Here is a 144,179-nt window from a genome sequence, read left to right as displayed (position 1 = left end):
CCCTGGGATCATGACCTGAGCCAAAGGCAAATACCTAACTGAGTCACCCAGGTGTGGGGCTTGATCCCATGACCATAAGATCATGACCTGAACTGAAAGCAGATGCTTAATCAACTGAGCCACCGAGGCACCCAGTCTGAAGATTTTTTAATCATGCTATTGGCATGCAAAGTGTCCACTGGGGACTATTTCTGGAAAAGGCTCAATTATAACTGCAGAAAGCTGTGTTATCACCTGAGGGTTTATATGGAAGGACTGAAGCTCTCCTGACTTAGTTTAAGTCTATTCACATTCGACACAGTTTTAGCATAGAAAACTGGCTCTCTGGCCTCTTAATTTAAAGCCTCTCTCTAAAATTCTGTAAGGAGGGGTTTTTATTAATTATGACTATAGTTAAGGAGACAGATTAAAGTGATGGTGTTCTTTCCCCTCTCTTCTCTCCTTTTAAGATAGTTTTAGAGAATTTAGTAGTGTTGATTGCCAATTAGGGATCACAGGTCAAGGTGTATATGACATCATTTATTTTCTATTTTTTTAAAGTATTTATTTATGATAGTCATACAGAGAGAGAGAGAGAGGCAGAGACAAGGCAGAGACATAGGCAGAGGGAGAAGCAGGCTCCATGCACCGGGAGCCCGACGTGGGATTCGATCCCGGGTCTCTAGGATCGCGCCCTGGGCCAAAGGCAGGCGCCAAACCACTGCGCCACCCAGGGATCCCCTCATTTATTTTCTAGTATGCACTTGTGAATCATGGTCTGCAGTGGAATGTTTAATATTTTCAGATACATTTTCTTTTCCTAGCCGTAAAAATTTTCTTTTGCAAAAAAAAAAAAAAAACTTGTGCAAAACAAAGATTAAAGGCTTAAAAAGAAATGAAAACAAAACTTCTAAGTTTCTGAGTGAATTTTGCAAAATAAAATAATTCTTTTGCATGATATCATTTACTTTCCAAGGTTTCGGTTCTAGGCAGTCTGATTCTTTTGCACCTTCAGTAGTTAATTGAAATAGTTTGCTAATTATTGTTCTGCCTTAGATGGAGTTTCCAGAAAAAGTAAATTTGTATTTCAGAAAAACCATGAATTATTTTTTAGTATAATTATATTACAAATACTGCATAGAACAATATTTACATTGGTTGTTTACCTGAAATTGAGTTTAAGCGGGCATCCAATATTTTAATTTGCTAAATTTGGCAACCCTACCTAGGTACAACTAGATTCTTTTGTTTGCCTTTACTTAGAATATATAGAACAGATATGTATTTCCAAATGGTTTTGTTGTTAAAGGCAAAAACATAATTTTCTCATTGAAACAATTATTACTTGGCGAAGTGTTCGTGTATGTAAAACAGAACCCTTAATTTTCAGAAACGGAGTCCAAAAACTAGTACTGGTCTTGCAAATCAAGTTTTGCTGCTTAGCTTGGGAAACGTTGCCTTCTGGTTACTGGGTAAGCAGGCTCCACCCAGCTGCTGAAAGCAGATACAAATTGTAACAAAACCGGAAGTTGGCTAGGCTGCCTTTGCTCCTCAAGGTAAGTGTCTCCTTCTGTTCTTTAGGTCAGAGCTCTTTGCAAAGCATTTTAAAAAATGAAGCCAGCTGAGCCAGCAGTACTGAGAGCAGGCGCCTGTGATGCGGGGGGCGGTCGGCGGAGCAGAATGAAGCTTTAACAAACTGTGTTCTGGAGCTTGGATTGAGCTAATGAGTTTTCACCAACGAGTTAGGTTAATAATATGTCCTGTGACTTTGACTAACGAGCTGTAATCCCAAGAAAAGGGTGATGATAAGTAGAGTCATGCTTGGGAGCCTGAAAAGCATGGACTTTATGCACTTGTGTTTCTTTCTCCTTTTTTAGAAATTTGAAACTGTGGGAACTCTCTTTTATAATTAAACCTAATGTCATAATTACTTGTATGCAGATTACTTAGAGCCTTACTTGGGTTTTTAAAGTTTGTTTTAATCTAGAAATTTTAGCTCCTCCCACCTCCTACCCCTGGTGTGCCTTTAGAATTTCAGAAAGGCTCTGGGGGTGGCAAGGTGTTACCTTTGCCCGCCCCCCCACCTTTATTTATTTATTTTTTCCCCATTATGTCAGTGCTTACCTAGGGGCAAAGGAGACTTTTCAGTTTTTAAATGTGTTATCAGGCATATTGCTTTACAAAGCTATTTTTTTTTTTTTTTTTAGATTTTATTTATCTATATGAGAGACAGAGAGAGTGGGGTGGGGGGAAGTAAAGGAGACAGAGAAGCATCTCCCCACCAAGCAGGGAATCCAATGGGAGGGGGCTGTATCCAAGGATGTCGGATCTGACCTGAGCCACCCAGGCACCCCAAAGCTTAACTTTTAAGTTCAGATATTTTCTTTTTCTTCTGAATGAAAGAAAACATGGAAAGATTCAAGTACTGTACAGAGGTGGAGGCTTAAATTTGGTTTATTGACTTATTGAAAACAATGAGCTTGACTTCTTAGAGGATGGTTTTGTTTAAGGAGATGAGTTCTGGTAAGTTGTTTAGTAAAACGACCTGTTGTTTCTTTTGGCCAACTGTAGCTTCTGTTTCACACTTACCCATTTGGGTAATGTCAGATTCTCTGGAAATCACACTGTACAAGTGCTGTTTTCAAGGCTAGTCAGTGTGAAAGGGCTCAACAAGCTGTCCACAAGACAAGTCACCAGCTGAGGCAGGTGTGATAATGTTTTTATTAGCAAAACCAAAGCTTCTGGAGGTTCTGAAGAGAGCAGTTACAGAAAGTGGGCAGAATTAGGCAAGACTCCACAGAAAGAAGTGGATTTTAATGGAAGACCTGGTTTATGGTAGACACTGTGCTAGATGTTTCATATGTATCACCTTATTTATTTATTTTTTTAAAAATTATTTGTTTATTCATGAGAGACGCAGAGGGAGAAGCAGGCTCCCTGTGGGGAGCCTGATGCGGGACTCTATCCCAGGAGCCCAGGATCACTATTTGAGCCAAAGGCAGATGCTCAACCACTGAGCCACACAGGTGCCTCTAATTATATTTCTTTACAGTATATAACAGTATTTTGTAGTTATAAATTGTTATTTTTTATTATAATATTTTTGATTATAAAGTACTACATGCTTTAAATCTTTAAAATTATATTTATATTATAAATACTAAATACTTTTCCAAAAATATGCACAATACAATGAGGATTCAAAAGAGGAAGTCCACTCCTCTTCCCCTATTGAAAACACTCTCCTGGGGGTAACCACGCTTGAGAACTGTTAAAAGTGTGGAGTAGAAGTTTTTTTTTCTTTTCCCTCTAACTTTTAAGTTGCGTTTCCTTTCTTCCTTTCGCAATCTGCTTGTTTTCATTCCTTAGTGAGGCATGAGCATGTTTCCACTTAAGCACATGCAGATTCATGTCTTAGGGTTTTTGTGAATTGAGTTGATACTTGCAAAGCACTTAAAAGAATACTTGTCTCTCATAAAGCACTCAGTAATTATTAGCTGCTATTTTTGTCATTGACTATTCTATTTCATTCTTTTAATTGAGTATACAGTATTTTATAGTTTGGATATAGCAGTTTATTTTTGTAACCACCTAAATTGCCTTAAATTTTTGCTATTACAAATATAATATTTGTGTAACTGTTTTTCTGTAGGATAAATTCCTAGAAGTGAAATACCTAGTTCAGAGATTAAGCATATTTTAGTGTAGTAGGATTCTGTCAATTTTCCAAAATTGTCCAAAAATATTGTGATAATTTACACTCTTCACTGTATGAGTGTGCTCATTTTTCTACACCCTTGCTTATACTGGATATTTCGGTCTTTTGTATTTTACATGAAATGACAGGCAATGAAATTTTTTTTTACATACAAAGCATAGTGTACAGAAATTTTTGTATCTTATTTTTTCACATTTAGCATAAGTCCATTTTCACATGGGTAGGAAATTGATGCATGAAGTAATGAAGGTCCCAGTTAGAATGCAGATATAGGTAGAAAGAAAGAGTGGTGCTTTTTCCAGGCATAAGTACAAATAACACGTTGTCTCTAGAGCATGGGAGAAAAAAATCCTTAAAACTGAGTTAGGCTAAATAGTACAAAACATGAAATGTCTAAAGCTTTTGTCCTTAATTTAATAATCCTTGGGAAGCAGATGAAAGTTTCTGAGAAGAGTGATGTGATGAGAATTGTGCTTTAGGAAAATGATCTTGTGGTGTTGTGTGGGGCAGAAGAGGATGGAGATAAACAGAGAGGCCACTTGAGAATATTTCAATAATTTTGGTGACAGGTGATGAAGGCTTTGTGCTTGGAGGTAATGGCGGAATGGAAAGTAGCAGACAGATGTAATAGAGAGAATGGAAAGTAGAAGAGAGATGCAAGAGGGATAGGTAGGAAGGTGGAAGGATGGAAGAAGCATCTGCAGAGCTTGTTTGAAAATTGGGGTCCAAAAGAATGTTTGTGGTCAAATCTTGAGAATATGGGGTTTTGAGTCTTGCTGACCAGAAATGTGTTAACAGGCCGCCATCAGAGTAGTGAAGTCAGATGTAAGAGCTAGTCTGGAGGAAAAGATGATGAATTTTGTTGTGGACAAATTAAACTTATTGTCATCCAAACACAAATCTATATACAGTTGGAAATTTGGAAGCGTGTGGAGAGGTGGGGTGGGGGGGCAATTGGAAGATTTGGGAGATATCTTAGGGATGAAGACTGAGGCCGTAGAAGTGATGATGAGCTTGCAGAGAGATGTGGGGGCCAAGGTAAAAAGTCTTGGGAATGAGGGACGCTTGGGTGGCTCAGTGGTCGATTGCTGGCCTTTGGCCCAGGGCATGATCCTGGAGGTCCAGTATCTAGTTCCACATCCGGCTCTCTGCATGGAGCCTGCTTCTCTCTCTGCCTAGGTCTCTACCTCTCTCTTATGTCTGTCATGAATAAATAAAGTCTTAAAAAAAAAGTCTTGGGAATGGATACATTCATGTATGTGGCATGAAGAGGAACCAAACTTAATTACAATATTTTTACAACGACTGTTTCTAACATTTGACCTTGGATCTAGGTAGACAAACCTTTAATGCCCCCCAAAAGTCTGTGCCCACTTTTTTCTTTCCACCTTTGGTTCTTTTATTGCTCCCATTCAATTTGTGTTCATTCTGAACTTTACCTCCGTAATGCCTCGTTTACTTACCGCATCAGCCTTGAGGGTCTCATCTGAAGCTATGGATGGCTTATTGTTTAAAACCTCAGAAGTGGAATTCCTGGGTGGCTCAGAGGTTTAGTGCCTGCCTTTGGCTCAGGGCCTGATCCTGGAAACCCAGGATTGAGTACCACGTTGGGCTCCCTGCATGGAGCCTGCTTCTTCCTCTGCCTGTGTCTCTGCCTCTCTCTCTTTCTGTGTCTGTCATGAATAAATAAATAAAAGCTTAACCCCCCCCAAAAAAAAAACCTCAGAAGCCAGATCAGAGACCATACTTTTCTCCACTCATTTGCTGTGACTCTGACAAATGTCTTAATCAGTGTCCTATTTTACGTAATTGGGACAATTTTACCTTCCCACCTTCCAAGGTTGTTTTGAGGAATGCATGCTAAATCCTTGACATGACGTCTGACATGTTGTAAGCCCTTGGTAATTGTTAGCTCTTCTTATTTTCTCCTATACCTCTAAATTTCTATAATGAAATGCAATTTTTTCCTCTTCTGCCCTGTGTGATCTTAGACCATAGTTTTTTTAAATAAAATCTGTGAGCTTCAAGGTCCATAGGACCAAAACAAACAAACAAACAAACAAAGAAACCTCCCTTGTATGTTTCTTCCAAGGATTAGAGTTAATTTCTGTGAAGCACCTACTGTGATGCCTAGAATGGATTCAATAAGTAGTATCATTTATATGATAAACGACATTTGCTTTTGTCTCATCTATTAGTTTTGCATCTTTATACAACAGGCCATTCCGCTTTGTACCTAATTTTGTTTTGAGGACAGGGTTATTGGAGGGCCAAGTGGAGGATCCAGGTGAAAGCTTTCCATCACGTAATAAGGTATATACTTCTAATCTTTTTTCCAGAGACGAATAAAGGAGATAGAATCATTTCTTGCTGTGAGGATGCTGGGATTAGGGGAATCAGAATTTTTTTTTTAAGATTTTATTTATGAATAAATAAATCTTTTTTTAAGATTTTATTTATGAATAAATATTCATTTATTCATGAGAGAGAGGGGCAGAGACAGAAGCAGGCTCCATACAGGGAGCCCGACGTGGGACTCGATTCCTGGTCTCCAGGATCACACCTTGACCTGAAGGCAGGCGCTTAACCGCTGAGCCACCCAGGCATCCCAGGGAATCAGGATTCGATTGTAGAGTTCCCCATTACTTTTCCTTTAGTGGCTTTCCTCTACCTTTTCCTTTTCTTTTTCTTACTTTTACTTAAACTCTAAATTCTTTTTCAGAATTCTTTTCAACCACTTTAAGTGGTTGTTTAAGTCACATCTGACAGATCTCAAATTGGTATTCATTGTGCCATTTTTGGTGCCTCTTTGTTTTTTAGAACCATCTCTGAAAATGTCATAACTCCAATTGTTAATTAAAAAAAATCTTTTTTTTCCTCTTTACTTCCCGCTGTGCAAATGGGAGTCTGAAACATTTTTATCTGAGGAAGTGGAAATACTTGACCTATTTTTCAATTTCTGTATAATTTGAGATTCTGCTATCAAAGTCAATTATATTTTGATGTGGAAGTTTTCTATGAAGGTAAAGTTAAATTGCTGGAAAGAAGAGGAGCACATTTTCTGAAATATTTCAGAAGGCTTGAACAAGTTAAATGCAGATGAAAGAAATATATGAAAATCTCACTTGTCTAACCACAACAGTGCCTCAAAACCCTTGTAGTTTTTTAAAAAAGTAATTTCTGTGCCCAATGTGGGGCTTGGATTCATGACCCTGAGGTCCAGAATCCTGTGCTCTACTGACTGAGCCAGCCCGGTGCTCCTCAACATGCTGAATTAGGCTAATTTAGATTTCAACTTTATCACAGTATACCCACACTCACACTGTTCATTGTGAAATTTGGATCCTTGTTGGATTTGTCTACTTTCTACATCCTTCTCTCTCCAAGGAGGGAGCAGCAATGCAGAGTGAAGAGAGTACATGGACATTGCTGTTGGATTAAGGTTCTAATCCTAAAAGTATATATGATTTAGGGTACTTTCCCTGGTTTCCTAAAATGAATTTACTATCTGCTTATTGTAAGCATTACATTAGATGTAATACCTTCCAGGTTCTCACTTACTGGTGAGAGTACCTTACAGGTACTCACTTAAGGTAGAATAAATGTTTCTTTTTCTCCGTGCTATGTCTTCTTTCTTCCCTCCTGTGTAGTAGAAATGTAATCCTTTTCTTTATGTCTTAGAAATTTCATTGCTTTTTGTGTACCTTTGTTTAGTCTTAACTGTTTTGACTTAGTCTCCTTATTCTTCTTATGGTTCGACCTATTTTTCTAAAATTCTTTCCACCTAACTCTTCTACTCTATTTCCATCTCTTTCCACCTCTAGCCCTGGTCCCTCCAGGTTTTTGGTCACAGGCCTGTCAGGTTTGCTGCAGATCCTGCAGGAAATGCCAATCTTACAAATATGTTGGGGTCCCCAAATTAATTTCCATTTGGCTTGGAATTTCAATTCCAAGAAGCAATATTATAAATGGTAGTTCTGTTTCTGGGCCAAAAGCCTAGAAGCAAAAGCATGGTTAACTTATAAATTAATTGAAGTATTTTATGCTTATAACAAAGTAAAAGAAAATAATGCCATTGTAATTCTAGTCATAAAATGAAAAGTATATTGAGTAAGAAGTAGTTATTTACTTTGAACCTTGTGGAGTATAGTTGATGGAGATTCTGAAAGGAATGTTTAAATGCTTTAGGGATTGCAGTATTTTTATGTTATGATTAAATTTTTTTCTGCATGACCTTCTCCATGCAGAAGGTCACCATGAGAATACTCATTTATTAACCATACTTGAAGTTTTTGTTTAGTTCACAAATGGAATAAGAGAGAATAAGATTTTCATTGAATAAATTTATCTCCTATCTCCAAAATAGAGAAATTTTTATTTCCCTGTTACTTGGCTTATTTTTCTTTAGTTCTGAGAACTCTCCTTTAAAAAAAAAAAAGATTTTATTTTATTATTTATTCATGAGAGAGAGAGGCAGAGACACAGGCAGAAGGAAAAGTAGGCTCCATTCAGAAGCCCGACGTGAGACTCAATTTTGGGACTGCAGGATCACGCCCTGGGTCAAAGGCAGGTGCTAAACCCCTGAGCCACCCAGGGATCCCCTCCTTTTTTTTTTTTAATTGAAATCCTTGATACTCTTAATTTAGAGCTTGAATAAAGGCTGAAACTTCATGGTCTATATATGCTCTAAGGTAGTATTTTTCAAACTATAGGTTAAGATCCTTTGATAGGGGGCAGCCCCGGTGGCTCAGTGGTTTAGCGCCGCCTGCAGCCCGGGGTGTGGTCTTGGGGACCTGGGGTCGGGTCCTGCCTCAGGCTCCCTGAGTGGGGCCTGCTTCTCCCCCTGCCTGTGTCTCTGCCTCTCTGTGTCTCTCATGAATAAATAAATGAAAAAATCTTAAAAAAAAAGAAATCCATTGATAGGTTGTATAATAATGATTCAGTAGAATAGATAAAACCAACTTTTTTTAAAAAAAGGAAGAAATGGAAAATGTATGAATTTATACCATGTGGTAAAGGTAAATAATTTTCTTGAAATGTTTGTTGGGTCATAATGTAAATATATTTCTTATGTTTCTTATTTGAGTGTGGTAAAAAAAATTACATAAATTTGGTATGTATAAAACCCCCCCCAATACAAAAAGCAATCAAATCAACGTTTTCCAAATATTAAATATTTTATAGTGAACCCTTGTGATTAAGTTTTTGGTTTTTTAACAACTAATTCTTCATCGCTGTGCATTGATGAAGACTCTTACTTTGTGCTTATACTCATATCTTGGGTGATGTAGAGTGGGTGTCACTGGGTTGAGGTCCCACAGTTTTTGTGTGCATGTTAACTTTTGAACTTTTTGATGCCTTAATTTAAGATGAATAACTAACAATGAGAGCTAGAGCTTGATTGCAGTATAACTAGACTTAATTAGTTATTTGCTAGCTTAATCATCTGACATGGTTTTAAGAGATAGGCTTTCCTCCATTTCTTTTTTCTCACATGTTCTTGGAATGACACAATAAAGACATTTAATGACTAATTTATCGAAAAATTCTTAAGCAGCCTGAGTAGCTTAGCGATTTAGCATTGCTTTCAGCCCAACACGGGATCCTGGAGACCCGGGATCGAGTCCCATGTTGGGCTCCCTGCATGGAGCCTGCTTCTCCCTCTACCTGTGTCTCTGCCACTCTCCCTCTGTCTCTCATGAATAAATAAATAAAATCTTAAAAAAAATTCTTAATATTGAGCTCTTATTCTAATGATTTTCTTTTTTTTTAATTTTTATTTATTTATGATAGTCACACACACACACACACAGAGAGAGGCAGAGACACAGGCAGAGGGAGAAGCAGGCTCCATGCACCGGGAGCCCGACGTGGGATTCGATCCCAGGTCTCTAGGATCGCACCCTGGGCCAAAGGCAGGCGCCAAACCGCTGTGCCACCCAGGGATCCCTCTAATGATTTTCTTACATCTAAATGTTTTCCATTGGATTTTTCTCATTTTATATAAATTTTACTTTGCTTTAATAAAATATCTTGATCAATATCACTTGCCTCTGTGGTCCACAATCACAATAATAATTAAATATTCATGCAAGTATAGGAATTTGGTATTTAAATAATAAAGAATACATTTGTTTTGAAGTTTTATCTTTGTGAGAGGTGTATGTAGAATATGGTATAAGCAGTCATCATACTTTTTTTTTTTTTTTACTAAATGCTTATTTTTTAGGGAAGAAAGAAAACTATGTAAATATCATCAGGTTTCAGAATATTTCAGTTAGAGAATCAGGATAACCTCTCTTTTAATTTTTTAAACTAATCAGTCTGTCTTTGTCCTGGGATGACAAGATGCAAGTTACGATACTTTTTATTTTCTGTGTTGTATCTCCATTAAGTGGGAATATAACTTTAAAAAATTATACAAAATTGGTGTGAGTTTTTCAGTGCTTGAAGGAAGACTTCATAACAGAATATAATATAGTTCATTACCCACATTACATACTTTTAACTTAAATGTCTCCATGAATAACTCTTATTCTCTTTCATAACTATGCAATCTGTTGGCATAGGTTGGCTAATGAATACTTTGAAAAAAGGCTGTTCCTTAAATCAGTAACTGGAAAATCATGAGTAGCCATTGTAATGCAAATAGAGCTTCACCCTAAATCCTCAACATCTGACCAAGGACAAAGAAGTTGCTGGTTTACTTCTCTCCCTGACCAAGTTCGTTATATTTTCCTAGTGAATGATCGGTGATAGTGCCTTAGTCACTTCCCTTAGCTGGCTTATACTTTTTGCCCTGAAAATTCTTGATATCCTTTCCCACTAGGCTTTCTTGTTTTTTTAAATTTTAAAATTTTGCTTGTTTATTTATTTTTTTAATTTTTTTTTATTTATTTATGATAGTCACACACACACACAGAGAGAGAGAGAAGCAGAGACATAGGCAGAGGGAGAAGCAGGCTCCATGCACCGGGAGCCCGATGTGGGATTCGATCCCGGGTTTCCAGGATCGCGCCCTGGGCCAAAGGCAGGTGCCAAACCGCTGCGCCACCCAGGGATCCCTCTTGTTTATTTTTTTAAAAAGACTTTATTTATTTGAGAGAAAGCAAGAGTGAAAGAGATTACAGAGGGCAAGGGAGAGGGAGAAGCAGACTCCCCACTAAGCAGAGAGACCAAGGCAGGAATCCATCCCAAGACCGGGAGATCATGACCTGAGTGGAAGGCAGACACTTAACTGACTGAGCCACCCAGGAGCCCCAGTCCCGTTTGACTTTCTTAAAAATCACAATGTTAGGCATGAATTTATTCTGGTTCATCTACTCTGTTTCACAAACGAAGAAGCTGAGACAGAGATTAAGTAACTGGATTGACGTCATTCTGCTATGCAATGTAGAGTGGAGACTAGAATTCACGTCTTGCTTCCCTTTCACCTGACAGTAAGTCAATGCCAAATAAATATTTGCTAAACTGGACTGACTCTTCCCCTATACCATCCTTTAGTTGAGTGGCACATTACTGCATTTAATCTTCATATTAATTTGGCTAAGATCATGTGGTTAAAACCATGACCTTGATCCTCTCCAGCAGATCTTGCCTTGTCCTAAAAGCATGTATGTCCCTGACAAAAAGCACATGAAAGCCATGTTTGAGTAGAAAAATTCTCCCTCTGCTCCATTCTTTAATATTCCTTTTCTTTTTTTCTCCCAGTTTTATTGAGAAATAATTGCTATGTATTACTGCAAATGTTCAAGACAGTTATTTTCCTAAGTATTGTTTTGTATAGTAATGAACCATTTTCAGTTATGTTTTTATGACTCTATAGAGAACTTTTGTGCTTCTCTTATGTTAGAGATTTTTTTCAGATGCTCTTGATTTATTTGTTCTATTTGCTCATCCTTAAATGGGAAAAACTACCTAGCTTTGATGTTTGATAAAAGATAGGGGTATGTAGTACGTGAACCCTATGCTATCTACTTGATAGCTACTGGTGGAAGGTACAGGGCTGTTTGAAATGTGTAGCCCCCAGCATAATTTCTGGTAGCTAGCAGGAATTCCTGTAGTTTAGTTTTGGTTCAGTGTGGGGGTTTATAATTTATATGACTGTAAAAGGATAATTTATTTTAGTGATTCTAAGGGTGCTTTTATTTTGTCTAACTCCATTTTTATGGAGAATGAGCTGCCTCTTGGGTTCTGCCTTTCTGCAATCTCCCCACGAGCACACCCTTTTTTACTGCTATGTAACATGTCCCTGCTGTCTTCCTCTAGCCTTCTTATATGCTGTGACTTGCAGGTTCTGAATTTAAGCACCAAGTGAAGTGAAGGTGGGGACTTCCCTTAGCTGGCTTGTAAGCTAGTAAGTGTGTATGTATGTAGTATGTAAGTAGCTGGTTTTCTGTTAGGCACATGGTAAGAGGCAGGTAAACTGGACAAGAGAAGAAAATTACTTGGACTGACAATTGTGTTCCTTAATTCAGAAGTACCTGGGCAATGGGAAATAGAAATATTGTTTCTTACAATTGGTTCTCTGTTTTCCTTAGTTTTCAGTATTGCAAATTAAATTATCTGCCCTGTCATCATGATTAATTTGATAGTAATTTGGGAGAAGTCAATCAGAGACTTGTTTTAGATGATGGTATTTAAATGTTTCCAGAAGAACCATTTCTTATTTGTTCTTTGAGCTTCCTAGGATAAAGTGGAATAGAAACTTTTGCCTTTAGTGAACTAAGCACTAGGACTAGTTTATTATTTCCAAATCATGCTAATGAAAGCTAACATTATTATCTTCCTTGTCAGACTTTGGGTTTTATCTTTATTTTTTTGTATCTTCATTTTATTAAAACAACTTGAAAAGAGGGTGTTAGTTTCCTAATTTTTCAGATAAGGAAGTAGAGGCATAGGTGATTTGGTTAAGGTCTCCTAATTGGTAATTGGTAGAGCCAAGATTCAAATCCAGATTCAAATTCACGTATCATATTCTTTTTATTTTGAAAAGAGGGTTAGCTGTCTATTGAAATAAGCAGTCATCTAGAATTACTATTCTGTAGTACAAAAACTTTATATTTTAATTGTGTATGAAAATAATATGTTTTTAATCTTCTTTTTGAGATGGCAGTTCTTGGATTTACCCTTGCTACCTTCCTACTTGTGCTGTACGTTAGTTCTGTGGCTAATTATCCCAGCGGAAAAGTAGGAAGGTCATGCCATGGAATGGTTCCTGAACATGGTCATACTGCACACTCTGATCCTGTTCACAACATTTCAGTGGGTCAGATGACGTTCAGACGAGGAGATCAGATTGAAGGTACTGTGCCAGGATTAACTATTTGTGTTTTGACTTTCACTCTTTTCCTGTACATTGAATGTTTGTTACTGAGGGATTTATATAGTTTCATTTAAATCTGTTCACCTGTTTTATGTAAGATACCACCATCTTAGGCTTCTCATTTTGTGCTTAACGATTACAGATGACTGTATTACTTAAGTGGTATATCGGCTCCCCAGTCAGAGTAGGTTTTAAGTACGTTTTTATCATTAGCTAATAGGTCTTTTTTAAAAATTATTATTTTTTTTTTTTAAATTCTTTTTTTTTTTTTTTTAAGGACTTTTTTTTTTTATTTATTTATGATAGGCACACAGTGAGAGAGAGAGAGAGAGAGAGGCAGAGACATAGGCAGAGGGAGAAGCAGGCTCCATGCACCGGGAGCCCGACGTGGGATTCGATCCCGGGTCTCCAGGATCGCGCCCTGGGCCAAAGGCAGGCGCCAAACCGCTGCGCCACCCAGGGATCCCTAAAAATTATTTTTAAAATAGATTTTACTTCTTTTTTTTTTTAAGATTTTATTTATTTATTCATGAGCAACAGAGAGAGAGAGAGAGAGAGAGACAGGCAGAGACACAGGCAGAGGGAGAAGCAGGCTCCATGCAGGGAGCCCGACGTGGGACTCGATCCTGGGTCCCTAGGATCACACCCTGGGCTGCAGGCGGCACTAAACCGCTGTGCCAAAGGGGCTGCCCAGTTAATAGATCTTTTTAAACAGTACTATTAACTCAATAGAAGAGGAAAATGATGTTTATTTTGTCTGGTTTAGGTGTAATAAACCCTTATGCTTCTTGGTACAGTGTAAACTTTTGTGTTTTTCCAGTTTTTCTGGTGAAATGTGGGCTGACTCTTAAAGGTGTATCTATTACAGTGTTTTATGATCTATTTTCTGCAACTCTAGAAGTGCAGAATATTAACAAACTGATGAAAAGAGTGTATGGAAAAATAAGTTTGGAATACTCTGTGTGTTATATATAATGTACTTCTAGAGTTTGGTCCTGCATAGTAGGATGTTAAAGGCTTTAGGGGTTTTCAGTAAAAAAACAAGTATTTACTTTTATTCAGCATTTTTCAAACTAATTCGGCCCCATGGATAGCTCTCTGACTATCACCTACCTTTTTTCCCTGTGGAATGGCTATTAACATCTCATGGAGTGAATGTCCTGTGGAGCACAGTTTAGACCTTCTTTGTCTGTAAGATAATTTCTACCATTTTCTCTCCTGGAGTAGTTTTGTATATGTATGCCAGATTCTAATTGTGAGCTGCCCTCTTGAACAGTTTCCTTTTGGGGATGTTGCTAAACCTCTTAAGCTATTTTTTTGTTTGTTTCTCAGTAACCTTGTCAGGGCCACCATTTAGAGGCTTTCTCTTAGAAGCACGGAATGCTGAGGATTTGAGTGGCCCTCCTATTGGCTCCTTCACATTGATTGACAGTCAAGTGTCACAGCTTCTGACCTGTGAAGATGTACAGGTTTGTGTTGTGTCTGAAACTGGAATCTGTCAATTTCTGTGGATCTTTTCACTACAGGGTGGTGGTTGTAAGATGAACAATGACATTACCCATTATTGCAGACATCTAAATAGATTCACAATGATCAAGCTTTGGCTCCAGTTTTCCTATATGCGATATATTTTTACACATCAGCATCCTAGAAAAGGCAGTAGCTTGAAGAGTTTATAGCTTTTGATGTATTATATAATACTGACTTTTATGTTGATTTTAAAAAGTGTTAGTATTGAAGATAGGATTCTAGAGTGGGACAGTGGTCTAATTTTTGTCATTCATTCATTCATTCATTTAGTAAACATTTATTAAATTTTTTTAAAAAATTTATTTATTTATGATAGTCACAGAGAGAGAGAGAGAGAGAGAGAGGCAGAGACACAGGCAGAGGGAGAAGCAGGCTCCATGCACCGGGAGCCCGACGCGGGACTCGATCCCGGGTCTCCAGGATCACGCCCTGGGCCAAAGGCAGGCGCTAAACCGCTGCGCCATCCAGGGAATCCCAGTAAACATTTATTATACCAGGAACTCTCCTGGTGCAAAGGGATATGGTGATGAACAAGACTTATTCTTGTTCTGAGCTCTGAGCATTACACATAGGTAGAACATATGGACATATGATGTATGGAACATAAGGATATAGGACAGATACACAAGTAGAACACATAACTAGACTTAGATTAGAAACACACAGGACGGGATCCCTGGGTGGCGCAGCGGTTTGGCGCCTGCCTTTGGCCCAGGGCGCGATCCTGCAGACCCGGGATCGAATCCCACGTCGGGCTCCAGGTGCATGGAGCCTGCTTCTCCCTCTGCCTATGTCTCTGCCTCTCTCTCTCTCTCTGTGTGACTATCATAAATAAATAAAAATTAAAAAAAAAACACACAGGATGGGTGGGAAGCATAGCAGGGGATGTCACACACAGACTGGAGGGAATTGAGAGAGAGCTTCTTGGAGGAGGAAATCTCCCCATCAGGCTTCAAAGAATGAGTAGGAATTTGCCAGGTGAAGGAAGATGGGAAATGAGACCTTTCAAGGGAAAAGAATTCCCAAAATGTAATGCTATGTATGTGGAGGCAGGAATTTTTTCCTTGGATGACTTTTCTGCATTCTTCCTATTAATGGAAGGAATATATATTTATTGTATAAATGAAATAATGAACAAGTTCTATATAGCATTAACATACCCGGCGTTCATAACTCTACAGTCCTTAAATTTATTCTAATTTATTCACAAAGCCAGCTGCTAATCTGGTGTCAGCTAGCCAACATGTATTTGTTGAGTACTTGAGTCCCTATTCTAACTAAAACAGTCCTTACCAGGGTTTTGGCCTCATGCAATGATGGATTACTTTGCAAAATGATAGTAGTTCCAGCCATGCTCAACTATTGAGTGACTGACTGGTAGTTCTTCTCTTTTTTATTTCAGGGATATGCTGTGAGTCACACGAGTCCATCCAAGAAAACAAAAGTTAAAGTCTACTGGAATGCTCTAAGCAATGCTCCGAATCATGTAAAGTTTCTGTGAGTAGGGGAGCTTACAAATCTGCAACTAGTAAAATTGAAACAAAAATGATCTGAATCATTTTTGATACCTATTAGATATTTGCCTGTACAGGAGAGGTTTGGTGTACTAATGACACCACCTTAGTGAGATAAGTGGTCATTTTGGTTTTTCTTCGATTTTTTTCCACCTAGCACAGGACCTGGCACCCAAAAGGCATGTAATAGATATTTGTTGAGTAAATGAAGTGTTGCAGTGCCATCACACAAAGGATATAAATTAACACTTGAGTCTACATATGGTGTCTAGACTAATAAATTTTTTAGATTTGCTCTTGTCTTAATGAGAATATGAAAAAAATCCTGAAATTTGGATGACTTTTTTATAGCGTTACAACTTACAGATTAGTTTTCCAGAAAAGTAAGATGCTGCATGCCTACAGAATTAGGAAATTCAGTAAAATTAGAATTCCTTCACCCTTAATCCTATGTGAAAGAGGAAGGAGGATGTCATAAAGCAGTCTAAGGATTCCTGAGTGATGTTAGAGACATATGTTAGTGAGAATCGCTCTCCTGGCATGTCTGTTTTTTGTCTCACTTTGTACACAGGTCCCAGCACACAGTAACACAGCTCTGCACCTGTGTGTTGTGTGGAATGTGGAAAGGGACTGCGACTCCAGGAAGTGCTGATGGTTTTTTATGCAGCCCCTATATAGCTTCTTCCTATAGCTGCTTACTACACAGACCTTGTGGAATAATTGGAACTGCACACTATGAAATGGGTTGTAGTAGTATGTTCTTTATATATTAGGGAATAGAAATCTGTGCAGTCCTTAGATCTGGCATTCCGGACTCTGAATATGCCCAAAGAACAGACAAAGATGAGGAGAAGAAAGAGAAGAAATTAAGAGCGAGCAAGAGAGCAAGGGCAGTAAAAGTCATTTTAGTGATGAGGTGAAGAGTCATTAGAGGTTTGCCTTAGACAAAATTAGTTGTACTGTTAGGTAGTATTAAGTTGTGTGTCGCCACTTTATTCTTTTTCTTTTTTCCATATTTTTAAAATTTTCATTATTATGGGCCACAATTAGGGTTCTGTTTGATCTCATTAGTATTGCATTTCAGAGTCACAGTTGTTGAGAAGTATAAAACCTACTGGGTGAAGATTCCTGGTCCTATAATTTCACAACCAAACGCACTGCCTTTTACAACGCCTGAAGCTACAATAGCCCCTTTGTCGACATTACCTCCGGTCTCCCATTTAACCAAATCAGTAAGTAACATTTTTATGGTTTCACCAAATGCAGTACATAATAACAGGGTCTTTGGAAATTGTGGTTCTCTGCCTGGTGAAGTATGTAGAGAAGTAGCTGTACTGGGTTGTGGTAGTAAGTTTTTGGGACCCGTGCAGGAAATCTGAAGGAAGTCTTCATTGCAACATTATTATGACTTACAGGTCAGAATAAAGGGAATGCAAGACCTTGCATGCTCCAGGTGTGGTTATGACATTCACACACGGTCTATACAGCTAAATATCAAACGTGGAGAGGAAGTTTATAGCTTAAACTATATTTAAACAAGATTTGGAGGAGAATCTTGAAATAGTGATGTAACTCTTAAATCTGATTCATTAAGGCCAATGAGTACTGGGGATTCTATGTGCTGAACTACAGAAACTCTTTTTTGCAAACTCATCAACTGGAATTCTGTTTAGGCCCTCTGGTTCAGAGAAATGATGACTGAAAAAACATATCCTGTAAAGGGTAATACATACTGGAAACATTAGGAAGGTTTTACCGAAAGAAATTCTGATAAGTTAGACTTATTAATTCAGAAGTGGATAATGGAAAGTGTTTTATGGCAAGTTATTGTAGTTGAAAGAACACACTTGGGTCTGAATCCTGACTTTTGTACTTTCTGTGTGACTTTGGACAAGCTACTTAATTCTCAAAGTCTGTTTCTTCACCTATAAAGTGAGAAATAAAATCAAGCTTTTAGTATCATTATGAAGATTAAACAATTTCATGAATATAAGGTTTCTAACTGCTTTGCACTTAATAGAAATTCTGTAAATATTAGTTACTTTTTTCTTTTCCTTGTTTTTTTTTTTTTTTTTTTTTTTTTTTGTCTTTTTATAACCCTTTGTTCTTGTAGGGAAGACTAGGTAAAGCACTTGCACTCCTGTGTATGTCTCATTTTATTTTCTTTCTACATTTTGCAATATTTGATGGTTATATTTAACTGCATTATTATAAATGTTACATTTTTGAACATACAATTAGATCTTTTATTTAGTTTCTCTTTTTTTTAAGATTTTATTTTTAAGTAATCTCTACAACCAACACGGGCCTTGAACTCACAGCCCTAAGACCAAGAGTTGTATGCTTCTCCACCAACGGAGCCTGCCAGGCACTCTTCAGTTTACTTAGTCTTAATGTTTAATTTCAAAGCTGCTTCAGGGGAGTAAACAGTCACTTTGGAACAGAGCTTCTGGGTAGGACTCTATTGACGAAATTATCTTTCTATATATTCACATGAAAGGCATTTGCTCTCAGAGCTTTTGTGGTATCTCTGCACCAAGTTTGTAGTCTCTGATATAAAAGGTTTATTCAGAGTTATGAGATTATAGCATTTGTAGAGCTAGAAGAGACCTCAGAGTTCAGTCCCTGTTGTGTAGTTGATGGTATAGAAGAGAGACAATAAGTTCTTTAGCAGACATGATAGAGTAAAGGAGAGAGCAGAGACTAAAATCCAAGTGGCTTGTTCTTTACACTCTACTGTGACTTTTCTTTATGTTCCTATGAAATAATAAGAAGTATATATGTTGGTCTCTGCTGCGGTACCTGCTAATATTTGGCCTTTGACCCCAGCACCTGAATCAGAGCTCCCAAATCCCTTGTAATTTCTTGAGTGATAGGAATGCTTTTTGTTCTAACGAGTAACTCTGGGTAGGCTCCTGGATCAGGACAGGTCACCAGAAAGACCAAGCCATGCTTAGAAATGGGAACTTTTTACCCCACTCCCAATTTTCCAGAGATGAGAGAGGAGCTGAAAATTGAGTCAGTAATCCATCATGCCTCCATGATGAATCCTCTATAAAAATCCCAAAAGTTTGGGGTTCAGAGAGCTCCCAGGTTGTTGTTGAATACATGGAGGTGCTAGGAGGATGGTGCCTTAGAGAGGGCATGGAGGCTCCATACCCCTTCCTGCATACCTTGCTCTGTGCTCCTCTTCCATCTGGCTGTTCCTGGGTTGCATTTTTTAATAATACACTGGTAATCTTGGCGTACTTGGATGGTTAACCAACTTGGTTGGTTAAGCATTGGACTTTTGATTTTGGCTTGGTCATTATCTCAGGGTTGTGAGATTGAGCCCTGCCTCTGGCTTTGTGCTCAGCGAGGAGTCTGCTTGAGATTCTTTCTCTCTCTCTTCCTTCATCCCTCTCCTGGGTGCTTATGTACACTCTCCCTCTCACTCTCTCTCAAATAAAAAATAAAATCTTAAAAAAAAAAAAAACACTGGTAGTCTAATAAGAAAGCTGTTTTCCCGAGTTCTGTGAACCATCCTAGTACATTATCAAACTTGAGGAGAGGGTCATGGCAACCTCCATTCTCCTCTAGTGGGAACCTGGAACTTGTGATTGGCCTCTGAAATGAGCAGTCTTGTGGGACTGAGCCCCTAACTTGTAGGATTGGACCCTAACTTCAGGTAGATTGTGTAAGAACAGAATTGTAATGTAGGACACACTATTGGTGTCCACAGAGAGTTGCAAAACTGGTTAATGTGGGAAAACCCGCCACACATTTAGTGGCCAGCAGTGTTGGTAGAGTAGAAGAAATGAGAAATTTTTTGATACAGTTCTCATTAGATCTACTTCATTTCTCTGTTGAAATATACTGTTGCAGCACCTTCTAACAAGATGACTGCATATTTGCTCTGTCAAATTGTAGAGCTGATATTTTTTTTAAAGATTTTATTTATTTATTCATGAGGGACAGAGAGAGAGAGAGAGGCAGAGACACAGGCAGAGGGAGAAGCAGGCTCCATGCAGGGAGCTCAGTGCGGTACTTGATCCTGGGACTCTGGGATCACACCCTGAGCCAAAGGCAGACCCTCAACCACTGAGCCATCCTGGCGTCCCTAGAGCTGACAATTTTTGATACTCTTCTTTTTTGCCATAACAAGCAGCTCTGAGTTAAATCATTGTAGATTGTTCCTGATTCTCCTCCGCTAAATTGTTATTACTATTATTTGCAGTGGTGGTATATATAGGAATAATCACTTTTTCTTATATTATTTTAATATCAAATTTGAACCTGAATTCTAGAAGCAGAGTCCAGGATCTCAATACAAAAACTTGCTAAGAGTTGGCCTGTTTGCCTTTTAAAAGTCTATTCTAAAAACTCAAGGATATCCTTTAGGCAGGAATGTCAGTGGGGACTTAAATATTCTCTAAGATGTTTTTCAAAATTTACTAGAAACTTTGCTCCGGAACATAATTAATGTGAAATATTTTGAGTATTAAAGAGACTTTAATAGTCATGCACATTAGAGTCCAACTAATGTGCCTTCCAAATTTTAATTAAAATTAATTAAGTTTAAAAGTTCACAACCTAACTACTGCTCTCATCATTTCTAATTTTGGGATGTGTCCTTCGTTTCCTTCTTTGAATCTCCATTATGAAAAGATATTCTTGTTAATACTTGTACTTCAAGGTAGTGGCTCTTTTATCATTGTGAAATGAACTCTTGGTTGGTAATTAAGACTTTTTTCCCCCACTGTCATTTTTCTAGTTCAGCGCTTCAGATTGTGGGAACAAGAAGTTCTGCATTCGGAGTCCTTTGAACTGTGACCCAGAGAAGGAGCATGCCTGTTTCTTCTTGTCCTTTGCTCGAGATGACCAGTCAGTGGTGGTTGAAATGAGTGGTCCCAGTCAAGGCTATTTATCCTTTGCATTTTCTCACGACAGATGGATGGTTTGTATCCCCTACTTATATAAGTGGTAATGAAATATAAATGATTAGAGGGAGCCTAATCAATGGCAATGTAGTTGTTTGTTTGAGTCACATGATCATACTTAAGATGGGAAGAGAAAGGAGAGGGCAGGACAAAGGAAGTTAGAGCAGATGCTGAGTTAAACATCTTTGGGTATTTCATGTTTTTAATAGTTGTATTATTATATACCTCTAAGAAGAGGCCGTCCTATGGAGAGTTAGGAAAATCACTCCATATCAGTGGACTTGCCACTGTATCTTCCTGTCTGCCCCTGTGATAAAAACAGGAAGTACAGTGAAGAAAAGTTGCTCGGCTTAAAAGTCTTACGTTATTTGTGATGCTTTTCAAACCCTTGTTGTTTTCTTGGGTGGCCAGCAACCACAGCATGGGGTGCTGCCTCGGTGTCCCCTTTTTGGTAGTCATCAGTACATATCCCAAACAGAGAATGAAACCTGGTGTGTCGAGGCAGAAATATATTCTTCACTGGTAGGCTCCTTTGTCAGCTCTACAGAAGGCAGCATTTTTTAAAGGTGATTCTCGCTTTTCCTGGGTAGTGCTGAATGGATTAAATGGTTCTGTAGATGGCAGCCTTGTGCTGTGGTGTGAAATAGCAGAGTGCTGCATAGGCATCCTGATGTCCCAAAAGGAAGGCAGGAAAGTATAGACCAGGATGTGTGTTAGTCCTGTTCAAAGCAGAGTTGGCGGTGAGGTGGGGGATGAGTACAAATGGAGAAAGCCTCTTCTTACTTCCTCCACATTAGCAAAGGTAACAGGTCTTTTCTAGAGAGTTTTATTCCTGTCAGGTTTAACTTAACATCACTTCTTTAGGGAATCATATTTCAAAAAAAGAAAAGGAATACTGAGATACTGTGCTAGAAGAACTAATGTTTTTCCTAAGAGTGCACTCTGATCACATTGGGCCTTGTATGCTGCTTTCAAGTATTTCAGGAAGCCAAGTGTAAAAAGTTACACCTAGATATTTTACTTAATATACATATGCATATGACCTAGATGTTTTACTATATTGTCCTAGAATGTACTCATTATTCTTTCTCATTAAGCAAAATGTATACCTTAAACTTATGAGAGATATATCATATGCTTTTATTTCTTCTTATTATTCTTTTTTAGAGGTGGGGAGGGGCAACAGAAGAGTGAGACAAAGAATCTTAAGCATGTTCCAAGCCCAAGGCAGAGCCTGATGCGGGGCTCGATCTCCTGTCCCTGAATTCATGACCTGAGCTGAAATCAGGAGTCCGATGCTTAACGGACTGAGGTGCCCCAGATATGTCATAGGCTTTTAAAAATAACATATAAGAAATTATGACTCTTTCTTTTTTAAAGTTGTTTCTCGGGAAATTTTATACTTGATTGAATGATGTTGCAGTAGTTCAAAACATTTTCCCCATTTCCCATCGTAACTCTCATCAGACTTATAGCATATCCTTTTGGGTGTTTGCAGTTCTGGCCAAAATGAACCAGGTTTGGTGCATACGGTGGATAATGAGCCTGAATTAAAAATAAAATGGGGCTATAAAGCAATAAAGAAAGATGGCGGTAGTGCTTGTGTGAATGTGATGGAACTGGTTATGAAGGAAATTCTGAAGATGAGCCCCACAAGGATTAGCAATGGTAATCTTGTTGGAATATGTGTGTAGTTTATCTCCAGCATACAGTGCTCATTTAGATATGTGTTCTAGTCACTTAAATAAAAAACACTGCAGTCACTTTATGGCCAAACTTCATGCAGTAGTAAACTCATATTTTTCTTTTTCTGGTCATATACAATCTGTTAGCAAGAGGAAAAGTCACTACGGCTGTACTGGGTGTGGTGATGAGGAAGCCACAAGTAGACCAGTTATTTCTCTTCAGAGTTGTAGGCATAGACGGCACAAAAGCTTTTGTCTTTAATTCAAGATATATTTATCTTACTTAGAAATCTTAAGTTTCTCGTATCGTACTCATCAAAAAATGTTTATAAAAAAGACTTAATTATGCAGGTGCAGTTGATTTACAGAGCAATCTTACTTAATGATTAAAATCATCTGTACACCTGTTTGTCTAATTTGAGGGAAATAAATCATCCTCAGAAAATATTTTTAAAGTGGTTATTTCTATTTTTGGTTATTTAAAACATTTTAGGATATTTTTGTGACCTGCTGTTTCTTTTTAGTACCTAATGTAAATTTAAATACTGAAAGTATCTGATGTTATGAATACCAGCTAAATGATACCCTTTTCAAGTTTACTTATAAATTAATTATAACAGTTGTCTTGGTATTAGACTTCATCACTAAAATTGATGAAAAGTATAATTTTCCATATTTTTGGTAACAATGACTTGCTAATGTCTGAATTTTAGCTAAATTTCAAATTATACACATATTCTCTATCTCAGATACTTTGTTAAATGATATAAAATATATCAAGAATACATATTATATATTAGCTTCTGTTGGCTTCCTTCTCCTGCCCAATCTCATCTTGCTCTATTCATAATTTCTCAATGCTCTGGTAGAAAGTTCCCAGCTCTGACCTCTCTTGTACTTCATGTTGGGATTTCCAGTAGTTAGCTGATCTTGTCCAGATGAGTGTTCCTAGACAACACAAACCATCATCTATAAAACTGCACTTAATATCTTCCCTCCTCATGTTTCTTGTGTTCTCCACTCTTGGTGATCAAAAACAGTAATAAAAAAACAATTACCATTATTGATTTCTTGCTTCTTTTCAGATACTGTCCTGGGCAGTTTATGCAGCCACTGTATTCTTTGGTGTTCAGGGAATTTTGGTTGTGACTTAGATTCTTCTCTTTTATTCCCCTTTCAGGTCTTTCTTCCTCCAACACTCCCCAACTTTTTGTTTTGAGAAGTTTTAAACCTATATGAAAGTTGAAAGAATAGTGCAACCAACACCAATAAGTTCTTTATACTTGCCACATTTTCTCCCTCTCCTTCCACCATGTATGTGTGTGTGTGTTTATGGAGTATATATAAAAGACACATTTTTCCCCAAAACTATTTGAAAGCTATGTTGTACATGTATCATGACATTTTATCTCTAAAATTTTTTTTTAGCAAGTATCTCCTCAGAGCAAGGATATATGCTCCTATAATTACCATGATATCTTGACCACATAGAGAAAACTTAATAATGATTAATAATTTTATGCAATATAGTCTATATTCCAAATACCTCAGTTGTCCCCATAAAGTCCCTTTTAGCTGTTTTTTGAAAAAAAAATTTTGACCCAAGATCCAATCACTTATCCCTCAATACCTTTGTTATCTCTTTGATCATTCACCCTATTTTTTAGATTTTTTTTTTAGTCCAATTCTGTAGAATGTCCCACAATTTATACAGTAGATTCAAGTTAAGATTTTTGGCACAAATACTACCTAAGGGGTTTGTTTCTATCTCAGGGCATCGTATCAAGAGAAGCATAATATCAGATTATTCCATTATTGATGTGGTTTTATGTTTGATCACTGGTATCTGTCAGATTTTTCCATTGTGAAGGCATGTTTTCTCTTTTTAATTAATAAGCAATCTGTTGGGGTGATACTTTGAGCGTGTATGAATATTCTGTTCCTCAATAGCATTTTACCAAATGATTTTAGCATCTATTTATGTCCCTTTCCTGAAACAGTTGTTACATTTATGGTTGCAAAGTGGTGATTTTTCTAATTTAATCATTTTTCTAGTTTATTTATTAGCTGGTGTTCTTCTAAAAAGAAGAGCTTTCTTTCCTCTGCACCTCCCTTTTCCTTTTGGTGAAACACTATGGACTAATTAATTCCTTTTGTCTATTGTGTTATTGTTTATCATTATCATTCATCTTTTTTAAAAAATTTATTTATTTATTTGAGAGAGAGTGAGAGCAAGAATAGCAGAGAGAAGAGAGAGAACTGAGGGAGAGGGAGAAGCAGACTCTCTACTGAGCAAGTAGCCTGACATAGGGCTCCATCCCAGGACCCTGAGATCACAATCTGAGCCCAAGGCAGACGCTCAACCATCTGAGCCACCCAGGCGCCTCATCATTCTTCTTTTAGATGCTCACATTGACCCAAATATGGCCCCTTCACGCCTTTGTGTGTGTGTGTGTGTGTGTGTGCGCGCCCTTCTGATGTATCTCCATTAGTTTTTTGGCGTGTCCTTGCTTTCTGGTGTAACAAGATGCCCACTCATCTTACACTATTTACATTTCATCATTTTTCAAAGGAATTCTGTTTCCTTTTAATAGGAATAGTGTTTAGAAGTCAAGATTTGAGTGCTAATGTGTTTGCTGCTGCCAATCTTCCAGATACTTTTGATTCTGTCTTTGACATACTTCTACATTCTCTTTATTTGCATTGTCACTATCTCTGGCTTGGCTTACACCTTTATTATCATTTCCAGACTGCCACAGTGACCCCTTACTAGTCCTCCTGGCCCCATGATTTCTCCTGTTCATTTCTTCTTTCAACAGTCATTGACTGTTTTTTTCTTCCCAAGCTACCACTGAGATCATCTCAGTTTTATCCCCAAAACCTTTGGTAAACTTAGTAGTTACAGAAAAAATGTTTTTTCATTAGCCTGGCTTTCAAAACTCTTCAAAGCCCTTGTTGTAATTTCAGCCTTACTTTGTATATGTTATAGCTCACACAATGACCTATTTCCTAAAATTTTCATTTTTTTTAATATTTCTATGTGTTTGGTCATGGAATTTTCTCCTTTTGGGAAATTTTTCCCTGAATCTCAGCCCTACCTTATCCATGTATAAATATTTTTTATTTTCTAAGGCTTAGTTAATTATTATCTTTTTTTTTTAAAGATTTTATTTATTTATTTGAGAGAGAGTGCGTGAGCACAAGTAGGGTGAGACACAGAGGAAGAACCAGACTCCCTGCTGAGCAGGAAGGCTGATGTGGGGCTCCATCCCAGAACCTGGAATCATGACCTGAGCTGAAGGCAGATGTTTAACCAACGGAGCCATTCAGGCACCCCTATCTTTTCTTATAAGTTTTTTCAACCTTTTGGCTCTTCATAAATTGTGCTTCCATGGTGCTTTGTCTAAACCTATTTTATCATAATTCATGTACTATTATAACTGCCTCTTCCTTTAAAACATAGTCTTTGGTTGTTGCTTTTTTTTTTCTTTTTAAGATTTTATTTATTCATTCGTGAGAGACACAGAGAAAGGCAGAGACATAGGCAGAGAGAGAAGCAGACTCCATGCTTTGGAGCCCTCTGTGGGACTTGATCCGGGGACTCCAGGACCATGCCCTGGGCTGAAGGCAGGCGCTCAACCGCTGAGCCACCCAGGCGTCCCTAGTCTGTGATTCTAAGAAGATCTAGCCATCTTTATTTTTTCCACAGTATCCATACAATATTTTCTATACAGAGTACATTCTAAGTGCTTGATTCAAGAACAGATGGGAGAAAGAGGATCTGTCCAATTCAGAAATTTGGTGGAACTTCTTACATGTGTGTTTCCATGCTCCAAACTTGGGGTTTCTAGAATTGCTTGGCACCCAAGGTTGTAATTGCACCTTCTCATACTTTTCACTGTAGAGTTGTGAGAACTGAGAGTTACTTCTTTTCCACCCCCATCATTTTCTCCAATATTTGAGACATCTGTCTGCAATGAGTTAGCATGGCAGTTGACTTGTCATCATTTTGCCTCAGAATCCACTGTTTTGTTATATTAAAATTTGTTTTGAATTAAAAAAATGTATATACCTCATAGACGATAGTCTAGAAAACACATGGTGTTTGTTTAAATTAGAGATCAGTGAACTTTTTCTGTAAACATCCAGATAGTAACCACTTTAGAATTTGTGAGCACATGGTCTTTGTTCTAAATACTCATCTCTGTTGTGGTAGTACTAAAACAGCAGGAGACAATCCATAAATTAATAGGTATGGCTGTGTTGCAATAAAACTTTATTTGTGTACACTGAAATTTGGATTTCACGTATTTTTACTCATGATGACATATTCTTCTTTTAATTAAAAAGATAATTTGTAGCTCAGTCAGTTAAGTTTCTGCCTTCAGCTCAGGTCATGATCTCAGGGTTCTGGATTGAGCCCCGAATTGTGCTCCTTGCTCAGGGGGGAATCTGCTTCTTCCTCTTCCTCTGCCTCTGCTCATGCTCTTCTCTTTCAATAAGTTAAAAAAATTATTTAGATATGTAAACATCTTTCTTAGCCTGTGGGCTGTACAAAAATAGGCATTAGACTGAATTTGATCTGTGTGTCATAGTTTGTTGATTCCTGTTTTAAATCATGATGACTTCAAATTTTTTGAGGTGGGCTAATTCTGATTTGAATAGAAGTAACTGGATAATTGGTTTGCTAAAGTTATGTACTTGGGAGTTCTCAAAAGTGGAACTTCTAAAAATACATTTAAAATATGTTAGAATATCATTGGGATTAGTGGCAAAATTTATTATAACTTGTCAGTCTTGGCTTTGTTTTTTTTTTTTTTGATTTTTTTTTTAGTCTTGGCTTTGTTTAAGGAGTTGAGTGACTACAACATATGAAAGACCTTATTAGATAGTTTATAGAGAATGGTTTAGAATAGGTGAAAGAAAGAAAACTATGTACAGTAATTTAAAATGCAGATTTATTTCTTTGTACCATCATTTAAATGTAGTTTGAAGATTGAGTCTATCTTCTTCTTCTTCTTTTTTTAAAGATTTTATTTATTTATTCATGAGACACACACACACACACGCACACACACGCACACACACACACACACACACAGAGGCATAGACACAAGCCGAGGGAGAAGCAGGCTCCATGCAGGTAGCCTGATGTGGGACTCGATCTCGGGTCTCCAGGGTCACGCCTTGGGTTGAAGGTGGCGCTAAACCGCTGAGCCACCCAGGCTGCTCTAGAGTCTGTCTTCTGATAGTCATTTTAAGTAAGCTAGCTCTAACTTTCAGAGCTAAGGAATATTGGAGATTAAAAGGCAGATAAAAATTAGACTGACAAAAAACTACCTCCTTAAGTTTAGACATGTTGGTCTTAATATGTAATAGTAAATCTATTGAGTGTGTACAATATTAGCAGTATTTGATTGGTGTCCTTATCTTAAAAGTTACCCCCCCAACCCAATATAGTGCAGTGCATTTATAGTTATGAAAAATTTTAAGACACAGATATTTATTTACAAACAATGTTCACAATAAGTTTGGTGAAAAAAGGTAATGGAACTGTGTATTTTCCTATTTGGGATGAAAAAATAGCTATAAATACAAATAGATTTGTATGAATATACATGAAAGCATTAACAGTGGTGTTCGAGTTATGGGCATATAAACGTGTTATTTTAATCTATTTTTACATTGAAATTGTGTTGCTTTTGTATTATAACAAAATTATGTATGTATGTATTTATATTGAATAATGTATAGTTGACACACAATGTTACATTAGTTTCAGGTGTACAACATTGTGATTAGACAATTTTAAACACCATACTGTGCTCCTCACAGGTGTAGCTACTGTTACAACAGTGTTATAATACCATTGACTATATTTCCTGTGCTCTAACATTTGTTCCCATTACTTATTCATTCCATAGCTAGAAGCCTGTATCTCCCACTGCCTCTTGCTTATTTTGCCCATTCCCCTACCTCCTCTTCTCTGGCAGCCATCAAATTTGTTCTCTGTACTTATGGGTCTGTTTCTGCTTTTTGTTTGTTTCTTCATTATAGCAGAATTATTTAAAACTGGTGAATTGGACAGCCAGTTCTCTGAAATACATAGGACCATTTAGGACTGAATCAGTAAATTATGTTTTAAAAGCATCAAATAGGGGATCCCTGGGTGGCTCAGCGGTTCAGCGCCTGCCTTTGGCCCAGGGCACAATCCTGGAGTCCCGGGATCGAGTCCCGCATCAGCTCCCGGCATGGAGCCTGCTTCTCCCTCTGCCTGTGTCTCTGCCTCTCTCTCTCTCTCTCTCTCTCTCTCTCTCTCTCTGTGACTATCATAAATAAAATAAATAAATAAATAAATAAATAAATAAATAAATAAATAAATAAATAAAAGCATCAAATACTACTTGATTTCTTTAGGGAGGCTTTTAAAAACAAAATGTTGAAATTCCTTTGAATTTTTCTCATTTGTAAATGTTTTCAGGGTGATGATGATGCTTATTTGTGTATTCGTGAAGATCAGACCGTGCACATACAACCTTCTCACTTGACGGGGCGAAGTCACCCTGTGATGGACTCCAGGGTAGGTGTGAAAATTCTGGGAAGCTCTGCCTGGCTTGTCTACCTTTTGACTCTGTGGCCGACAGTGGTATAACCGTGCTGCAAGGTAGCTCCCCATCCTCAGTTAGCAGCAGAGCCACAGCAGGGTTCCTTTCTTACAATAATCTGGAAGAAACTTTTCTGTGCTCTATTTTATTTTAAAAATAATATATAAAAATATAAATTTTATTATATTTATATGTTTAACATATTAATATATTCTATTTAACACTATATATTAAATATATTTTATTATCATATAACAAAATTGTGTGTATTTAAGGTATACACCATGATGTTTTGATAGACATATACATAGTGAAATGATTACTTACAGTTGCATCCTCATATACTTACCTTTCTTTTGCGGTGAGAGCACCTGAAATTTACTCTCTTAGCAAATTTCCAGGATACAATTCACTATTATTAAATGCAGTCATCATGCTGTACGTTAGATCTCTAGACTTAGTCATCCTATATAACTGTCTCTTTGTACCCTTTGACTACCATCTCCCCTTTTCTACACTTTGGAAAGCACAAGACAAGTTTCTCTTGTAGGAAAAGATGAATTCTTGCCAGTGTCACCTAAATCCTTTTTTTTTTTTTTGCATCTTAGAAAAAAATGGTTAAGATGGCCAGAGCAATCAGCTCCTTTTCAAAAGTGTACAGACAGATTTTTTAAGAAGAGGCTTAGTTTAATGACACAGAGTTTCTCGCCTAGTGAGAAAGAGGAGATGTATAATAGAGAATGGTTCAGTGCCTTGGACAGGTGTCTTTAGTGCCTCTTCTTGGCATCTGTGCCAGAGATGGCCTATTTCTGGTAGAGAAGTATATTTTTTTCATATGGCAGTTGACAAGCAGGTGAGCTCTGACAGAGCAGTAGCCATCACCTAATGACTTTATGTCCTCTGCAGAGCTTTCCCATGGGCTTGGAACTTCTCCCTTGTTGCATGTTGCCTTTTGGTCACTAGGGTATTACTTCCTAATTGTTTCTTCAGTGTTTTTGATTGTGTGTTAGTGGCCAGTTGGGGTTAGTACAGTTGACAAAGTTTCTAACTTGGGTAGAGGATTTGTGGGGTTCTGACTCACAGTAAAAATAGTATTTTTGCCAAGTGGGATAAAGACAAATAAACTAGGAGAAAATATTTCTTATAGTCTTCAGAGAGGAAGTGGAAAAACAATGATACAGCAGACAAAACATGCACAAAAGATCTTAGGGAAAGGAAATCGAGCAGGTCAGGATTTTGGTCACATTTTATTTTTAGCAAATCTGTGGAAAGTGCTAAGAAGACCCATTGTGTATGTTTGTAGGGTGCTCTTGAGGATATGGCTTGGAGGCTGGCGGATGGTGTTATACAGTGTTCTTTCAGAAGAAACATTACCCTTCCTGGGGTTAAAAATAGATTTGATCTAAACACAAGCTACTACATATTTCTAGCAGATGGTGCAGCTGACAATGGTACGTATATTGATGAAAACTATCTTTTCAAAGTTTTTCTTCTCTCTTCTTCCCTTTTCCACCTTTCCAGGAGAGACTACTATAATTGCTCATTTTTAAAGACACACACTTGTGAATAAAGAGTTATCAAAACCCTTTTCCATTTTTGCCTGACAATTTGACTTTGGTTGACCTTCTCATTTTGTTTCCCGGGGAACTAGATAAAAGTAGTGTCAACTGTGTTATAAGGTGACATGCTTATGATAAAAATGCCTTCTGGCTGGCAAACTGCACTTGTACCAGGAAGAACTATAAATACCAAGTAAGGAGCCATATCTTTGGGCTTCTCTAAGTGTTGTGACATTTGCAGATCTCTGGCAGGGATCCTATAGCAGTGACTATAGGGCTGTTGCAAGAGATATTGGCCTTTGCAGAATAACCTGTCCACTGTGAATCTCATCTCCTTGACATTGAGCTTTGTCCAGGGAGGTGGAGGAAGTGTAGAGAGAGTAGCTCCTGGACAGCTGAATAAGGAGCTACAGGATCTCCCATTGAAGGAAAATGCCTCTAAATGTTCTGCAGGTTTGCTGTGTCTGCTGTCCCACATCTCTCTAAGTGAATCTGATGCCAGGTGCAGCCTACAGTAGTTTTTTGAGATTGAATATTTAATTTATCCTTAAGAAGGCTGTCCTGGTGGGAACTGCAACACATATATTAATAAGGATTATAAGATTTTGTTTAAGGTCTTGGCTGACGATATTTTGAAGAACTACAGGAAATGCCAAAGTATTATTTAGTGACTCTTCTCTTGGGAGATAATACCACCCCCAAACTTTGAGAATATAGCGTCCTTTGAAAATGGTGAGAAGCTGGGCATATGGAATGAAGGTTAGGGGGTGAGGTAAAGGAAGAGGAAGAGTAGAAATGTGCAGGTAAAACTGTGAAAAGATTTTGCATATTCTGTTGTGTGATTTAGATTTTATATTATAGGTAAAAGGAAGACGATGGTTTTGAAGCAGGATAAAGTATCTACTCAGTGTTATGAGAAAATTTGGGAATATTTGTAGATTTAGTTGTAGATGATATGTGTAGCTATCTTAGTCAAAGCATGCATTCTTGTTTGCACCAGCAATAGCAAATATAGCCTAAAAATCATTTCTTGGTTATGTGATAATAATGAAGAAAAACTACTCTGGGCTTAATGAGTGCCAGTCACTGGCTAAGCACTATAGTTATATCATTCATTTTTATCTTCATAAAAATTATTTTAGATATATACTCTTACTATCCCTGTTTCATCTGAGAGGAAACTGAGGTTTACGTTATGTAATTTGCCCAGATAAGTCAGTGGTAGAGCTGGAATTTGAACCCAAACTCTTTGACTTCAGAACCGAAGTAGTTAATATGGAAAATGTAGGAACTGAATTTTTAATGAGAAAAAGGGTCAAATATTTGTGTTTTTAAATGGATGCCACTCAAGTATAGGTCATTGTGTTTGTTGTTATTGTAGCTCTCTCTTACTGTGCATTACATATATCTCATTTTTCACAGAGGCTTTTTAAATAAACATTATATTGCCTATTTAAGAGAAGGAAACTGGAACTTAGAAAGGCTAAATAACTTGTTCCAAATCAAACTAGTAGCAGAGTCAGAAATTAAACCCCAGGCTGTTCCACTTACAGAAGCCGTGCCCTTTCCATCATACCAAACTTTCCTTTGGTGCCGGTACAGGTGCTCCATACATGATTATTGATGCAAATGGATGTCTTAAATTGCTAGGGGATTTAACAGTCTGCATTTATACTTTAAGAAATTTGATATTTAGGGGCGCCTGGGTGGCTCAGTTGGTTAAGCGTCTGCCTTCAGCTCAGTTCATGATCTCAGGGCCTTGAGATCGAGCCCTACGTTGGGCTCCCTGCTCAGTGGCTGTCTGTTTCTCCCTCTCCTTCTGCCCCTCCTCCCTGCTCATGCTCTTTCTCTCTCTTGTATAAGTGAACAAAATCTTAAAAAAACTTGATACTTAAAAAATTTATACTTTAAAAGAAAAGCAATTTCATTTAAGTGGATAAATTCTATTATATAATAAGTTGTGTGTCTGTGTGGCGGGTGTATGACAATGCCAATATTTCTTCTTGGGTCAGCACTGTAGAAAATGGAATGTATTTTCTGATAGAAACAATATTTTAAGTGATAGTTCCAATATTCCCCCAGAAAAATCTAGTTCATGGATAATGTAGGTGCAGAGTAGAGCATTGCTGTATCTCCTTCTCCTGCTGGTGTTGCCATGCTGATGGTATGGTGGAAAGAATCTCCATCTTGTGTTTTGTGGTGTTTCTCAAGGTGTGGCCTCAAACAACCTACTTCAGATCCACTTGGAGTGACTACTAAAAATGTAGATTCCTGAACTCCATCTTAGACCCACTGAATCTCTCATTGATGCTTGGAATCTGCATTTTTAACAAGCATCCAGGTGATTGTTTTGTATACTGTGGTTTAATAACTTGCTACTCTTGGACAAGGTTCTCCCAAATAAGGTGTATACATTATAAGAGAGTCTAATAACACTAGAACCTTCTATTTAGATTTATTTGATCTCATCTCAAAATTTTTCTACTTTAATATATTTTACAGTGGTCATAATGCATTAAAACAATGGTATATTAATATGTTCGTTAACTAAATTATACATATATCTGGAGCACAGACTCTTTTTTTTTTTTAACTGATGGAGTGTGAAGCAGAAAAGCAAAACAAAACCTAAAAAAAAAAAAAAAAAAAGAAACCACCCAAACCTAGACATTACTGCTTCAGGGAATAAACTTTCCAGTACCCTTGTATTGGGGAACAAAGTACAATTGCCACATAAATCATTGTATCTTCTGTTATCTAGTTATATGTATGTGGACCATTTATAAATTGCACTCCGCTTAAAAGCAGTGAAACTTTGTGAGGTTGGAACTATTTTTCAAAGCAATCATAAAATCTCTATAACCTATATAAAAAATGTAAAATGTACCCAATTTCAGTAAAATCCATTTAAAACCTTTTTCTTTTTTTTTTTAATTTTTATTTATTTATGATAGTCACAGAGAGAGAGAGAGAGAGAGGCAGAGACACAGGCAGAGGGAGAAGCAGGCTCCATGCACCGGGAGCCCCATGTGGGATTCGATCCGGGCCTCCAGGATCGCGCCCTGCGCCAAAGGCAGGCGCCAAACCGCTGCGCAACCCAGGGATCCCTAAAACCTTTTTCTAATGCTGTTTTTCCCCCAGAATGCTGGCATTGTCCTATCATGAGATAAGCAGTCATGTGAAATGATAGAACTCACTTGAGTGAATAAGTAATTCACAATTAGGAAATCTACCAATTTAAATAATTAATGAATTGGAAACCCTGTTTATCACGACTGGTTATTTTAACAATTTAGGCATAATACACGTCATGTAATACTGTAGAGCCTTGTACCAAACATGAACTCAACCTGCCTTGGAGCAGAAATCCAGGATTATAATGGAGCCATACAAAGAAATTCCAAAATTATAATGGACTTCTGCTTTAATGAAGGTTAAGTTCTTGCTTAGCTCATGGGTCTGCAGTGAATCAGAATTTAAAAACACTTTCTTCCAATTTACCTCTCAGGCATTGGGAATGTGGTCTGGTTTTTGTCACCACCACTCTGCTAATTCAGTATAATTTCTGATCTTACTGTCTCTTTCTTCTTGACTCTCTTCTCTAGGTATCTATTACATAGAACTTTTCTTGTTTGCTGCTTTCGCTCTGATCTTCTCTGTTATAAACAAGTCATGATATAATAGTATTTCTAAAATAACAGTTGTTCTAACACCATTTTTTGAATAGTTCATTTTATCTCTGCTGCTTTAAAAGCCTCATTATTGTATACCAAACATCTATCAGCAAATCAAACTATTTCTAGTTTATTCTTTCATTAATCTAGTACTGTACCAGTTGAATTACTGTAGCTTTATAATAAATTATGAATTTTGATAGAGCATGATTCCCCTCTTGGTTTCCTTTTTTAGAAATTCTTGCCTCTTAGTTGTGTATCTGTTCTTCCAGACAAACTTTAGAAATGACTGTCAGATTCCATTAAAAATCCTACTGGAGCTGTGATTGGAATTGTAATTAAATGTTAGATTAATTTGAGGAATAATTGACATCTTTGCAATAGTGAGTCTTTTTATCCAGGAATATGTTGGATATTAAGCTGGTTAAAATCTGGTGGTTTTCTTCATGTCTTCATATAGGTTCATATATTTTTTGTTACTTTGTTTCTATATATTTTGTAGATTTCTAATACAAACTCTTGTGAATGGGATTATTTTTCTTACATTTTCTAAGTTTGTTGGTGTATAGGAAATGATGAAGTTTTGGGATATAGGTGAGGTTTGGTGGGGTGAGGTCAGGAGTCCACGAGCAAGAAAGAATTCTTGAAACATCTTTAAAATGGTGTAAAATGGTGGTTTTAATTAAAACATGGGGACACGACTGGTGGGCAGAAAGAGCTGCTGCCCCAGGCCTGTGAGGGGTGGCTGATTATATCTGGGAGTTGGGGGGCAGGGGGTTGAGGATAGTGTACTCTCTAAGGAATTTTGGAAGCAAGGTATCCAGGCTCTTGAGGGGGCTAGCTATTGTTAGGAAAAGGTCACTTATTACTGTCTAATAAAACCTGAGTCATGAGACCCTTCAGATGTATACTGGTGGGCCATGTTCTTGGGGGATGATTGCCAACATGTATCTTGGGGGTTTAGAGTTAGAGGACATTTCTAAAGGAATCTTTACATGTTTAAGTAGACTTACAGGATCCTGGGCGTCAGGCTAAGATTGCCTTTTGCTCTTAGCAAAGTATTAACATTGAGGCAATTGAGTCTGTAGAGGAAGGTCCCTTTGCCTGTTTCAAGGACTTGTCCGTGTGCTACCTCAGGCTCATGCTTTGCCCTCAGCTAGTTTTCTGTTCCTCCATCAGGAAAGTTATTGGCTTCCTTAAAATTGTATGTAGCATTTTCATAAAATTTTAAACAGTATCTTCTATATCAGCAACTGTGTCACCCTTTTTTGTTTCTAATACTCTTTGTGGGGATCCCTGGGTGGCGCAGCGGTTTGGCGCCTGCCTTTGGCCCAGGGCGCGATCCTGGAGACCCGGGATCGAATCCCACATCGGGCTCCCCGTGCATGGAGCCTGCTTCTCCCTCTGCCTGTGACTCTGCCTCTCCCTCTCTCTGTGAGTATCATTAAAAAAAAAAAAAATTCATCTAATACTCTTTGTATTCTTTCTTTTTATCTTGTGGTCTGACTTGCCAAAAACTTAGTTGATTTCATTGGTCTTTTATATAATAGCCTTGATTTTTTGACTTACTAGTTTGTAAATCCACCTTTATTTTTAAAAATTTTTTTAAAGATTTTATTTATTCATGACAGACACAGAGAGACAGAGAGGCAGAGACACAGGCAGAGGGAGAAGCAGGCTCCATGCAGGGAGCCCGACATGGGACCTGATCCCTGGTCTCCAGGATCATGCCCTGGGCTGAAGGTGGCGCTAAACCACCAAGCCACTAGAGCTGCCCCAAATCCACCTTTATTTTTATCAATCTTCCTCTCTGACTTCCTAGGTTATATTTTGTTGTTGTAAATACCTTTTGAATTAAATGATTACTTCAATACTTTTTTTTAAAGGAAATGCTTTTTAAATGATAAAAACTTCTTTTGAATAGCACCTTGATTGCATCACGTGTTTTGATATGAAGTGTCTTCATTGTTACTCATTTTAAAGAAGACTTATAATTTATTTTTATTTATTTATTTTAGATTTTATTTATTTATTCATGAGAGACACAGATAGAGGCAGAGACACAGGCAGAGGGAGAAGCAGGCTCCATGCAGGAAGCCTGATGTGGGACTCAATCCTGGGACTCCAGGATTACACCCTGGGCCGAAGGCAGGCACCAACCCACTGAGCCACCCAGGGATCCCTGAGACTTGCAATTTAAATTTTTTTTTCAATTTAAATTTTGATTCCGTATTTAACATCAGGAATGTTTAGAAGAGTAGTTTTATAAATATCTAGGTGGATCATTTTTTCCTGGTTTTTTTATTGTTAATTTTTAGTTTTGTTGCATTTTGGATAGATAATGTAACCATTATCTGTATCCTGTATGTATTTCTTTTTTGGAAATTATTGAGATGTAGTCTGTGGTGTAGTACTTATTTCATTGGAGTAAAGATTCCTTTATATCTGTTATGTCAAATTTCTTAATTCTTTTTATTCTTCTTGACACTTGTGTTGTATTCTAAAAATAATGTGTGTTCCATGATTTTTTTCTCCTAATGATGGACATTTAGCTTGCTTACTATATATATATATATTTTTTTTTTCGTCCAGCATAAAAAGTCCACAACTTTTTGTAGATATTTTTGTGCATTTATCTTTGGTTAAAAGGGGAGTGTTTCTGTAGGATAGATTCCCAGAATGTACAACCACGCATACATACTCACGTACTAAAATAATTCTACACATTCACAGACTTAATCTATTGATAATAAATAATAACACATCCTCAATTTGTTTATGTCACTGTTACTTGGGATTTTGATTTGTTAGTCAAAGCCAGTCCAAATTGACCATATGCCAAATAATGTAGCATCAAAATGTTTTTGTTGTTTTCTACCCACCCATTTTGTCCAGGTACAATAGGATTCCAGATTTTTAAAAGTATGTAGTATCTTTGAAGAATTATATTTGACATTTTCAGTGATTTTTGATATTATCAGTGATCAGTTTGACTTGAGTGTTTGGTCTCTTGTATACTTCAGCTCTTTCACTGTAACTTGTCCATTCTTTGTCCTCATTTTGATTCATCTCTTGATTGGCTAAATTATTTCTTTCTTTCTTTTTTTTTTTGGCTAAATTATTTCTTTAACTTTTTTCAAGAAGACTGTTTATACTTGAATATACATTTATGTGGCTTTTGCATATGAATGATATCTCTGATATTTATTTTTTATTACCTTAAAAATTATTGAGGAAGTAATTCTTCATTTTCATTTTTTAAAATTTCAGGTAGAATTTATAAGCATTTGCGGCAACCTTTGATTACATATGAAAAACATAATGTGACAGGCTATCCAAAGAACGTGGGAGGATCCCGTTCTTTATTCCTTCTGAAGACTCATGGTAAGTTACATGTGTAATCTCATTATTACTTTGTGGAATAAATTTACCTGATGACTCAGTGCTGGTTGGGTTAGGAATGGTGGTGGGCATAATTTAGCAAATGTTCATAAATCTTCTATGTTTAAATATTAACATTTGCAGGTAGCAGTATCTATCTTAATGTTTGGTAGTTTGTGTTAAAGATGGAAAGTAGGGATAATTCAGTGGTTTTAACCCTGGCTATACATTAAAATCACTAATGGAGTTTTTAAGGCATCTGTAGTTTTTATTTATTTTATTTTTTAAAAGATTTCATTTTTTATTTATTCATGAGAGACACAGAGCGAGAGAGAGAGAGAGAGAGAGAGGGAGAGAGAGAGACAGAGACACAGGCAGAGGGAGAAGCAGGCCCCCTGCAGGGAGCCCGATGTGGGACTCGATCCCCGGTCTCCAGGATCATACCCCCGGCTGCAGGTGGCACTAAACCACTGCGCCACTGGGGCTGCCCTATTTTTTTAAAATTATTTTTTTAAAGAGTGCCCCAGTTATTTCTAACTATAGCCAGAGGTGATTAACCCAGATTTAATCAATTTAATTTTTGTGAGATCTTAATTAGGACATTTATTAAAATAAAAGCTTGTAATAGAAGAGTGCTTTGTGATTTTGATTGTTTAACGGTAGTTTGGTTTCAAAGATAGAGTTTCATTGAAGAATGGATATAAGTATTTGAGGGTATACAAATTACTGAGTGCTAAATATATGATGACGTTAAATCATGAAATGATTAAATGATTAAAATGATGAAATTAACCACATTGAGCCATAGCCTAAAAACAAGGCTCTAACATGCTCTGGTTCTACAGATGAAAGTTGATTCCATTTGAAAAGTAGCCCAGTTTATTGTTGAAAAGATGGGATTTAAAAGTAGGAGAATATGGATCCCTGGGTGGCTCAGCAGTTTAGCACCTGCCTTTGGCCCAGGGCATGGTCCTAGAGTCCCAGGGGTTGAGTCCTGCATCGGGCTCCCTGCATGGAGCCTGCTTCTCCCTCTGCCTGTGTCTCTGTCTTTCTCTCTCTGTGTGTCTCTCATGAATAAATAAATAAAATCTTTTAAAAAAATAAAAGTAGGGGAATAGCGCAGTGTATACTAGTATGGGGGAGATCTTTCCTTACTTGGTATATTTCCTTTATATTCTCTAGAGTTATTCCTTCCAGTAGTGTTTCAATAAATGTCATCATAGTTAAGCTTGAAAATCACTTTATTATTGGTAATTTGCTTCTACTAGTAGCTCCAGCATGACAGTAATTGGATTTCGCATGTAAATGTGCCTATTTGTTTTTATTGTTTTTGGAATGGGAAGAGAAAAGATGCTCACATAACTGCAGAAGGGCTGTATTAGTGTCATGGTTAAGAGCACCATTGCTGAAGCCAGACTGGGTTTGAAACCCAACTTTGTAAATATAGGCAAGTTATTTAACTTCTCTCTTCCATAGTTTCTCCATCACGCAAAACTAGAAAAATAATTGTAACTACTGAATGGGATTGTCATAAAGACCAATTAGAGTAATACATGTCAAGCACTTGGAGACAGCGCCTGGCACATGATAGGAGGGACAGAAGTGTTAACTTTTAGAAGTAGTACTGGTGGTGGGTATAAGCTATGGTATATGGGGTGCTTTTAGGTTATGCTTACATGCATTCAGTGTATTTCATTATTTGTTTTCTATGTTCTGAGTATTTGGCTTGGCCATATACGAAACAGCTTGGTTTGTGATGTCAGTCATTCTATTTTCTCACCTGCAGGTGCCTTAATGTTTGTGGCCTGGATGACTACCGTGAGCATAGGTGTGCTCGTTGCTCGGTTCTTCAAATCTGTTTGGTCAAAGGCCTTCCTTGGTCAAGCAGCTTGGTTTCAGGTAGGTGGTAGAAAAAGTTTAATGCAACTTCCATATTATTTGAATGCTGCAAGATGAAAACAGGTAATATGTGGCTTTCTTTTCCTTCTTTTTTTTTTTTTTTTGGTGGTTATAGTTGTAGTTGTGGAATCCTTATAATTTCTTCATTTTGCCCTTTGGTTTCCTAACTGTTTGAGAAGAGACATAGGATACTTGATGGTGGTCAAAATAGAGACAGCTTTATGAGGCTCAGGCTGGATTGGAGAATGTCTCAGAGCCATGTGCACCCCTTTGTAACATAGACTTTGGGACCCAAAAGATCCTGACTTACATGTCCACTGGCTGAGGGTAGAGCCTGGAAGAGGATTCATTCACTGCACTCACTGAGTGCAGATAGGTCAAGGAGGATGGAGAGCAGAAGAAAGAAATAATGAGGGTTAATGCATGCATTTCCAAACAAGGGTCTGTCCTCTGGTTGATGCCAATGAATGTTGGACTGTCTCTGGGTCACTGATCACGATCATCTATCTCCTCTGTGGGTGGGAAGAGGAGCTAGAAGTGTTTCTTTTCATGCTGTCCCTTTGCATGGGATGAGGAGACAGTCTCTTGATAGGAGTCAATAAGCACCCCTCAAAACAAAGCAAAACAAACCTTGTCTTTTACATGTCATGGGGTGTAGACAGTTGCACATATAGTGGAAGACCAATGAGTATGTGTTGAAATAGAATGTACATGTCTGCTTTTGAAAAAATACCGTTTATTGAAACACTTTTAACTTTATAAGGGTATTCTTGAGACTTTATATAAATTTGTAGCCTTTAAGACTTACTTTATCTGACCTGGTTTTCAATATCGGCTCTTGCAGGGTCAATGTATTTTATTTGTTCTCACTACTGCTATGTGCCTTGCTCATCTCTGTCTTTGCCTTTGGTTTCTCTCTTTTTCTCTTGTCTCACTTTTTCTTTCTCTTGTTCTCTGTCTCTGTCTCTCTCTCATCTGCTTGTGTGGATATTCCCAATTGGAAAATTCTTTGCATCTACATTTTACCAATTCAAATTCTCTATTGCATTTCTTTCTTTATTAAATATTTATTTATTAATTATTTGACAGAGAGAGAGAGAGAGAGAGTCCAAGCAGGCAGAGCAGCTGGCAGAGGGAGAGGGAGAGGGAGAGGGAGAGGGAGAGGGAGAGGGAGAGGGAGAGGGAGAAGCAGGCTCCTTGCTGAGCAGGGAGCCCAGCCTGATGCAGGGCTGGATTCCAGGACCATGAGCTGAAGGCAGATGCTTAACCGACTGCACCACCGAGGCGCCCCAAATTCTCTACCGCCTTTAAAACTCTGATGTTGCTATATGTAGTGTAATATATAGAATGATTATATGTCCTCCTTCCCTGAGATAGTTTTTCTTTGTACTTTTTATCCTGGCATAGCCAAATCACAGTGCCATTCCACTCTCATGATTTAGACAATGAGTTGACATTTCTTATGTTTCTCTCATCTACTCACTTGTATCCTAAGCTCCTCAGGAAACAGTATTTTCTGTTTCCTTGCTGTCTCATTGTATCTGGTACAGCACTGTGCTTGGTCGTGGAACATCATAAAGGAAGGAAATGAAAGACTTTTGGCAGGTAGGTGTGCTCTGTGTGTGAAATAGCCATACCTGCTGCTCTGTGCAGGTGAAGTCTTGGCAAATGCTTTTGAATGATGGGGATGGCAACTTAGAGTTTTCTTTAAAGTTCAATCATTGGGATTTCTGGGTGGCTCAGTGGTTTAGCGTCTGCCTTGGGCCCAGGGCGTGATCCTGGAGTCCTGGGATCGAGTCTCACATCGAGTCCCACATCAGGCTCCCTGCAAGGAGCCTGCTTCTCCCTCTGCCTGTGTCTCTGCCTTTGTCTTTCTCTGTATCTCTCATGAATAAGTAAATAAAATCTTTAAAAAAATAATTAAAGTTCAATCATTTATTAAGTTTTTTTTTTTTTTTTAACTCACCGCAGATGGTGATTAGATGCCCATCAAATGTGTGCCTCCAGTGAATCCCACCCCAGGATCTTCTCGCCACAGTCTCACCAACTCCTTTCTCTTACCTGGTTAACTGTCTTTTCACCATGTCATTTCACCCTCACAGGTGCATCGGATGCTTATGCTCACTACAACTGCCCTCACCTGCATTGCTTTTGTTCTGCCTTTTATTTACAGAGGAGGCTGGAGTTCGGTAAGTATCTCTTAAACAGAATGTTTTTATATAAATTGATTTTGATGTCAGAGGAAATTGCTGTTTCCTTCTCAAATGAGAAGAGGTTAAAAGATATTTCTGCATGTGTCTCTCTTTCTTCCCTTTTTTAATCATCTGGCAACTATTCCATATGGCTGGGGGGCCAGAGGTAGAGCGAGGATGTGATTGCAGATTACTTGGTAATGAAATATATTTTTAGGCTGCATTAAATGTTATGGATACTCCACATAGCTTGGGTGAGTTTTCTCACTATGGGGTGGTGAAAATTCAAAGTGTGATGTCTAAGGAACGTGAACACTGTAAGTGATTTTCTCTGACTAATATTACAATTGCCTCTAAGCTAACGTCAGAGTGAAGATATTTGCTGTTATGTTTACTGGTGTATCTTAAGCACCCAGAGCAGATTCTGGTACATAGTAGGTCCTCAGTAAATGTTGAATGAATGAATAAGACTTACTGAGAATAATGTATCTAGGGTCAGAGCCTGTGCTTCCATGGCATTTTTCCAATTTTATAGCCAGTCAGAATTTGATATCAAAATTTATTATTTCAGTTCAGGCTGTTGATATAAAGGCAAGATTGATGAATCTTGAGTCACCAGGAAACCTCTTGCCTGCTTAGGTAGTGTCTAGATTGGTTAACCTTTTTTTTTTTAAATAAAGCAAATGAAGATTTTCTTTTTTTTTTTTTGATGAAGATTTTCTGATAGGAACTATCCATCAGAACTATATTTTATGCAGATATTTGGGACAAGGGTAATTTCTTTTTTTAAAGCTTTTATTTAGGGGATCTCTGGGTGGCTCAGTGGTTTAGCACCTACCTTTGGTCCAGGGCGTGATCCTGGAGTCCTAGGATCGAGTCCTGCATAAGGCTCCCTGCATGGAGCCTGCTTCTCCCTCTGCCTGTGTCTTTGCCTCTGTGTGTGTGTGTGTGTTTCTCATGAATAAATAAATAAAATCTTAAAAAAAAATAAAGATTTTATATATTTATTTGAGAGAGAGAGATAGAGACAGTGTGAACAGGGGCAGGGGCAGAAGCAGACTCCCCACTCATTGAGTGGGGAGCCCAGTGTAGGACTCAGGGCTCAATCCAGGGACCCCAGGATCGTGACCTGAGCCAATGGCAGATGGTCAACCTACTGAGCCACCCAGGTGCCCTAAGGGTAATGCTTGTTTTGTAAGCTTTGTAGTTTGCAGTCTTTGCAGTTTATGAATAGGATTGTATAAAGGGGAGAGTATAGTAGCTACATCATAGGCTCTCTGTGACTTGAGAGTTAATTAGCTGAAAGCACTTAGGCTAGTTTCCTGTGCATTCTAAGCACATATAAGAATTTCATTGCTGTTGTTATTGTGGTTTTTTGAGATAGAAGCACTTTCCCTCTCCATGGTCCTGCTTATAATTTATCTGTGTATAACTGAGTCCATGGCTCGAAAGTGTTTTTGTAATATTCTTTTGTCAGATTATTGTTCCTCTTTACCAAAGCTTCCTATCATGTCTTAGAAACCACTATACCCTTGTTCTAGATCACAGATTTTAGAGCCTAACGAAGCATGACAGTCAGTGACAACAGACTGAAATAGTCCTCCATCTAAGCATGTCAAGGGTTAGAACATCTCCTTAGTCCCTTTCTTAAGTTTTTAAGTGGAATAATTGTGCTAAGTGGCCTAACCCAACTATCTGCTGTTTTGAGTAGTCATGCAGCATCTCTAAGAGAGGAGTGGAGCTAAAAGTGTTGAGATACCTTGTTGATGTTTTTTATCTCAGGTTTGACCTCCATTCTGAACAGAGGAGATAAGATTTTAACGAATGGCTGTATGGGTTATTCATTTAATCAACATTTAGTGAGTGACTAAGGCTCTGTTAAGCATTTGAGTTACAAGGAATTACATAGAACCTTCAGCTCAAGGAAACACAGAGGTCTAAACAAAATTACTGTACATTAGGGTGATTGCTCTTGACATGAGGATACTAACGAGCCCTAGGTGGGCTGTACTGGTGTTGGTGATCATGTAACATCCTGATGGGGGAGAGGCAGCACTCTGTATGAATTTCACCACAATCATTTACACACTGTGTGTGGCACTGGATACACTACTTGATATCTCTAAGCCTCAGTTCTCTGTTTTAAAAGTGGGATATTGTTACCTGTCAAGCATTATAGACAGCATTAGTAATACTGTATCTAGAGTATGTATCTGGTATACAGAGGGTGATCAGTGAATGGGGCCTATTGTTATTAGTAAATGTTTAAAGCCACAGAAAAACACAAAGAATACATCATCTGTGTGTATTATTTTTAATTTGAGGATTTAAATTGGTGGGTGAGATTGAGGCCATTAAAATGATGTATCTTTGTTCAGTATGCAGGTTATCACCCATACCTTGGTTGTATAGTGATGATTTTAGCAGTTCTTCAGCCTCTTTTGGCAGCCTTCAGGCCACCTTTACATGACCCAAGGTACTTACAGCTTTTATATATAAGTGGTCTTAATGTGAATATCATTATTTGGCAAACTAATTCCTTTCTAAGTGAAAACACTTTGTATCTTATAAAATTCAGTGGTAAATTATATTTACTTTAAAGGGTTTTAAAATGTATTTCAGATATCTAATTCCTAGGCAATAAGGGAAATTGCACGCTTTTTATCCTCTTGGGAATTAATTGTAGTTCTATCACTTTTGACTGGTTCTTCATTTGGTAGGAGGCACATTTTTAACTGGACTCATTGGAGTATGGGCACAGCTGCTAGAATAATAGCAGGTAAGTAATTGTGATGCCACTTATTCATATATAATTGCTGGTTGTTTATATTGCAGGTGGTAATTTGGCTTAAATGATTTTTAGATGTATTAGTAATCGGAGTAATTGGTTGTTGAGGAGAGATCAGCCTTAAACATTGAGATCCAGAAAGTAATTTCTAGAGGTGATTATTTAAGTCATTATTTCAGTTTGAAGTCTAAGATTTTTGAAATGGCTTTAAAACTTTCCTTCTAAGACTCCTTTTTTTTTTTTAGCATTTGCCTTTGCCAACTGAATAAGCTGTGCTAATGGCCAAATGCTCAAGTTGAGGGTCATTTGTGAGTTGGGGTGAGATGGGCTGGGAGCATCCCAGCCCAGTGTCTGCAAGTCATTTCCATGGGGATGGTATCTTCAAGGAAAAGTGATTTTCAAAAGTCAAGTATGGTTATCAATATATTTTGAATGTCTCTTATTAAACAATTAATAGATCATAATTATAATTTCCATTTACTGTTTCTAGTCTTATAATTAAAAAAAGACTAAGTTAACTATTTAGTCTTAAATATTAATCTAATTCATCTCATAAACTCTTTTACTATGTTTTATTTGATATAATACACACACATGTACATACATAATTACCTCCCTTGGGGGTGACTACATTTAAATATATATTTTTCTTATAAATGTAGTGGCAGCAATGTTCCTGGGAATGGATTTACCAGGACTGGATCTTCCTGGCCCATGGAAAACCTATGTAATGATTGGATTTGTAGCCTGGCATGTTGGGACAGAGATTATTCTGGAAATACATGCTTACCGACTTTCTCGAAAAGGTAACCTACTCAAAAAGCCATGTTACGTAGAATCACTTTTGGAGTATGGGCACAGATATACAAACCCCAGGAATGTAATTAGTTTCTACAAACTGATAGTTGACTCTTTTTTTCTTTTTTAAGATTTTATTTATTTATTCATGAGAAACACACACTCACACAGAGGCAAAGACACAGGCAGAGGGAGAAGCAGGCTCCATGCAGGGAGCCCAATGTGGGACTCCATCCCAGTTCCCCAGGGTCACACCTTGGGCTGAAGGTGGCACTAAACCTCTGAGCCACCCGGGCTGCCCCTGGTGGTTGACTCTTACCTGGTAGCTCAGTAAAAATGTCTGTGATGATTGGTTAGTGTTAGCATTAATGGAAATATTTTGCCCCTGTTTTTTATACTCATTAGTATTAGAATTTGTGAATTAAAAAAAGGGACTATTTTAGGTTTTAGGGAAGAAGTCATTTTTTTTAAGATTTATTTATTTATTCATGAGAGACGCAGACTGAGAGAGAGAGGCAGAGACCTAGGCAGAGGGAGAAGTAGGCTCCTCGCAGGGAGTCTGATGCAGGACTCGATCCCAGATCCTGGGATCATGACTTGAGCCGAAGGCAGGCACCCAACTGCTGAGCCACCCAGGTGTCCAATAAGTCTTTTTTTAATAAATACTTTATATTTTGCATGCTGGTCTGACTTCGAACCAGTACACACTGAGAAACCTGAATGCATGGAACCGAGAGAACCCAGAAGTGGAGGAAGAAGAGATGCCCAAAGTCAACACAGGGCAAAACTGCAGACAGATTTTGCCAATTTGATGAACTTCTTACTGTGTACTCACACTTAGGTTGCTATCTACATAATACATAGCTAGCTAACTAGGCAAGCTAGATAGGAAGAACTTATTTTACCCAAACTTTCTAGTGGTGTTTATTGACCAGGAGAAGAGGCATATTTTTAGTCCCTTGACAAATTTTAAATCTATAGCCAGCTTGTCCCAGTTTGTGAGAGCCTTATGTGTTTAGGAAGTTTGCAACATTTGGTAGCTTGTAAGAGAATATACAGCTGGAGATGAACAAAGGCTACACATCAGGGCTTTTTTTTTTTTTTTTGAGAGTTAGTTCACTGGCATATTCGTGGGCCTTATAAACGTATGTTGTTGTTCTTGACAGTTGAAATATTGGATGATGCTAGAATTCAGATCCTTCAGTCATTCACTGTAGCTGAAGCAGAAGTAAGTCCTCCTTTTCTTATTTAGTGACATAAACTTCAATGATAGTAGTTTCTTTCTTTCACATCTCAATTTTCCTTCCAGGGTCATGCTTTTAAAAAGGTGGTGTTTGCAGTTTATATCTGCGGGAATGTGACTTTTCTCATCATATTCTTATCTGCAATCAACCAGCTCTGAGCAAGCAAAGACCTTGGCTTTGCAGACCACATGATAATTATCATTAAGCCAAAGATACTTGAAGCCTATACTGACTGCCTGGAGCATATTCATGAATTCTGAATTGGAAGACCAGGTCTTATCTGTAGAGGAATTCTGAGGTGTGGTCTTAGAGATCAACGTTCAGCAGGGTCCTATGGACTATAGAAAGGATGTCAAGACTTCATGTGTGATTCTGAGTGTTACCAGGAAATGCTGTACAAGAGAAATGACTCTCAAATATTTTCTATGATGAGATATATAGAATGCTAACATTTGAGAAAAGAATGATTTGGAAAGACAGAAATGATGTCATTTGGATGAAATGGAGATTGTATTAATGTATCAAATATATTTTAGACTATAAAGGTGCTGTTTTAAAGAAACCATTTATGCTGGTTTACCTGAATGGTCTCTTTTAGGACTTTTTGAGAAACTATGTTTTTCAGTTCAGTTTTTGGGACTTTTTTTTTTTTAATTTTTTATGTCTTGTTACCTCTCTGGTAAAGGTGGAAGTGGGACTTACTCCATTGTATTAACATTGAAATGTATTATGAATATTATCATTTCTTTCTTACTCATGAAATGCAAGTGTGCATCTTCTGCTTAACACTGTGTTTATATATTCAGTGACAGGGCTGAAATGACATTTTATATGTTAATTGTTTTGACTCTAAGATTTAAATCCTTGCTTTTGGAGATTGTAGCCTTGCATTTCGAAAGTAATAAAATTTACTCTTGCGAATATATTTGACAGTTTCTTTATTTCTTTGTGGTAATAAGTAATATGGATGGTTCTTTTTTGGTAGAAGTTCCTGATGCTGTAATGAATTAGAATATTAGTACTGTTTTCAACTTCCTCCTCCAAGAATCTCTTTTTTTGTAATGTCTGGGTTTCATATCTGCGGTGAGGCCTTATAGCCAGTGGGTGGCGCCATAATACCAAGTACAGATTTGTTCCTGTCCCTCATTTTTAGCGCTTAGATAATACCATGGAGGGGCCTTTCCCTTAATTTCACCAGCTCTTAATCTTGATTTGAAAAATTTCTGCATTTTTTAGGAGGGGGAAGCGGTTGGGGTTGTGAGTTATAAATTGAAATTAGGGACTATTATTATTTTTCAGGTTATATTTCCGTTTGTTTTCTGACCATGATTGTTCCTAACAATTGCTTGATGGCTCCCTTTATAGTCAGCTTACCTGGGAACAAATGAGTAGGACCATCTTAAGTAGAGGAAGCAAGCAAAACTGGACATTCCTAAAAAGAAAAATATTTAGGAAGGCATATTTTATTTTTGGGTGGTTCTGTCTGAATATAATTCCTGCTTGGTCCAAGGACCTGATTTGTATTTGGCATAAATAATAGCCTTAGCTGTGTATCCTGCATCTTTATCCTACATCAATAAAATGACATGGAAGTATTATTTTTGTTCCTTAAATAGGTGTTTATCATAAATAGCTTAGGGTTGAAATGTGAATCTTCGTGTTTAGATTCTGAGTGCCAGTCTATTTACAGTCTAAACTTTCCTTTTAAAATAGTTTTATTAAAAAGATTTTTTTTTGGTGTAGAAAATTAAGTGTGTACTAAAATGCTTTCCTCCAGTTTTCAATTACAAGGGGATTAAAGGTTAAGAAATTTCTTTTTAATGAATTATATTCTGTTTATGACAAAGATAACTTCTTTTAGGGGGAAAATGAACCTTGGTGTGTTTGGTGTTCAGATATGAGAAGTTACTGGATTTCCAGCACTGAGGCTAACTAAGATAGTTTAACTTTTTCTTTTTCACTGATTCATCTGTTGGCACTATTTTGCTGTATCATCAGTTGATATAAAGAGGTGTCCAAAAGTCTTTCTTATTTCATCCTGATAGAGATACTGTTTTACTAATACCAAATTATGATTTTTCTGCTTATGAATGGTTGATATCCACCATTATCCACCAAATCTTTTCTTCATGCCTGTCATTATTTCTTCTTATTTTTGTAATAAACAATTTTTTTAAACTTCCTTTGATAACAGTGATTGTTAAACTAAATGTCTTTAGATCTTCAGCTGTGTTGCCCCCAAACAGTGATCAAAATCATAAGTTTTCTTCCTAAGGATGGTTTCCTCTATAAAATAAAAATAAGTATGTTTTTTGGGAAAAGATGAAACAAATTCTTGAAAATTATGGTTGAGGTAACAGTTACAACTGAAGCTATTTTTTGCTTTCATTATTTTCTGCTCTGTGGAAATTAATCTTAAGGGCATAGGTACCCTATGGCATAAGTTATCGAATAAATGAATCAAATTCATTTAGTGCTTACTTGGTCTCAGTCAGGATTTTAGCTGTAATGTGTGTGAAGTGATATTCATCCCTTCCACATCCTGCCTCAGTCTGGGATGCAGTGGAAAAAGACGGTGCTGACTAGTAGTTGATGCCAACTAGGAAGTTCTAGGGGCACATGTAGCTTTTAGCTGAAATTTTATTTAACTCTATACTCTGGTAAAGCAAAAAAAAAAAATGAATAAAGATCCTTGTTTAAGATAATCCATTATAGATGGGAATGAAAGGTAAGATTCTTCTAAGCTCTTCTCAAATTTGATTAGGATACACACTGTTCCTATCCATACCCTCTTCTTTCCTCCTTGCCCAGTACCCAGGCTCATCTGCACCCAGGCTCCTGGTAGCCATGATGATGCCTGGAATGCCTGTTGTGTTTCTTTCTAGCAAAAGCTAGTTTTATCAGGTTCTTTTTTTTTTTTTTTTAAGATTTTATTTATTATTCATGAGAGACACACACACACAGAGAGAGAGAGAGAGAGAGAGAGAGGTAGAGACATAGGCAGAGGGAGAAGCAGGCTCCCCAGAGGGAGCCCGATGTGGGGCTTGATCCCAAGATCCCAGGATCACAACCTGAGCCAAAGGTGGATGCTCACACACTGAGCCACCCAGGTGCCCCTAGCGTATCAAGTTCTGTCTCGAGATCTTCTTTGGCTTTGGAGCCTTCTCTGGCTCTCCCTACCACACGGGTCTCTCCTGACCATCCTTACAAGTGGAGTGGTAGTGGGCTAGGAGGCCGCTGATCTTGTCAATTAAAAAGGATTGGGAGTGGGGCACCTGGGTGACTCAGTTGCTTAAGCATCTGTCTTTAGCTTTGGTCATGAGGTCCTGGGACCCATCTCATATCAGGCTCTCTCTCAGTGGGGAGTCTTGCTTCTTCCTCTCCCTCTGTCTACCCACTCCCACCTGCTCCTGTGCACATGCTCTCTCTCTCTCAAATAAATGAAATCTTAAAAAATAAAAATAAAAAGGACCAGGAGTTTGGGGATGGAGTTGAAAGACCTGTGTATGCATGTTTATATTACAAGCTGCCTGTCCTTGAGCAAGTGACTTATGTCTTCTCTGAACCTGGTTCTTTCATCTGTAAAGCCTACCTCACAGGGCAGTTGTGAGGAATGAATGAAGTGATTCCAGCAAAAGGTGCTTTGTATGTGTTATTGATGATGTTGGTGCTGTTTGATTACAGTGTTAAACTTGAGTTGTTTTTATTTATAAAATGTGCATTTTTGTTTCATAAATAGTTTTGATTTTCATCTTGGAAACATTATGCTCAGGGAAATGGCCACGCATAAATGGACAACTATGGTGTGATTTTATTTATTTGAAGTACATAGACATGTCAAATTCATGGAGAAGAAAGTAGAATGATGATTACTGGTGGATGAAGGAGAGGAGGGAGTGTTTAGCAGGATTTCTATTTGGGATGATGAAATAGTTCTGGAGATTGGTAGTGGCTATGCTTGCATAATACTGAGTGTATTTGATGCAATGAATTGTACACTTAAAAATTGGCTAAAATGGTAAATGTTGTGTTATGTATATTTTACTACAATAAAACAACAACAACAAAACTTGGTGTTCATAGCAATACTAGTGTTTCTTTTTAAAGATTTATTTATTTGAGAGACAGAGATAAAACACCTGTGTGAGCAGGAGGAGGAGCAGAGGAAAAGGAGAAGGAGAGAAGCACACTCCTTGTTGAGTGTGGATCCCACGTGGGGTTCGATCATATGACCCATGAGATCACAAGCTGAGCTGAAACCAAGAGACACTTAACTGAGCCACCCAGGTGCCCTGAGAATCTAGTATGTCTACAACCTAATATTTTAGGATGTACAGATGATAATTCAAAATTGCCTGACAGAAGAACCAGGAAATTCTGACCCATTCTCCAAAGTAGGGGTTGGCTAACTTTTTCTCTAAAGGGCTTGATAGGGGAAGGGGGCTGGTAGCTCAATCTTAAGTTAAGCATCTGCATCTGCCTTCGGCTCAGGTCATGATCCCAGGGTCCTGAGATGGAGCCCTACATAGGGCTGGCTGCTCAGCTGGGAGCCTGCTTCTCCCTCTCACTCTGTCTGCTGCTCTACTTGCTCTCTTTCTCTTATTTTTTTTAAAATTTATTTATTTATGATAGTCACAGAGAGAGAGAGAGAGGCAGAGACACAGGCAGAGGGAGAAGCAGGCTCCATGCACCGGGAGCCCAATATGGGATTCGACCCCGGGTCTCCAGGATCGCGCCCTGAGCCAAAGGCAGGCGCCAAACCGCTGCGCCACCCAGGGATCCCCTCTCTTTCTCTTATTGTCAAATAAATAAATAAAATCTTTAAAAGAAATAAAAGGCTTGATACAAAATATTTTAGTTTTTTTTTATTTTTTAAAGATTTTATTTATTCATGAGAGAGAGAGAGAGAGAGAGAGAGAGAGAGAGGCAGAGACAAGGCAGAGGGAGAAGCAGGCTCCATGTGGGGAGCCCGATGTGGGACTTGATCCCAGATCTCCAGGATCACGCCCTGGGCTGAAGGTGGCACTATACCACTGAGCCACTGGGGCTGCCCATATTTTAAGTTTTATGGACAACATAGAGTCTCTGTAGAATATACATATATGGGATTATAATTTTTTTTTTTTTACTGATCCTTCAAAAAATATGAGAAACCATTTTTAGCTCATGGGCCATACAAAAAAACAAAACAAAACAAAACAAAACAAAAAAGCCATACAAAAACAGGATGTGGGATGGATTTGGCCTGTGGGCTATCATTTTTCAACCCAAGCTTTAAGGAAAGAATCATCAGTGTAGACCATACTTTAAGATTTCCTAGATGATTAGATTCAAGAGATAAGGATTTTATACATCTATTATAACTATTCTCAAAGATATAAAAGGAAATGTTTGCTAGAAATAGAAAAGATGCACAGAAATAGAAACAATACAAAAGGATCATACAGATATTGGAGAGCTGGAAAAATAAAACTATTTGAAAATATTCACTGGAGGGAATTAATATTAGAATGGAGATGACAGAGAAAAGAAACCATGAACTTGAAGATAGATCAGTGGAGATTGTCTAATGTTTTAAGAGAAGAAAAAAAACTGGAAAAGAATTGAGCAGAGTCTCAGGGACCTGTTAAATGATAGCATCTTTAGGTATTATCTAAGGAGAGGAGACTCTGAGGAGATAATGACTGGAAAATCCCCAAATTTGCTAAAAGGCTTAACTTTGCTGACTCATGATGTAGGAAAACAAAGAAAAAAAAAGGCATTTTTAATCTTAAATCTTTTTTTTCAATCTTAAATCTTTTAAAAATCATAGTCAAGCTTTTCAAAGCAAAACAAACAAACAAAAAAAAAAAAACAAACAAAAACCAAGCAAACAAACTAGAGTACATCTTGAAATGAGAAAGAGAAAAAGGAAGGGTTATATACTGAAAACAATGATTTGGTTAACATCTGACTTCTCATAAGAATATATAGAGGCCAGAGAGAGTGGAATAATATCTTTGAAGTGCTGAAAGAAAAAGCCATCAAGAATTTTACCTGAAAAAAATCCTTTAAGAATGAGGGCAAAATGACATTTTTTGGGTGAAAGACATCTAGGAGAATTAGTTGCTAGCATACTTGAACTATAAGAAATGCAAAAGGAAGTTCTGCAGGCTAAAGAGAAGTAATATTGAATAGAAGCATGGATCCTCAGAATGGAATGAAGAGCACTCAAGATGGTAAATAATTGGTAAATATAAAGACCTTTTTGTATTTTCCCATTTACATTCTTTATAATAAATATGTATTTTTAAAAGCAGGCAAACAAAAAAAACCTGTGTTGTTTCATGGGGATTATAACATATGTGAATGTACTACATATAACAAGTTAGTATAAAGGATGGGAAGGGATGATGAACCTACATAGTTGCAAGATGTCTGCATTTTATTTAAAGTTATACAATTTTAGTTCTCAGTAAGTTCTAAGTTCTAATGTAAAAAGTTAAGAATGTATATTGTAATTCCTAGGGAAGAAAATAAGACACATATAAAAAGCCCATAGAAGAATTAATATGGAATTCTAAAATTATTTAAAAACTTTAGAAGGGCAGCCCCGGTGGCCCAGCGGTTTAGTGCCGCCTTCCGTCCGGGGTGTGATCCTGGAGACCCGGGATCGAGTCCCAAGTCGGGCTCCTTGCATGGAGCCTGCTTCTCCCTCTGTCTGTGTCTCTGCCTCTCTCTCTCTCTCTCTCTCTCTGTGTGTGTGTGTCTGTCATGAATAAATAAATAAAATCTTAAAAAAAAAACTTTAGAAGACAAGGAAGGAAACATAAAGGAGGAAAAACAGGGGTAGAGAACAAATAATAAAATGGTAGGCCAAAACACAAATCATATTAATAACTCCATTAAACATTAGCAAACTGGGAGGGAGGAGGCAAGATGGTGCAGGAGTAGGGGGCCTCAATTCATCTGGTCCCACCAACTTACCTGGATAACATTCAAAACATTCAAAACGTCCTGAACGCCTACAGATTCCACTTGAGAGGTAGAGAACAGCTGGAACGCTGCAGAGAGAAAAGTGACCGCTTCTGACAAGGTAGGAAGGTGGAGAAGGGAACGGGTGGGGGAAGGGGCCCGGCAAGCCTGGGCACCACAGCCCGGCCCTGGACAAGCGGGGACTTTAAAAATCTGCGCCTGGAAGAGTCTCCCCTGACTGAAAAGTGCTTAGCGGGGAAGTAGGGGCAGAAGTGCACGAGGGGCAGCGAAGCCTCAATATTCCCAGAGACACAGTAAGAATAGGGGCGCCCAGGGGGAAGCTCACCGCAGACCCGGTTGGATCTCGGTAAAGGGTCTGAACGCTGCAACCCTCCGGGCTTTTGGGAGAAGCTGCTGGTTAGCGGCCGGCACCGGAGCTCCCTCACCCTAGAGCCTGGCAGTGCCGGAGGCGGCTGTCCTCAGTTCCCTCCGGGAGAGGTGGACCCCGGGAGGGCACAGGCAGTGGAGAAGTCTCCTGCCGCTGGGTGCTCTTCAATTTGTGCAGATCAGTGCCCCTGCGCCTGCCCCCAGGAGCATCTAGGCCGGTGTGCACGGGGAGACTATGGTTCGGTGCTCCTGGGGAGCTCTGGGCTCCAGGGCTGGAAATCTGGGCCCCGCCATTTTTTATTTTCTTCTTTTCGCCTTTCCCCGGGAGAGGCACAGCCTCTAGGGAACAAAGGCCTCACAGGATAAACAGCTTCACACTGAGCGGGGCCACCCGGCAAGGGGCGGGGCAGGGCATCCTCGCCCAGGCACAGACATCTGAGACTCCGCGCAGCAGGCCCCTCCCCCAGAACTGCTGGAAGAACAGGGGAAGAGCAAGTTTACTCACCAAGCAGCCCTGGAAAGTTCCAGGACCGAGGGAAAATAGTATATAGAACTAGAGGTTTTTTTCCCTTATGTTTCATTTATCTTTCAGGTTAAAAATTTCCAGTATTTTTTCCTCTTTTCTTACCTTAACTACAATATTTTACCAACTCTTTGTTTTTAAGCTTTTTCCTTTTTGACTTTCATATTTCTACAATTACATGTCTTAGCTATATTCTTCATTGTTGGATTCCCTTCAACATATTCAATTTTTTGGTAGCAATGGGTTTTTGTTTTTTCTGTCATATTTTGTTTTATAATGGTGGAAGTTAGTACCTTCTAACACATGGACCAAAACACACCGAGAACCAAGTGCAACACTGTGCTGGTTCAGAGACTATATTCTTTCTTCCCATTCTGCCCCCCCCCTTTTATCTTGTTTGTTTTTGTGGTCAATGTTAGGTCTCTGTATAAATTTTTCTGGCTTATATAAATTTGGAATTGAGGATCTTCTAACATACAGAAAAAATACACTCAGAACCAAGAGGATCACCCTCTAGGTCCCCTTGGTGAGACTATATTAGATTCACTCTCCACTGCCATTTCCTCACCACCACCCCCTTTTTCTTTTTTTTCTTTTTTTTATTCTATTTTTTAAAATTTGTTTTTCACTTTAGTTGTGCTTTTGTTTTATTTTGTTCTGTTCTTGTTTTTCTTTTATTTTCTGGTCTCTGACCTCTTTGGAATCATCTAGGGTGTATTTTTCTTAGGTTGTGGTTGATATTTTTGACTCTGCTCACTCATACGGCCACTCTGCCCTGGACAAAATGACTAGAAGGAAGAACTCACCACAAAAGAAAGAACTGGAAGTAATACTCTCTGCCACAGACTTGCTGGATGTGGATTTAAATACCATGGCAGAGATACATTTCAAAAGTACAATTATGAAATTACTGGTGACTCTAGAAAAAAAGCATAAAAGACTCTAGAGATTCTCTTACTGCAGAACTGAGATCTGGTCAGGCTGAAATTAAAAATACTTTAACTGAGAGCAGTCTAAACTGGATGCTTTAACTGCTAGGGTTAATGAGGTGGAAGAGAGTGAGTGACATAGAAAAGAAGTTGATGGAAAGGAAGAGAGCAGAGTAAAAAAGAGAAAAACAACTAAGAACCCACGAGGAAAGGCTTTGGGAAATAAATGATAGCTCGAGAAGGAAGAATATTCATCTTATTGGGGTTCCGGAAGAGGCTGGGAGAGAGAGAGAGAGAGAGAGGACCACTAAGCATATTTGAACAAATCATAGCTGAGAACTTCCCTAATCTGGGGAAGGAAGCAGGCATTCAGATCCAGGAGATAGAGAGGAACCCCTCATCTCCATCAACAAACACCATTCAACACCTCAGCATTTAATAGTGAAACTTGCAAATTTCAAAGATAAAGAGAAAATTCTAAAAGCAGCTCGAGACAAGAGATTCTTAACTTATAGGGGGAGAAATATCAGATTAATAGCAGACCTCACCACAGAGACGTGGCAGGTAATGAAGGGCTGGCTTGATATATACAGGGTATTAAACAAGAAAAATATGCAGCCAAGAATACTTTATCCAGTGAGGCTGTCATTGATGATAGAAGGAGAGGTGAAGAGCTTCCAGGATAGGCAGAAACTGAAAGAATATGTGGCCACCAAACCGGCTCTGCAAGAAATATTAAGGGGGAACCTGTAAAAGAAAGAGGAAGCCCAAAGAAACAATCCAGAAAAACTGGGACTGAATAGGTATTACAATGACACTAAATTCATATCTTTCAATAGTTACTCTGAACGTGAATGGGGCAAATGATCCCATCAAAAGATGCAGGGTTTCAGACTGGATAAAAAAGCAAGACCCATCTATTTGCTGTGTACAAGAGACTCATTTGAGACCTAAGGACACCTCCAGCCTGAAAGTGAAGGGGTGGAGAACTATTTACCATTCAAATGGTCCTCAAAAGAAAGCTGGGGTAGCAATCCTCATATCAGATAATTAAAGTTTATCCCAAAGACTGCAGTAAGAGATGAAGAGGGACACTATATCATACTTAAAGGGTCTATCCAACAGGAAGACCTAACAATCATGAATATTTATGCCCCTAATGTGGGAGCAGCCAAGTATATCAGTTAATTAATAACTAAAGTTAAGACATAATTAGATAATAATATACTGATAGTAGGAGACTTCAACACAGCACCTTCTACAGATGACAGATCTTATAAGCACAACATCCCCAAAGAAACAAAGGTCTTGAATAATACACAGGACCAAATGGATTTTACATATAAATGTAGAACATTCCATCCTAATGTAACTGAATACACATTCTTCTCGCGTGCATATGGAACTTTCTCCAGAATAGACCACATACTGGGTCAAAAATCAGGTTTCATCCAATAGCAAAAGATAGGGATTATCCCTTGCATATTTTCAGACCACAGTGCTTTGAAACTAGAACTCAATCACAAGAAGAAATTTGGAAGAAACTCAAACACATGGAGGTTAAAGAGCATCCTGCTAAAAGATGAATGGGTCAACCAGGAAATTAGAGAAGAATTGAAAGGATTCATGGAATCTTTTTGAAAGAAACTAATGCAAATGAATAGACAACTGTTCAAAATCTTTGGGATACAGCAAAAGTGGTCCTAAGAGAGAAATACATCATAATACAAGCCTCCCTCAAAAAATTGGAAAAATCTCAAATATACAAGCTAACCTCACACCTAAAGGAACTGGAGAAAGAACAACAAATAAAGCCTAAACCAAGCACAAGAAGAGAGGTATTAACGATTAGAACAGAACTCAATGAAATAGAGACCAGAAGAGCTGTAGAACAGATCAACAAAACCAGAGCTGGTTCTTTGAAAGAATAATTCAAGTAGTTATCAAAAACCTCCCAGGACACAAAAGTCCGGGGCCACATGGCTTCCCAGGGGAATACTACCAAACAAGAAGAAATAATACCTATTCTACTAAAGCTGTTTCAAAGGATTGAAAGGGACAGAATACTTCCAAGCTTGTTCTATGAGGCCAGCATTACCCTGATCCCAAAATCAGACAAAGACCCCACCAAAATTATAGACCAATATCCCTGATGAACATGGATGCAAAAATTCTCACCAAGATACTAGCCAATAGGATCGCAACAGTAAATTAAGAGGATTACTCACCATGACCAAGTGGGATTTATCCCCGGGATGTAAGGGTGGTTCAACACTTGTAAAACAACATGATAGGGATGCCTGGGTGGCTCAGCAGTTAAGTACTTCCTTTCTGCTCAGGGCGTGACACTGGAGTCCTGAGATCGAGTCCCACATCAGACTCCTTGTATAGATCCTGCTTCTCCCTCTGCCTATGTCTCCCATCCAAGTACTAACCAGGCCCGACCCTGCTTAGCTTCCGAGATCAGACGAGATCGGGCGCGTTCAGGGTGGTATGGCTGTAGACTGCCTCTGCCTATGTCTCTGCCTCTCTCTGTGTGTCTCTCATGAATAAATAAATAACATTTAAAAAGATCAACGTGATAGATCACATCAATAAGAGAAAAAACAAGAACATATGATCCTCTCAATAGATGCAGAGAGAGCATTTGACAAAATACAACATCCATTCCTAATTAAAACTCTTCAGAGTATAGGGATAGAGGGAACATTCCTCAATATCATAAAAGCCATTTATGAAAAGCTCACAGTGAATATAACTTTTTTAAAAAATTTATTTATTCATAAGAGACACAGAGAAGGTAGAGACATAGGCAGAGGGAGAAGCAGGCTCCTTGCAGGGAGCCTAATATGGGACTCCATCCCAAGACCCTGGGGTCATGCCCTGAGCCAAAGGCAGATGCTCAACCACTGAGCCACCCAGGCATCCCTGAATATCATTCTCAGTGGGGAAACACTCAGAGCCTTTCCCCTAAGATCAGGAACATGACAGGGATGTCCACTCTCACTACTGCTATTCAACATAGTACTAGAAGTCCTAGCCTCAGCAATCAGACAACAAAAAGAAATAAAGGCATTCAAATTGGCAAAGAAGAAGTCAAACTCTCCCTCTTTACAGATGACATGATACTGTACATAGAAAACCCAAAAGACTCCCCCACCCAAGATTGCTAGAACTCATACAGCAATTCGGCAATGTGGCAGGATACAAAACCAATGCCCAGAAAGAAGTAGCATTTCTATACACTAACAATGAGACTGAAGAAAGAGAAATTAAGGAGTCAATCCCACTTACAATTTCACCCAAAAGCATAAGATACCCAGGAATAAACCTAACCAAAGAGGTAAAGGATCTATACCCTAAAAACTACAGAACACTTCTGAAAGAAATTGAGGAAGACACAAAGAGATGGAAAAATATTCCATGCTCATGGATTGGAAGAATTAATATTGTGAAAATGTCAGTGCTGCCCAGGGCAATTTACACATTTAATGCAATCCTTATCAAAATACCATGCACTTTCTTCAGAGAGTTAGAAAAAATAATCTTAAGATTTGTGTGGAATCAGAAAACACCCTGAATAGCCAGGGGAATATTGAAAAAGAAAACCAGAGCCGGGGGCATCACAATGCCGGATTTCAAGTTGTACCACAACACTGTGATCAGCAAGACAGTGTGCACTGGCACAAAAACAGACACATAGATCAGTGGAACAGAATAGAGAACTCGGAAATGGGCCCTCAACTCTATGGTCAAATAAGGAAAGACTCTCCACTGGAAAAAAGACAGTCTCTTCACTAAATGGTGCTGGGAAAATTGGACAGCCACGTGCAGAAGAATGAAACCGGACCATTCTCTTACACCATACACAAAGATAAACTCAAAATGGATGAAAGATCTAAATGTGAAACAAGAATCCATCAAAATCCTAGAGGAGAACATAGGCAACAATCTTTTGAACTTGGCCACAGCGGCTTCTTGCTAGACACATCTATGAAGGGAAGGGAAACAAAAGCAAAAATGCACTGAGACTTCATCAAGATAAAAAGCTTCTGCACAGTGACAGAAACAATCAAAAAAACTAAATGGCAACCTACCGAATGGGAGAAGATATTTGCAAATGACATATCAGAGAAAGGGCTAGTATCCAAGATCTATAAAGAACTTATCAAACTCAACACCCAAGAAACAAACAATCCAGTCATGAAATAGGCAGAAGACATGAAGAGACATTTTTCCAAAGCAGACACATGGCCAAAAAGCACAGGATAATATGCTCCGCATCACTTGCCATCAGAGAAATACAAATCAAAACCACAATGAGATACCACCTCACACCAGTGAGAATAGTGAAAATTAACAAGACAGGAAACAACAAACGTTGGAGAGGATGTGGAGAAAGGGGAACCCTCCTGCACTGTTGGTGGGAATGTGAACTGGTGCAGCCACTCTGGAAAACTGTGTGGAGGTTCCTCAAAGAGTTACAAATAGACCTGCCCTACGACCCAGCAATTGCACTGTTGGGGATTTACCCCAAAGATACTGATGTAGTGAAATGCCGGGACACCTGCACCCCAGTGTTTATAGCAGCAATGTCCACAATAGCCAAACTAAGGAAGGAGCCATGATGTCGTTCGACTGATGAATGGATAAAGAAGATGTGGTGTATATATACAGTGGAGTATTACTCAGCCATCAGAAAGGATGAATACCCACCATTTGCTTTGACATGGATGGACCTGGAGGGTATCATGCTGAGTAAAAAGTCAATCAGAGAAGGACAATCATCGTATGGTTTCACTCATACATGGAATATAAGAAAGAGTGAAAGGCATTTTAAGGGAAAGGAGAGAAACTGAGTGAGGAAAAATTAGAGAGAGTGACAAACCATGAGATACTCCTAACTCTGGGAAACAAAGGGTTGTGGAAGGGGAGTTGGGTAGGGGGATGGAGTAACTGGGTGACAGGTGCTAAGAAGGGCACTTGATGGGATGAGCACTGGATGTTATACTATATGTTGGCAAATTGAATTTAGATTAAAAAATTTAAAAAAACACTAGTGGACTAAATACTCCAATTAGAGGGCAGAGAATGTCAGACTAGTAAAAAAGGGAAAACCCATGATGTGATTTGAATATAAAGAGGTAGATAGGTTGAAAGCAAATGAGTGGGAAAAGATACACCATTGAAATAGTAAGCACAAGGGGGCTGAAATATCTGTACTTATGCTAGATAAATTCATTTACAGCCAAGAATATTATCAGAGATAAAAGGAGACCCTTCTTTTAAAAAAATTATTTTATTTATTCATGAGAGACACAGAGAGACGCAGAGACAAAGGCAGAGGGAGAGGCAGGTTCCTCACGGGGAGCCTGATGTGGGACTTGATCCTGATGCAGCCCAGAGCCAAAGGCAGACGCTCAACCGCTGAGCCACCCAGGTGTCCTAAAAGGAGACCTTTCTTAATGACTAAAGCATTCATTTATCATGAGTACACTGCAGTTATAAGTATGTATATACTCCTACCACAAGACTTCAAAAACACATGAAGAAAAAGTGGACAGAATTAAAGAGAATATTATATCATTCATGATATAAAACACTCAAAAAATGTGAAATAAAAGGGAATTTCTGAATCTGATAAAGTCATCTAAGAGAAACCTATAGCTAACATCATACTTGATGGTGAATGACTGAACATTTTCCCTCTAAGATCAGGAACAAGAAAGAGTGCTTGTTCTCACCGTTTTGCATCACCATGGTATTGGGGATTTTAGCAAGGGCGGTTAGGCAAGAAAAAGAAATAAAAGGCATCCAGATTGTAAAGGAAGAGGTCAAACTATCACTTTTCATAGATGACATAATCTTATATATAGAAAATCCTAAGGAATCCAGTAACTACTAGATCTAATGAATTCAGGATGGTTGCAGTTGCAGGATGCCAAATCAATGTATAAAAATTGACTGCATTTCCAAACACAAGTGATGAACAATCTGAAAGTGAAGTTCAGGAGACAATTACATTCATAATAACATCAAAAAGAATAAAATAAGAATAAATCTTAGGAAATGCAAGACTGGTACACTGAAATGTACGGAACATCATTGAAAGAAACTAAAGATCTGATGAAATGGAAAGACATCTCATGTTCAAAGCATTTATGGGCATACATCAAAGGTATAGAGGAACCAACTGAAATGACCCAAAATGAAACAAATTAGAGCAACAAATTGTGTTGAGTTAGATTATAACTCAGGTGTAAAGTAAACATTCATGAGTCCATACTGGTTTAAATTAATGATTGAGTATACAAATAAATTGAAAGAATAGACAAATCTCCTGTGCAGAAGAATTTGAAATAATTTATATAGGTACTCCCTACCTTCAAGGAGAAAGAGTAACTCCCTGCTGTCTTAAGTATGGGTTGTGTATGGTGACTTCTTTCCAAAGCATACAGGAAGGGGGATAAAATAATTTTACAATGGAGTAACCTGACAATCACATTAGCAAGAGATCATGGTCAATATCACCAATGTAATGGTTATTATATATGTGTATATATATATGTATAATATTATATATAATATATATATGTCATATAACATATGACATATATGTACCTTATATATGTAAGGTATATATGTACCCTTGATATGATGCAGTGAAAATGTCAATTTACCTCTGTGGTCTTCTCCCTACAACCCCACTCTAATCATGAGGAAAACATTAGATAATTTGCAAACAGAGGGACATCCTGCAAAAATACCTGACTGGTAATTTTCAAAATTGTCAAGGTTATCAAAAACAAGAAATTTTTAAGAGTAGCATAACAGACATGACAAAAGTAATGTTTTCTGTGTGGGATCCTAGAACAACAACAACAAAAAAAGACATTAGGTAAAAGCTAAGGAAATCTGAATAAACTATGAGATAATAATGTATCATTATTGGTTCATTTAATTTCAACAAGTGCACCATACCAATTAATGTAAGAAATTAGTTATAAGGGAAACTGGGTGTGGGCATATGGAGACTTTGTATTATCTTCTCAATCTTTCTGTTAATCTAAAATTGTTCTTGAAAGTAATGTTCAGGGATGCCTATGGGGCTCAGTGGTTGAGCGTCTGCCTTCGGCTCAGGGCATGGTCCCAGGGTCCTGGGACTGAGTCCCGCACCACACTCCCCACGGGGAGCCTGGTTCTCCCTCTGCCTGTGTCTCTGCCTCTCTCTCTGTCTCTCATGAATAAATAAAGTCTTAAAAAAGTAATGTCTAACATAGTTAGCTGTGGCTACAAGCAAGGACTCTTGAGAGTATCTGTCTCCTTTTGGGGAGAGGGTAAAATCTTCGTATAAAAGATAGCTACATCTTATTGGATGTAGTTGTTTTCTGGTTTCTCGAATGTTCAAATGTATGTGGAAGGATAAATATTCGAGTAGAAAAATGGATGGACTGTGCCAGTTTAATGCTTCATCTTCATCATCATCATTTAATGCTTCATTTCCAAATACATTCTTTGCCCGATTCGTGATCTTGACCCTGTAAACATCTTTTGCCAGCTGATACAATGTTACGCTTTGCCAACAGAAAGCGCTGGAGGAATGCTGTGAGGCAAGAGTCACAAGAAGGCACCTCACTTCCGTTTTCGCTGAGCACAGGAGTCGGTGGGTTAGAGTGTGGGGTAGTACACTTTCTTAGCAACTGCCCTGACTGACCAGTTCCTGCTTTGCAGCCCCCCTCTGCTCACCTGGCAGCCAATTCCACAGCAGCTCTAGCTTCACCCCTAGATAAAAGGCCAAGTCCAGCCTTCTGTATCTTTTGGCCATGCTGGGCTATTTTTATGCACCAGGACCCGTGGCAAGGGGCCAGAGATCTGCCAGCCAGATTCTGGTTTATGTTGCCTGAGGCCAGCTGGTATTACCAGTGCCCCCTCGTAGACTCTATCTTTTCTTTTCTGAACCATTCATTAATTTATTCATTCATTTATTGATCACTTACTAGGTGCCAGGCAGTGTTCTAATAAATATTTGTGTACAAACAATCAAAACCAAAAATCAATGCTTTAATCACAAGGATGGCAGACCTACAAAAGAATGTGCAGGTTTGACAAGTCACTTATACTAAAGTCAGAGCCATGAAAGGGAAGGAATGGGACCATTGGACCTGGGATAGGGTTGTTTGTGTCACAGTGTCTCTGAAATTTGAACCTCCAGATTTCCCAGATTCCAGGCCAGCAGAGAGAGGCATTCTCTTATGCTAGAGAACAACTGCCCCTTGCAAACAATTCATCTGAGGTTGATGCTTGGCAGGTTTAAGCTTGTCCTCATCGATCTGCTTCTTTTGTCTCTCATTGCCTCCACACCAATAACCAAGATAAGGTCTCATAATTTCACCAGAGAAATTCAGTTTCTGCTCTGAGAAGAAACAGACTACTGAAGGACTTGCAGGACCTGGATAATATGCACTCGCCTGATCCAGGGGAAGACGTGTGAAGATGGGTTTTAAGAGTGTTGGGTGGAGGACAGTACAATAAGGTGGAGTAGGAGAGAACTGGCATAGGAGTATTTTTCAAATCAGGATTTAACATCTTGGCAGAAATCTTAGAGGTGACGGGCTGTACACATTCTTGTTAAGTCTTAATATTAGGCTTCTAACATATTTACAAGGATTGGTCAAACATTAGACTAGATTTGTATTCCTCGAGAATACAGGAAGTCCTCCATCTAATAGCCTTAGGTCATAATCAGTCATCACACCATGGAGTTCACACTGAACTGAATGAAAGAAAAAAATACTTCAAGAATAATAAATGTGTCAATTGTCATGTACAAAGTCATGAACACTATCAAGATACTACAAATCTAGTCCCAAAATATGAGGATAATTATGACATGCACCTTTGGGATGGGTGCAAAGAATCTGAAGTCTCTACCAAATCCATTGGTCCTTAGCAGGAGGATGTGGTTGTCTTAATGCCTTGTAGATTTGGGATGTCATGTTTACTTGTTGGGGTTGAAGATGAATATTTCTGTGATGAGGTTGCAATGGCTTCCTATGATCTTTCAGTCTTTGTATTAGCAAAATTACCATGTTGGTTAATAGAATATAGTCAGGCTATTTTAAATAGCTTTATTTTTAAATTTAACACACTCTTATTAGAAATGCTTTGGTATCAATACAATAAAAATATGCTGGTTTCTCCCCCACCACTGAATTGTGTCAAGTAACTGGAAAAGTTAAGCATTTGTTCTCCCTAGCTTTTTTGGGATTTTTTTCCCCACAAATAATGAGCACTGCTTATTCACATGGCTTAATATGGCTATAATTATAATTTCTGGAGTCTCAGGAAAAAAGAAACAAAATACCCAGAAGAGAAGGTGGCAAATGTTTCTTAGTTTCTTCTCCAAAGGATGTTTAGGTAGATGATACACCTCTCAGATAACTTTTTTCCCCAGTTTTGCCATTCTCATCCTTAAAGCTGAAAATTAAAAAAAAATAGTTATTAAAAAAAAGCTTTAGTTTTCACTCTAAATGACCATTTCATAGAATGCAGGAAAGTTTGAAACATACCTCAGATGATTTTATCCAACAATGTGAGCATTGTTTTAGTAGCACAAAAAGATAGTAGAAATGATAAGCTATGGTTAACTAGGGCTGAAGCAGGTTCAGAACTAGAAGGAACCTAATTTCTATAAAGATTAGAAAAATTAGTAGGACAAACACAGCATAAGTTGAGTAAATATAGATTAATGTGCGATTTTCATTATTAGCTTTAGATAAATTCCTACACATCAATGACTATGTTTTGTGCATATTTCTGAGTTATGCACTACTAAAAATAAGAAAAGCACTGACATAAACTTTAATTCATGGTTGAGTTATCATTTAAGTCATCCAACTTGCTTACCCAAGGAGCTCCATCCTTGGATATAGAAGGACAAAAACATATTTCTTTGTGAGTGGAAAAAATGTTGACCAGTTATTAAGAGTTGGAGTAATTATAAAATTATGTCTTTGTCAGGATATAAGTATACTTTCAAAAGACAATACATCTTTTGAGCATATTCCACTGCTAATGATAAATGTGATGTAGAAAACATTTTTATAGATTTAGAATTCATAGCACTCCTCCAGTGTTCTGGTATCATGCCTTTAATACTTAGGACTTCAGAGTATGGCTGCCTTGGTCATGTTTCAAAAGTTGAAAGATGCTTTCAAGGCACTACATATTCTCTCATTTTCCAGCCATATAATTAGTTGTGTATTAACAAATGAAATGACCCCCATCTCTAAGGAGCTTTTTTTCACAAATACGAGAAGGGATGGAGGGATCCAATACTGTAACAAGACTATGATAATTTTTATTCTTATTCTACTTATTTGAAATGTTTTCATTTAAAAGAAGTCAAGGAGCATTCTTTCCTGTGGAACCTTATGGGAAATGGTCATTTCTAATGTCAGAGTCATGGATATTTTCTCGAATTTAGGACCAACTGAGAGAATTTCCTTTGCTCTGTAGCCAGGAAGATGGTGTCTACTGCCAGGAGATGTTGGATGGTGAAGCCTGAGGAGAGGGCTGTATTTCTACAGCAGGAGGTGAACTTAAGGCAGAAGGCAAAGCTTTACATTTTCTACTCTTGGATTTTATGGATATCTACCTTGGCCATAATAAAAAAGAGGGCAGGGGAAAAGTCCATTTTAAGGGACTTTTAAAAGGTCTCTTTTAAGGCAGGGACAAAGTCTTCCTCCTTACAGTTATTCCTCAACTTGAGATTTAGGAGATCAGACACAGCCTTTGTGCTGTGGACATTTAATGGAGTTTTTTTTTTTAATGGAGTTCTTGAAGGACATCCTAGATGTGCACATCCTCAGGAGTGAGGTAATGCAGTAGCTCATTGTCCCATTTCTTAAGGGAAAAAAAAAAGAATTCTAGATTGCTAGAATCTGCTATTTTTTTTTTCTTTAGACCTATGGCAAGTAGATGGTGTGGGTTTTAAGGAGATGTGTGGAGCTAGAGTATATTGGCAACAGGAAGGGATACCAGGTTAAAAAGAATCTGGGCCATCAGCTCTTGCTTTTATTTCTCCTTTCTGCTCTTTTCTGCTCTTTACTTCTTCCTCCCACAGCAATTCAGACACATAGTTTTGGCTGGTTGAACTTGGTGGAAGAGAGCTTGCCTCCTTATTCTCAGTATTCCTTGGCTCCTAATGATTGCTACACGTTGGCAATTTTGACACCAGAAGTGTGTGAATCCCTCGGAGCTGAAGTTCCCTACCTCCATCACCCTGAAATGCTGCTGACATATCTAAGAGGGGTGAATAGAGCTAGAAGTACAAGAGTAGGTTGGTGAGGACTACCAAAGAAAGCCAGCTGCCTAGTTGGTGGGAATAGTAGTGGAATCCCAGTAAAAAGTTATTGGGGCCACTCATTGGTGGATGTATCTGGCATTGAGCTGTACTTTAGAACATGATCCTGTTATATTTACATTAGCAGATGGACATAACTTTGCTGAATTTTCTTGTCATGTCTTAACCTGTTCAAGGGTTTTAACTAAGACATCTGGATCTCCAAGCTCCACTTTCCCCCCCTTTTCTTCCTCCTTTGTGCTCTTTTCCAAGTTCAAAATTGCTCTTAGATAAGGCTCTCATAACAATATTTACACCAAGACTAGTAATTCTTAATTATTATGCCTACTAATATATTTATATTTAGTAGGGGACCATGAATAAAGGAACTTACTGAAATGATGGAGTTTCAGGTGTCAAGAAGCATTTATGGGGTGTTGGGGGAGACACTCAACCTATGTGGTGCTTGTGAAATTGAACTGCATAGGTGGCTATATATTTCTATGGGTGCCTTGTGAGGGTGAGGACATATGTCAATATGGTATGCTTATTTTAAAAGCCCATTACAAGAATATCATTTCTGTGATCCATGCACTGAATTGGAAAACAGGAATGTAAAACAATATCATGATGGAAGGTAAGGAATTTGGAGCATTCTGTTTATAATATGCTTTGATTGATAGTACGGAACTTTGTATTGTTACTTTGTCTGGAAAAGGTCTTCCTGTTTTCATTATGTTAGTTCAGTGGCATGATTAGTGTTGTCTGGAAATGTTAGTCACTTCCTGTCTTTTTCTATGGGGTAAATGTGTTGACATGGGTAGGGGAGAAGGAGTAAGGGCATTTGGGAGGAGGTGGCTAACATCCAAGGTAAAAGATGGAAGGTTTTATGCTTGGTAATGTTCCTGCTCTTGACCATAGTCAGTGTGTTTATCTTTTCTAGGTCTACTGTGTTGTTGTTTGAAAAATGAATTTAAGATGCACAATTTGATCAGCAAACTAAATTCATTCTCAAAACGGAAAGGAGGTTTTCATTTTAGTAGGTTTTCATTGTTGGGGACACATCATTCAATTCTGATTTAGGAAGATAACTGTACACTTACCAAGAGGTTAGAAATTCTCCAGATAATTAAAATTTTGGTGTAAGTGTAATTTACTTAAAAGAATGGAAGAGGCTAATTTTATTGTATTATTGGCAATCCAGTATTGGGCATATGGGTTGCAGAAGAACCCTTCCTGAATTGTGCAAGTACTGCCACACTTCTATAGAATTATCAGGTTCTGCTTGCTGAATTAGCTGGGGTGTAATATTTATTGCTTTTTAACAAGAATCCTTCCATTAGAAACATTAAAATTACTATCCCATTCACACATCCAGAGCCTATATGTCTGGGTAATTTGACATAGGTCTTTAGCTAAGGTTAAGTACAGCTATTATACTTGATTTTATCGGGCTCCTATTTATTTATTTTTTTGTAAATGAGAAATAGGATATAATATTCAAGTGATAACAAGGAATTTAAATTGATGAGCGGTTACTTTTCTAGAAAAAAGTGTTACTTTTTCCATTTAATACTAAAAAAGCTAGATAGCTATAAAACTTTATAGAGAATGAGAAATGTGAATATATATAAAATAGAAAAAAATCACTAAGTTCAGGAAGATTATGGAAAGTTAAATATTATAGATAATGTAAGATAAATTGACATTCTGTTTCAAAATGTAGAAAATTAAGGAAATAAAGTTAAACTATAAAAGTATAGAGAAACAAGATATAGCAAAGTAATAAAATATCACACTGAAAAAAAAATTTGTCTCTTGTTTTTTTTCTTGCAAAATTAAGGCAACTTGTTAACTTAGGTAAGAAGTTTAAATAAAAGGCACAAACAAGTAGCTGGCCTCAGATTCTGGTGGGAAAAGACATGATATAGATGACCCAACATATTAGTGATCCAAACACATTCACAAACAGTACCACACTGTGACAGAAGACAAATTTCAAGTTTCTAAGGTCAATCAATGCAGTATCCAAATAAGGCAACAATAGTTTTTTCATTTTATCTTTTGAAGTGACTTACTTTAGTTATGGCAACAATAATTCAGGTCAGATGAATAATAACAATAAAAAAAGCCCTTAGCGTGTATTAGTTTGTGGGTGATCAAAAAAAAAAAAAAGCTGAAAGCAGAAGGATTTGTTAACAATGCAAAAGGAAGATTGTCACACGATTAAACAGCAGTGGCAAGCCTTGTTATTCTCAATACCTGTTAAGGATGGATCTTCGGTCCCGTCTCCGGCTATCTGAACGTCAAGTGGACATTGTTGAGCAGGGCTGCCTAAGCTTTCTTCTTGCTCTTTCCGGGATATGGAATTTTTGTGGGGAGATCTGTGGCTTGTGTTTTCATAGGGCTTCATCTCTGATCTCTTTCTAGGAAGTGGTGTTGGTGTGGCAGGCTGGTAAACCTTACTGCAGGGAGCCACGGCATGGTAGGATGGTTTCTCAGCTTCTCCTTCAGCCTCCTCCTCCTCATCATCAATCACAACCAGCTCGGCATGGATGATCCCGTCATACCCTGTCAGAAGCTTCTTTTCTTCTTCGTTGTCTTCTGCCTGCTGATACCCCATGAAAATCATCGTCACAGGTTCTGAATCAGCCATATCAGAAGGCAGGGAATGAACGATATTATATCTAATATCTTCCTCATCCTCCTGGCAAGCAGAAGAATCCTGGTGGTTTGACTTCCCAGCTAGTGGTTCACTGGGACTCAGTCTTGCCTTTGGAGAAGCCAAATATTTGTCCTGCATCACATTTGATTCTTCCCAAGGAGTCATCAGCCTCTTTTGTTGGGTGTGCGGCATCTCCTCTGCTTGTTGAGTCATTGATCGGGGTTGAGGTACTGGCCGAACGGGGCTGATATGATTGAGGCTGTTGTCCCTCTCCTCTGAAAGCCCATTGTCCATTTTGAGCATGGATTCACTCATATCATTACCTAGTCCATTAGCTTTCATCTTTATCCTTTCTTGAAAGTTTGGACCAGGAGTTACCTTTTCCCTCTGTGGAGTTGTAGGCCTGCCAAATGGATTGGCATAGACAGGCTCATGATACTCTGTTGGGGATTTAGAGTTTCTCTCGGAGGCTTGTCTCAAAAGTTCCTCCACCTCAACTGGTGCCAGGCCATCGGTGCCATTGTATGCTGCCCCATGATTAGAGCTTACTGCATATACTGACTTTTGCCCGTCATCGTAAACTTTTATTCCTGTACCTTTAAAGTCATCTGATGGGAGAGGTATTGAAGACAGGACTGTACTTTCTCCAGTTTTCAAGTCTTTTTCAACTTTAATTTCCATGGCATACAAAGCTGTTGAGAGAGAAATTTGATCTTTTATTTATTTAAAAGATTTTATTTCTTTATTTATGAGAGACACACAGAGTCAGAGCCATAGGCAGAGGGAAGTGCTTCTCCCTGTGAGAAGCCTGATGCGGAATTTGATCCCAGGAACCTGGGATCACGACCTGAGCCAAAGGCAGATGCTCAACCACTGAGCCACCCAGGTGCCCCTGATCTCTGATTTTTTATTTTTATTTTTATTTTTTTAATTCATTTTTAATTTTTTTCCTGATCTCTGATTTAATTAAACTTTTTTTCTTATGAAGGCTACTTATGAAGTAGCCTGATTTCACAGTGTATTTTTATGCTAATTATGCTCTTGATATTCTTTTTTTTAAAGATTTATTTATTAATCATGAGAGACACACAGAGAGAGACACAGAGACACAGGCAGAGGGAGAAGCAGGCTCCCTACAAGGAGCCTGATGTGGGACTCAATCCCCGACCCTGGGATCACGCCCTGAGCTAAAGGCAGATGCTCAATCACTGAGCCATCGAGGTGTCCCTCTTTGATATTCTCTTATGTGAGATTTTGTTGTTGGTTCTTAAAAGTTTTGATTTTATTCATTAGTTGTATAATGGTCAACCCTGTAATGACATAGGTTTCTATGTAAGGATGCACGGAAATACTGCAAAATGGGATTGAAAACCTGGTTGGGGAAGAGAAGCTGATTATTCCAAATAGCAAAGACCTTCATTGGGAAACCAAAAAATATTCTATTTGTAACTAATAAATCTGACAAGACGGGTTATATTCTTACATTATTCAATGGGAGGCAACAAACCTCTTTGTTGGGAGGAATACATGGCCCTGGGCATTATAACAGGTAAAAGGTCCAGCACGGTATATTTTATTTAGTTACATCCTTGCTGTGTGGACCAGTAGCCTGCCGAAATTACAGAGGAGCGTTCTAAAGTTCTCCCAGCAGGGAGCTTGTTTCAATGCAGAGCGGGGAGGAAGGCTAGAATCACATGCTTCTCCTCCTGCCTCCTGTTGCTGTCTCTTTTACTCCAATATTCAGGTAGGAGGAAAAAAATAGAGCAATATCAGCTCAACCGAAAACAACCAATCTAGAGAGCGCTGGGTAGTTGAGCTCTGCCTCATGGCTCAGGCAAATTCCTTATGACTGGAGTTTTAAGAGCCAATAGGGTGGCTGAACCATTTCACATTCCCACCAACTGTGTGGAGGTTCCTCAAAGAGTTAAAACTAGACCTGCCCCACGATCCAGCAATTGCACTGCTGGGGATTTACCCCAAAGATACAGATGCAATGAAACTCCGGGACACCTGCACCCCGATGTTTATAGCAGCAATGTCCACAATAGCCAAACTGTGGAAGGAGACTTGGTGTCCATCGAAAGATGAACAGATAAAGATGTGGTCTATGTATACAGTGGAATATTCCTCAGCCATTAGAAATGACAAATACTCACCATTTGCTTCGACATGGATGGAACTGGAGGGTATTATGCTGAGTGAAATAAGTCAATTGGAGAAGGACAAACATTATATGGTCTCATTCATTTGGGGAATATAAATAATAGTGAAAGGGAATAGAGGGGAAGAGAGAAGAAATGGGTAGGAAATATCAGAAAGGGAGACAGAACATGGAGGACTCCTAACTCTGGGAAACGAACTAGGGGTGGTGGAAGGGGAGGAGGGCGGGGGGTGGGGGTGATTGGGTGGCAGGCACTAAGGGGGGCACTTGACAGGATGAGCAGTGGGTGTTATTCTGTATGTTGGCAAATTGAACACCAATAAAAAATAAATTTATTATTAAAAAATAAAATGGATTAATTCTCTGAAAAAAAAAAAAGAGCCAATAGGAATCTGGGCCAAATGACAACATGGCAGCGCTTACTTCTATTGTGACCTCCTGCCTCCCTTTTTGGACCATCTTGGATTTCATACCTCCTCCTTGGTCCCCTGGTGGTTCTTGGCCTTCCCTGGCTACCCAACTAAAACAGCGCCCCTCTCTCCCTGTCCCCTTCCTCTGCTTTAGTCTTTATTTTCACACCCTAATATGATGTATTTTACGTAATTTAGGGAATGTTTTCTCCTTGAGAATGTCAGCCCCAAGAGGGCAGAGATTATTGCTGTTTTATTCACCACTCTAAGATTACTGCAAGAATTGAGCTTGCCTTGTGGTATGTGATCACTAAATATCTGTTGAATATTTAAATGGATGACTGCTTGATACATATAGAGTGTGGCTTTCTTTTCTAGTCTAAACTTCAAAGCTTCCCTTTCTGCTCCCAGGTAAGCCTTCATTTTGTCCAGAGGCTTTGAAGTATAAGTTTTATGAAAATCATTCCCACATGGGGGTTAAATCATGTCTAACCTTCTCAAGGGGATACTTTCATTTTCATAAAGGATCTTAGTGACCCAAGAGAGTTTCTACTAGATGGAATACTTGGGGATAGAGATTTTTGAGCAGTGGAGCTTTGCTTTTAAGAGTTTGGCTCTTTGAAGCCTTTCTCTTATTTGTGCCTACCTCGTTTGCATGAGTACTATAACCCCATTATCCATACCTATGCAAGCGATGCAAATACCTCATGGAACTTTGTAAAATGGACCACTGCTTCACCTGAAGCATCAGATGTCACAGCAAGTTGCTGTATCTAACATTGTAAAATCTGAATGAGAACCTGCCTTTGGGTACAGATTTTCCACATACCTTTTCTGTTTTGTTCATCATCTTCTGTTCCTTCATTTCTTTCCTTCCTTAATCTGGAAGGCACATAGGATTTCGGAAGGTCAGGGATGTTAGCATAGATGTCTTCGATTGACTCTGTAAAATTATTATTAATTCAAAATACATTTAGGATATATTTACAGTAATGGGAAAAATTTCCATGGATTTATTAAAAAATATCATAGACTGCTCGAAAACATACCTTCTGAAGTTTCTTCCTTTTCCACCTTCACAGACTATAAGAAAAAAGAGTTCTCCATGACTAATACAGTTTAAAACATGAATTCTAGATGTGGATATAGTTTAGAGAATGATATACTAATTGTGGACTCATTCTGGGAGGGGTTTATAATTTTAAATGTTAATGCTCACCCTTATTATGTCTTCTGTTGTCCTCTCAACTGATTTTAGTTTCTTTAAAATTGCCTCTTCATTGTTTGAGATTTGCAGCTCAGCCTTTTCAAGATCTTGGATCTCTTTCTCAATTCTGACAACAGAAAGACAATGTTTTTCATCACTTCAGGAAGTACAGATGCAAAGTTCCCAAGTCTATCTTCTCCATATAAACACTTTCCTTGGAATATTGCATGTGAATATCCAGATACCTTTTAAGAACACAGCATCACACTAGCGATCATACTTAGTACATGGAAGGTACCTAACACCTGGCTTTGATTTAACAATCTTCAATTCAAGTTTAAAACAAAAATTTCGACAGAAGGAATTCTTAAGTAAAGTGTTTGAAACTTGCCTCATTTGCTTCATTGTAATTACTGATGTTATTTCCAAGTAATTAGAGAAATTTCTTTTATAAAGAGACTTAAGTTTAAAGTTGAACCAGAAGGAATGGTTCATCCTTTCCTGAATGGTCCATCCATAGTTATTTTATAGCTCATCAATTTTTCTTACCCATGTCTTCATATAAATTATTTGGAGAAAGCATTATAATTATTTTTTCTAGCCAATCAACACTTTGTAAGATTATAATATTTAGGCTTAATTTAATAATCAAAACTATCTCTTCAAAATCCTGTGTATACTAAGACTGAAAATGATACTTCATTTTAATTTCACAGTTTCCGAAGAATTGTGCCATATTATATTGAGTAGGGTAGAGATGAGAAATGGACAAAATATAGGATAAGTGGCCTCAGCTGTTGCTGTTGCAGAGACTTCATTTTCTGGGGGAAAAAAAAGGCACACATGGCCTGATGAAGTATAAGGGAATTTATAAGACAAAGAGACAGACATTCAAAATTGGATTATTGCAAACATTCTGAGCTGGAATCTTGACCAGAGTACAGCTGCATGTCAGGTTCAAGTTAACACTGGGGTGTGGTGTCATGAGCTCTGTCTTGTATAAAAACACAGCCACTGGCACTCATGCAGTTAGTAAGGCGGCCCTTGGCTGCCACGAAATATGAAATACGTGGTTTCTGAGCCAAATATCCTAAACTCTAAAGTCAGCTGCCTCAAGGGATGGCTGATTAAATAGAGCAGCTCGTCTAGGAGGTGACAGCCATGGGTATTTGCATCTGCTATGGCAATTGTCCATTTTCTTGGCTTCCTTCTTAAAGCTGACACTGGATATGGCAGCTCAAAAATCTTGTGCTATTGTCACACCAATAATAGCCCAGGGTATGGTCTGTTTGACCATTCTCTTACTCATTGCTACAGTTTCAAAGTTCTGACTTTCTTGCTGCCTCTGGCCATCGGTGATTGGCTATTTGAAGCTAAGGAAGTTTTCTCAGGTATCATAGAACTCCAAATAAGTGTAGTATTTTGGTTTTTTAGAAGTTACCGAGGTCTATCTGTTATCCTAGTAAAATCTATCTCCATCCATGGTAGCACATTTGCCCATCAGTAGAGCTATGGGGATATATGTTGGTTGGTAGAGTGGAAAGTGATAGATATGAATTATTCTGTTTCTGCTATTCACTATTTGTGAGAACTGATTCCTTTAACTTCCCTGAAACTTGGTTTTGTAACATGAACCATGAGAACAGAGTACTTGCCTTACTTTATATAGAAATTTGGTGAAGCCAAGAAGAGGTGATGTGTATGAAAGCACAGTGAATACGGTTGATATCAGATCTAAGCATTAACATGGTATAATTATTAAAGGTTTTCTGCAATATTCTGTGTCTCTTTCTCCTTCCACACTCTGTCTCACAGAGTTCTTTATCCAATAGTAAAGTCTAATGAGGTGCCTTTGAGAAAACAAGGGCGTTCCAATCATTGCTGCAAGTGGCTCTTGGACTGCATGGTTCACCTGTGGAACCAGATGGATCTGGGTTTAAATACTGGTTCATCTTCCAACTTCCTGTGTGACCCTGGACAAGTCAGCAGACCTTACTAAGCTTATCTTCATTCATTCATTCATTCATTTATTCACTCATTCGTTTGTTCATTCATATAAAAATATTTGTCGAGTCTCTATTTTGTACCAGGCACAATCCTATCTGCTGGGGATATGATAGTAAACAAAACAAATTTCCTGCCTTCAAGGAGTTTACATTCTAGTGGGAGGACACAGTAGGGCTGGCAACCTTTTCTATGAAGGGCCAGATAGTAAATATCTTAGGTTCTGCAGGCCACATACAATTTCTGTTGCATATTCATCTTTTTTGCTTTGTTTTTCTTTTTCTATCCCTCGAGTGATTCAAAAAAAAAAGATTCCTACTTGCAGCTATACAAAAAGAGGCCAGGGCTAAACTTTGTCCTCGGGAGGGGGGGCATTATTTACACAGTGTGGTCAGGGAGAGGCTAACGGATAAAGTGTCATTTGAGCAAAGACATGAAAGAAGCGAGAGAAGGATGAATGAGGGTTTCAGGGGAAGTGTGCTTCCAAGAGAAGGAAGAGTAATGACCAAACCCAAAGTAAGAGCACAGGGAAGGAGAACAGTGGTGAGAAATGAAGTCAGAGAGGCGACAGGTGACTAGATCATATGGGACCTCATGCACAGTGAGGCCTTTGGGGAACCATGAGGGAGGCCTGAGCAGAGGAAAAATGTGTTATGACCTGAAATTCAACCAATTACACTGGCTGGTGTGTGGAGAATAGACTGGGGGTGGGGAGTGCAAGGGGGAAACATGGAGGTCAGTTGTCATACTTCCATGAAAGTGGCTTATTCCAGGCAGTTGCTGGTAGAAGGATGAGAAGTGATTAGATATTCTGGAAATATTTTGAAGGAAGAGTTGTCAGGATTTGTTGATACATAGCATGTGGGCTGGGAGAGAAAGAGAGATATCAAGGGTGATTCTAGTGTTTGTGAATAACTGGGAAGATGTGAATACAATTGGTCAGACAGAAATCTGGGAGTGAGAAGAAAGGGGATTGGTGGGGGATGTGGTAACTTCGAGACAGTCTATGGTGATGAGGTTAAAACAACTAGATATAAAAGTCGAGAGCTCAGAGAAGTCTGGGTTTGAATATAAATTTGGGAGTTGGTTACTTATAGCCATAGGAGTGAATAAGATTTCCTAGAAAGTCAGGGCTTCCAAGGACTGAATTCTGGAGCCATTAAACATTTATAGATCTGGGCAGTGTTACTACTTCACAGGGTTTAACAAAGAATAAAAGAAATAGCAAGCATTCAGCAAATGCTAGTTTCCTCCTGTTTTTGCCCCTTTCTATAGCTGGGGCACAGAGACAGATTCTTGTTCGTTTTGGCCAAATGTACTGGTATTTGCAGTTGCTTCCCTCTGTGGAGAGGCCTGATGGATAATGTAATGCCACGTGATTCTCATGGATGTCTTCAGACTAGTATGGGAAGAGCATCAGGTTGAAAGCCTGCTAACCTCATCAAAGTATCTGCTAATGAATGTTTTTGAAGGTTTTCAAGTCACTGGGTGAAAGACCCTTTAACATAAGGTTGCAGTCAAATGACACGTTTATGAAAACCGCAGAAACAAACAAACATCCTTTTTCTGTTCTTTATCATCTAGTTACAGCCAGTTGTCATTTATATAGGATAATAAGGAAGCCTCTTGGCTTAGAATCACAAAGCTCTACCAGAGATGCTTACTGATAGATGGCATTTCCTGATTCTCACTTCAATGCAAAACTCTATACCCTATTGTTACATGTTGATTTGATATATCTGTATATTATTTGTGGACAATATAAATAACATCAAAAGATAAATGTTAGAGATTTGTCGTTCTAGAAAAGCTCTCTGACATCAGAATGCCAGTGGAAGGAACGGGAACAAGAGTAACAGAGTATGGAACTGGCTCCTGCTGCCTCCCCCTCACAAGGTCAAAACTCAGAGGGGAAGGCATGATGGTAGTCTGGCAATGGAAGAAGAGGTCTAATGAGCTACACACCAGATAATGCACCAAGGTCTTAAGGATTGCTTGTTCTTAAGGAACATAAAACAAAAATTGCAACTGGCATGCAGACACCATTTTTGTATATATAGCCCAGGGGGGAGGGTCTCAACCGACAGTGATTTCCCCCCGCACTGAGGACATTTGGCAAGGCTGGAGACATTTTAGTTGTCACAACTTGAAGACTTGCTGCTGGCATCTAGTCACTGGATGCCAGGGACTCTGCTAAACATCTTATGATGCTCAGAACAGTTCCCACAAAACTTATCTGGTCCAAAATATCAATGGTGCTGAAGTTGAGAAAGCTTGAGACAATGCTTGGTATGGTGGGTGCTTGATACATGCTTCCTAAGGGATTTTTAAAATATCCATCTGCCTGATATTTTTTCTTTTTCCTCATTATTTCTCTTTTCCATTCAGCTATGATATGGAATCCAAACTATTATTTGTTGAATAGAATTTGATCACCTCTATTTTTATTTAAAATTACCATTTGGGTTAACTTCCTTTAAAATTTCTCTGTATTTATATCTATCTATGCATTTATTGATTTTTTTTCTGGCTCAGTGACCATTCATAGTGAAGAGGATACTCAACCCAGATTTATTTATTTATTTATAAAAATATTTTTATTTATTTATTCATAGAGACACACACACACACACACACACACAGAGGCAGAGACACAGGCAGAGGGAGAAGCAGGCTCCATGCAGGGAACCCGATGTGGGACTCGATCCCGGGTCTCCAGGATCATACCCCGGGCTGCAGGCAGTGCTAAACCGCTGTGCCACCAGGGCTGCCCTCAACCCAGATTTAAAGCTCAAAAAAATTCGGCCCCTAAATTAGGGACTCGTATCTAATCCTTTTCCAAAAGGCTTGGATAGAGAGATTTAGCAAGTGTAAATGAAGTACTGGGGAAATTGTGTGTGTGTGTGTGTGTGTGTGTGTATGTGTGTGTATATCTGTGCATGGTGTATATATATTTGTATATATGCTCATCCATTTTACATACATACATAAACATACATATATGTGTATCGTTGAAATTTTAGTTTTATATCTATAAAATATAAGCTTATATATATGTGAAATGATTTCTTTTTTATATGGAAAGCTTTTGGGGGAGGTCACTAGGGGATAACTTTCTAACCTTCACCTGCTTATCTCTCAGCGGATGGGCTAGAATTTCCATAAGTGCTCCCATGCCGACCTTTAGAAGGTATTACCTTTCTGAATGGGAACTAAGCTCCCAGAAATGCTGATTCAGTCTGCCGAGCAACAGGCAGCAGAGAAAGAGAAATATCCTTCTTGGGTGCCTCCTGGGCTGTTAGGCGGGGCCTGGTGGATGAGTTAGCACCTCTCACGATTTCTGAGAGATGGTGGGCAGGCATCATGTGCCAATTTAGATAAGCAGAGTACATGAAAAAGGATTTGTAATGCTATCCATTCTTGGAATCTTTCTTTTCCTTGCCTATTTGCTGGGGAAAAATAGGGTTATTTTCAAGAGCTCCCTAGGTGAAAGCAGGTAGCTTTCATTTCATGCACTGTTCTAGTAATGACCTCCCTTAATCATCACGAGATAATGTCCCCAGTCCAATTTCAACACGCAATATTTTTGTCTTAGGAAAAGGACAGCACATAAATGCTGGATATACCAAGAAGGGGTTATTTCGGAAGGCAGTTTTTCTGCTGCTAAGTGTCCATTTATCTCTTTCAGTTTTTGGTGGAGTTAACAAGGACTAACAACCTAATGAAGTTTGCCACTGGGATGAAAAAAGCCAGAACTCAGGACAGTTACATCCTATCTTCCATCATTTTACTTGCTGGCAATTATAACCACCTTAAAATGTATTGAGGATCTACCCCACATCAGGCATTGACCTAATTAGTCCTCCCAGCAACCCCCATGAGTACCATGATTAGTTCCATTTGACCGATGAGCAAGCAGGGCGCCTAGACAGGAAACTGGCCTGGAGGCTTACAGGTAGCTTGTGGCAGGACAGAATTTGAAATCAAATCTCTGTCGGCAGAGCCTGAGCTTTTAACAACTTTCTAATTAACCACCATGGGAACAAAACTTTAAAAAATGGATTCTTATGAACTTAGATACAACATTCATTTTGCTTAGTGGTGTAAAAGGATTTCTTACTTCCTATCATAACAAAGAAAGGAAAGACTGAAATGGTGGCTGGGGTCCACCCACATGTAAAAGTTGCTGACTCATACGTATAAAGGTAGTATTTCTGCCCTGGTCTTCATTAGGGTCATTTTGTTATAGTAGGAATTTTTCTGCTTAGTGGACCATCTGACCAGAATTAAAGTCAAGGCTTTGTCTCTCTCTTTCTCTTTCTTTCTTTCTTTGGCTGCTTGAGTCTGGATTTTGGTGGAAGTCTTAGAACAGTCTCTTTCAGACTTGGGGTTTCCCTCAGCTATAGCCACTTTATAGAGAGCCTTTCTTTGGCCACAGAACTGTTGTTCAAAGTAATAGAAGTTTTAGGCCTTAAAGAAAAGCTGACTGATGTAATTTGATTATAAAACCATAGTTTGAAGGTAATCACTGAGGCTATGTTTGAAATAAAGTTTATGACTGGCTTTAGCTGCATACTTTGAAAGGACTGATGACCTGTTTGCCTCTGGGGAGTCCATGCTCTCTCATTAAAAGCTGGGCCTACACCCAAAGAAGACCCAATTTTCATTTCTCTGGGATGGCCTGAATCAGCAGCACTGGACCTAGGGCTGTATCAACGCTGATATACCTCTAAAACCAGTTGATGGAAGTGTTAGGGCCACCTCACCAACCCTACCCCAAGTTAGACAAAGAAGGATCCAGTTTCTTTGGGAAATCATGGGCTCTCAGAATGGGTTTGCCTCCAGAAGGTGTTGAATTAGGCCTGGAGTGGTGAGCAGTTGTCATCTTTGACTCTTCCCTTGGGCTGCAGATTCTCTTTCCTTTCCTTTCTCACTGAATCTTGGGAGAACAGGAGATGGCTGGTGATTTACCTACATTTTGTTAGTTTTTGGGTGAGGGTCTACTTTTTTGTTTTCAGTTCTACCCATGGTAATAAGAAAGGGAGCTCAAAGTTAACTAAAGCTAACATACTTGGTATACTTCCTTAGCCCAATCAATCTTTGGTTTTCTTATCTAGTGAATAATAACAGTATTCACAAAAGGTTGTCTTAAGGAGATAAATGAAATCATGTTTGTAAGCTTCTAGCATAGGGTGTGACACAGAGGAATTACTCAATAATGTAGGAGTAGTTACCCCTTTCTCTTCCTACTCTGCTACGGAGAGAGGACCATCTATGACAACTCTAATAAAAAAAAAGAAAACCTACCAGGTCCATTTGGAGATTTGATCTTCAACTTTAATATCAATGATTTTGGAGCAAGTGTGGGTGTTAATATATAGCCTCAGGGACACACTGTCTTTAAAAATACAGTTCTAGCCAGAAAACCAAAACACGCTCCAGTTATTACTAGAATTTTCATAATATTTATGGGAATGGTGTCTATTTAACAAATGTTATCTATTTTATAATTGAGATAATATGCTAGTCTGTTTTGACAACCTGCTAATCCCCCCTTCACCCCAGTTCATTTCCCCTGTTCTTTTTAGTAATAGAACTCCTTGAGTTTAATGTGTCTCCCAGTTACCCTGCTACAGACTACATTTCCTGGTCTTTGTATTTAAATGGTACCATGTGACTAAATTCTGGCAATAGGATATTAGCAGAAGTGACCTCTCCAATTTTCAGGTCATATCTTTAAAATAGAACAGTTTGCCCTCCATTTATCCTCTCTTTCCTACCCTGGAATGCAGATGTGGTGATGATGAGCTGTCTTTGGCCATCCAACCATGAGATTGCTTAGGAAACAGCAAAGGAACAGGACAGAAAGAAACAGGGTCTCTTGGTCATCGATCATCTCATGGGACATTGCTTCTCCTCTTCCTTTGAATGTCTCCCAGCTAGGATTGTTATGGGTGTGAGAGAAATGAACTTTCTAATCTTGTTTAAGCCATTGCTATTATAGAATTGTTTAAAGCAACAAAACCGGCAATGCTAACTATTGCATTGTCTTATGGAGATGAATCTCTGAGTGACCAATTCTATGAGATTTTCCAAATATTTTTCTTTGATTTGCAAAATTACTCATTAGTATCTTGCATTTCAGGCAGTTAGCCAGTAAAAATAGAAAAATAAGTCAGTTTTGCGCCTAGTGATTAAGGAATTTACAGGTTTCTAAATCATCTATCAAATCTGACATGGTTATTGATGATAGCTAGTTAATATTGAATGGCTAAGGTTTACAATGAAAAAAAGAAAGATTTATTTATTTAAGATTTTATTTAGGGATCCCTGGGTGGCGCAGTGGTTTGGTGCCTGCCTTTAGCCCAGGGCGCGATCCTGGAGACCCGGGATCGAGTCCCACGTTGGGCTCCCGGTGCATGGAGCCTGCTTCTCCCTCTGCCAGTGTCTCTGCCTCTCTCTCTCTCTCTCTCTCTGTGTGACTATCATAAATAAATAAAAATTAAAAAAAATTAAGATTTTATTTATATATTCATGAAAGACAGAGACAGAGACAGGGGACAGAGACATAGGCAGAGAGAGAAGCAGGCTCCATGCAGGGAGCCCGATGTGCAACTCAATCCTGGGACTTCAGGATCACACCCTGGGCCAAAGGCAGGTGCTCAACCACTGAGTCATCCAGGCATCCCTTTTTATTTATTTTTTAACCATACCTCATTTAAATGAATAGCTTTAGAATCATGACAGATACTATTGAGTATATGTAGTTGATGACTTTAATCAGGTAATCTTGACTGTGGTGTGTTGGTCATAGGTAATGGGCAAATAAGCTATTACTGATGGATCAAAGGTTAAAGATATTTTATCTTTTTAAAAAAGATTTTATTTATTTATTCATGAGAGACAGAGTGAGAGAGGCAGAGACACAGGCAGAGGGAGAAGCAGGCTCCCTGTGGGTATCTTTTTTCTTTTTTTAAGATTTTTAAATTTATATATTCATGATAGACACACAGAGAAAGAGAGAGAGAGAGAGAGGCAGAGACACAGGCATTGGGAGAAGCAGGCTCCATGCCAGGAGCCTGACATGGGACTCGATCCCAGGACTCGACCACGCCCTGGCCCAAAGGCAGGAGCTAAACCACTGAGCCACCCATGGATCCCCAACCCTGTGGGGATCCTAATGCGGGACTTGATCCTAGGACCCCGGGATCATGACCTGAGCCAAAGGCAGATGCCCAGTCACTGAGCCAATCAGGTGCCCCAAGATATTTTATCTTTATAGATAGTTTGCTTCATGATATTATCAAACTATATTTTCTTGTAAAATTGACAACATACAGTCTAGTAGAAGGGGGTTGTTTTATTTTTTAAAACTAGGGGCTGATAAATTTCATCGAACGTTTAACAAACTTTTGAAAAGTACTTACTATGTGTCAGGCACATTTTATTCACCAAACTGAAATAAAAGTATACCAAAAAAGATGAAGAATACTTTTCTGCATAGGCATAGGACCAGAATTGCCTTACTATCAGCCCTTGCCAAAAGGGTATGTGTGTAATAAGGAAGAGCTAACCCACCAGTGCAAACAATCACATGCTATGGGTAAGCATGCCAGAGAATTAAAGGGCATTTGGCATACAACAAACACTCAGTTTGCCCTGAGCCAGATCTATTGCCTCTAATCCTGAGCATTTAAGAACAGGAGGAGTATAACACAGCAGCTTCAAGATAACAAGGAGCAAAGAGCCGGCCCAGCAGTGACATTGAACACGTGTCAGTCTGCTCTGATTATTGCGAACAGAGCAGATGTTTAGAAAAGCTTAATAATTTATGGTTACATGTGAGCAGCTTTTGCATGGGTGAATCATATCTCCTAATATAACTCAGTAAATATTAATAATTATCTTATGGACAGATGATATATCATGATTTGAAACTGCCATGTAGGCAGGTAATGTTAGAAGATAGTAATTTAGTAGGAAAGCAAACCCTCTTAATCAGAATTGTATTTTGTAAATCAAGGGTTTCACTTGCCATGAAAAATAAGAAACCAAACTGATTTTCAGAGAATCACCCACTTTCATGCGCAGATTACAAATGTAATTTTAAAATAATAGCAAATAAATGCATGCTCTGGAGGTTGGTGCCGTATGGCATACTGGCTTCTCGAATGGGTGTGTGTTTTTTAATTAGAGCCTGTAGAGAGCCTTGTTGTACATGCCAAACACTTAAGAGCTAAATAATTTCAATAATAATTCACATTGACCTCTGCATAGGTGTAATGAGTGTCCCAAGTGATCTTTAAATACTGCTATAGCCAAGACATGATAAGTTAGCTGCAAATGTGCTTCCCCCTGATTTGGGGAGGTTTTTTTTTCTTATTAAAAAAAAAGTTGTAAAGGAAAATATTTTTAGTGAATAAACTACTTGTAACCGTATTATCAAATGGCAAAACATATTCAATGATGTACACAGCCGCTGACTCTCTCTACTCAGAAATAATTACCGGCTTTGTGCCTTGTAACCCTTAACATTTGAATCCAGCAATATTATAGAGCAGGCACTGTGTTTTCAACTTTCTATCCAATTCATTTTTGCTTTGTTTCTAGTATTAATTGTTCATACTTGATACCAAGAACAGGACCCTATTATTTGAAGACCAATAAATATAAATTCCAACCTTAATATAACATAGAATAACCAACAAGGATCAGTTAGCCTGGGGTGGTCTAAATGGACTGGGGTGGTCTAAATGGACTGCCTTATGGCAGAAAAAGATGCATTCCAAGGGTTGTGGTGGGGAAGCTTTCTGAGCCAAGAGGCTGGGGTGGGGGACAATCTTGGGGAATGGGGAAGCCTAAGCCCTTTGGTAGCACATTATACAAAAGAGTCCCTGCCTTTGAACATTCTTTATGGTAATGACTTGGAGGATGGATCACTGAAACTAATTCTTCTCCTACTTTCTCCTTTGTTCATTTATTTCTTTGTTCCTTCTTTACTCATGTCAACACAGCCAAAGATTTATGACATCCATACTAATGGTTTTAAGTTTCTGTTCTGAGTTACCGTGTTTTGAATGAAATAATTAATGTAAAATCACTTTGAAAAGTTAAAAGATCTAAAGGGAAGTAAACATAAATAAATATTTGCTTGGAGGCACCTATGATTCTCAATCTCTAGATGAAGATGGGTTTGATGTGGGGGATTCTCTATACGTGTTTATTGAACTGTATCAAGAATAAGCTGAATGGGTCATGGTGGAATGAGTCTGGAGTCAGAAAGATCTACATGTGACTCATGGCTTCACTTATTGGATTTACAGTTTTCTGTGTTCTAGTGGCCTTCTATATGAAATAATGGTGATCAGACTTCCTCCAGCGAACCATCATTCTCAGAATAATGCTTAGTACATAGTATATGTTCCATAAAGGATAGCTGTTATTATTGAATTACAGTGGAGTGGTGTCATTCTACTCTACCTTTAAGCCTACCTTGGTGGGGGAGTGTTTATTCTGGGTAAATTTAACCCTTATTTCTACTAACCTAATGGATGAGATTGGTAGGTGTGAACAACAGAGAAGGTTGGGAGGTAGGGGACAAGGAAATAAAACAGCCTATGAAAGAGGGAAAGGTGAGAAAGTGAAGTGATGGTGAGCCATCAACAGTGGCCTCAAAAACCACGGGTACCACTGTCATGTAACTTTGCCCTTTACTCAAGATGGTTGGGTACTTACTCTTTTTTTATTTTTTAAAGATTCTTGAGGCTTTCCTTTTTTAGTTCCTTAATGTTCATGTCATTGTGTAGTCTTTAGCTGGTCCCTTTTTTTTTTTTTAAGCTGGTCCCTTTAATAGGTGATATGTTCAAGTCTGGCCATCCTTTCATCCATCCATCATCCATATTTTTCCATTCATTTATTTATCAAGCTACATAGTCACAGGTATTCCCCCTATGTGCTAGGCATTGTACTAGGCTTTTTCTGATGGGGGTTGGGGGACAGATACTTCTTCTTCTTTTTTTTTTTTGCTGGAAATCTGATTTATTTTGGTCTTTTTGTGAAAATAAAAAAATCTCCTGAATTAAAAATAATCAGAATATCTGGGAAATTAAAAACAACAACAGATGAACTCCTGCAAATCTGATAAACCAATTACTCAAATATGGAGAGTGAAAAACAAGCTTGGAATGATTTTGACTCATGTAATTGCTTCAGAATAATTTCCTAAGTGTTTCTAGGCAACAGCAAATTTAAGAAGAAGAAACAAATGGTTTCTCTCTCTCTCTCTCTTTTTTTTTTTTTTTTGCCTTTTCTCCCTTTCTCTTCTCTCTCATGTTGTCACAAAAGAGCACCTCGTGTTATCTCCCACAATGTAATGCTAGATATGGCTGGCTAGGTCAGGGCAGGAAGGCAGAAACATTTGGAATGTGATATTTTCATGTAGCCTTCCTCACTGCGTTGGATGCGACATTAGTTTCATTAAGTTACAGGTGGACCTCACAGGTAGATCAGAGCATTAGGTAGGGTTAAATTTGGATTGAAATCAAACGAGCTGGATTTTGATAAACCACAACCAGCATCAAAATCATTTAACCTTTATATTTCTACGTCAATCCTTTGGGTTCCTTTTTGAAATTGAATCTTACCTGCTATTTTTTTGAGTTAACTGAGTAGATTATTACTTTATATGATATTGAGAAGAATGCATTTCCTAATACTGAATCTCCCTTTGTGGAGGAATTTCCCTTATGTGGGGTGGTGGTAGCTGCGGCCCGCTTCTCAGATTTTCTCATGACATACAATCACACAGAAATCTACTCCTTCATGTATCTTCCTATTAGTACCATATGGGCAGGCAGTTTCTAACCATTTGGAGACAAATGAGAGCTCATTAAAGGATGGCAGAGGGTCAGAAGGGCACTTTAGAATATGAAAAAAAAGGTCCTTACTAAAGAACATTTAATCATAAGTAGATAATCCTTCTCAAAGGGAAGGCAGTGCGTTTGTCTCATTCTCCTTGGCAGTTAACCTTTTGCATTTTATGCTTGTGACATTTCTGTCAGGCGCTCTGTGTGCTCCAATTGAAGTCAGAGGTCTTTGGACACAGCTCAAAAAGTAGCAAGTGTCTGGAGGGCAGCTTGATGTAAACCATTTTGGCAGGAGTCATGGAGAACAGCTGGGCAGCTGCATAGGAAAGAGGAATCTAGAATGTGAATGACATAGTTCCTTGGGATACTTCTGAGGGTGCTTGGTTGGGGGATGGTGGTCATTTGGGGGTACAGGCTATTGGATGGAGGGAATCAACAGACGTGACAAAAGAGGATTTCTAAGCCAGCCTATAAATGTATGCACATGGATGTCTGGACTAAGAAGTCAGCACTGGATTTGCACCTGCGCCTATAATCAGGAAGTAAGTGGTTCAGTGGTCACAGTAAGAACAGGGCTCATCTGGGAGACAAATTGAAAGTCTATTTAAGCAAAGTGATTCAGAAGGAGTTGTTCAATATCATTTTCCTCCTGGGAACATTTCTTCCTAAGGTATTAATCAGGGCACCAGGCAAAATACTAATATTGTTCCAAAGCTGAGAATGTGTCTCTGAGACAAAAACCATGGAAACCTACTTATTTTCTGAAATGTTGCTTCTCTGAAAGAAAAACTGAGAGGATGAATAAGCAGGAATGCTTTACTTAAAGGTTAGGTGTGAGTCAGGGAACCTCTGAGTGTTTTCAATATGGCAGAGAGTCATCTGAACGTCTATATAAAATGATGCATGTGAAAGAGTGAAATCATAGCATGGATTGGAAATAAAAAGTGCTGTAAAAGGGTAGCATTTACAGGATTTGACTCCTGTAAAAGTTTTCTGCAGGATCTGAGGCATAATTTATTTCTATAATTAAGACTTCTAATTTGATTTTAAATCTTGGGTCTTAAGTTTTTAGCTGTAGGAGTCAGGGCAAGTCAGCATCTAAAAATGTCATTTTTGTCACCCATTAAAGGTTATCTACCTCATAAGGTGATTGTTGGTATTCAACGAAATAATCTATATGAAGGGCTTAACACAGTGCCTGGTCTATAACACACACTGTAAAAACTAACTGCTGTTATTAGCATTTCAGTCTTCAAGCCATAAAGAAAACCCATCAATTATTTCCAAATGGAAAGAATCCTACTTGGGTGCTAATCTCAGTTTACTCAAAGAAAAAGATTCTTTGTACTGGCATAAGGAAATGAGAGATCTTGGCCAAAAGATAAAAAGCCCCTGATAAATCTCCAGGCAGTGTCCTTCTTTCAATTGTTTTTGACTCCTAGTAAGGAATAGGATCTAATATTTTTTGAACACCTACATGTATCAGGCACTCAAGAAGTTGCTTCACTGATAAAGTCCTGTGAAGTCACTATAATTATCCCATTATTACAGACAAGGAAACTGAGGCCCAAAGAGATGAAAGAACACATCCAAGCTTCTGTATGTACTATGGTTGGCAGAAATAGGGACTTGAATGCCAAAGGCCACACTCTTTCAGTTCATCTCACAAGACTGTGGAAGTATAGTAGTAGGAATGAAAACTCCAGGGGCAGTCTGGCCCTGCTACAGACACTGAAGGAATAGCAACGTTTCTATTTTGATGTTCCCATTAAAATCTTATCCTCTAGCTGAGAGGCCTGGCAGATGGCAAATGTCACCCTTGAGCAGTCATTGAAGTCAAGTGATAAACACATTCAGGGCTGGGGATGCTTCCCCTGCTTAAGCAAGGAAGATGGCTATGCCTGGCTCGACCCCATTGGTTGACTTGGTTGCTTCTTGGAGCTAACAGGAAAATGTACTTTATTTAGCTGGTAATACTAGCTCCTTTAAGTGCCACAGGTAGTTGTTTTGGAGAAAGATTAAATCTAAAAACACGAACCTGAAGTTGAGCAGCTTTAGAAATATCTGAGAAGAAAATGTTCAGTTATCAGGTAAAGCTGCTCTGGCAACATGATTTCTACGATGTGGGGCAGTAGTGGAGGCTGCTTAATACAGACAAGGCACAGATATTTTTTTTCTCTGTATGTTGCTTCAGAACATTCTGTTCTCTGCACATTTTTAACAAGATAAACATGGCTTTGTGGGTCACAGTGATGCAAATTCTTTAGTAACTCTTGGCAAATACCTTTGTAGGGCCATTCCTTAAACAAGGCAATTTGCTGGGAGGTGGTAGGTGTTTCAGCATTTCCAGGACATTTCCACTTACAGCACTCCTTTAGTTTTACAGCAGGAGAACACTAAACCTGAGTGGTTTTGAGGCCCATGTTTACCCATGCTTCTGTGAACTCGACTAAGTCCTCTATCCTTGCCAAGCCTATTTTGCCGTGTCTGCCACGGAGGTGTCAGTGCTTTCTAGGATTGCTGTGGGAATTAAATGGCTTAATGTAAGTGCAAGTGCTTTGCAAATTGCACAAGGGCACTTAAAAATGAATCATTCTTGTTACTATTATTTCTATTTAGGGGTTGACATCATTCGGTGTTAATAAAGGAGCACTGATGGTTAATGACATCCTAAAGATCCAAAACAAAGTTGTAGTGAAGTCACAGGCATGAAAAGCACAGTGTAGAGAATCTAGTCAATAATATTGTAATAACATTGTATGGTGACAGATGCTGACTATGTTCATCATGGTGAGCACTGTGTAATGTACAGTTGTTGAATCACGATGCTGTGTTCCTGAAACTAATATAATAATATTAGATGTCAACTATAGTTCAATTAAAACAAAACAAAAAACCCTTATAATTCATAATAAGGTGCCAGAAATTGGGTAATGTATAGACACGTAACTAGTAATTTAATATAGATATTAGAGACTTCCTATAAAAGATAATAACTCTTCAGACCCTAGAGTGTGGTCTGGAATGCTGTGTGCTGTCACTCTATAGGCAGCATAGCATAGTCAAATGAATTAGTTTCTGATCCACCACTTCCTAATTGTGTGAATTTTTCAACCTCTGCACAAAAAGTGAAGATGATGACACTGTGTCAGGGTTATGAAGATTTAATGGGATGACATACGTAAAGTATCTGGTGGGTAATATGGCTGGTAAATATGGTTTCTCTACTTCTTCTGGCTCCTCTTTCTCCTATTGTTTTTTTTTTTTTTTTTGTCAGATAGGAGCTCTAACTAGGCAATCCACGGTCAATACCGCTAGAAGCTTATGTGCTTCTCAGAGCATTCAGGCATGGACTGAAAGCAATCAGTAGAACCCTAGTAAATTCTCTGGGATTACTTACAATGCTGCCCAAACTTGTTAATGGAGTCTATGTAGCCACTTCAATTATCATCAAGTGCAGAGAAAATTGTAGGTGTTCAATAGGGGCAAAGATTCTTAATGAGGAGGCTCTGAAGGGAAGCATGGAGGTGTCTACAGAGTGCAGGGGATGCAGGGATTAAATCCAGAACTCCTTTGGAGAAAAGGATTCTGTATTGACGATGAGAAAGTAATCATCAGCTAAGCCAGACTTTGGTAAGAAGCTCTTGCTAAGGGATGCCTTACAGAGGATCACGCTTTCCAAACTTTAGAGCTGATTTTTTGAGTTATTTTTAAGTATTTGTTATCTACTATTCAGAAGCACTTCACATCTTTGAGCAACCAACGGAGGAGCTGTAAATGTAAGCATTTCAATAATTACAATATAACTTTTAAAGAATTGTTAATTTAAAAACATCTCAATGAGTAGTCAATGATTTCAGCTCTTAAGTATACAAGGGCATGAAATTAGGCAAGCAAAATGAAAATCAGTTTAAAAAGGAAGCTTTTTTCCATGTTGTCAATTTGAGGCCTAACGCAATCTGTCCGTATAGTGTGCTGAGGATGGACAGAATGTGGTCGTTTAGCTATGGGATATTTTCACCTTGCAGGTCTTTTCCTATAGTTCTCACCAAAGAGAACAAAGTCGCGGTGAGTGAGATTTTGAGAGCTACCTATGTTTCAAAGATCCATAGGCTTTAAATTGTTGTCATTATTATGCCATAAGAAATCCCATCTTTTTTCCATGCATAGATTAGAAAATGGTTCTGACATTTCCCACATCTCTTTCTTCCATGCTATCTGTATTTTGTGATAATACTAATAACCCATCTTCTATTCCAGCTTTTCAATTTTTTTCATATCCATCACCTCATTTTAAGACAAAGCAATTTAAAAACTTTCCTTGTTATGTCATAAGTTGCTGACTTAGTACCGATGGTGTGTGATGGGCAGGGAAGGACATTGCGAAGTGAGGTCAACACTTGTGACCCAGTAATTAGGGAAGTAGAAGAGAGAAAATGCTAGTAAAGTATTGTGGTGTCTTCTCTTCCAAAGTATGGTTGTGACTGGGGAAAGCCTGGGAGAAGGGTGATGGAGGCACAGTGTAAACACACCTGTAGGGCTGTCACCTGTCCTAAGGTGAGAGTGGGGGATGGGGCTGGGAAGGACTGGTGCCAGTAGCTGAGCTACAATATACAAAATACATATATTTTTCATTTGCTCAATAACTACAAAAGATATTATTACTACCGTTTTATAGATGAGGAAATAGGCCTGGAGAGCTTTGGGTAAGTCCCTATTATGTATTTAAAAAATAAATCTGTTGCCTTCTGGTGTTGTCTTAGCCTTTATTAGAAATCCAAATGGAAGATCTGATTTTGTCTCTAAAAATAAGAATGGCTCTTATATATGCAAAGTCAAACTAAAAGAAGTTGTGGAGTGTCTCAGTGAGGGTCATACCTGAGAATACTTTGTTCTAGAACCTGGATCTGGTGCTGGTCTTGTTGATTTTGCTTCTTCATCTCTTCCTGTTCTTTTCCGTTGCTGACTCCATCTAGAAGCCATTTCTCCCTTAAGGCCTTTTTCTGATATCAGGAAACATAAAGATGTTTTTATATCAGTCAACAATTTCCAAAATCTCTGACTGCTTTGAAATATTTTGAATTTTAATATGGACAGAGTAAAGAGAAATGATTTTTTCCCACTGCTTTGCCTGAATAAATCTGGTATTTTCCTTCAGTGCACACTTTGTGACTCCCTTCCAAAGCCAGTTTATGTATCTAAATTCTATTATCTTTCAAGTTCTAGTTCAGGTCCCTCCTTCTCTGTGAAACTCTCCATCCTCTCCCCCATGCTCACCCTCAGAGAACTCTCTTTTCTCTGAATCATGCAGCACTGTCTGTTTACATATACTGTATGTCTACCAGTTGTACGGGGACCTTATCATGTGATACCTTACTATTATTTATTTGGTTAATGGGTATACATCTTGTGTCTTTGAAGTGGAAGCCTCTTTTAAGCCATTTTTTATTCATCTCAATGACAGTGTACAGCTCATGTTCCAAAAAATCTTTGTGGGATTATTTGAAATGATGGGCAAAACAAGAAATTGCTATTGTATCTTAAACCATTCAATGTTAGTCTTAAGTGGTGTGGTCAGCATTTATTGCTTTGCCTACTCAATACCCCTTCTTTTTTTCTGAGAACCATCCTGGTTCCAGATACCCAAGTTCAGCACAGATTACTTGTTCCAATAATGTGATGCACAAAGTTCACTGATCTGTCTAAATATTGGTGAGTTGAATTTTTGTTAACTTTAATAACAACAAAAACCTTATGTTTTATCACATGCAAAAAAACCCCCTTGAATTTGCATGAAGGAATTACAATCCTATACTTTGCCTGTAAGAAAACTTAAAGCAAATGAGACATGTGTTAATTTTGGAGGGAACTTAGCTAGCATCCTATCCATGTCTTACTTTGGAACTGTTAGATATTATTTCAGAGTTTGAGTTTCTCCTGAAGAAAACTGTTCTCCTGGGCAGCCTGGGTGGCTCAGTGGTTTAGCGCCACCTTCAGCCCAGGGTGTGATCCTGGAGACCCGGGATCGAGTCCCACGTTGGGCTCCCTGCATGGAGCCTGCTTCTCCCTCTGCCTGTGTCTCTGCCTCTCTCTCTCTCTCTCTCTCTGTATCTCATGAATAAATAAATAAAATCTTAAAAAAAAAGAAAACTGTTCTCCCTATATATCTAACTACCTATAAATTATTTGTTCAAAAATTGCTTATTGGGGATTGACTGTTTCTAAAATGGTGAGGAGAGAAGAATAGAAACTTTGTATTTTCTGAGATTTCTTTCTCTTACACCACGATTAAAATGAGAGCAAGTAAAAAGAACTGGGGAGGATGCTAGGATTAATGGTACTGGAATATAAATACCTTTGAATTTTAAACAAAATTTAAATAAGGTTGACTGTGGTAGGTAATTATCAAGTGATGGTTATTTTAAGTGAGGCAATGGTTTCAAGACAATAAGAAACATTACAGTGATTACAAATATATATTCTATGGAATTATAGTTTTTAGGACTGATAAAACCTGGACTGCTCTAGTTGAAGCATTGAGGGGGCCTGGCAGCCATGGATGCACAACAGTTTGAAAGCCACCAGACTGAAAAACGACCTTGTTCCAGCTAATCATATTTGTGCTGGCCTTTTCAGATTTTCAGGCAATTGCTTGTGGACAACACACCCCATAAGAGTGGTTTGTAGCCAGAGATTATTTTCCTCAGTGTTATCTTAACCCTTAATTATAGCTGTTTAGCCATTTGTAAAAATGTTCTCCTACAGACACAGTTAAATGTTATTAATAAAGGTCAAAGATTTATCACTTGAGATCAAAGATGCCAAGAAAATCTTAGTATACTATCATTTTAAGAATTTACCTTGATTTTAATTTATTTTTCTTTGATGGAATGTGATGATAACTAATGCATAGTAATGAAGACAGATGACACCTCTCAAAGTAAATTATAGTCCTTACAAACCACCTACGAGGACAGTTTCAGTCATTTACATCCATATCACTATAAGAAGCATTGAGATGGGATGGTTTTATGTTGCTGAGTTACAGAGAACAGAGAATAATTCTTGTGATGTGATTATTTGAACTTGGGGCTATAGCCTTGGTTCTTAGTGTGGCTAGGAATAAGAATAATTTTAATTTTAGCCTTACAGAACTTTGTTCATAATTCACAAAAGGTCATTTACCTCTGAGATCTTTGCCAGAAGTAAAATGACAAAAATGAATGTGTGAATCAACTCTCTGCCTCTGAATATAAAATATGCAATTTGGATGTGCAGTTAAAACGATACGGTTCAATCACATACTATAACAAATAGTTGTTTTGTTTTTAGGTCACAGTTTAGACTTGTGCTTTCATCTATAAGGTCGATGAAAAATGTATGTCACCACAATGATATTCAGAATCAAAAGCCATCATAACTGGGATCCCTGGGTGGCGCAGCGGTTTAGCGCCTGCCTTTGGCCCAGGGCGTGATCCTGGAGACCCGGGATTGAATCCCACATCGGGCTCCCAGTGCATGGAGCCTGTTCTCCCTCTGCCTGTGTCTCTGCCTCTCTCTCTCTCTCTCTCTGTGACTATCATAAATAAATAAAAATTTCTATTAAAAAAAAGCCATCATAGCTAAGTGAAAATATAAGTGACATGTGGGTAATAGATCTTTGGGCAGTTTTTTTTAGGGAAAGGTTTTCCTGAAGCATTTCGCATGCTATATTACAGTAGACCTTAGGAACAAATTAATTTTTCATACAAATCAAGTGGACTTCCAGAAAAGAAAAGTTTTCTAAGCTAAGTGTATTTTGTGTTTCTTGGCAGCAGACTGTGATCATGTAACTAGGCAAGGAGCAGCATAGTGTACAAATCTCAAAACTGTTTGAAAGCTAGAATGCTACTCATGTCCCCCGAAACTCCCTTTCTAGTGTGTCATTGGTATAACTGATTGCCAGGTTCCAGAGCCAGAGTATATCAGAACGAGTTGCTACCATTACTTTGCAATATATGTACTAATGATACAGAGGGGTCCTTTGTAAATGTTTGTGTTTGTATTTAAAGTCTGTCACTGAAGTGTAATGAAACAGCTCGCAATTGGGAAAGTGCTCAGGACAGTCAGTAGGGTAGAGACAGATGGATAAAGAAGAGAAGAAGAGAAAGACTGGTTAACTGTAGAGACAACAGAGCTTTCTTGACTTGGTGAATGTATTGTACAATGAACTTTATAAATACTTCAGGGGTGCCCGAGTGGTGCAGTCGGTTAAGTGACTGACTCTTGGTTTTGGCTCAGGTAGTGAGCTCGGGGTCATGAGATCGAGCCCTGCGTGGGGCTCCACACTTAGTGTGGGGTCTGCTTGAGATTCTCCCTCCACCCCTCTCACTCTGCTCTCTCAAATAGAGGAATCTTTAAAAAATATTTCTGCACATCTCTGAACCCCATTTGTAATGGTGCCCAGTTGCTGTTTGGTACAGGCAACCATTTTCTGCAAGACACTATTCAAACAGCCCTGCTTTCCTCTGTGTTCCCTTTGCGGTCCATGCCTCGCATGCGGTGCTCATCACAGTGGGAATGTCATTGCAGGTTTCAGTGTCAGTTATCATTTTAAGGACACAGGTCAAACTTTATTGTGTCTTCCTAGTGTCCTGCTTAGTACCTTACACATAATGGGTATTTAATAAGTATTTTTTACTAAAAGGCCCTCTATACATCTATATGAATCCTACTTATCATTTAGACTCGGTTTAAATCCCACATCTTTAATAGATCTGCTTTGACCACCTCAGATTGAAGAGTACACCTAATCTTGTTTTTGTTTTTAAAGATTTTATTCATTTATTCATGAGACACACACACACACACACACACACACACACACACAGAGGCAGAGACACAGGCAGAGGGAGAAGCAGGCTCCTTGCGGGGAGCCCGATGTGGGACTTGATCCCAGGACCCTGGGATGACTACCTGAGCCGAAGGTAGACACTCAACCCCTGAGCCACCCACCTGGGTTCCACACCTTATATTCTTATTTATTTTTATTTTTATTTTTAAAAAATATTTTATTTATTCATGAGACACAGAGAGAGAGGCAGAGTCACAGGCAGAGGGAGAAGCAGGCTCCATGCAGGGAGCCCAATGTGGGACTCGATCCCAGGACTCTAGGATCACAGCCTGGGCCAAAGGCAAATGCTCAACCACTGAGCCACCCAGGCGTCCCATATTCTTATTTAAATTAAAAAAATATTTTAATTTGTCCTAATTATTTTATTTAATCCTGAGTTCCCCGCTAGGTTGCAGGCAGAAGGGCTACAGCCCTCTGGGGCCACTGTTAGTCTGTGTGGCATTAATATGATAATCAGGAAAAAGTGTATCTCACCTCCACCCCTTCTGGTCAGTGCACAGCTCGGGAAGATGGATAGCACCTTTGTGCAGAGAAAAAGAAATGTTCTCCTTCAGACAGAAGGAGTCCTATGCCAGCATGCACAGTTCCAAGGGAGTGTGGGCAGGGTTTTAGCACCCCTTTCTCAGGTATCTTTGTGCAGTACACAATCTGCACAACAGTGTATGGAGATATAAAGCATGATAAATGTTCTGATTGGGTTGGATTAGACAAAGTCTCCTGGGTTCCAGAAAGCAAACCTATAGGGAAGATCATGTATTATTTTAGGACTGGTTTTGGCAAGTATTGAAAAAAGGTGTCACCTCAGAAACAGACTTTTCAGCGAGTCAGGGTCAGAGCTTTCTTTTGTCAAACTTGCTTCCTACAATGAACTCAGGGGATGTTTAACCCTTTCTCCTACTGTGAGCTCTACTGTTTGGCTACCCACTCTATAAGGACCGTAATTGCTAATGCTAGAGAGCTATCCATTTACTCAGAAGTAGTCATTAGTTTATTGTGAGACTCAAAGTGTGTGTGAGTATGTGTGTGTGTGTGTGTGTGTCAGAGTCAGAGAGAGAGAGAGAGAGAATAAGCACTGGTTATGGAATTAGAAATGGCTTAGCTCAAAAATTACTGTGGATTTGACTTTTGATCAGAGTTTCACCAAAATAACTTGGTAAAATTTGTTTTAGTTCCATTGATTTTTCTGGTTATACACACTGCATTTCTTGGCTCTATCTACTAGTCGCATAAATTCAGGATGACATACCGCAAGGACAGCAGGCTAAATCTACTTTGAAATTATCCATCAAACATCGGAAATGTCAATTTATATAGGAGCAAAGAAACAGAATCCAGAGAGCAGAGGCTAATTGGAATCCCAAATTATGTTTCTTTTCAGAGGTGGCTACTTGATCCATCAGAAAGCCGAGTGAGCTGAGTTCGGCAGGTTTATCTTAAGTGTGTAGACCCCACGAGTGTAAGGCATTGTTTCATTGAGGGATTAATTAAATCTATTGATAGCAGCCTTGCTAGATAACTAGCTTCCTGCTTGGGTCTGTTCACAAGGAGCTCCTGTTTGTCATTTGGTTGCATCCTGTGGCTAAGCTGCGCAATGAAATGTTGAAACTCAATGTGCTTTAATTACAAAATGACCACACCCATGGAAGATGTAAAGTCTGATTTTAAAAATGGAGGTTTATTTCTGGTTATGATCTCATGTTTTGTCAAAACAAAAAAACAAAGGAAAACAAAACTCCCCAAACATACTCAAACAATATTGGATTCATTGCACTGAGCTTTTAAATATAAGCATCCTTGACTCGGCCAGACAGTGTCTGTTGTACACCCCCTGGGGGAAGGCTGGCTTTTCATTGATTTCAAAAGGGACTTCCTAGCTGGATTGGTCCCTAGGGATGTTAAGCAAGACTTTCGGGGCCAAATTAACAAGGCTGAATTCTCAAGGTTACCCAAGAAAATGAGGAAATTCAGTAGTAAAAGATAAAAGTAATACAAGCATGTTTTCAATTTTCTACATGTTTACCAGAAGGTATTAATCTCATATGCAAATATTATGAGCTCCTTGGCCTCCTCTATGGTTATTAGGGTGTTAGTAGAAATATGTTGAATTTTTTTCCTTCCTAGAGCATCTTTACCATAGAAATTTTGAGTGCTAGTAAGCTATTTGAATACAAAATCATTGAAATGAAATGAAATTCATAAATTACCTTCAAATGCTGGTGCTTTAGTTTTTCTTCTTCTATTCTCAGCCGCTTCTGTGAGATTTCTTCCTGTATTTTTCTTTTATCCTGAAATAAAAGAAGTTCCAGCATAATCAACTTTTTCAATTTGCTTAAATATGTTTCCTTGGGGTTGTCGTCATTACCGAATGGCTGGCCAGCAGTATGCTCTTGGCACTGGTAGGAAGCTGCTTTGGAAACTCAGATTTCAAAGCGACGGAGGGCAAAGTGAGACATTCAAAGCGTTTTGCTGGTGGAAAACGATATAAGGTGCTTTTTCAAAGAGAACTTGAAAATATTTTAATGTCTTTCCTTCCTTCCCATTAATCTCGCAAGATTGAGCTGTTGAGTGATGCGATGGAAAAAGTGAATTTTAAGGAGGGAGTTTTGAAATAGGCAGGAGGAAAGCCTGCGAGGAGGGAGACTGTTCCTGGCACAGGGGTGAAGGAACCGCCGGGGAAAAGGTCTGCTTATGTGGGAAAACAGGATAGCTAGCCTACAGAGCATTCAAAAACTAGAAAGCTAGAAAGTGGCAGTGTTTCTTCCTTGTATAACTTGCTATGTGGAGATAGAGAAAAAAGAGTTCAGATAATGCTTGTTAACAGTAAGAGGGCTTTAAGCTGCGGTTAAAAAATAATTCATGGGGAGATAGAGCCTCTTTCACCGAGTTTAAATTGCATTACCTCAAAAAACCCAGAAAGCATACCTGTTAATGGCCAGGGGTTGTACTTTTTAGAAAATACAGCGTATGTATTAAATAGCCTGGGTTTGATTTCTGGCTCTGCCACTTACGAGCTCTGTGCCCTTGGACAAAAATCCTTAACTTCTCTGTGCCTCAATTACCTCATCTGAACAATGAGGATAATACGAGAATCTACCTCATAAAATATGAGCATTAAATGTATGTGAAAGTTCCTAGCACAGCGTTTGACGCAGAGTGCCCTGTATTTGTTTAATAAAATTAAGTAAATAAGACATAATCTGTTAATCACAGAAAGCAGCACACTAATTCTGATAATGCTTCCATAAGCCTGAAATGTTTTAGAGATTCCCTCTCTGGAATTGTTTGAGGCATTTTATGAACTATGCAAAAGGCCCTTATTTCCTTATTATTATTATTTTTTTTGGCCAGAGGTGACATTATCTTCCATCTATTTTATAAGAGTGGGTTTTAAATCTGCACTCAAAATTAAAAACTCCCCAAGGATAAAAATTTGTTGCTAATGAAGACAACTAAAAGAATTTGAAGCAGGCTCAGAAGGTAATTTAGAAGGAAGAGCTCCAAAGATACGCAGCAGCATTGTTGAAATAAGTGCATGGCTTCCTGATGCGACTCCTTTGAAGATAAAAAACCTTTTTTTTTTGGATGTGTAAGTTCAGGTACATTTGTTGAAGAAAAACAACATGTTGCTCTCTAGCTTTGTCATGTTTTTCTTTGTGTGTTAGAAGAGTATATGACTTCATCAGTATCCCACTTTGTAAATTTCATAAGCAGCTCTTTTGAAAAGAAAAAAAACCCACTAACGAGGCAATGAGGGTGGGTCTTCATATCACTTCTGTGGATCAAATCTTGTCTTTAGGAACAAAAACTCTGATAACCTGTGAGTCTCTTCCACTGTATCTAAAGGCTGTAATTGAGCAAACATTGGAAATATTTTATTTTTTTAAAGATTTTTATTTATTTTTTCATGAGAGATACAGAGAGAGAGAGGTGCAGAGACACAGGCAGAGGGAGAAGCAGGCTCCATGGCTGGGAGCCCGACGTGGGACTCGATCCCAGGTCTCCAGGATCAGGCCCTGGGCTGAAGGCGGCCCTAAACTGCTGAGCCACCAGGGCTGCTCACTGGTAATATTTTAAATGTATTATGCCAAACATTTTGGTAAGTATTTTTTAGGCACTATCTCATTGAATCCCCATAATAACAAAGATGTTGCAATAATTTTCATTTTAGAAGAGAAAATGTAAGTTTAACTTAACTAATCTGAACTCTCACAACTAACGGAACCAGGGTTTGGACCCAGGCAATTTGAGTTCAGCCTCCAGGCTCTTAGCCGACTCATGGCACCATTTTCCTGAGTGAGTAATTAGTCCAGCTTCTCACAACCTCCTTCACTGTCCCATCTATCATGAAAAACTGTGGCCAATTCTGGTCGACAACAAGAGTGGGGCTTCTCATTTTCGTTCCATTTTTAGTGTTGGTGTATAATCACCCACCTCTCACTACGGGTAGTCCATAGAGAAGAATGCCTTAAGTACAAGAGCCGACGTGAACCTAGCAAGGCTTCTCCACCCTTGTCCACAGCCAGTTTGGACTGGTTGCACCTTGGGATTAGTAATAAGGGAAGGAAAGCTGTGGGTAGGGGCAGGGCATCTGAAGTGTTTTGGCAACACAAGGGTTCTAGAGGGTTGCTAAGGAATATCAATGTTTTGTCTCTCAGAGTTAATGTGATGCCTCCCTTATGTCAGTCTAGGTAATTAAGAAGATAATTTATGATGTTGTAGGCATGATTCTCTTTTAAGATAGAAGCCCTTTTTCCTCATAAAATATTCAACAGCAAGTTATTATCCTTTTGCCAAATTTCATAGGAACTTGTAAGAATTACTGAAAAATAAGATGGCAATAATTTAATTTTGTTAAGGCAAAATAAGTCAACCTTAAGTTGTATACCTAGCTCTATTGCTAGTGTATCAAAAGTTACCATAGCCCTCTAATTCCTTCCCACATTATCATGGAACAAATAGATATAAAATACCACCTGCTTCCCCAAAATTTCCCAGAAACTTGAGTATCTTCACATAGACATCTGTTATAACCTGGCACATCAGATACTTATTAATTAATTAATAATTGATAATTAATAATTAATTCTTATGAATAACTTATATAGATATTTACCTCTTTAACGTTCAACTAAGGAAGACTTCTGTTTAATGAACAGTTGCCTAGATATTTAACTGCCTGACTTAGAATATTTTAGCAGTTGACACCCACGAATTCTAATTCTGTATAAGGCTACTTCTTGATTATGTTGGGAATTAGTTTATTTATTTTGTGCAACTAGAAAGCTATTGTAATTCATGATTCAATGATATTATTGCAATCATGTACTTGATAAAGATAAGCACAATACTTGGGAGCATGAGTATTTTAGAGATATGGATTAATGAGGATCTAATATTCTTTTTTTTTTAGGATCTAATATTCTTAAATGCTTGAATCTGTAAATAAGGTAGAACTGAAACTGAGTCATTTAATGATTAATTTATACAACACTGAGGTACTTATGTACAAATGCTGTGTTCAAGGTGTTGTGCAATGTTTAAAAATTATTCAGAAGTAGATACTTTCATCAAGAAATTTACATTCTTGGGCAGCCCGGGTGGCTCAGTGGTTTAGCACCGCCTTCAGCCCAGGGCATGATCTTGGAGACCCGGGGTCGAGTCCTGCGTCGGGCTCCCTGCATGGAGCCTGCTTCTCCCTCTGCCTGTGTCTCTGCCTATCTCTCTCTCTCTGTGTCTCTCATGAATAAATAAATAAAATCTTAAAAAAAAAGAAATTTACATTCTCATAGAGAAAGAAAGCCATCCTCGTAATTATATAGTCTAAGAAAGTGATAAATGTCATTCCTGAGGCACAAAAGAAGGTTCTATGAGAGTTGAGGGGAGATAGGAAGCAGTTGTATCTAGCTGATGTGGGTGGGAGAGGCTCTGACATAGCATTTGAGTAGAGTATGTTAGATAGTTGCTGGGGAGCAGGCGAGTGGGGAGAAAGGGTATTGAAGTTACAGGCTCCATGTGAGCAAAGACCTGGAAGCAGAAAATTGGGACATTATTTAGAACAGCGATTCTGGAATCCTAGTTGTCACACGAGTAGGGGAAATAAAATAGGGAAAACAGGATGAGAATAAGTCTTCAATAAAAAAAATTCTGAATGGCAGGACAAGGGGTTTGGAATTTACTATGTATTGGGATGGAAAGCAAGGGAAAGTGTTGAGAGGATTAATAGAGCTAAAACCATGTTTTAAGAAATTTAATGTAGCCTAACTGTGTAATAGACATTGAAGGAGGAACACTTGAATGGGGGATGATCAGTTAGGCTATGAGTCATACATAACACCAAGAGAGCTTGAGCAAGGGGGAGCAGAGGGTGGGGATGTCAGAGATACAAGGAGTTAAAATTGGTAGGACTTGGCAACTGGTGACGTGTATGTGGGAGAGGAAGGGGCCAAATGTGAGTACAGGGCTTTTATGCTTAGGTAGAGCAGAATTGCCAAGAGACACAAGAAATTCAGGAGAAGAAAGAAAGAATTTGGTAGGGGAGATTATGGATTCACACTAAGTTTGAGGTGTCTTTGGGACAACCAGATGGAGTTATTTGGTGGGCAGGTGAAACACTGGTTGGAGAGAGATGAGGGGTCAGAGCTAGAGATAAGGTTGTGTGAGTTTCTGAAGGAATGGCTGAAGTCAGAAGACTGTTAGAACATGACTGGGGAGATGTTTATGAAAAGAGGAGAGCTAAGGACAGATCCTTCATGAAGCACCTACATTGAAGGGGTACAAGAGGAAGGGAATCCATATGGCATTTTATTTTGGGGTCAATCAGATATTATTTATAATAGAACTTGGCAACAGAATTAGGCTAATTCGATTAGTCAAATTGTTTCAGATTCATTCCGCTAGAAGCTTATCTTAAAATTTCATGACTAGCTTTGCTGACATTTTCATTGCTTGAGGTCTCCAAAGAACAGTAAAAGCAGCTGCTTATTTGTATCTAAGTACTACCAGCAATACAGAACTTCTTGGTGATGTGCAAATAACAGTAACCTGGAAAGAAAGGGATGTGCTAACACACTATTTCTAGGAAAGAATCCCGGGCATAGTTAGAGGTTTACTAGATTTCATTGAAACTAGGTTTCTAAAATTCTTGAAAACTTCTTTATTTTTATTTATTTTTATTTTATTTTTTATTTTTTTTTCTTGAAAACTTCTTAAAAAAAATTCTTGGAAAAGGGACAAGCATTTCAAGAGGGAAGACAGACCTCGAAGCCTGGGCAGTTTAGAAGTGGAAACATGGCTACACAATTACAGATGATCTCAGGTAAGAAGAAAAGAGCATTACTATAAGCAAAACCAAACCAAATAGTTTGGTATCACTGGGAGCTCTCCAATGAGCTCAGGAAACCAAGAATGAAGATAAACAGGTGGTACCTACCTCTAACAGTGTAAATAAAGGTAAAAAAAAAAAATCCAGGGGATGTCAAGACAAGCATGTGAAAAACACCGAGGGCACAAAAAACATGAGTGTATAGATAATTATATATACTTGTTATGTTGAGAGCAGAAAGGTAAAGGCAATCATTGGACAACTGAGATACGCAGTATTATAGCAACATGATGAAAACAGAACTATTCCATTTTTATTTTGCTTCCATATTTTTGACTAAGGAGAATAATCCTTAATCTTGGAGAGGGTAGGACAAGTAAGTTTAAAAGAAAATTGAAGCACAAGAGGAAATAGAGCACTGAAGACAGACCTGCTCAGATTCTGATGGGTTTCATTTCAGACAGTAGAAAAATTTATCGACATGACAGAAAAGTATTATTATTATTTTTAGAGAGAGAGTGAGCAGGGAGGGGGAGGGGAGGGGAGGGAGAGAATCTTAAGCAGCCTCCACGCCCAGCACGGAGCCTTGAGGTGGGGCTCGATCTCACGACCCCGAGATCATGACCTGAGCGCAAATCAAGAGTCCCACGCTCAACCTGCTGAACCACCCAGGCGCCTGAACGTAACAGAAAATTATTGTCAAGTAACCTTGGAATCTTGAGTGAAAAGTTCTCCAAAGCTTGAAAGTGGCAAATGCCCCCATTTTTGGAAGAGGAACTAAGGGGAATCATGAATATTTAAAGACTGGTGAATTTCCTGGTTAATCTCTGGTAGTCATAGAATGAATTATTAAACAATGTTGTATTTAAACGAACAATGTCTAGGAGATAACATTCGATGATCAAAAATGAAGCTTTTAAAACTACCTTTATTTCTTTCACTTAATCTTCCTAGATCTGCAGGTGATGAAGATTCTGGTGGTTGCAACAATAGCTAACATTTACTGGGAACTTTTTGTGAGTCAGGAACTATTTCAAGCACTGAAATGTATCAACTCATTTAATCTTTCCCCAAATGTCTCTGAAATAGGGACCACGTTTATCCCCACTAGGTAGGTGAGGAAATTGAGAAATGAAGATATCTAGATCGTGGGAATTCAGTATACCTTTGTTTTAGCATGGCTTTGGATGAAGTTTCTTATTTTTTTCTTTCAGAAATTTGTGTAAATTCAAACAGGAAAAAAAATATAGTTGAAAGTGATTGTCTTAACATTAAAAAAAAGAACAATGCCCTGTAAGAAGAGAGAAAACTAAAATTAAACCATAAACAAATAAACATAAATGTATTGAGGTAACTTTCTGACTCAGAATTTTGAGGGTGAAGTAAGGGTGGGCTGGAAGATTTATTGTTAGAAACTGCTCCAGGTAACTTTAGAGAATAGCTAGTTTTAGGAGTCAATGAATAAAAGATGACCAAATCAAGATTTTGAAATATCTTGTCTATTAGGAATGCTGGATCCCAATTATTGCTTTTTTTTTCTTACTAAATATAAACTATGGAACTTTGTAGAATGTGTTAATTGTAGAGGATTAAAAAAGTCGAGACAACTTTAAAGAAAAAGATAAAAATCTTTTTAGATTTCCCACTGCTTTAGAATTAACTACTGTCCATGTTTCGGTGCATTTTATTCCATTCTTTGTTCAGTACACCCAAACCATATTGTGTACCCTTTATAAACACACGTGCAAACCGCACGAGGGGTCCCCACTCAGTTTTGCGTTCCATCTTTTGTGCTGAATATTGTATCATGAGCATTTATTTTATTAAATCTTATTAATTAAAATATTAAATTTTATTCAGGACGTTGTAATTTGCTTAATCAGTCTCTTTGCCTGTCCCTTAGGCTGTTTGAATCTTTTGCTATTCTAATAGTTGTGTGATGAAGTTCCTTATATGTAAATTTCCTCTTTCCTCTGATTATTTCTTCAAGACAGGTCCATAGAACTTAGTTACGTAGGAGGAGGGATGTTTTAAAAATTCTTAATAGAGAGTGCTAAAAAGACTTCAATGCAAAGCTGTTTTAACTTATATTTTTCCGTAAGTGTCCATCACCTCACCCTTACTGATTATGAATGTTGCAAGTGAAAGATCCTTTATCAAGGTGAATAAGGCAAATAGTACCTTATTTTAATGTCTTAATGAGATTTCTGAGATTAGTGTGGTCAAATATAATTCATAATTTTCTCAGCTATCTTATCAATTATTTTTTAAATTGCCTGTTTGTGATGTCTACCCATTTTTCTGTAAAACCTATTAATTACTTACCAATGTGTAAGAGCTCTTTGAATTAGGAATAGTAACCTTTTGTTTGTCATGTTAGTTGCAAATAATTTTCTTATTTGTCTTTCAACTTTATTTAGGTTGTGTTTAGAAGTACTGAAAGTGTTTTTTTCTCTATTGCCTTGGTGTTTTTAATATCTTTATCATCTGCGATACAGTAATTATTCAGCCATATTTTCTTCCAATTTCCTAAAGATTTTTTTAAAGCCTCTATAATCCAGCTAAATTGATTTGGTTTATGGTAAGTACTAAGGATCTAATATTTTTTTCCTAAATTTTTGGCTAATCTGAAGCTTTATCAAAGGATTCCTTCCTATTGATTTACTTTGTAAAAATCTGTTCATTTTATCATTTACTGACTTTTATCATTTACTACTTTTTTATGTACATTAGGGTCTGGTTCTGGATAACCTGCATAGTTTCTTTAATTATTGGTTTTGGCACTCATATTACATAGTTTAGATAATGCGCCGATGAGGTAAATGAACATTTTATTGGTCAAGTTTTCCTTTATTGCTCTTGCCCAAAACGTCTTAATTAGTAGCAGTAATTTTTTTTTTCACTTGGACTTTGGAGTTGTTTACTTAAATTCCTATAGAAACGAAATTGAAAACCTAAGCAATTCCTTATCCATCTTAGTCCCCACCAAACAAAAAACCCAAACAAGCGAACATCCTACCAAACAAAAAAACCACATATCCTGATAGAATTTTAAGTTACTCCTAATAGTAATGATCATTATCCAGAGATAATCACAGATCAATACTGTTATATATGATTTATATCTGCAAGATATATTACAGCTCATATAAAATTGGAAGTGTTTTTTTACATATTAGTTTGACTTATTTTTTAAATATATCATGAATATAATGTCATATCATTAGTCTTCCAAATTATTTTTAATGGATGCCCATTATTCCATTACATGTAATATATACATATATATTATATATGTACATACACACATTGCTCTTATTTATTCAGCTAAATTTCTGTTTTTAGACACTGAGTTTGCTTCCACTTTCGTAATATAAGAAATGATTTTGCTATGTTATGAACATCTTAGGAACACATATTTCAGTGCAACTCTTGTTTTTCTTTAGTAGAAGTTCCTTGTTAATGAAATTCTAAGACAAAGGATAAAACTATTTTTGAGTTTTCTTTTACCAATTGCCAAATTGTCCCGTTTAGCAATTTCATGTTGCCCTCAGCAGTGAACAAGAAAGCCTTCTTAGAGGATTTTGATTGGAATTGCATTAAACATAAAATAAATTTGGAAAAGCATGACAACTTTCTTGTATTCAGGCTTCACTTCAAGGAATGTTGTGCTTCCCCAGACACATATATTGCTTAGTAGTTTCATTATATAAATTCTGTGTATTTCCTTACCTTAGTGGGTATAAAAAATGTAAAAGTTTTTTGTATAAATCTGAATATTCCCTTTGTAGGAATACTTTTAGCTTTTAACAGTTCTTTAAAAAACTTTGTAGCCATTAGGAATGAGATATTTTCCCATTACATTTTCTGACTAATCATTGTTTTTTCAGAAAGCTATAAATTTTTGTGTATCTGGCTACTGAGTTTTCAAGTTAATGCTTATTCTAACACTGAAGCTGAGGCCCAGAGAGTTTGTTAATTTCCCCAAGTCGCATTGCTGGTCCAGTGTTGGAATTGATATTGAACTTAATTTTCTATAACTCTATGAATGATGCTTTTTATACCACCCTTATCCCTTCTCAAGCTTGTCAGTAGAAATACAGCTCCCCAAACAACTGATGTTATAGCACTAAGCATTCTGCCTGGGTCAGAGTGTTCTGTTCCACTCTGAGCACCAAATTTTAAGAGTGACGCTGACATTTCAAAGTGTCTAGAGTGAGCCTGTCGTATGAGCAGTGATCGAATTCAAGAAGATAAAGCCGTATGGCTTCAGTGGCTGGAGTCATGATGAATGGGTGGGACTTGAAAGAAACTAGATTCTGGCATGGTATATCACAACTCTTAACACAGATGGCTGTTCTCAAATGGAAGAGGGTATTGGGGGAGGTATGGATACACCTGATGCTGGAAGCTTGGAGGAGAAGCTGGGTGAGCATCTTTGGATCATGGCATAGTGAAGATGGGAATGTGGGTAGTCTTCTGTTAGAATGGGAAATCTCTAGGTTTTCTCTTGGTTCTATGATTATTTCTTCATCTTTGTTCTCAGAACCTGAATTCTTAAGTAATCTATGGGAATTGGATGTGGTTATCACTACTGTTTATGGAGTGAATTAAAAAAGCTCACATTTTCCAAACCTCCTTTATCCAGTAACGTAGTCTTCTTTCCTAGCCTGACAACAAATTCTGACACATCTCAAAATACAACTCAGTTTGTGTGCTACTCGTTTATTCTTTTGTCTGTCCTTTCTTGTTTGTTCTAATGCATAGTGACAAAACAAAACAAGGATAAAGAACAAACACAAAACAAATCCCTGAAAAATCAAGGGGTGATGATAAACTTGGTTGTGGTCTTCAGTGAAAAAAAGTCTTTTCAGCTGGATGGTATTCATTTGTTTACTCACTCATGATGGTTTTGTGTGTGTATGTGTGTGTGCGTGTGTGTGTGTGTGTGTGTGTGTGTGTCCATCCCAACTAGTGCTGAACTCCGTGCTGGGGAGCTGTGTGAGTAGCAGTGATGTCCCTGCCTTAAGAAATCCTGGCTGGAGGGAGGAGACCATGTAATGGAAGTGGACAGGAAGAAGGTTGTAAAGACTTAGAGTATGCGATGCTCTGGGAAATGATGCTGCCCTCGCCCTGTTGAAGCAATTACAAATGCTTCTGAAATGGCATCACATTTTCTTTTCTCACCTCTACTCCCCGGGGACTGGAGAAAGCAGAGGAGATCGTAATGGCTGAAGGAATGGTTTGGGTTAGAAAATGTGGTTAAGTGAAGCAGAACTTCCACAGATTCTTCTCTTTGCTCCACTTCAAACTCTATTAAGGGTGAACCACAGAGGAAGTTCTAAATGGGGTGAGGTTTGTGGTTTTGATGTTTTCTTAGAATTTATTGTGATGCTGTGGTCAGAGAGTCTGACAAGCAGAAGAATTGACTTGAGTTGTGCCATTTAACTAATCCCTTAATTTTATGGTCCTACCTACACAAGAGAGATGGTGACATCTGCTTTTGCAAAAAGTCATAGGATATTTGGACGAGATACGGATGTGAAAGTTTTATCTATCTATCTATCTATCTATCTATCTATCTATCTATCATCCATCTATGTATAATATATAAATTTTAAAACCTAAGTGCCATGTAAGAATAGGTGCTGGGGGATCCCTGTGGCTCAGCAGTTTAGCGCCGCCTTCCACCCAGGGCATGATCCTGGAGCCCTGGAATCAAGTCCCACATCAGACTCCCTGTATGGAGCCTGCTTCTCCCTCTGCCTGTGTCTCTGCCTCTCTCTCTCTCTCTCTCTCTGTGTCTCTCACACATATTATTTATTAATAAATAAATAAGAAATCTTAAAACAAGAATAGGTGCTGGTATTATTATTAATCTTGGAATTCTTTGATAAGAGATATCCCTTATGTTCTAGGCCTGTGAGCATAGGTTGATTCTGAGTAGCAGTTGTAGCTCATTTTAATATGTTACAACCTTCCGTCAATCACACGTGGAAAACTGGGTGCTTAGGACAGGAACCACTTTTTAATTTCCATTCAGAGCTTGGTTCTATGTCTTCAAGGGCTTGACTGAATCCACTCAGTCACTGGGGTTTTTAAAGGTTTTTATTTATTTATTTATTTATGATAGTCACAGAGAGAGAGAGAGAGAGGCAGAGACATAGGCAGAGGGAGAAGCAGGCTCCATGCACCGGGAACCCGACGTGGGACTCGATCCCGGGTCTCCAGGATCGCGCCCTGGGCCAAAGGCAGGCGCCAAACCGCTGCGCCACCCAGGGATCCCAGTCACTGGGGTTTTATGGAAAAATTGTAAATAGAGATCTCACTCAAACTGCTCCTACTGTGTCTTAGGAGAGTAGACATCCCACAGGGTTCCTAGTGAGGGAACTTGCTGAGGCAGTAAGTTGTTAGGGAGCCTCTTCCCAACATGCCATCACTGTCGCTGAAATGAGTTAAAATATTTGTATTTTAAGAGAAGCTAGGTAGTTTGAGACTGGAGATGAGGAAGTGGAAGCCCTGTTTGAGTTTTAGCCAAAATATGCTGCACTTGTTTACACTCTAATTAAACTTCAGTGCTTAGACTCTGATTTATTTCAGTCAGAGGTTTGTAAAGAAGCAGCTTTTGTTTTTTAACCATCCGGTAATATATAGAAAGTTCCTGGGGATCCTTGTCAGTAGAGGTCTTTGCAAAGTAGCATCATCATTCTGTAGCACACTGGAAAAACCTCACCCTGTTATCAAAAAGCAGTTTCCTTAATAACTATCAAAATTATTATACCTCATCACATGCTCTCCTTTGTGGGTGGGCTGTTATGCTTGGCAAAGAAATGTGGTACAGCACATTTTGTTTCAAGAAATCCTTCCCTCTCTGGAAGAAACATGCAATCTCAGTATGGCACTGTGGAAAATTGTGCAGAGGCTTTATTGTTTGAATATTCTAGCACAAGACTTCTTTATTTAGGAGATTCCTACATCTCCATGTACCATTGTTATGTGAATGTCTTTAGATTCTCACGACAAATTAGAAGTTCTTCCTGCAACTCTCTTAACCAGGAGGTACTTTGGAACAGTGGTGCCTTATATGTTCTTCTAGCCATTATTATTTTAAGAAGTCCTTAGAACTCTAAGTAATTCAATGATCCAAACACACGTGAGGTTATACTATTAGTAAAGATCCGGGCTACTTGCTCTCATTTCCACTCTCCCGTCTGTACCGGTAGAATGAATCACGGCTGGCCTGGAAGCAGAAGCAGGACTGGTCTCCTGGGCAGGTGACCTCTGAAGACATACTTGGCACCACGCTGGAAAGGGTCCAGCACTTCATTTAATGCTGTGCTGCTGTCATGTTGATATTTCGAATGCTTTTTGATCAAGTATCCCCACATTTTCATTGTGTACTGGCCCCATAAATTATATAGCAGATCTTGCCTTGAGGCCATCAACTGTCTTATTAACAGCCGGAAGATCCCAGATAGTGACAAAAAGGGCACAAGATGAAGTGCAGTGTGTGGTGACAGGCAATGCATGCTGAAGAAATAACTAGAACCTGGGTGTGTTTGTCATTGTTTGAATATTGGTCTTTGTATGGGGTAGACTTCTGTTTTGTGCAAAGAATTTGCTGCCTCCCCAATTCCCATGTTTACAAGTCTAGAAAAAATTCTTTGGGAGTGGAAAGAAATAGGGAGTGGATCTCGGGAAATGTGAGAGCTCCTTATTATTTTGCGTCACGAGCAGCTTTGGCGGGCAAATCTGGCTCTGTTGCTCAGATTCCAGTGTCAGGACTTTATATGGCTCTCTTCCAAATGGGAGTCAGTTCTAGGCAGGTGCTTGTTATTGTGATTATTACTGTTGTCTAAATTTTGACAGAGCTCACCTCCTTCACATCTATGCTTAAGTGTCACCCTCTCTGTGAGGTCCATCCTGCCAACACCACTATGATCCACCCCCCCCCACTCCCATCCTCCTCCTGATTCCTCTTAGTTCACTTCTTTTCATTTAAATATATAAGGGTTGGCACACGGTTGGTGCTCAATAACCATTAATTGAATAAAGGAATGAGGGAATGAGTTGATAGCACACATTCCTAATAATTAAAGATAAACCTTGATGGGAATAAAAATGTTACCTTTATTCTTATCCCTTTACTCCCCAGCTGGGTCTGTTCTCTGAAAAATTGATTCTCGTTCTCAGAATTCTCCTAGGGTCAGCTGCCAAACAGTGGTATTTTTATGATCTCTGGCCAGTTTAAGGTCTAGGAATTTTCTATGTTTGTATGTCCCCATGTTATTAGGAACAGTATTTTCTAAGGTAATAGTGGGAAACGAAATAAGATAATGTGTTCCTCGTGGAGGAGGAAGGATGTCAAGAGCTTATGGAATATTACTAATCCTAAGGTGATCTTTCTATTTCTTTGGGGAATTCATCTGGTCTTTTCACTGGTTTTACTGTGGGCCAAATTTCCTTCTAGAGAAGAGTTTTGTGGGGAGAACTGTCAGTCCTTCATTTCACTCTTCCTGAGGATGTGGGAAATATTGGTGTCATATATTCCAGTAACATTAAAAGTGAATTTCAAATTACCAGTCTACTTTAATAGCTCTTCTTTTGTATAAAAACTGACTATTCGGGCAGCCCAGGTGGCTCAGTGGTTTAGCGCTGCCTTTGGCCCAGGGCGTGATCCTGGAGACCCGGGATCGAGTCTCACATCGGGCTCCCTGCATGGAGCCTGCTTCTCCCTCTCCCTGTGTCTCTGCCTCTCTCTCTCTCTCATGAATAAATAAATAAAATCTTTAAAAAACAACTATTCATTAAAATATGTACTAACTCGAAAAGAGTCTCAAGATACTTTTCATCTAGTCAACTTGAAGCAGCCCTGTTTTTGAGTAACAGCTGAAAACTGAACTCTTTCAGCTAAAAGATACTTTGACGATTAATTCAGTGAAGGAAGAGCTGGTACTTGGATAAGGTAATAAAAGGAAAATGTGAGAATAAGCGTACAAAACAGAATCCATATTTGGTGTACCCAAACTGATATACTGTCTTTTAAATAATCATTTCTGTGTACTTTCATACTTTTTTTCTTTATTCTCTTTGACTCTTTGGGAAGACTTCTGACAATCTAAAATTCAGTTTAGTGATGTGAGAAATGAATGACACAATTACAGTATTAGTTTTCAGTCTGAGAGCCTAAATGCCACATTGCATCTCCTTGTTGGGTTTAATCTATTTTTTTTAGAGGAACAGATCATAATTAGAAGTTCTGCATTTCAAAAGCATTTTCTTATGGAAAAGACTGGTACTTGGTTCTGTCAAGTTATAGACACAGACAGATATTTGTTTTTTTGACTCCTTGCAATGGAAATAATGACTGCTTGGACACTCAAAACCAGGTAATATAAATACGACGGTGAAGATCAGGAAATGGAGGAGCACATTTTAATATAAAAATCAAATAGATCTGAGAGTGTAAGAAGTTTGTTTGTTTTGCTGTGTTTGGGTACATTGAAAAAGTCTAATGATTTTGTTTCTGAACTATACAAACATTGTTTCAGTGTAAGGAAATAGGAGGAAAACAGTCAAAATGAGAAGACTGTGTCTGAGTTTTAGTTTAGGTCAGAGATTTTGAAGATTTTAAGTACTTCCCAAATGAAACAGTCCCAGTGAATTCTCTGGATACTGTCTGTTTTCATTTTCTCAGGGGAGATAGAAGGGGTGAGGTAGCTTCCTGGTAAAGCAAGGGTGGAGAAAGCTGGCATCTCCCGTGGTGTCTAGCAGATGAGTGGATGTGTTGTTTCCATGGACACACCACTGCTCCATTTTCCCCTCTAGGTTGTGACAAATGTGATTGGGCTTAGCCTGGTGAGGTGGAGGCCAGTGTGAATTTATTCCCATAAACTTTTTTCCCATCCCCCCCCCCCCCAGTAATCTTCATAGAAACATACTACTTCCAAGAGAGAATTACTTTGTGATCTTATTTTGGAGATTTGCTTAATTCCTTCTAATGGGATATGTTCAGGCTAATGGAATAATTCAAACAGTAGGTGTGTGTGTGTGTGTGTATGTGTGTTAATCATCAGAAAAAGCATACCCCAGTATATTCAGGAACCTTACTCTCCTGCCTGCTTGTAAGGTGTCAAGCCTCTTGTTCTACTTCTATTTGCATCTGGAACCCTCTGCGAAAACTCCTAGGCTTCCTGAGTAATTGCATGCAGTCATAGCTTTAGACCTTGTGCGGGCTCAGTAGGAGTTATAAGGTGCCCTGGAGCTAATGAGGGCTATAATAAGTGTGTGCTACAATTCCAGAAGGAAAATGGAGAAGGGGTGCTTGTTGCGTATTTCACCATTTCACCAGCTACATGACTTAGTTTAGTAAATTAGGAGGTAGAAGCAAAGGCCTGGCCTGTGCCCACACAACTCACACAGTGTAATAAAGTAACCTTTAAACAACAGCTGTAATGCAAAAGGCCCATGCCAAAAACAACAGAGCAGAGCCCAGTTCCTGTCCCTTAAAGCCTGACAGCTGAAACGGTGGCTGAGTTTAAAGACCAAAAAAAAAAAAAAAAAAAAAAAAAGAAAAAGAGAAAAGAACAACACAAAACAAACAATAGTCCAAAGCAGAGTTTTCTGAAGACAGGAAAATGTACTAATTAGAAGTTAGACATTTCAAAAGCATTGTCTTATGGAAAAGTGCCAGTCTTTATTGATGGACTTCTGGCCTCTGGTTCCTTACTATTGGCTGAGAAAATGTTTCAACTTATTGAATCCTTTCTGGGTGGAACTAAAGGCATTGTATCCATTTAGTCAAAATTCTAAATTTGGATTAGCATTATTATTTATGCTGGGGGAATTAGAAGAGCAGAGAATAAAATCCTCCTACCCACCCTGATTTAGCATCCGTTTTTAAAAAGTCCTCATTTCTTCCTGACAGCTAATGTCAGTGGCAGAAAATACTGAGAAACTGGGATGCGGATTTCCACGTTTTTAAAAAATCATTTCGCAAATTGTAGCTAATCGTAAATGACTGTGCCACAGACTTCCAGGTTACTGCCAAATACAGGATTTTAGAAAATTAAAAAAAAAAAAAAAAGGCTGGGTCACTTAAGGAAAGTAGTTTATTTCTTGCGTTGATTCTTTCCCGGAACAAACATTAAAAAAAAAAAAAAATGCACTCTTTTCCTTCCCGGCATTAACGAGATATTTTCCCAAATCCATCGCATCGCACGCACCGCGTTCCTTCATCAGGATCTTACTCAGTTTAGGACTCTGCTGAAAACCGATATCTAAGAATTAATCTGATACGTGCTTTTACCTACTTTTGTCTTGCTTGATGCTTAGTTTAAGTACCACCACACTCATTTTGATCTGGGAGCTCCCCGGAGCCTGCCGCCCCGCTGCAAATAAAAAGTTTCTAGTTGTTTCATTTCTTTTCAGCCCCCCCCCCCCCCCGCGCCCGCCCCTTTTACGAGACTGTCACTTTCTGGTGCATTATTCACGGTTTTCAAAAGTTTCTAAGTCGAGGATCTGCTTTTTCGTCCCCCCGCCCGGCAAAGACCAGCTGAAGGAAGAGCCCTGCACTCTAGGGCCGAGAAGGTGGGTGACAGCGACCCCCCGCCGTGCCCTTTCGGACGTGCGCTCGCTCGGGCGGGGAGCGGGGGGCGGGGGGCGGGCCCGGGGGCGCGGGGGGGCGCGGGGCGCGGGGGGCGCGGAGGAGCGGGGGGCGCGGAGGAGCGGGGGGCGCGGGGCTCCGCGGCCCCCCGAGCAGCCGGGCGGGGCCGCGCTTACCGTGATGGCCTGGAGCCTCTCCCTCACCAGCGCGGCCTCGTCCATTGCGGCGCGTCGGGCGTCCGAGGCGGCGGCGCAGCAGCAGAGGCTCCGCGGGGAGGCCGGGCCCCGAGGTGCCGCGGGCGGGGCGGGGGCGGGGGCGGCGGCGGCGGCGGCGGCACCTGCAGCGCGAGCGCGAGCGCGGGGCGGCGACTGGGGTTGGTGCGCGGCCGCCGCTGCTTCGGGGCCGCTTGGGGGGGGGCGGTGCGCCCCGCGGCCCCGGCCTCGCCCGCACGTTGGTGTCCGGGGGGCCTGCGCCGAGCTCCCCGGCGCCCGCCCCAGCTGCACCCCCCGCAGCAGCGCGGGCCGCGGATGCGAGACTGTGCGGCGAGTTCAGAGCCTCGTCGGGAGGTGAGCGGACATCAGGTGGTCCGCGCCCGCCCCGCCCCGCCCCGCCCCGCCCCCCGCCGGCGCCGCGCTCCAGCGCAGCGGTCTCAGGGTCAGGGAGCGACGGCCGCTGTGAACCTGCCGCTGCCCCCCCTCCGCCCTCCTCTCCCCTCCTCTCTCCCCTTTTCTCTCCCCTCCGCCCCCTCTCCCTCCTCTGCTCTCCTCTCTCCTCTCTCCCCTCCTCTCTCCCCCCGCTCTCCTCCCCTCCTCTCTCCCCCACCCTCCTCTCTCCCCCGCCTTCCTCTCTCCCCTCCCCTCTCCCCCCTCCGCCCTCCTCTCTCCCCACCTCTCTCCCCCCTCCGCCCCCTCTCCCTCCTCCGCTCTCCTCTCTCCCCCCTCCGCCCTCCCCTCCTCTCCCCCGCCCTCCTCTCTCCCCCCTCTGCTCCCCTCTCTCCCTTCCTTTCCCCCCTCCGCCCTCCTCTCTCCCCCCTCTGCCCCCCTCCTCCCTCCACTCTCCCCCCTCCACCCGCCTGTCTCCCCCCTCTCCCATCCTGTCTCCCCCCTCTGCCCTCTTTTCTCCCTCCTCCGCCCCCCTTTCCCCCCCTCCTCTCCCCTTCTTCTCCCCCCTCCTCTCCCCTTCCTCTCCCCCCTCCTCTCCCCTTCCTCTCCCGCTCTCCTCTCCTCCCTCCTCCACCCCCAGCAGGGTTCAGTTTTAAGCCACGGGGACCACCCTGGGTTGTTTCTTGGCTGGGATTTGCCCCGGGCGCCGGGCGCCGCTCTTTCTTGGACCTCATTCAGAAATGCCACCCTGGGCTTTCAGGAAGGTGCCCACTTTGACCTCACCAGTTGTGCTAGAGAAAGGAGCGGGCCTTTGAAAGTGTGAGCAGACATTCTGGGACTCCTGCAGCCTGACACCGTGTGGGTGTTCCCTTGCCCTTTAGAAAAAGAAAGTCAAGCCCAGTGAGACTCTTAGCAGAGGCTGGAGGCTTTACACTTGATTTTGTTTTCTTTCCTCCATGATTCCTTGGATTAAATTTTGATGTAGTAAACCGTAGTTACCATCTATCCTGTCCTTATGTGTTCGGCTGCTATCGAGTGCCTTCCAATCAGCATTCAGCTGAACGGGTTAAAAGGACAAGCCAAACAGTGACCAGATGGTTTAATTTCCTTTGCATTGTTGATCATAATAATAATGGCTAATATTTGTTGAGTACTGTCTACGGACAAATGCTTCACATACTATTTATGGTACAGGGTGCTGGAAGATAGATGCTATTATCCTCAGTTTACAAATGAGGAAACTGAGGCTCAGAGCTGTAATTTGCCACATAGCTAATAATGGCAAACCCAGGATTGGCGGACTGACTTTACAATAGCCATTCATCGATGCCTACCCAGGAAATGGGGCAACGGGAGACACAGGCTGAAGGGTTGTATCTCACTCTTTGTGAGAAAGAGTAGGAACCCCAGCCTCCTCTTCTCTCTAGCTCCCAGAACGCTTACACCTGGATGCACACCCCTTCGACAGAACTCCTTGGGAATCCCTAGAGTAACTTAGTGGCCCTAGAGAGAAAAGATTTTTCCATGTTGTCATGTGGAGCTACACAACCACAGAGTGAAACCCACGTTTCAAGAGCCTGAAATCATACTTGGGAGTAGTTTGTCCTTGTTCATACACATACTCAAAGGAGACAGTTTGGGAAACTAAAGACTTGGAGGATCGATTAGGCATGGGCCAAGTTTGGTTGTTATTGGATGGGTACGCAAGCTTAAAAAAAATCAAACCTTCAAAATTTTTGATTTTGTGTATGGAGGTCCTGGCTGAAATTAAATACAAGAGAGCGGTAGTGATAAATATCTCAGTCAGAATTGCAGATTTGCAGCCCAGAACACAGGGGCACTTATCCAATTATTGGTCTGGATCTTTTCCTAAAAACAATTTACCACTTAGATCTCATTTCTGCTATGGGAAAACCCAAAGGTTTTCTAGTGTAGGGCAGGTTTCGATAAAATAAGAAGACCAGGGAATTTAGCAGGGAGCAGGGTTGTGACAACTGATTGGTATCATCATGTCTTTATTCATTTATTTAGTTGATAATACTAATAGTTGCTAATATTTAAAAAGCATTTGTTAGTTATTTTTTCTGCACATGTCTATTGAATACTTATGTCACACATGGTGCTAGGTGTTTGGGATACAAGGATGAGCACCATTCCCGCTCTCTGGAATTTCTCTTCAGGTAGGCAATGAAATATAAACATAATAAGCAAACAAAGTAGAATATGTAAGAAGATGATCATGTTAGTTGGAGGTCTTCTTCTTCTTTTTTTTAAGATTTTATTTATTCATGAGAGACACAATGAGAGAGGCAGAGACACAGGCAGAGAGAGAAGCAGGATCCTCGCAGGAGTTGATCCCTGGACCCAGGATCACACCCTGAGCCTAAGGCAGACGCTCAACCGCTGAGCCACCCAGGCGTCCTGTTAGTTGGAGTCTTCTGAGGAAACAATTGGCAAGATGAGCTAAAAGTATTAGATTTTATTAGGAGAATGACTCCCTGAGAGAAGATGAGGGAGATAGGCAAAGAGGGCTGGAGTTGGAGTCTGGGAGAGTGGTCAGACTGCGGTGCAAGTCTGGCTCAAGTGAGGGATAAATGAAGAGAAAGTTGAGTGAAAACAGCCTGACCTGTAGCACAGCCTAAGGCAGACTGGCAAGGCCATCAGAAAGTCCTGGAGCTAGGGTGCTGGGTGGCTGAGTCAGTTAAGCCGCCGATGCTTGGTTTCAGCTCAGGCCATGGTCTCGGGGTCATGAGACTGAGCCCTGCAACAACAGGCTCCATGCTCAGCACTTAGTCTACTTGAGTGTCTCTCTTGCTCCCTCTGCTCGCGCCCCCCCCCCCCACATGCATGCTCTCTCTCTTAAACAAACACACACACACACACAAACAAATAAATAAAAATCCTGGAAAAATCCTCTAGCCAAAGTCAGCTACCAGAGAGGTCCCATGTCTCCCAGGGAACCTGTTTGAGCATTTCTGCCATACTCACCCATTGGTTAGGAGTAGCCCCCGAGAGGCATGGTCTTAATGCAAATCCAGGGATGGATTTCAGGGTGCAACAGCTGGGACGCTTTATTGGTTATGCTTTTGCAATTGGATGTCTGGGGGGCACATTTTTATAACAGCCACAGTGATAAATGCAATGGAAAGAAAATAGAGCAAGGGAGGAGAATTAGGATTGCTAACTTGTAGAAGGTTGCAATTTGGAATTTAGAATGAGAAGGGAGTATTCAGATAAGGCCTTGAAGGAGGGGTGGGGATTAGCCACGAGTATGCCAGTGGGAAGAACATATCAGGGAAAGTCTGTGCAAATGCCCTAAGGTGAACTTTATCTGGCATGTTTTAGGAACAAGGCCACTGTGGTTTGACAGGAGGTGCTGCAGGGAATGATAACAGAGGTGGTTGAAAATGCAACAGGTCTCAATCCTTGTAGGGTCTTACAGAACACTGTAAGGACTTTGTTTTTATTCTGTGTAGGGTGAGAAGCCATTGAGATATTTTGAGCAAAGAAGTGGTGTGACCCAGCATGTTTTGCAAGGATGGAAGTAGGGAGACTTGGTAGGATGCTATTCCTGGAATCCAGTTGAGAAATGATAGCTTGAACCAATGTGATAGCCATGAGGGTATTGGGAATTGGTTGAACTGTGGATATATTTTAAAGTGGAACCAACAGGATTTCCTGATGTTGGATAAGGAGTTTGAGAGAAAGAGAAGATTCATGATAACTCTATGACTGTTGGCCTGAGCAAATGGAATTTGCCATCAACTAAGATAGGGAAGTGGTGAAATAGTTTTATTTTGACAGAGAGGGCAGATACCAAGAGCTCAGTTTTGGACAAATTCATTAGTTATCACATGGTGATGTCAAGGACAAATTGGATATATGAGTTTGGAGTTCAGGAAAGAATCCTCAGCTAGATTTATAAAATATATCTCTTAAAAGTCAGCAGGATCACAAAATATCTAGAACCGTAGTTCACAATGCAACATAATCTACGTTATTATTAATTGTTAACTACATATATATTCATGACCAAATTCAGATATGTAATAGAACGTGTCTGATCCTAGATCTCTTGTCAAACTAATTTTACCAGAAGACTTTGTTTGCCAGCCAACGTATATGAGGATGGCAAGGGTTAGAAGTTAAAATCGATGGCCTGACCTTATGTTAGGAGTTAAGGGATATAACAGATTCTGAGCCAGTGCCCTTTCTTAAAATGAATTCACTATCTGGTTGGAGATGTAAGACATATACTAGAAACAGGTAAGGGACAAAGAATAGTAAACCGGCTGTCCTCATATTATGATTAAACAAAGTGCTACCTGTGGCACTGTTTGGAACCACCAGAGTATAGCCTAGTGAGTAGTGGTAGTGTGGGGCACAAGCAGTAAATGTGACATGAGTTGAAGAAGATAAAGATGAATGTGAGTTGCAGGAAAGCCACTGCTGGGAGAAAGCAGAATCTAAAAGCCATTTCTAAGTGTGAGAAAGTATGAGAAGGAGGGAAACATAATGTGACAGAGGATCAGAAAGGAGATGATCTTACGTGGGGCAAACGAGGAATTAGAGAGAGAGATGGAAATACACATTCATACATAGAATTTGATGTTCAGGGAAAATGGAGAGGGGGAGTGGGAGACGAAAGATCCAATTCATATTTTAGGGAAATTAAACTGTTGACTCTTCAGAACATATAGGAAGAAGGAAAGATTAGGTAGGAAGGTACGAGACATGAAACGTGAGTGCCTGTGGAAAGAGTCTAAAAATTTGCCAGTGCTCTGAAGAGATAAATCCCCAGGTTTCTGTCTGTCTTTCAGAAGGTCTGAATCCAGAGGCCACAGAGGACATAGGACAAAGTGAGGGGAATAGTACCTACGGTGCTAATTTAAATATTTAAAAACCCTAAAGTGACAGTAATAGGAATGATTAAAAGGGAGGAAGCCAAAAAAGATTTTAGTGAGCATTAAATTGGAAAGAAGAATGAGAAGTTGTAGGTTCCAAATTAAGTACAAAAGGGAAGCTTAGATTAGAGATTTTGGATTGAAAACTACAGAGAGGGGCACCTGGGTGGCTCAGCTGCTTAAGCGTCTGCCTTTAGCTCAGGTCATAATCCCAGGGTCCTGGGATGGAGCCCCGTGTCGAGATCCATGTGGGGCTTTCTCCTCAGTAGGGAGTCTACTTGTCCCTATGGTCTTAGGCTGTTACTTCACCTGAAACTCACTTCCCCAGATATCTGTCTGGCTCATGGTCTCCCCCTTTTCAGGTTTTTGGGAAGATATCACCTTCTCAGTGAGGCCTCCCTTGACCACACTATAGATAACCTTGCTCTGATTTTACCAGTTTCCCTCACCTTGTTCTATTTGTTGCCATGGGTCTTACCATCTTCTGCAATACTATAAATTGCACTCTTTTTGTGTGTTTGTTTACTGTTTCGCTAGAGTGTAAATTTCTAGATAGTGAAAGTTCTGCCTGTGTTCGAAGTGCTTAGAACAGTCCTGGTACCTAGTGAACACTCAACAAATAATTGTCGAGTGATGATTATTATGACCTTCTGTTTGATTGTTCATTTGTGTCAGGTGCTTTATAGGCCTCCCTAATGGATTTGGAAACCAGCACTCAAAAAGATTAGGTAACCTATCAAGGGTTGGGTATCCAGTAAGCAGTGAAACCAGGATTTAATTCAAAGACTGGCTAGTCCCAAAGGTTCGTCTCAGTCAACTGTATCATCCTACCTCTATTTTTCCTTAGTTGTGAAAGACCCCATAGCATGAGGTTTAACCACATATGTCTTTACATACCTAGAATAGTACATCACGCATGACATGCAAATTTGATCATTTTGATGATTTGTGATATTGATTTTTTTAAGACTGGACATAGTCTATAGCCATTTTTCCTTGGGAATTTGTCTAAAGATTACAGTATGACTTTTCTGTAAGTGAAGTATTGCAGAGGTACATCAGTACAAAAAAAAATTCTACCAACAGATGGTAGAAGAGTGTGCAATTAAGTATGTTGCTTTCTCTTTGAACATTGTACAGCTCTTTCAGGTTGAGTTTCCTAAAGTTCAAACAACTGATTTAGTGGAAAGAATATTTAACTTGTCCAATTGTTGGACTTTTGAGGATGAAGGGGGCAGCTGTTTTCTGAACATGGCTTCAAGTTACCTAGTAGCCTATCAAAAATAGCCATGGATAAAAAAAAAAAACCTATTAGCAAACCAAACATATGTAGCAAAATAATCCCCCCCTCAAGCCCCCATCAAACACAAGGAAATGGTTTTGTGATTTATTCTCCCTCTCATGTGTCCATAACATGAGGTTAATATTTAGTATATTTGGGATCTTTTAGTTTTCTCTGCCTTAATTTACAAATGGACCTGAAAATAATTGGTATCATGCCAGGTATTAGCATCGCTTTCAACCAGAGAAAAACAAGAGACTATACAGTCTGTAATTATCATCCCACCAAGATCAAGGATGGTAGACGCCCCAGCACAATGAGTTCTCTGCCAATTTACCACTCACATGTCTAAACCTTGTGGTACTAATGCCTTTGTGCAGTGTGTACCACAGAGGGGATGAACAGGATCATTTAGATTGAACTTTAAATGTTGTTTTGAGTCAGAGCCTTTGGTGAGGACCGCTGGCCTCATTCACTTTCCTTCCTTTGTTCGCCGAGTAAGGAAGCAGCCCTTCCCTCAGCATTGTTTTCAGGTTGGGGCATTTAAAAAAATGCTGTCCCATGGTGATACCTTCACTTGATGCTTTCACTCTTAGCCAGTGGATTCAGTGTGATGTTTAAAATATTTGGGTCAAGAAATGTTCCCGAAGTCAAAACTATCTTGAAAGGTGTCCATAATGTGTGACAGCTCATACAAAACTGGATGTCTGACTGGTCCAGTGTGCATCTGTGGGGACTCTGCTGCCTTTTGGACTTGAAAAGTTTGAGCTTTCTTCACTTTTTTGCTTTGAAAAACTTTTTTCTTTTTCTCTTCAAGTTTATGGTTTTAATTTAAAGAGTACCTGATTTTAAGTTTTAGCATTTGAGTACTTGAATACTTTTGCCCTAGATTTGCACAAAGAAATACTGAGTGGGGTTCTTTCAGTGTAATGAAACATTTATATTTTCTTTTTGCTTGCTCCGTCTATATTTTCTTTTTGCTTCCTCCGTCAGTTTGAATGTCAGTTTTTGTTGGTATAGCAAGATGAACACCCTTTTATCTGTATTGGGATCATAAATGCAAAGAGCGAAGTTGAAACTGATCATTGAGGGGCTCCTCCCCAAAAAGAAGTCATTGACTCATAGTTCAACTAGACTTCCAAATTTAGACATAGATATTTCTGGTTGTAATTGTCAGATTTCAAACACCTGTATTTCCTAAGAGGTTTCAAAGAACAGTTTGGCCATCCCAGGAATGCAGTTTTGGAAATCGGATATGGAATTGTAGAGCAGTGTCATTACTAATTGGAAGCTCGGGTCTTCTGGATTCTGATCATTTGTTCATCTATTCATATTTCGCAAATTAGTTAAATATCTACGGACTATGTAACCAATATTGTGCTATGTGCTAGAGACAGATGAATAAGACAATGAACTCTTTTTAGTGGAAAAGACAAGAGGTAAACAGAAGACAAGTAAACACTGTATGAAAAGCGCTAGGTCACCAAAGTCAGATTCAGGGCAGAGGGAAGGCCAGAGTTCAGCCAAGTCGTTCTAGCAGAGGTGACAGCTGAGCTGAGTGTTTTATATTTGAACAGTTAGGAGTTAATTAAACCAAAGGGTAGGGTAGGGTAGGATGTGGGGTAGGATGAGGTAGGATAGGACGTGGAGAAACAAAGGAGAACTAGTACAGTCACAACTCCTGATTTTCTAGACAATCATAGACAAACTGAATAATCTCCTCAGGTACAGATTCCTTACCAAACGATGGAGTGGCATACTTAACAAATTATCTATATACAGGCTTATAAATCCCCAGTTTATTATATAAGGTATGTGGTGTTCAAAGACTATACAAATATATTCACAGGTGTACACATATTAGAAATAAATGTGTCTCTGTATATTTATTAATGGTCCTTAACTAATTCACATACATCAAAATCTTGATTCTCTGCCATGAGAAAGTTAATAAATGCAAGTAAGTGGTTTTGGAATCAGAGAGACATGGTCTAATTTTCTAGCCTTTCCACTTACTAGGTGAGTGAACTTGGAAAAATCACTTAATATCTCAGAGAGTCTGTTTTTTTGGGTGTAAGCTGGTAGTAATAATAGTTTCCATAAGATTGTTTTGATCAAGGTTAAGTGAATATCTAGGTAAAGTTGGTCATGGAGCATAACAGTTATATAATAAATAGCAACCAATTATTACTATTATTATTATCACTTAACTATCTTCTTGTACAAGCCAAGGTCTTAGAAAGTCTATTAAATCTTGCAGGCACATTATTAATTCTCTCAGTGCTTTCATATTTATGAATGCATCTTTCTACACATATAACCTAATACTGTGATTGACTTGTTTAGGAGAAAGACCAGGATCTCATTCCTCTCTGTGAACCAAGATGCTATTAGATGTGTTCATTTCCAATATGGGAAACTGAGGCATGGGTAGACTGATTTGGGCAGGGATCCAATTCATTAAATGGTAACTTTCTCTCTCCAGCAGTCTTTCCATTAGACTGACTCTAGAAATCTTAGAAGGCTTCCTATGACTCTTTGTCATTATGGAAATATGCTAGAAGCTTATCCAATTAGGTTGGTTTCTAGGCAGAGCCATCAGTCTGAAAGTTAGGGTGCAAGCCAGTTATGTTAAAGTGGATTTACATGGCAAGGCCAGAAATTAGCCAGCTGTCAGCGTTTCTGCCTACAGTCCACTTCGCTATTACGAATGAAGGCTCTGAGGTTTTTGTTCAGTGACAGATTGGATTCCAGACAATTGTAAGCCTGAAGATTTTTGGAAATAAGTGTTTTGAAGGATGCCAACTCAGAGTTTACTTCTAAAATATTTAATGGGTCTCTCTTTGGAGAGATGGCTGCTTTGTAAGGGCCAGTGATTATTGCATGCCTTAGATAGATCTCTAAAAAGGAACCTAAACAAAACCAAACCCCAAAAACCCAATCATTTTCATTTGGAATTTTTTTCTCAGTTTTAGCATAGTATGAAAAAATCTTTGTTACTTCATCATTATATTCTCCTGTCTCCCCTCTCTCCTCTCCCCTCTCCTCTTCTTTTGATGAGATTCTAACTGTAGGAGTTAGATTGCTTAATGTGTGCCTAGGGCAAAGACTGAAAGAATTGCCTTATGCAGTCATGCAGTAGTGTGGGTGGGGTGGGAATTTCAGAGAACACGAAGTTCCAAGAATTACAGTTGCCACAAACAGATCTGTAGGAATTCCCTTAGAGCTGGAGGTTCTTGAGTCCCTACATCCTCTGAAATCTAAAGGTCGAATACTGTGCAAATAGTCACAGAGATAGCTGCCACTCTACACCACATCGATTGCCTATTACCCCTCTTAAAAAACTTTTTTTAAGCAACAAAATTATTCTTTTGTATATATCTAATTTTAAATGTAAAAATATTTTCAGGAGGGAAATTTAAAAACTACTTAAATGAATATTTCCTTCTTTTTTAAGTTTCAAACGTTTCTTATTGAAGTATAGTTGACATATAATGTTATATTATTTCAGATGTACAACGTAATGAATCAACGCTTTTATACATTACTCGGTGCTCACTGTGGTAAGCGTAGTCACCATCTACACCATATGATATTGCAATATTCCTGATTATATTCCTTTTGCTCTACTTTTCATCTTTGTGACTTATTTATTTTATAAGTGGAAGTTTGTAACTACTAATCCTCTTCATGTGTTTCACCAACACCTCTGGCAACCACCAGTTTGTTCTCTGTATTTATGAGTTTGTTTCTGAGTTTTCGTTTGTTTGTTTTGTTTTGTTAGCTGAAATTCCAAAGGGCAGTCTACTCTGTTGCTCATGGACCTTGGGATTCTTAATAATGAAATACTAAGCTATTATGGTACCACAATAGTAATCAGCCCTCTAAAGGCAGTCCTGAATAGGGGAAGAACCCTAATTCAGTTGGAAAAGAAAGGTCAAGCTAGATGACTATCTCTGGTTAATTTTGTTCAAGGCTTTATTAACTTACTATGGTTGGCCCATTTGACATTTGATCTTTATCAAGCTCTATTCTTATCCTCCTCCTTTATTTACATATCTTTTAGAAATTGGTATAAGTGAAATAAAAATCACATCCTTTTAGGGTGTGGGGCAGATCCATTTTCCTTTCTTTGAATTTACCAAATCTGTGTGTGTGAGGAAGCAAGAAAATGGATTTCATGAAGGCTTAATGGAGTAAGTATTAGGTTTCCTGGAGTTATTGAAGGCAGTCTACTCACTTCCAACACAGCAGTGTAAACACTTTAAATTTTTGTTGAGTTTTGTGTGACTGCTGTATCTTCTCCCCTTTCCCACAAATCTACCAAGTACAAATACTCATGCTGACAAATGGAATGCAAACAAATGGTATGCAATGGGTACACAACGGGGGAAATGTACAGAGAGGCTCTTATAGGCTATTATAATTGATAGCCCCCAAATACCAAGTTATTTATAAAGAGGAGAAACAGTGACTTTTTAACATAGGGCTCAAAATAAGAAGGGTTTGTCTAAAAAAAAGAATGCAGTGATTCAGTTCTGTGCATTTGTTTATTGATGATCACTTTTTCCCCTTACGTCTTTACATTCCACCAAAGCAAACTGTATGATCTTCCCCTTGGGAACCAACTCAGAGCTTAGCTTTATTTACAAGCTTCATTATACTAAAGAGCAAAATGTTCTAGCTGATTGAATAGATATTACATGGCAGCCCACTGACCTCTCTATTTAGGAGAAATATTCAACTCCTACAGAGAAGTCCTAAATGTTAGCTGATTCACGGTCAGTTTTTTCCACCCTTTATTTACTGTAGTCCAAACCACTGATTTCAGTTCCTTCTTTCCTTCCTTCCTTCCTTCCTTCCTTCCTTCCTTCCTTCCTTCCTTCCTTCCGTGTGGTGTATCTCTATTTCAGGTAAGGTTCTGCAATAAACAAAGAAGAGCTTTTGGCTGCTAAGCTGAGCTTTTAAATTCCTCACTTCCATTTGCTTCAAAGGCACCAAATTCACACCACTTTAGAGTTTTACCTTGATAAGAGGATAAAGGTAGAGTGCAAGGTAGGAGGAAGTCCATCTACTAATTTTTGAGAATGCTGTGATTTCAGGGCATTTGCATGTAGGCCCTTAGGGGAAATAGGGAGACAACTGAGAAACCAATTCTTTGGCTCTCGGGCTCCAGAAAGTGCTAGAAACACCCTGACTAACCAGGAAACTCATCTTAGCATAGGAGACTGTTGAAAAAACTTGTACCTTAGTTTAGGAGACTGATTAAGTATTGTCAAAGAGGAGAACTTTTAAGTGTACAGCCCAACTGTCTTGGGCTTGAACTGGAAGAAGCTTGATCTCAGATCCTGAGTAAGAGCTGTAAAAACCCACAGAGTATAGTGCCATTAGGGGCTTAATAAGAAACTCTAAAGAACAGGGAGGAGAGGAACTTCTCTATAAAAGAGGCCACCAAAGGAAGAGCAGAAAGTTTCAATGAAGGACTTGGAGTGTGTGGAGCCCCCTGAGGTCAATGAGAATGGGCAAAGATTGGACTTTTAGGAATGGAGTGTCCTCACAGACTGGGGGGCTCAAGAGTCAAAGATTCTTACAACTGCTACTATATCCCTGCTCTCTAGGACTGATGTGGCCTGGGGAAGAGCTCTCAGCACACAATGGCTCTTCCAATATCAAAATGTAAATTCAACATTCTACAGAATTTTTTTTTTGGAAGAACAAAACCAAACCAAACCAAACCATGGATTTTTCTAAAGTCACTTTGATAAGGTATTAAAATACTAGCTGAGATTCTTGTTTCCCACAACGATATCATGCTGGTTTTGGACCTTTCTTTGCCCATAGCTCTTGATTCTTTCTGCCAAACCAAGGAGTGACAACACATTTGGAGTTTGTAGCCAACATTCTAGCTGCATGCATAATTAATCCCATATCATGGCCAGTTTTATTTTCTTTCTCTTATCCAAGTGTGCACAGAGCTCTTGGTTATTACCTATATCTCACTCTCTGAGTGAAGTCCATCTTGCTGTTGTTTTAAAGAGTTTATTTATTTGACACAGAGAGACAGAGAGAGGCACAAGCAGGGGGAACAGCAGAGAGAGAGACGGAGAAGCAGCATCTCTGCTGAGCAAGGAGCCTGATGTGGGGTTTGATTCCAGGACCCCAGGATCATGACCTGAGCTGAAGACAAACGCTTAACTAACAGAGCCACCTAGCTGCACCGAAGTCCTCTCTGTCCCTCTCATCCTTTTAACCCCAGAATTGTTATTCTTGGTAAAATATAACTAAATGAGTTTCAGTGTGTTTACTAATCTACCACCCCTCAAAGTGTTTAGGTCAATCTTAAATGGTATATTTAGTAGTGAAAACACTTCCCATAGTCTAATAAATGAAATGTGAGCTTAAGCGTTAAGCATTCATGCTTTCCTGAATGGTCAACTCATGTGAGAAGTGATCCTTTCCTGAAGGAGCTTGCTTGAAATCAGTAGGCCCATTGTGGGGATTACATTCCACCTGTCACCTGTGTGCCAATTGGTGTTGCGGTGGTGCCTATATGGTTAGTTGGAAAGGATGAATCACTTGGAGTGACAAATAAAATCCTGGTTTCACACACGTTGCTGGGAATCAAATGACAACTGAAAGTCTCTTTTGAGATCTGAAACTCTGCTCATAATGTGAACCCTTCCAATGCCATCCACCCGAAAGAAACAATTGTGTGGCATAGTTGAATTCATGCATCCCACCAGTATTTGGGGGTGTATCTACCATGAACCAGGCACCATACATGGGACTAGTGATAGGGTTCTGAGCAGCATGTGCACTGTTCTACTCTCTTGGGCCTTAGATTTCAGTAGTGGAACACAGACATGAGAAAAGCAAACACATGGGTCCAGTTCTAGCTAGCATTAAGTGGAACAGAGAAAAGAAAGCAGGGTTTTCAGTGGAGTTACTGGCTGGGGTGGTGGTGGTGGTGATAGGTGGTGAGTGAATTTAGACTAAGCAGTCAAGGAGGGCCTCTCTGAGGAGATAATATTTGAATTATTCTAAGTTCATGACTCTTTTTTTTTTTTAAAGAAAGATTTTATGTATTTATTCATGAGAGACACAGAGAGAGAGAGGCAGAGACACAGGCAAAGGGAGAAGCAGGCTCCTTGCAGGGAGCCTGATGTGGGACTCAATTCCAGGATCCTGGGATCACACCCTGAGCGAAGACAGCCGCTCAACCACTGAGTCACCCTTTTTGAAGTGGATTCCTCTTTTCACAGTTCTGGACCTATGAAATTTAGCTAAATACCTATTTGGCTTTTCTTTGCTCTTTCGAAACTAGCCAAACCTTTTTGTGGTTGCCATATAAACATTAAATAGACTTGCAAATTGAGCATAGGGGAGAGTTCCTTTCTTTTACAGTAAGTATCTCACAACTAGAGAAAACTGCCTCCAGGTAATGGGTTATACTTGTTAAAAAAAAAAAATAGAGCCTCATGACTTTAATAGCCAGACTTTAGCTTTGAGCAAGCATAGTTAATTGAGACATACTAGATTTTTTTTTTCACCAATGAAAAGTGACTTTGCTTTTAGGAATTCAATATATTTAAACCCATGCCAACAATGTTGGCATGAGAATTACATCTTTTTGATAGCTTCCCAAAGAAATTACCAAACAAGTTATCTTGGTCTTTTCAGAACTTGGCTGTGTGAAAAGAGAAGTAATCTGGCTAATTCCAAACTCTGGTACAGCCACCAGCACCCTCAGAAAATGTATCCCACCCAATGTCCTCATTGTTAAGCCAACTTGCTTGATCTTCCTTCTTTGTACATTTTGATTAGCTACATGGATAATTGGATTCTGGGGCAAATGTTTCAAGAGTGATAGGTTCCACTTGATAGATAGGTACTGATGTACCAGTCAGTGATGCCTTATCTTGTGGGTGGGTGTTAGTCAAGTATTGTCCTTATGACCCCTCCTGTGCTGCTTCAGGAGACACTAGGGAGAGGAGCCCAGATACCTTCTCTCTGAAGCCTTTCTGGATTGATAAAACTAATTTTCCTCTCATGTGGCACCAAAGCCCACACTACTTTTATTATACGACTAAATACATTGTGATTTCAAATGTATTTGGGGATCTGTAGGTCCACTAGAACATGAGATCTATGAATTCAGAAAGTATTTTAATCATCTGGTAGCAAATTCTTATTTAATTTTTTTTTTTTTAATAGAGACACAGTGAGAGAGAGCAGGGGGCAGGGGGAAGGAGGCAGAGGGAGAGAGTCTTAAGTAGGCTTTAGGCTAAAGCAAAAGCCAGCGTGGGGCTTGATCCCATGACCCCAAGATCATGACCTGAACCAAAATTGAGTCAGATGCTTAACGGACTAAGCCACTCGGGTGCCCTAATTCTCACTTAACTCCTAATGTCAAATGTATAAAATGTATTTTTGGAGAATTTTACTTATGGGCTGATGAAGGCCATTTGATGACATTGGGCCCGATTTTTTCACAAAAGGTGATGATACAGCAGTTCTTTTGCACTGGGCTTGAGTATTTGGGTGGAAATGTCACTGCCCTTGCAATGCGACTATTTCTTCTTTATGGAAGAGCAGATTTTACCCCAAAGACAGGATATTTGTCAACAAGGAAGTATGGGGTAGGAGAGAAGGAAGCGGGGGAAAACATACTTCTCTTGAACACATGTCTGCTTTCTAATTTGCCTGACATAAATGTGGGGTGCTGGAGTGCACACCTTACATATGTTGGAATCTCTCACCACCTCTCTTTACATTCTTAAAGTTTTATGATTATTAAGCAGTTCTTACGTGCCAGCTACTTTGATAAGTGCTGTGACTTTCTTACCTGGTTTAAGTCTTACAATAGCACTAGAAGATAGGTACAGTTGTTATTTCCATTAGGAATCAAGACCAAGAGTGGTAAGGAGGCTTTGCACCAGGTCACACACAAACAGCCTGCTGCAGACTGAGGATTTGAATCCTTTTCTGCTTGAATTTAAAACTGAACTCTAAACATTGCGCTCGGAAAACTCTCCTAAGTTAGTTTATTCCATGCATATTTCTGCTGGGAAGGCATGGGCAACCTCGGGCAACCAGCCCCAAGACAGTGATGAGTGGATTTAAGAGCCACCCATGGTGGGTGACTTAGCAGCTGGGCTCAGCTCGAATTTCAGGGAAGATAAAACTTCTTTCAATGTTTTTCAAATTCTTCTTTCCTGTAGTCTATTTTGATGCTGTCCTGCAGCTGTCCAAAGCTCACCCAAACTCACGTGAAGATTCTTTCTTTAAAAAAAAATGACTATATTGAGACATAATTTGCATACCATACAATGCACCCATGAAAGTGGCCTTTTAGTAGATTTAGAGTTGTGTATTCATCATGACAATCAATTTTAGAACATTTTTGTTATTCCAAAAAAGAAACCACGCCCCTTAGCCATCGCTCCCAATCTCCCTGTACTCATAGCACTAGGCAACCACTAATCTATTTTCTGTCTCTAGATTTGTCTATTCTGAACATTTCATAGAAACAGAATCATACAATATGCAGCTTTTTGCTTCTGACTTATTACGTGTAATGTGTGTGGTTTTTTTAAAGATTTTATTTATTTATTTGAGAGGGAGAGAGAGCACATGAGTGGGGAGAGGGGCCAAGGGAAAGGGAGAAGCAGGTTTCCTGCTGAGAACAGAACCTGAAGGGGCTCAAGGGGGCTCACTCCCAAGACCCTGAGACCATGACCTGAGCCAAAGTCAGACACTTAACCTGCTGAGCCACCCCCTTCAGTGTAATGTTGTTAAGGTTCATCCAAGTTGTAGCATATATCAGAACTTCAGATCTTTTTATGGCCAAGTAATATTCCACGGTCTGGATATGCCATATCGTATTTATCTATTCATCAGTTGATGGACACTTGGCCATTTCCACTTTTTGGCTCTTATGAATAATGCTGTTGTGAACGTTTCTCAAAGTTTCTTATTCCATCTTTTCATTTCTTTACTCAGAACTTCTCCTTGCTCAAATCTAAGTTCAGAGACAGGAGAATATTAGAATGGTCTAATTATCAGAATTCACACTGAGGTGTAGATGACTCATGTACTACATGCATTTTAGGAGAGGAACATTAGAACTCAAAGGGACTTCAAATTGGTGAAATAAATGCAGATGGTTCTTGTGAGCCTTCCCTGTGCCCTCTTCTGACACTGGCTGCTGCCCTGTCACTGTTTGCTCCACATCCACAAAATTCCCAAAGAAGCAATGTAGCAGTCACTTCTGAAAAGCTGTTGATCCTTTTAACAGTTGTGTGGTTAGCCCTCTTTTCATTTTCTTCTCACATTATATTTTTCTTCTCTATAGTAATTTTCCTTGGGTAAATAAAAAGATTATTACTCTGTGTTTTGTCACTACTCACATTCACAGTATCTTCATAGTCTCTTCCTACTCCGTGACAACCACTTTCAATCTTCTAGCTCACTCCTTCTAGGATCATGATTCCAACAGTTTGATCCCACCCAGATTTCTAATGCATTGATCCTACTATCTTGTCACTGTCACTTCTTGATGTCCTCTTTTCCATCTTGACCAAGCTTTAATTCCATTTGCAATCAGTATAGTTACCCCCAATTTTCTTGCTTGTGCATCAGTGGTATTCCTTGCTTAAGCCACTAATTCTCTCTATTACACCACTACACCAGGGAATCTTGCTGAATCTCAGCAAGACTAGAGGAAAACAGACAACTGTGCCTGACTATATAATTCGTTCAAATTTATTCCATTGTGAATTAGTGACTACCTTCAAGTGAGCCTCCCAAGCTTTATGCTTTATCCTTAATGCTGCCTGAAAATGATGATTCTCTGTTCTCTTTCCCACATTTCTAGTTAATTTTTTTCACATCTCTCCTCAAACTTCGAATACCTCCTCTGTCAGCCTTAATCATAGCTGAAAGAAAGTTCTCCATCTGCATCCATGCTTTCTTACCTACTAAAAAAGGTCATTGACCCAACAATTCTTCCCTCTCCTGCTTCATCAATTTTTCACTTTCTTGGAACTCTAGTATCAATATGCAAATATACAATATACAAATATTCTATTTCCTATCTTAAAATGAATAATGAAAACCAGAGCCTCTACTCTCTCTACCATTCCTGCCAGTCACCATCCCATTGTTTGGTTTTCTTTTGCAGCAAAATTCTTTGAAGCACTTGCTTTTATCCACTGCCTTGTTGAAATCTCCACTAGAGAAGTTAATTTGTATCTCCAACAATATATCCAAAATATATCCATTTGCCTCCATCTCGGTTGATGGCAAAACCACCCTTTTAAGTGCTCAGAGCCAGATTCCTACAGTGATCCCTCATCTTTGCTTTCTCTTGCCTCACATCCAATTAGTCAGAAAATCTCATTTACTCTACCTTTAAACTGCATGCTTTATCTGATCAATTCTCATCATCTCCACCATTAGCACCCTGGTGAAAGCCCATGATTGTCTCTTCCTCCTAATTAGTCTCCTTGCTTCCATTCTTGCTCCTTACCATTTGTTTCAACAAGGATTGATCCTTGTAAAGCATAAATCAGATCATGTCAGGCCTCTGCGTAAAACTCTCAGTCTAAAAGCCAATATACTAACAGTGGCCTACAAATTCCTGTACGAACTGGGCCCCTTATTCCTCTCTGACCTCATTTTCTATTATATTTTCCCTCCTACTCAGACAAGCGCATATGCTCTACCTCAAGGTCTTTGCACAGGCCCACTTCCTGGAATTCTCTTCCCCTGGATACACATGAGACTAGCTCCCTCCCTGCTGTAAGCCTTTTTGAACATTACCTTCTCGATGAAGTACAGTAGGTCACCTTATTATTTATATTTATTTATTTATTTATTTATTTATTTATTTATTTATTTATTTATTTATTTATTTCACGGTTATTTTTAAAACCACAAAGACGCTATGTTCTTCATATAAAAACATTAGTACAGATAACTATACTTTCTAGAAAATGATTATATAGACCCTCTCAAAGAAAAATGCACACCATTATATGGTTCAGACAAGTTACTTGGGAAAAACACATCTGGACTGATTCCTAAAACATACCAGAAGACCACGGTGCGTCTTTTGGTTCAAAGTATAGATTACTGTCATCAGTAAGGGCTCCTGCATTCTTACATATTTGATAATACACATATAGACTGGCTTGTGACTTAATGCTCCATTGGTTCATCAGCCTTTTCTGCAGGTTCATCAGCAGGTTGAGCAGGCTGTGCCTTTCTCTGTGGTCTTTCTTCAAGACCTTCCAGGAATGGAGATACATCATCCTCATCATAAATCGTAAACTCCAAGTCTTTACCAACAATTCCAATGGAAACATTCTTTGTAGTTAGGTCCTGTTCTGCAGGAAGTGTCTCTTGTAAGGCACTCAGACCATGTTTAACCAGTTCATTCAAATTGCACTCCATAAACCCAGACATATGTCTCTCCAAGTAAGTACCAGCTGATTGAGAACAGCTCCAATGGACATGGCTCTGCAGTCAAAATAGTTGGCAGATGCACAGGTTTGGAAAATGTGAGGGCCCATATCATCATAACCAGCAATAAGTAGTCCAACACCATATGGTCTCTGGCCATACCATTGTGTTGGTATCTGGGTCTTGTTTCCAATTAGAGATACAAGACGAGACACAGCAAGAGGTCTGTCAAATACAAATCTGGAATCCAAACACTCCTGGTGCATAAAATTACATAACAGTCTAGCATCAGCATTAAGTCCCGCAATTGAGATACCAATATGGTTATCAACATGGAGAATTTTCTTCTGATGAGCTGCAAGCTCTGACTGTGCTCTCTTCAATGCAACCAACACTGCATGGGCTTTTGATTTCAGACCAACTGTGGCTGAACCTTGTTTGACAGCTTCCATTGCATATTCAATTTGATGAATCCTGCCCTGAGGGCTCCAAACAGTGACGTCATCGTCATACTGATTGCCAAACATGGTTCAGGCGCAGTCCGGCTGCGGCCTCCGGCAGAAGTAGTAGCTTCAGGAGCGTGGCCCAGGCCACTCTATTTAATTTAAAAGCACATAATATCTCCGCCCTGATCTTACCTGTTCTGTTTTTGCAAGATGTTTGCTACCTTCTAATACACTATATAATTTCTTTCTTTTTTTAATGATTATTTTTGTTGTTTGTTTCTTTCCACTAGAATGTAAGCTCTATGGAGTCTGGGATTTTTTTTTTTTATCTATAACCACTCAGTGCTGGCTCATAATAGGTGCTCAATAAATATTTGATCAATGAATTGATCTGAGAAATTGAGAAATGCATTCAGTATCACCTATTAAATTTATTGATCGAGTTGTTTTACTGTGTGCAACATCAATTTTCTTTGAAGGTCTGGTACTAGAATCATATATTAAATCTGATATATATCATATATATGCTTTAAATATAAAAATATGCTTTATATATTAAATCTGATATATATCATATATATGATATATATATATATATGCTTTTATTTAATTCCCCAACTGCTACCCTGTCATAAGGTTTTGTTGAAATGGTTAAGAGTTTACTCCAGAAAAATCTTTGTTTTAGCCTACATTATATTTAAAAGCAGCATTCTTTTGTTAACTAAGACCTAAAATCATGCATTTACTCTAAAGAGAGAAGTTTGAAGAGGTGGTATGAGCTTCATGCCTTGGAATTTGACATTGAAGACTCCCCGGAATCCTCCCAACTGCTGGAGACCTAGCTGAGAGCTAAGAATAGTGCAGAACGTAAACTTCTATAGTAGCAACTGTGAAAGGAATTTTTAGAAGCAGCATGAGACTATAGCATTGTCAGAGAATTTGAGAAATGGCACTCTTTAATTGTCAAAAGTACATATTTTTAATTATGTATTTTACTATGCTAAATTCAAATGGAAAAGCTTGGATGATCCTGCTTCCTGGTGTCATTAATTATCTCTCTTCATTCATGTCTTATTTAACATTATTATGAGGGAACATAGAGCAAAGGTCTATATTTGGCAAAAGACTTATGCTTCTTGCCACATTTTATAGGAAGACCATCAGGGCTTCCCAGAAATGCATGGGACAGTTTTATTTGACATTGGATTGTAACTTGTTGAATTCATTTTAGACTCAAGATCCTCATTTTTTTTTTTTTTTTAAGATCCTCATTTTTGCTTGCAAGCTTTCAGGGTGGGTTCTAGGAAAGTCTAGGAGAATCTGGGAAGTAGTATTGGTTTTGGTTTCCTTCTAACTGCCCTTCCAGCATTCTTCTATCAGCTTTCAGCATCTTGATCCTTGTGTCCACCTTGGTTATGGGAAATCCCACAGAGCCCCCCCTTCTCAGGAAGTGCCTTTTGCCCTGGCTCAACCTGGCTCCTTCCCCTTCAGTGGAAACCTATTTTTAATTGGCTGAGGGCTGGCAGAAAAAAAATTAGTCTACATTTTTTTCTTGTGAAATAAGGAAATTGGTCTAGATGATATCCGAGATCCCTTCCTGCTCTAAAATCTTGTGATTCTATGATTCTCTCTCTTTTCTGGGCAAAATGAAAACTACTGATTATATTTTCCTTGAGAAAACTGTCATCTTCATCCTGTTTGTGGAAATATTCTTTTTGTTTTATTGATCTCTCTCTTTTTTGTATTCTCAGAAATATTATCTGGACTTAAAAAGAGTATGTTTCATAGAAGATAGGTCTGTCTCAGACCTAGTCTCTCGGGTTTCTATTCAAACCCTTCCCTGGGACCTAGGGGCCGTTTGGTGGCAAGGTGTCAGTGCATGTCCCCCTCTTGGTGAATGCATTGCTTTGCAGCCAGCTTTGCCATGTGCTGTTCCACTTTTGGGCTCAGCATGGATCACTGAGTCCTCGAGAGGACCATTTATTGAAAGGTAATATTACTGGCAAAATTATGGTTTGATAACCATGGTCCTTGCAGGCAGTCTTTGTCAGAGCATCCCACGGACAAGAAAGAAGTAAATGAGTATTATTGTCCACCTTGCCACCCACAGGCCTCTGCTGAGATTAATTGTTGGCAAACTCTCCCTAAGATCCCTGGCTATAAAGCACTCTAGGGAATGCAAAAAGATTATAGTTCTTACCCTGATGGAAAGCTGAGCTAATTTTGCCTGGATCTGACCCTATGGTTCCAGGGAATCTAGTTATTCCAATCCTGTCACTAAGATGACACACTCTAACAATGACATCGAAGAGTGTGATTAGCTGCTCCTCAGGTACTGGCCCCCCAGCATTTCCTTTCGAGCTCACAGATATTTCCCTGAATTTAAAACGCCTTCTGAAATGCAGGGCCTTCCATCCTTTGTCAATCATCCCTGCTTTGTAGCTGGTCAGTGGCTGGAGCCAGAGCAGGAGGACAGGCCGTGTCAGTCATGTGAGTCTGCAGTGAGGCACAGGGCAGGAGCCACAGGGGAGAGGCTAGGACGACAGGTGCAGGGCACAGACAGGACAAAGTTCTCCCAGCAAGGGGCTGGGGGAACGTAGGTGAACTACCTGCAGAGCAGGCTCATTAAGCTTCATATTATTTTCCAGAGCTTTCTTCTTTGCTTCTGTGTGACTAGCTGACACTCACAGTCATGCTTGATTAGAGTATTACTTTCTTTGTTACCAAGGCAGTTTTATTACCAAAACTTGGTGAAATATTATAAAGAAAACTGTCACGATATGTCACTTAAAGAGGCCCAGTGAAGGGAAATAGATTCTTCAAAAGAGAAGTGATTTCTTTTCTTTCTTTCTTTCTTTCTTTCTTTCTTTCTTTCTTTCTTTCTTTCTTTCTTTCTTTCTTCCTTCCTTCCTTCCTTCCTTCCTTCCTTCCTTCCTTCTTTCTTTCTTTTTATTTTTTAGGATTTTAAAATTTATTTATTCACGAGAGACACAGGGAGAAAGGCAGAGACATAGGCAGAGGGAAGGCAGGCTCCCTGTCGGGAGCTCGAAGCAGAACTCGATCCCAGGACCCCCAGGATAACAACCTGAGCCCAAGGCAGACGCTCAACCCCTGAGCCACCCAGGGGCCCCAAGAAGTGATGATTTAGATGAAGGTTTCTCGGTACTGATGCTGCTATCTTCGTGATCCCGAAGGGATAGGGGATGCAGCAGGGGAAGAATTGGGAATACCAGTTTTAGTTAAACATTGGTGTCAGCACAGGGACAAAAGTGGGGATCCGTGGTTAATTCAACATGAAATGCTTGGGCAGTAGTCCTTTATGCAATAACTCTCAAAGGGCCTGGCATTTCCAAGGGAGGAGAAGGACCTGAGAGTTATTTTAAAATTCTCCCTGCTTCCAAACAGTCAATCCTCAAGGAGTGCCCTTTGTTGAAGTCCTTCCTACCACCTGAGTTGGTGAGTGTTAAAAAAATAGGCTTGCTTCCAAGGCAGCATGTAGAGTAGAGCACGGTTGCCCTCAATACTCACCTGCCCATATTTCTTTGAGGAGACTTGCCCTGCCCTAGGCCCTTTCATGCTTCTGAACGGCAGAGGTACTCTGCACACTCTGACACTGTCTTCAGGACTTTGATGTACAACCGATGTGCGAAACGTGAGTGAAGTTTGGAAGACAGGACAAGGAAGGATTTGCATGTCACAGTATCAGCACGGAAAACGCACATAGCATAGTGATCATACTTTATTCTTCCTGAAGTGATCCTGTCTCTCATGCTACCCCACTGGAACTTTTCTCCTCTACAACCACTTGTCTTTTTAGTTTTTCTTCACTAAAGTTGCCTTGCCCTGACTTGCTTGCTCTATTATAAAAGACCTATTTATAACACATAGAGCTCAGTGAGGATTGGAAATCTTGACTCATCTCTTCTCACTTTTAATAACTACCTAGGCTGAAGATTTGCCTCTTGACAAAGTACTCTTGACGGTACTCAATTTTTGCTCTGGGAAAGGGAGAGTGACCAAATTTTACTTCTGTGGTACTAGTAAGAGCTAGAAATTATTTTGAAAACAACAATATGCTTAGCCCATATCTCTGAGATTTCCACCAGCTTGAGATGCATTCTCAAATGTAAAATACTAGTGATAATAACATTTAGCGAGACCTTGCTATGTACCACATAGTGTATGTTCTTTACATATATTGACACACTCAATTTTTACTTTAGGGTGAGTCCTATTATTAGCATCACCTCAAGAGAAAGGCTAAGTTGTTAGTGATCTGGGTTCAGTGCATGGACCAGGAGTTAAAGGAGAGGAGGGGTCCCTGGGTGGAGTATCAGTCAGTGAAGTATCTGATGCTTGGTTTTGGCTCAGGGAATGATCTTAGGGTCTTGGGATCCAGCGCTGCAATGGGCTCTGTGCTCAGCGTGAGTCTGCTTGAGATTCTCTCTCCCTCTCCTGCCCCTCCCTCAACTTATGCACCCAAGTGTGCTTTCTCACTCAAATAAAAAAATAAAATCTAAAAAAAAAAAAAGTAGGGGAGATTGATTCTGAACAGCATGTGGTAGATGCCCCTTTGGACCAGCTGCCCTGGTAGGAGGTTGTTCTGGGGACAATGGCTAAGCATATGAGAATTAAAGAAGAAAAGCATTGAAATGCAAGTGTAGGGAAACGCTGTGGTCGTGACTGTCATCTGGTCCAGTATGGATGTCACTCCAGCAGTGGATAGTTGTTCAGCTGGTGCGGGAACTCTGACAGTGAGCCCAGCTATGGTGCTAGTGGACTGATGTGCCTTTTTATTCTCTCCTTTCCCCAACATTTGGGGGGGAAAATGACCCTTGAATTGAATTGTGAAAGCCCTTGGAATTCTCAGACAATTCAGGATTAGGATGGGCTGCCATTTTCAGGAGATGGATAGCCGACTTCCTGCTGGGGCCAATGCAGTTTCTAGCAACAAGCAGGAAAGGTAAAGGAGGTCTGACTGTATTTATACCAGAAGCTGGAAGAAGGTCTTACATCCTTGAATAGACGTTACTATGGGTCATCACCTTGTCCAGAATTCTCCAGTTCCCGCTGCAGATGGTTAATACCTTCAATTCCTCTTACCAGTTTCCAGTATTTTTCTAGCTGTTCTTCTGGGATTCAATAGAGATCTTTTGTTGGATCTAAGAAGTCTCATTTCTGTTTCCTGCATATGCTGTGCTTCCTGACTTGAAGCTTTGCTCCTGATTTATTCTGTGGCCTTTGAAAGAAATATTTCTTCGCCTCCCACGATCCAAATTGTACTCTTCCTCCACTAAAACCCTGGGTGCCCTTCATGAAGCTTTTCTTTAGTGCCATGTATCTCTTCTTTCTTTAAATTCCTGTTGCATTTGCTATCTACATTGTTCCTTTGTTTCCATGAGAATAAAGTGCTAATTATCATGAATTACCTACTCTGTATATTTATATCTTTTCACCTTAACAAAGCTTTAAATTCAGAGAAGATGGGGCTTACAAGACTTATTATTTCTTTTGTTCTCTCCACAGGGCAACTTTGATCAAAGGAACAAAAACTATGCATTGAATCAGAAGACCTGAATTCCATCCTGGCTCTGCCATTTCCTAATTATGACCTTAGGTGACTTTTTCAAGCCTTAGCTTCTTCATCCATAAAATGGAATTAATTATAGCTGTCTCACACAGTTACTGTGAATATTAAACACCAAAAGATATGTGAAATTAAGGGTGCAAAGACCAAACACATGTAAATTACTAAGAATATTTGCTCATAAAATCTTTTTTTTTTTTTTAAAGATTTTATTTATTTATTCGTGAGAGAGACACACACACACACAGAGGCGGAGGAGACACAGGCAGAGGGAGAAGTAGGCTCCCTGCAGGGAGCCCGTGGGACTTGATCCCAGGTCTCCAGGATCAGGCCCTGGGCTGAAGGCGGCGCTAAACCGGCCTGAGCCATCCAGGCTGCCCATAAAATCTTTTTTGAATGAATGACTATTACTACAACCACACATTTCTAAGCACAAGAATAGATGCCATTTCAGTTGCTTTATTAGGGATGCCAGACTATCTCAGAACACTGGGACTTCATTTTAAACTTCCCCATTAAAACCGTGACCTTCCTTTGAAGCATCATTTGCTTTCCTATGCAGCCTGGGCCTTGTCATTAGTCGCATCAAAGATGTGATGTTTGTGTCATGTTTGAGTCCTTTCTCCTGCCTACCTCCTATATGTCTAATTTTGCTGTATTTGTTATCTATGGCTGTGTAACAAATCACTCCAAAATTTAGTGGCAGTGAAAATGGTAATAATCATTTATTATTTCTCATTGTTTTGTGGGTCAAGAACTTAGGAGTATCTCACTATATTGTAGTCAGATGTCAGGTGTGGCTCCTGTGACCTGAAGGCTTAACAGGGGTGGAAGATCCACTTTCAAGGTGGTTTACTCATATAGCTGTTAACTAGGCACTTCAGTTTGTCTCCCCAGGCCTCCTCACATGGCTGTTTGAGTTTCCTCATGGAACTGTAGGGGAAGAAAAAATCTTTTTTCCTTCTACCTTTCTAGGTTTTAACTGGAGCCCCTATAACAAGAGACAGATTAACAAGAGAAAAACAGTTTATTAACATGTATATCTCATATACACATGGGAAAAATTGGGGGATGAGTAATCAAAGAGGTGGTTAGGGTTTAGGTTTAAATACCATCTTTAGCTGAAACAGAAGAAGAAGGGTTTGGGGGAGGTGAGTTATGGGAAAATGAATAGGAAAAGTATGATAAATAAGGGTAAAGTTTATTATGCAGACTTAAGTGGCTTCTCCATTGATAAAGAGTCTTTTGTGATTTAGAATAATCTTCCTGGTACAAATGGGGAGACATCTTTACAATGAAGATCTTCTTTATAAATCTAAATTTGCCTTGTGGAAATCTAAAGGTAATTTCTACTCTATTTTCAGAGCTTCTCTGGTGTTTACTGTTTCTCAAAGTTAACTTGATGCCAAAGAGGCATGTTTTGGGGGTGGTGCATTCTGGTCTCCTCCTGTATGACACTTGGCTTCCTCCAGAGTAAATGAACTGAGAGAAGCTGAAATGCTTTTTATGACCTAGTCTTAGAAGTCATACACTGTCACTTCTGCCATTATTATACTAGTCACAACAGGAACAGATATGATTCAGTATGGGTGTGGCGGGCTATGCAAGGCATGACTACGTGGAGGTGAGGATCGTTAGAAGTCATCTTTGAGACCAGTTACCAATGGTTTATGTTTCTCCCATTTTAAAAATGTATCAATCTCCTTTCACAAGATCCCTGAATCTCATGCTATTAAAGTATCAGCTCAAAGTTCACAACTGCATCATTTAGGTCAGATCTGGGTACAGCTCCTTAATAAAGTTCCTCAAGATCTGAAGGCCTGTGAGCTAAGGAGACAAATTTGCTATCCCCTGAAATGCCCAGTATCCAACAATTAAGGGAAAGGCGTAGGATAATAGCAATTCACACTCTTCAAAAAGGAGAGAAAACAGGCATCACACAGTGGTCAGTGACTTGTGGCAATTCTACAGTCCAACTAGACACAAACTGCCAGTTCCTTGATCAGGAGTTGACTGACTACTGCTTGGGAAGGATTCTTCAAGACTCTTGCCTCTGATCTCTGGGCTTCTGACTCTACCTTCTGAGTCTTCCTTTTTTTTTTTGTATGAAATGACTAGTATTTGCAGCTGAGTGGTTTTTTCAACCTGGTCCTAGCCCATAGTGTTTGGGGATCCAAGGGTCTCTCATTTTGTACTGTCTCCGTCCCTTTAAGTCCAAGAAGATATAACCCTTTTTAAAGTTTTGTGAGTTTTTAATGAATTGATGTATAATCCAGTCTATTAGACCGAAGCTATATAAACACATTTTTCAAGATAGGCCCCTCTTTACCTTGATCTTCCTACAAGGTTACTGAGAAATGTCATCCAGAAAATAAAGAGCCACAGGAACAGACCAATGAGTGTTTATTTAGGATTAAAGAATTGCATTCAAGAAGCACAGATTCAGGTAGATACCTAAGTAGTGCTCCTGCTTACAGGGTAAAAGCAAGGGGGTTTTGAGGAAAAGGAAGCAGGGTAGAGGGAACTATTTAAGTTAAGAGAAAAAAATGTTCTCTGTGTGTGTTTACAAGCTAGGTTACCCTGGGTTATACATCTACTGACTACTGATTCTATCTTCAGAAAGTCCACAACCATCAGTCTTGTGATCAGGATGTCCGTTCTGCTGACTTCTCAAACAATTGCTTAAAATAAGTGCCATTTTGCCTGGTCCAAAGGTTTTGGGCCAGTTCAAACAAAGGTGGATAAGGCAGTTTTTCTATAGTAGCTTCTCCAAATTTATTTTAAAATGGCACCAATCATGTCAATTTTTCACCAAGATGTTACCTTTATGAGTCTTCGAGGGATTTTTGGTTAGAGGAGCAAATCTGTGCTTCTTAGTCTTAGACCTCAGAGGACCTTTTGTCTCACTTATCTAGGTATTGCCTGGTCCAGAAAGGTCTCAAGGCCTTAAGAAAGGACCTTATGGTGCCCCACGGGATTTGATCTTTGTCCTGAAGTCATTTCTTAATTTGAGAGTCTTGGGAGGGCTGTGGATGAAAGAGTTTCATTTTTGAACTCGGCAAGTATTGGTTTCTTTATATTTAAAGGTTTTTCTTCAGCTCTTCTCTCCACTCACATTTTAATGTAAGGAGCAAAAAGAAGCCAGGTGGCACGTATAGCCACCTGCTGGAAATCTCTGTAGCTAGATCCTCTAGCTCATTAGATACGTTTTCTCCTTTGCCCATTACTGCAGGCAACAGTACTAACATTTCTGCCACTACATAACAAGGACATTCCTACAGCTTTCATTAACATTTCTCACACTTTTTTTCTTTTTCTTTAAAGAACAGACTTTATTTTTTAGAGCAGTTTCACAGCAAGACTGTGCAGAAAGTAGAGTTCCTAGGTACCCCTGTCTCCACATGGGCATAGCTTCCCCACTATCAACATCTCCCACTCCAGTGGGATATTTTTTACAATTGATGAACCTACATTGACACATTATCATCCAAAATTCATTAGGATACATTAGGGTTCACTCTTGGTGTTGTATGTTCTATAGATTTTGTCAAACAAAATAAAAAAACAAGACATACTGGCATGAATGCATATCCAGATCCTTCATGAGATGATGAAGACATGAGGGAAAGAAGTTCAAATCTTGCCAACTTGGTGTAGCCATCTGGAGATTCCTTGGTTGTGGAGCTGTTTCATGATTGTGGCAGCTGATGTCAAGCCTATAAATGATGTAAATTCATGGGGAAAATCTTCATACTTTGAAAGAAATGATTTTCCTAACTTATACTCCTGTGTAGGCAGGAATATTTGTTCTGACTGTACCTAAGATTCTCATCCATACTTGAGTCTCTTCTCTGACATTGAGTAAATTTTTAAAAAAATTTTAAAAGATTTTATTTATTCATGATAGACACACACAGAGAGAGACAGAGAGAGGCAGAGACATAGGCAGAGGGAGAAGCAGGCTTCTTGTGGTGGTCCCAATGTGGGACTCAATTCCAGGACCCCAGGATCACACCTTGAGCTGAAGGCAGATGCTCAACTGCTGAGACACTCCGGTGTCCCAGCATTGAGTGAATTCTGCTGTCAGTGAGCAAGAGGCAGTTTTTAGCAAAAGACACAGACAGTTTTAATAAACTTTAGAGTGGCTTCACTTGTTAATGAAAAGGATGGTAGTCTTAGGAGCCAGGAGTCAGGAGATAAGTTCTAGCTCCAGGTCTGCTATTAGTATGCTGGGACTATATATTTGAGCAAGTTTCTTAAATTATCTGTTCTCATTTTCTGGAGTGTAAAATAAAGGGGATGGGTGAGATAATTCCAAAGGTACTAAATCTAAAATTCAATGACAATTTTATTTATTATTATTTTTTAATAAATTAATTTTTATTGGTGTTCAATTTACCAACATACAGAATAACACCCAGTGCTCATCCCGTCAAGTGTCCCCCTCAGTGCCCGTCACCCATTCACCCCCACCCCCCGCCCTCCTCCCCCTCCACCACCCCTAGTTCATTTCCCAGAGTTAGAAGTCTTTATGTTCTGTCTCCCTTTCTGATATTTCCCACACATTTCTTCTCCCTTCCCTTATATTCCCTTTCACTATTATTCATATTCCCCAAATGAATGAGAACATACACTGTTAGTCCTTCTCCGTCAATGACAATTTTAATGGGAAAACAGGTTTGTTAAGTAACGATTGATGTCTTTATTCTGAGAAATAATACAGAGCCATGTTAGAAATGAAAAAAATTGAAAAATAGATTGAAATGACTTGTTGTGGCTTCAGAACTTTAATCAGAGTCTTACAGGACAAACTTA

The 144,179-nt window shown here is 39.1% G+C and overlaps 2 protein-coding genes and 1 pseudogene across 2 annotated transcripts; 1 reads left to right on the top strand and 2 right to left on the bottom strand.

The window, feature by feature from the left end:
• Positions 1-1,447: 1,447 nt before the first annotated feature.
• On the top strand, positions 1,448-47,736 carry FRRS1 (ferric chelate reductase 1). The gene is made up of 16 exons (XM_055340590.1): positions 1,448-1,535; positions 12,806-13,001; positions 14,355-14,491; positions 15,955-16,049; positions 17,151-17,298; positions 20,820-21,002; positions 29,152-29,250; positions 30,579-30,726; positions 37,779-37,892; positions 39,676-39,788; positions 41,891-41,977; positions 44,359-44,456; positions 44,701-44,759; positions 45,431-45,574; positions 46,733-46,794; positions 46,876-47,736. Exons 2-16 carry the CDS (start codon positions 12,806-12,808, stop codon positions 46,966-46,968), a joined length of 1,776 nt encoding a protein of 591 aa, XP_055196565.1. The 5' UTR covers positions 1,448-1,535; the 3' UTR covers positions 46,969-47,736.
• A 15,907-nt stretch (positions 47,737-63,643) lies between these two features.
• On the bottom strand, positions 63,644-114,429 carry PALMD (palmdelphin). The gene is made up of 8 exons (XM_055340304.1): positions 114,255-114,429; positions 97,357-97,437; positions 91,138-91,262; positions 73,403-73,517; positions 73,233-73,266; positions 73,013-73,126; positions 69,210-70,304; positions 63,644-65,080 (listed from the first exon to the last, which is right to left on the bottom strand). Exons 1-8 carry the CDS (start codon positions 114,297-114,299, stop codon positions 65,037-65,039), a joined length of 1,653 nt encoding a protein of 550 aa, XP_055196279.1. The 5' UTR covers positions 114,300-114,429; the 3' UTR covers positions 63,644-65,036.
• An 18,637-nt stretch (positions 114,430-133,066) lies between these two features.
• LOC129519612 (proteasome subunit alpha type-1-like) lies at positions 133,067-133,858 on the bottom strand (annotated as a pseudogene).
• Between the last annotated feature and the right edge of the window lie 10,321 nt (positions 133,859-144,179).

This window comes from Nyctereutes procyonoides, unplaced genomic scaffold (assembly GCF_905146905.1).
Source record: "Nyctereutes procyonoides isolate TBG_1078 unplaced genomic scaffold, NYPRO_anot_genome, whole genome shotgun sequence".
Classification (NCBI taxonomy): Eukaryota; Metazoa; Chordata; class Mammalia; order Carnivora; family Canidae; genus Nyctereutes; species Nyctereutes procyonoides.
The sequence above is the reverse complement of the archived record's forward strand: the minus strand, read 5'-3'. Positions and strand labels throughout refer to the sequence as shown.

Bases quoted from the DNA above. Each gene is read 5' to 3' on its own strand.
- FRRS1 (XM_055340590.1), top strand. From the start codon at position 12,806: ATGGCAGTTCTTGGATTTACCCTTGCTACCTTCCTACTTGTGCTGTAC. The intron at 17,299-20,819 runs GTAAGTAACATT...TCATTTTTCTAG, and splicing joins TCTCCCATTTAACCAAATCA to TTCAGCGCTTCAGATTGTGG. The intron at 41,978-44,358 runs GTAAGTATCTCT...ATCTTTGTTCAG, and splicing joins ACAGAGGAGGCTGGAGTTCG to TATGCAGGTTATCACCCATA.
- PALMD (XM_055340304.1), bottom strand. From the start codon at position 114,299: ATGGACGAGGCCGCGCTGGTGAGGGAGAGGCTCCAGGCCATCACG. The intron at 97,438-114,254 runs GTAAGCGCGGCC...CTTTTATTTCAG, and splicing joins AGAGGCTCCAGGCCATCACG to GATAAAAGAAAAATACAGGA. The intron at 65,081-69,209 runs GTATTGAGAATA...TTTAATTTTCAG, and splicing joins CGAAGATCCATCCTTAACAG to CTTTAAGGATGAGAATGGCA.